Source organism: Gorilla gorilla, chromosome 11 (genome assembly GCF_029281585.2).
Source record: "Gorilla gorilla gorilla isolate KB3781 chromosome 11, NHGRI_mGorGor1-v2.1_pri, whole genome shotgun sequence".
Taxonomy (NCBI): domain Eukaryota; kingdom Metazoa; phylum Chordata; class Mammalia; order Primates; family Hominidae; genus Gorilla; species Gorilla gorilla.
Window position 1 is genome coordinate 22730140 of NC_073235.2, and position 102326 is coordinate 22832465.

At 47.6% G+C, this 102326-nt stretch overlaps 1 protein-coding gene across 1 annotated transcript; it reads right to left on the reverse strand.

Moving 5' to 3' along the window:
* Window positions 1-2125: 2125 nt before the first annotated feature.
* Window positions 2126-70523, reverse strand: TFCP2L1 (transcription factor CP2 like 1). The gene is made up of 15 exons (XM_019022769.3): window positions 70249-70523; window positions 66329-66480; window positions 35181-35257; window positions 34593-34698; window positions 33775-33881; window positions 32424-32576; window positions 27952-28062; window positions 25146-25237; window positions 23386-23434; window positions 23207-23300; window positions 20812-20902; window positions 19683-19786; window positions 17447-17589; window positions 11094-11145; window positions 2126-9921 (listed from the first exon to the last, which is right to left on the reverse strand). The coding sequence occupies exons 1-15, from the start codon at window positions 70425-70427 to the stop codon at window positions 9875-9877; spliced, it is 1557 nt and encodes a 518-aa protein (XP_018878314.2). The 5' UTR covers window positions 70428-70523; the 3' UTR covers window positions 2126-9874.
* Window positions 70524-102326: the final 31803 nt, after the last annotated feature.

Below are 102326 nucleotides of genomic sequence, written 5' to 3' on the forward strand. Positions count from 1 at the left end.
GCGCCATCCGTGGGGCTTGGAAGTCTGGGGAGAACACGGGCAGCAGGCATGGAGGAGCCACAGCTCTGGGCGCCATGGGCACACATGATCAGAATGGACGCTGGAGACAGAAGAGCTTGGGAAAGTTGTGGTCAGGGTAGGAAGGTTTCAGAGCAGGGTAGGGGGCTGGTAGGGAGGCCTGTGGGTGGCTCATGGGCTACAGCCCTGGTCCTGGTAAGAGATAAGAGACTGGGGTGACAGCGCTGCAAACGTGCTGACCAGCATTCAGCCAGCCCACCCACTGATCAAACTTCAAACACCTGAGGCCTCCAGTTACAATGGCTATTATTAAAAAACAAAGACAAAAAAAAAAAAAAAACCCAGGAAAATAATAGGTGTTGGCAAGGAGTAATTGGAACCTTTGTGCACTGTTGGAGGGAATGTAAAATGGTGCAGCCCCTGTGGAAAATAGGATGGTGGTTCCTCAAAAAATTAAACATGGAATTGACCCAATCCCACTTTTGAGCACTACCCAAAAGAACTGAAAGCAGGGACATGAAGAGCTGTTTGGTCACACCCATGTGCATAGCAACATCATTCACAATAGCTAAACATGGAAGCAACCAAAATGTCCATTGAAGGATGAGTGGATAAACAAAATGTGGGCTATGCATGCAACAGTATTATTCATCCTTAAAAAGGAAGGAGAGTCTGGCCGGTGTCTCACGTCCGTAATCCCAACACTTTGGGAGGCCGAGGCGGGCAGATCACCTGAGGTCAGGACTTCGAGACCAGCCTGGCCAACATGGCGAAACACAATTTCTACTAAAAATACAAAATCTAGCTGGGCATGGCTACAAAAATACAAAATACAAAAATACAAAAATGGGCATGGCTACAAAAATACAAAAGTTAGCCGGGCATGGTGGCAGGCACCTGTAACCCCAGCTACTTGGGAGGCTGAGGCAGGAGAATCGTTTGAATCTGGGAGGCAGAGGTTGCAGTGAGCAGAGATCATGCCATCTCACTCCAGCCTGGGCAACAGAGCAAGACTGTCTCAAAACAAAACAAAAAAAAAGTAAATTCTGAGACATGCTACAATATGGATGAACCTTGAGGACACCCCGGTCACAGGCCAAATACTATATGATTCCACTTTTATGGTGTCCCTCAGAGTCAGAAATGAGAAAAGCAGTTGCTAGGGGCTGGGACAAGGGTGATACGGTTTGGACATGTCCCTTCCAAATCTCAAGTTGAAATGTGACCGCCAATGTAGTAGGTGGGCCTTGTAGGAGGTGTTTGGGTCACGGGGGCAAATCCCTCATGAATGGCTTAATGCTGTCCTCATAATGAGTGAGTCCTCTCTGAGTTCACACGAGATCTGATTAAAAGAGCCTAGCGCCTTCTCCCTCTTTCTTGTTCCCTCTCTCACCCTGTGACACGCTGGCTCTCTCCTTCACCTTCCGCCACGACTGTAAGCTTCCTGAGGCCCTTACCAGAAGCAGATGCTGAGGCCATGTACAGCCTGCAGAAGCATGAGCCAAATCTCTTTATAAATTACCCAGTATCAGGTATTCCTTGTAGCAATGCAAATGGACTAACACTGGGGGACGGGAAGTTAGTGTTTAATGGGTACAAAGGTTCGGTTTTGCAAGATGAAAAGAATTCTGGGCTGGGCGTGGTGGCTCACACCTGTAATCTCAGCATTTATAGGCATCAGCCACTGTGCTTGAGGTGGGCAGATTGCTTGAGGCCAAGAGTTCAATATCAGCCTGGGCAACATGGTGAAACCCCGTCTCTACAAAATACAAACAAATTAGCTGGGCATGGTGGCACGCGCCTGTAGTCCCAGCTACTTGGGAGGCTGAGTTAGGAGAATCACCTGAGCCTGGGGAGGTCAAGGCTGCAGTGAGCAGTGATCATGCCACTGCACTCCAGCCTGGGTGACAGAGCAAGACCCTGTCTCAACAAAAAATTAAGAATTCTGGAGAGGGATGGTGTGATAGTTGCACAACAATGTGAGTGTACTTAATACCGCTGACATGTACAATTCAAATAGTGAAGACGGTAAATTTTATGTCTTGTATATTTTACCAGAATCTAACAAACAAAAAAGCAAAACAACTCAAGGCCTGAGCCACAGAGGTTTCTTACAAATGTGAGTTTTATTTGCATTCTAACCCAAGCACAGATCCCACATACAGACTTCTCGTCCGCACAATGGTACAGTAACAAGTGCAAAATATGCTTTATTTCAGGTACAAAAACATGGCAGTAGGACAACTTTGAGCTCAACGCCCACCTCCCCAGGACCTCTCACACCCACCTGACCCATCCAAGGGCCACACCACCCCGACAGATACTCCCACCACCTTTAGAAAAGAGTCACCCAATCTGGAGAAAGGTGTGAAGGTTACATCTTTAGAAAGAAATCACTTTAAATACATGAACATTAGAGAACACAGTAACCGTGCTTCCACCCAGCACGGGGAGGCTGCAGGGAGGCACCCCAAACAGTCCCCTTCTCTTCTGTGGTTAACCAAGCAAGCCCCGCAAAGCTTTTCCCAGCAGAGCACACCCAGCCAGCAATGAGGCCTCAGGACAGAGCCAGCACTGTGACAAAAGAACTCGTCCCACCTATCTGAGAGCATGAGATCTGCAAGTGGGATCCGGACTGGACACCAGGAAGCTCAACCTGGCTCGGGCCATCAGTAGCTGTGGGACCCTGGCCCCCATCTAACCTCCCAGTTGACGTCCTGCAAACTGGGCTAGTGGGGGCCTCCCCATTGCTTTAGGGAGGATCAAGTGAGAAGCTGACCAAACGCGCAGAACACAAAGCCTAGCCTGTTAGCCCCAGCTGCTACCACTACTGTTACTCACGAAGAAAGGGACTGCATTGGCTGCTGTCTGCCCCTGGAGTGAAGACACCAGGGGTGCACAGAGGCTGGACAAGCCACAGGGGGCTGGATGGCCACAGCCGGACCTCGGACCCATCTCCCATGGGACTCCTTCCATTTGAGGCTGTCCATCCTCCAATGGCAGATGCAGAATTCTCAGGCCCAGGATACCCTTATGGAGGGCCAGGGGGCTGCCCCTCAAAACCACCAAGCTGAGGCCACTGTGAGCGGTCCCCTTTGTAGCAGGAAGAGCAGCTGGACACATGGGAAGAGGCTTGCAGGCTCCAGAGAAGCCAAGAGGTCCTCAGTCCCCAAGGTACTAGGTGGAGGTGAGATCAGGCTGCCCCTCCCAGGACAAGAGTGTGAGCTGGCCAGGAGGCCACTGCTGCCCACCACTGCTCAAAGGCCTTCTCCACGCATCAACCCTGAGGGGCCTGGCCAGGGCATGCAGGCCAAAGGCCCAGCGGGTCTCCAGGAACAGGAAGCAGGCGGCAAGAAGGAAAGCAAAGGGCTCTGCATTCCCACCACGAGGCGGGGTGGACTCTGCAGGAGCCAGCTGAAGCACCAGAACCTTCCAAGGGGGGCTCGCCAGCCACACAGGACACGAGATGCGTGACAGGCAGGGTTAATGCAGAAACTGCTCATCTGAATGCTTCCCCTGCTTCCAAGCTCAAACCAAGTCATTTTATTCTTTTAAAAAAGCCCTTACTGTCTGAGGCTTTCTTTAAATAATCCAACAGGGATGGAGGTAATGGAGGTCTGGCTCAGTAGTCAGCAGACTTTTTCTGTAACGGGCTAGATGGTAAATATTTTGGGCTTTCAGAGCCAAGAGGCAAAATCAATATTATGTTGGCATAAGAGCAAACAAATGTCCACAATTTTTAAATTGATGAAATCCAAAATACAATAATTGAGTACATATTTTTGGTAAATACATGTCTACTAATAATAAGAATTTTTTTTTGTGATGGGGGAGAAAACACTTAATTGGGTTGAAAGATAATATTCCCTATCATAAATCAGTGGCATAAACAGCCAGTGGGCCAGGTGGTCCCACCGTATGCTAGCTGACAAGGGCAGTCACACACCGGTAAGTGCTGATACAGGATGAGGGGTGCGGAGCCGAGGATATTGTTCTCTTTGATGAAGGCCTGAAAACTTCCCCTGGCCCCTGCTGCCCACCTCAGGGCTCCTCAGGACGAAGGGCATGAGGACAGGTTCCCACTCTGGCCCTTTGCTGGGGGACATGGTTTGGTTGCCCCATCGCCAGGCTGGCCAGCTAGGGCCCAAGCAGTGACTGTCCTTCCCCACCTTATCCCATCAGCTGCCCTGCACAGAGCAGAAAACCCATGCCTCAGAGCTACTTCCTAAGGACACTGCCTCTAGAAGGCCCTAAAGTGGCAGAGCCGGGGATGGCAGGTGCAGCCCTGGCCACTAGCACAGCAGTTGCCCTCAGATCTGTTAGCTGTGACCCATAGATTGGGGGAGGGAGGAAAGCCAGGAGGAGCTTTTGCAGAAAGGTCTGGAAGCTAAGTGGGGGTTTCAGGAGCTCTCAGGGTACCCCTGGGCAGGTCCCAAGAAGGAGGCCTGGGGTGCCTGACCAGCACCTCACTGGCCCTTAAGCCCTGTCCCTAAGGGGCAATGGGAAGGAGGTGGCAATCAGAAGAGGGTACAAACATTTCCTACCTGCAACCCTGGACTGGTAACATGACACAGAGCATGCAACCCGAGGGGAAGTGCCTGCGTGAAGCCAGTCATGTGGGAGACTCGCTCTAGAGACCTTGCCCTGCTCGGGGGGCCTCGGCCAGTGCCACTTACACCGTCTAGAAGAGCTAAGGCCACCAGCTTCATCCACTCTCCAGGAGGTCACACAAGATCAAAAGAGGATCATCAAGCTACCGAGGGAGCCTGTTTTCCCCAAATGCGAAGGGAACAGCAGTCATCTCCACACCTTGCCAAGCTGAGGCTGCTTCTGGCTGTGCTCATGGCAAATTCATGGGCAAGGGAAGGAACCCAGGTACACATGTAAACACGCACATGTGCACCAATGACACAGACTGTGCCTGCACTGTGTCTGGTCCCTGGCTGGCAAGGAATATCTGGGGGCCCCCATAAGTTTGCGGAGGAAGTAGTCAGCCCAGTTAGGAGCTAGGGCTGATTCCCAAAGACACGATGGACACGATCTGACCCATGTCAAGAAGCATGCCGCCTTGCACTGCAGGAGCACTGGTGGCACCGTGTACAACCAGGATGGGCACACATAAAGGTCTCCTGCCTGTTGTGCAATTTTCAAAGATTTTTTATTTTCAAAAAGACAGAGATGGAGTCTCACTACGATGCCCCAGGCTGGTCTCGAACTCTTGGCGTCAAGTGATTCTCCCACCTCGGCCTCCCAAAATGCTAGGATTAGAGGCATGTGCCACCACGTCCAGCTTTTTGTACGATTTTGATGGAGGGAAAAATGGGAAAACCCCTCAGATTCATTTCATGGCAGGTTGGTGCCATCTTCAGAGATCACCAAGCCCGTATTTGTAAGAGGAGGAGATAGAGACCCAGAGAGGCAAAGAGACTCATACTGAGCGAGGGTCTGGGATCTAGGACCCTGACTCTTGGTTCTCTGTTCCTCTTCCTACACCGCAGGCAGTGTCAACATCTAATCCCCCACCCCCGCCCAATCATCCACTGTTTTCCCACCCCCTCTGAGCGCCTAGGGACTTTCTCCCTCTGCTCCACTGACAACGGCCTAAGAGGCTTTTCCGTTTATTTCATCGACTTGTTAATGATTTTCAGATCTTCAGTTACTCAGGCCAGCCCCTGAAGCAATGCTGGACTTGGAAACTTGTGACCCTGGCTGGCTCCAGTCCACTGCTGGTAAAGCCTTCTCTAGGTTAATAGCTCTGTGTAAGGGGCTCTGGGCTGTCTGGGCAAGAGGTCACTAGGGCAACACCTGACCTTTGCTTAGGACCCCAAGTCAAAGCCTCGACCTCCCCACCCCATCCTGTCCTTTCCACAGGCATTACCATGCCCCTCCTCCAGCAAACCTATTATTCCTCCATTCAACAGCCTCTGTCCCTTCATCCAGAAAGGACAACCTGGTAAACAGGAAAGGGTTTATCTCAACCTTGCAGATACCCCGCAAAAACCGTGACGACCTAAGAGTAAGGAACTCAGCTTTGGGCTTCCAGTTCAAGATGGTGGCCTGAGCACATGTGTCTGTCTTATTTCCCTCTGGGGTTCACTGTAAAAAGAAGCTACAGTTCAGAAGCCACAGGTTGGTGGGAGTGCCCTGGGAAGAGCTGTCCTGCTCAATAGGCCAGCACCTCCAGACTCACAGGAAAGACCCTGGACAGCTGTGGGAAGGGCTATGGCTTTTCTGTATGTCAATCAAATGAAAAATAAAACCTGGAGCTTTAGCTCATCTGACCCCTGTGGAAGGGATGAGCTGCTAAATCAGGCAGCTGAGATATTTTGGTACCAAATTACCATGTGTACTTTTTTTGGTATTTATTATTTTCTATTCTTTCATAAGCTATAAGCTTTAACTACAACCACGAGAAGGTAAGAAGAGCAGATGCCAGGGGCATGCCAGAAAAATGGAAGACTCCACTAATAGCACACTTAAGGTAACAGACTTTTATTACATCTTCTTTTGGAACTTAGAAGACAATATTAGCCTCCTACACTTTTGAGAATTAAAATTTAGCCCACCATCATTTGGCCTTGGTAGTGACATCACTTGGGTACAGTGATGACAGACAGCCTGAGGGGCTGGACCTCAGAAGACTAAAGGTCTAGTCCTGGTCCTTCCAGTAATGGGCTGTGTGACCCTGAGCACATTATTCCACTTCTAGGTGATTCAGTTTCCTCATGACTCATAACAGGAAATCATTGGTCTCAACCTTCCTCCAAGGACTAGTGTGTGAAGCTAGAACATGCACCAAGGAAGACTGGGGAACATCGGAGAAAGATAGGACTCGGTACCGTTGACTCAGGTAAAGAGGGAGACAGCAAGAACAGAGTAGAAAGGCAGCATAAAACTGGTGGAACCAAACACAGACTAAGTAAAAAAAAAAAAAAAGGTAAGCTTCCCAATGACACCATGTCCCAGGAAAGAAGATCCAGTAAGAAGCAGAGGCCTTTAGCAAGGGTGCCAAGACAATTCCGTGGAGAAAGGATATTCTTCTCAATAATCAGCAGTGGGACAAGTGGAGATCCACAAGCAAAAGAATGAAGCTGGACCCCTACTTCACATCATATATAAAAATATACTCGAAATGGATCAAAGACCATTGTGAGAACTAAAACTATACAAGTTCTTAGAAGAAAACACAGGCATTAATCTTCTTGACCTTGGATTAGGCAATGGTTTTCTAGATATGGCACCAAAAGCACAAGTGACAATAGAAAAAAAATAGGTATCTTGGAAATCATCAAAGTTAAAAAGTTTTGTGTCTCAAAGGACACCATCAAGAAACTGAAAACAATCCACAGAGGGGGAGAACATTTTTACCAGTCATATACCTGATAAAAGACTGGCATCTAGAATATACAAATAGCTCACCCAACTCAATAATAAAAAGAAGGCTCATCCCTGGTAGTCTAGTGGTTAGGAAAATAGAAAACTTAAAAAAAAAAAAAGACAACTCAATTAAAAATAGGCAAAGGATCTGGATAGACCTTTCTCCAAAGAAGAAATACACATGGCCCGTAAGCACAGGAAAAGACACTCAACATCAGTTGCCATCAGGGAAATGCAAATCGAAACCACAAGATAGCATTTCATACTCATTAGGATGCTAAAAGCAAAAAGACAGATAATAGCAAGTGTTGATGAGGATGTAGACAAATTGAAACCTGGATACATTGCTGGTGGGAATGTAAAATGGTACAGCTGCTATAGAAAACAGTCTGGCAGTTTCTCAAAAAGTTAAAACACGGAGTTACTGTAAGACCTAGCAATTCCACTCCTATGTATATTCCTAAAAGAAATGAAAACATATGTCCACACAAAATCTTGTAGAAATATGTTCATAGCAGCATCATTCAGAGTAGCCAAAAAGTAAAAACACACAAATGTCCATCAACTGATGAATCAATAAACAAATGTGGTCTATCTATACAATGAAGTATTATTCAGCAATACAAAAGAATGAAGTACTGATAAATCCTCAACTTGGACGGCCCTAGAAAACATTCAGTGGAAGAAGCCAGTCACAAAAGAGATATCACATGATTCCAGATATATGAAATGTCCAGAGTAGGTTCATCTTACATGGAAAGTAGATTCATGGCTGCCTTGGACTGCAGGAGTTGGGAAAGTAGGGGAGTGACAGACAAAGGGTACAGGGTTTTACTGGGGGTGATGAAAATGTACCAACGTTGATTGTAATTCTGTGAATTGATGGTGGTTCTGTGAATACAACTGGACACTAGCAATGGGTAAACTGAATGGCATGTGAATGGTTAACCCGCTCCCCCCTTCTCCTCTAAAGAAGGAAGAGGAATCAGAAGCCTGTCCTCACTCTGTTCTGTAGGAATGCCATGGCTATTACCCAACATAATGACTAACAGAGCCCCTTCTATTCTGAAATGTCCTGGTTTATATGATAAATTTATATCGCTGCCCTATCACTATGTGCTACCATGCAGGTGACTTTGCCCCTCTGAGCCTTGGTTTCCTCATCTATAAAACAAGTTCTCCCCATTGTAGACCCTGTTTAATTCTGGTAGTCCTTCAGTCTAGCACTTCATTCCACAGAAGCTCCATTTAGAAGCTATGACATCCCATTCAGGTGGTCAGAGGGTTCCCCATGAACCTAAATTAACCAAGAGCTGAAGCCCTGGGCCAGTAGAGATCACTGGATCCCAGGAACCAGAGGCAAGACAAAGACGAATTTCTGAGTCTACCACAGTTACTGACACTCAAATTTCCCAATAGTTAGGCCATTAAGAAGGATGATGCACCCATTCTGATGCAGGCAAAATACCCTAAACATAGCCTCTACAAACAAACAAAGATAAACATGTAAGTGAGGGGCACTCAGAGAAAATACATCGTTCATGTGGCAAGTTTAGCAGCAGTTCAACAAGGTCTTCTCTAACTTTCTATAAGTCCATCCAAGAGGGCCTGGTATTGTGGTGGTCAAGGTCATCTGATGACACCTAGGAATGGAATACTCATTCCTAACCCTCCTTACCCGTGATCGCCAGGAAATAAAATAGTCTTTTTCTATTACCATCCCCCTAACCTCCCCACAAAGGGCCTCAGAACTAATGTCTCTGAGAAAGGCCGTGCACATACATTGTGGCATCTACCATGCCAATGCGCCAGTGCAGAGACAGGAGCACATCTTTGGGTTCCGCAGCAGCAGATCCTTAGAAACGACGTAGAGAAGAAAGAGGCAGAAGGCACAGAATAGCCCCACTCCCATCAATTCATCCAAGAACAGGAAAGGCGGATGCTCACCAGGGTCACTGAGAAGGGAAGCAAACCTGAAACAGGAGAATGAGGGCAAACTGCTCCCATCAAGTCGGCAGTGCTGGCCATGCAGCCAACTCCCAGAGGAGGAGGTAAAGGTACCAGCTTCCAGGGTGAAGCAGAGCTTTCTCTGGAGGCAGGAGAGTGGTCAGAAGGGACCAATACAGGCGGCACCAAGATACCCAATCAGCTTCCAACTAAGGGATGAGGGGTTTCAGAGCAGACGTCTCCACTGTTTGCCCTTTTAGAACGTCAGAGTTGGACCAATAGAAATGAACAAGGAACCATTCAAAATCTGGAGGCCAAGAGGAAGGGAGAAAGGAGCCACTGGCTTTCTGTACACCGTACTTGGTGTCCACAGGCTTCTGCTGGTTGGTGCTCTGTAGCTTTCACAGACTGGGCAGGGTCCCTCCTGGCCTCAGCTTGCCTGGTGAGGCCACAGCTTACAGTGGGGCAATGTCTACATCCACGGGGATCCACCGGGCTGGGAGCTGGAGACAGGTACGAGGTCCACTGCTGCTCAGAGTCCACATTTCAGGATGATGTGGTAGCCGTCATTGCTCTCAGCTGCAAGAGAGAAACACTGGGTGTATTTCACAGGAAAAAAGGTGCAGTGCCACAGTATTGGGGAGTCCCAAAAGGCACGCTGTTAGGGTATCAGCAAAGACCACCAAAATAGGGCTGCATACAGCAAAGCGTGCTGGCAGCAGCAGGGATCTCACATACCCTGACATCTGCCTCGTTTAGTGTCTTTCTGACAATAGGTCTTTCTACCGTAGCCCTAGGCCCAAGGATGAAAACCTATGTTCCAAGGAGGATTTGGACAACTGTGGTTCTCAGGGATATTATGGCCCCCAAGGCCCCAAAGACACTTGGTGGCGGCTGGGCGCAGTGGCTCACGCCTGTAATCCCAGCACTTTGGGAGGCCAAGGCAGGCAGATCACGAGGTCAGATCAAGACCATCCTGGCTAACACAGTGAAACCCCGTCTCTACTAAAAAAATACAAAAAAATTAGCCGGGCATGGTGGTGGGCGCCTGTAGTCCCAGCTACTCGGGAGGCTGAGGCAGGAGAATGGTGTGAACCTGGGAGGCGGAGGTTGCAGTGAGCTGAGATCGCGCCACTGCACTCCAGCCTGGGTGACAGAGCAAGACTCCGTCTCAAAAAAAAAAAAAAAAGACACTCGGTGGCTAGATCCACGGGACAAGGTGGGAAGTGGCCTCATCATGGTCCAGGGTCTATGAGTCGGTCAGAGGGGTTTTGTTCTGACATATCCTATACATGCACCCCAACCCTTAGGAAGGCCACAGCAGGTCTTTCTCTACCTTTTATGAATAAATACATGTTCCTGGCCCACAGGCTCTTCCTCAGCAGAGCACAGGCACACTGTCAGGTGGGCCCCCTCATCCCCCATCCCGACCCACGCTGCCTGCAGACTCAGTGGCTGTATTCCAGGCTTGATCTTCCTGGAGGACCCCAGGAAACCCACAACGCTTCTACTCAACACGGAGTTCATAGAAAACAAGTTGCCTGGCCCGGGATTTCCCTTTCAGAAGTGACCCTGGGGGCCAATCTCACTAGTTCTGCCATTTCTAGGGCTAGCTTTCACGGACAGTTTGTGCTTTCTTTTTCTCAAAGGCTTTTCCCAGGTCAGCACTCTCTGGAAGGGCCCATCCTGCAGGCAGGCCCCACCCTCTCACCTGCCCCCACAACTACCCTAAGGGGAGGGGGAGGCTTCACCTTTAATTGTGCTGAGGACAAAACAGGATTCATCTTGGAAGTTCTGCACCATCTGAGAGACAAAAGAGAGAACATGTTCCTTCAACCACGAGTTCATCATTTGGAAAGCCTCGGTGGCAGAGCCTAGCCATGCGCAGCTGCAGAAACACCACTGCCACGGTGTCCACACACACAGGAACACAGTAAACACCACTGCCACGGTGTCCACACACACGGGAACACGGTAAACACCACTGCCACGGTGTCCACACACACGGGAACACGGTAAACACCACTGCCACGGTGTCCACACACACGGGAACATGGTAAACACCACTGCCATGGTGTCTACACACACGGGAACACAGTAAACACCACTGCCACGGTGTCTACACACGCGGGAACACGGTAAACACCACTGCCACGGTGCCCACACACGGGAACACGGTAAACACCACTGCCACGGTGTCTACACACACGGGAACAAGGTAAACACTACTGCCACGGTGTCTACACACACAGGAACACGGTAAAAACCACTGCCACGGTGTCCACACACACGGGAACGCGGTAAACACCACTGCCACAGTGTCTACACACATGGGAACACGGTAAACACCACTGCCACGGTGTCTACACACGCGGGAACACGGTAAACACCACTGCCACGGTGTCCACACACACGGGAACACGGTAAACACCACTGCCATGGTGTCCACACACACGGGAACACGGTAAACACCACTGCCACAGTGCCTACGAATGCAGCAGGAACATGGTTCTGCTACAACATTCACTGAAAAATAAGGACACAGAATCAAGGTGTGACATGATTGCAATTTAAGTAACAGAAACCTGAACATAACCCCAACCATCTAGTATGAATATGAAGGATGGAAAGAGGCCCAAACGGGAATCAAGATGTTACCATTTAATACTGGACCACTGATTTATGTTTGTTTGCACTATTTTTGCTTTTTCCTAGTTACTGATTCTTCCAGTCTCTATAACGGACGCATTACAGGAATGTGTATGTGACTAATGGCAACAGAGAAAAACAACTAAATAAAATGTTTTTAAAAATAGAAACCCTGGTACTTAGTAGGATCTGCACATCAGCGTCCTACAAAGACAAAATATAAAGGAGGGTTCCACTACCTGTGTCTATAAATGTGGCAGGAAACTAACGACTCTGCTCAGGAGCCTCCTCTCTGGAGTTCTAATTTCGATGAACTACCCAGTGACCTTGGACAAGCCAACCTTTTTAACTTCCTGTCTCCATGGCCCTCTCTGTAAAATGGGGCTGATCTAATGATAAAAATATAACCAGAATGTAGAGCAACAGGAACTGGTGTCCACTACTGATGGGGATGTAAATCTTCCTAACACTGTTCATGGGACCCAGTAAGAATGACCATGCATTTCCAACAAGGACATTTTCCTACATTCTCCTACAAGTCATGAGCCCTGGACAAAGTTCTACATCACAAAGACGGGCATGAGGCTGGTTAGCGCAGCACCGTCTGCAGTAACACCAAATTCCTACCAGCCCTGTCAATCAACAGCAGAAGCATGAACCAGATGTGATGGAATCATGCTCCTCGGCAGTGCCAATGAGCGCCAGCTGTATACTTCAACATGCATGACCTTCCAAACAAAATGTGAAATGAAAGAAATCACAGAAGAATACACTATGATTTCACTCATAGAAAGTTTTTAAATAGCAAAATTAATATATTGAGGAGGAACAAGGGAATGTTTAATAGAAAATTCATACTAGCCAGTTGGCTGTTATGAAATCAGTCCACAAAGGGGCTTCTAATGTAACATTCTGGTAACCTGAGTGCAGGTACATGGGTACTTCAATGGTTCTTTAACTGTATAAGTAAGTTTTACAAATTTTTTCCATATTTATACTGCATTTCACAATTTACATTTAAAGAATATTTTTAAAATATATAAACAGGCCGGGCGCGGTGGCTCACGCCTGTAATCCCAGGACTTTGGGAGGCCGAGGCAGGTGGATCACCTGAGGTCAGGAGTTCCAGAACAACCTGGCCAACATGGTGAAACCCCATCTCTACTAAAAATACAAAATTAGCCGGGCACGGTGGCAGCTGCCTGTAATCCCAGCTACTCAGAAGGCTAAGGCAGGAGAATCGCTTGAATGCAGGAGGCGGAGGTTGCAGTGAGCTGAGATCACATCACTGCACTTCAGCCTGGGTGACAGAGTGAGACTCTGTCTCCAAATAAAATAAAATAAAATAAAATATATAAACATATAATACACACACACACACTAGCTAACACAATGGCAAAACCCTTTTTCAAATTGAAAAAATGCCATCCACATTTTATGGCCTGCTCTGGATTACTACCTCGAATCTTGCAAATCCATCCACCTGTCGCCCCCGCCCCTCCCACAGGGCCTAATGATGCGTGAAGTACATTTACTCTATTCTGCTGGCCTGCTCCATCTAGCACTCTTGGCAGCCCAGCCACTTGGGCATGCGAAGCCCTACGCAGAGCCCACATGGGCTTAATCAGTAACTCTCTTGTTTAATGAAGTGCCCTTGCACCCCAGGGGCCGGCTCCGCGGCTGGCCAGGCTGCCTCCAGCACTCTGGGCAATTAAGAACCAAAGGTTTCCAATAGATTCGGGGTTAAGAGGCAAGGAGACTTTGGGGAATGAGAATCGCCTACTTAGGCGAGGTGGCATTTGGGTTCTGCTCTCTGCTTCACTTGCTTCACTGCCTACTCTTGAGCACACAGGACAAGCTGAGGAAGGAACTGCCTTCAGGGACCCGTGATATTGCAAGCGTTCCCCACATTTTTGGCTTTTGTCTTCACAAAAGGAAATTCATTTTGGAATGCAAAGTGACAAGCCTTCGGTGACACTACAGCTGTCCACTGCTCACAGCATGTCCACCTTCCTGGCTATTCTAAAGTCAGCTCTCAGGTTAGGAACCTCAGGCTTCATTTTCCTGCTCCGTAAAATAGGAGTTAAAAAAAAAAAAAATAGCTAGGCCGAGCACAGTGGCTCACACCTGTAATCCCAGCACCTTGGGAGGCCAAGGCAGGTGAACTGCTTGAGCCCAGGAGTTCAAGACCAGCCTGGGCAACATGGTGAAATGTCTCTACAAAAAATTAAAAAAAAAAAAAATTAGCCAGGCATGGTGGAACATGCCTGTGGTCCCAGCTACTCAGAAGGCTGAGGTAGGAGGATCCCCTGAGCCCAGGAGGTCGAGGCTGCAATAAGTCTAGCTGTGACTGGGCCACTGCACTCCAGCCTGGCTTACAGAGTGAAACCGTGTCTCAAAAAAAAAAAAAAAAAAAAAAAAAAAAAGCTCGATTAGATTTGAATGTAATAATATAAACGTAATTCTTAACTGGTGAACTGGTGACAAAAATAGCAAGTTGCAGATAAATGTACGGCTGCATGTTTGCTGCATGTTTTAATTTTTTTTTATTTTTATATTTTTGAGATGGAGTCTCGCTCTGTTGCCCAGGCTGGAGTGCAGTGGCACAATCTCAGCTCACTGAAACCTCTGCCTCCAGGGTTCAAGCAATTCTCCTGGCTCAGCCTCCCAAATAGCTGGGATTACAGGCACCCACCATGCCCGACTAATTTTTGTGTTTTTAGTAGAGACAGGGTTTCGTCATGTTGGCCAGGCGGGTCTCGAACTCCTGACCTCAGGTGATCCACCTGCCTCAGCCTCCCAAAGTGCTGGGATTACAGACATGAGCCACCATGCCCGGACTGCATGTTTTAAAAACCCACACCTACATACACTAGGGCACACACAGAGACAAGAGCACAAAAAAATTGCCTTGCAGAATCACATCAAACTTAACAGAAACTATTCCAGGAGAAAAGAAGGGGGAGGTAAGCTTTTTTCACATCTACCTTCTGCTGTTCTATGTTGCTTAACTTCTTATACTAATTACAAACTACTTTTTAATGTGAAAGACAGGGAAAATCCACCTTGCTGGCCTCCAGGACTGAGAGGAAGTGCTTGTGAACATTCAAGGGCTCTGGCAGTTTAATGACAAGTGGCAAGAGGATTATTACTAGTAATGTCAATCTGTGAAATACACAAACCCTGAAAAGCCTGACATTTTTATACATCCCCAAAACTAAAAAGATCTCTCCATCACTAGCTCCCCCAAATAACAAGTGCCCTGCAGAATCACAGTCAATGACACCACCCACGACTTGTTTAGTGTCTCCTGGCACCTGCCACTGTTCTCCCACCTTATCTGTACTACAGTCTGACAGGTATATGCATCCCTGTTTTGCAGATGTGGAAACTGCAGCACAGAGAGGTTCAGTAAATTTCCCCCAAAGTCATTCAGCAACTAGGAGGTAGTTTCGGGTGGGGACACCAGTCCAATTCCAAACCCTGCATTTTCTCTACTTTTCCCAGCCACTGTTTCTGTACTCAGTATCACCAGCTCAGGAACACTCTTGGCAGCATCACCAGCAAAGGCAAGGACCAGGGATGGGAAGAAACAAATCGGAGTCTTAATCCACAAATACTGGCCTTGTGTCCTACCACTCCTTTGCTGGTCCAGGGTCAGGTGAGGCTCTATAATCCTCTATACAGAGGCCTTCAGAATTCCCAGAAGGGCTCGGGGTCTGCTGGGGACTCAACTGGGGGCACACGATCCCATCCCGCTCCCACCAGCAGAGTCCTATGTTTTTGTTTGTTTGTTTGTTTGCTTTGTTTTGTTTTTGAGATGGAGTTTCGCTTTTGTTGCCCAGGCTGGAGTGCAATGGCATGATCTCAGCTCACCGCAACCTCCGCCTCCCAAGTTCAAGCGATTCTCCTGCCTCAGCCTCCCGAGTACCTGGGATTACAGGCATGCACCACCATGCCCGGCTAATTTTGTATTTTTAGTAGAGACAGGGGTTTCTCCATGTTGGCCAGGCTGGTCTCAAACTTCTGACCTCAGGTGATCCGCCCACCTCGGCCTCCCAAAGTGCTGGGATTACAGGCGTGAGCCACCACGCCCAGCCACAGCTCTATGTTTAAAGGCTTCACTTCAGCTGGTGCAGGGGCTCATGCCTGTAATCCCAGCACTTTGGAAGGCCAAGGTGGATGGATCACTTGAGCCCAGGAGTTTCAGACCAGCCTGGGCAACATGGTAAAACCCTGTCTCTACAAAAAATTAGGCAGGCGTGGTGGTGAGTGCCTGTAGTCCCAGCTACTTAGGAGCCTGAGGTGGGAGGATGGCCTGAGCCTGGGAGGTGGAGGTTGCAGTAAGCTGAGATCACACCAGCCTGAGTGATAGAGCAAGACCTTGTCTCACAACAACAACAACAACAACAACAACAAAAGGCTGGGCACACCTATAATCTCAGCACTTTGGGAGGCTGAGGCACGAGGATTGCTTGAGCCCAAGAGTTCAAGACCAGCCTGGGCAATGCAGCGAGACCCTGTCTCAATTTTTTTTAATACAAAAATTTAAAAATAAATAAATAAAGGCTTCACTTCAGCAGGGGCTGGGTACCTTACAGGCTCAGAGCTTGGGCCCTGCAGCTCCAGTCCCTGGGTTCCCACCATAGCTCCACCCCTTACCCACTGTTCAACCTGGGGCAATTACTCAGCCTCTGTGCCTCAGTCCCGCATCTGTGAAATGGGATAATAATAACACCCACATCATATAGAGGCAGGCGGGATTAAATAAGTCACTATGCATACACTTAAAACAAGTACACACTCCTGTTATTAGGTGGAAGGGGTCCAGGATAGAACAAACTTAAAAGCCTCTGTTCTACATCATGCAAGGAATGCCTAACCCTTTGGCAGGCATATTCAACACCCGCTTCTTAGCCATGAGCGGGTCAGATCCCTGGAAACCACAGTACCTGAGCCCTCTGCCAGTAGCTGCTTGTGCTCTACACTGCCCTGTGCCACCTGGGAAGGCTGTGGCACCTTCACCACTTGGCAGAGGCCTCTGCTCTCCTCTCCCACAAGCCACAGCCTCACCAACACCTGCCCCGGAGTCCACTTCACCTCTCCCTGGGGCCTGTCACCCACCCTGGGGGAACGCCCCTCTCCTGACCTCCACAGCCCTGACTATAAGCACCCTGGGCCAGCGTGGAGTCTGTCCTCCTGGCTCCCACCAGGCACCCAGCCCAGGAGGGGTAAGGAGTGCCTACTTGGCATGGCAGCCATTCGGACCCAGACGGGGCCTCAGCACTCTCCATCGCAGCCCCGGACAGCCACAGCTGCAGATAGTGTGCAGATGAACCTGTCTGTCACTCCCAAACCCAAGTGTGTTTCTGGGGCAGGGGTTCTGACGCTCCTCCCGTGGCCCAGAGCCCGTTGTCGGGGCAGGCCGGGCAGCAGGCCGGGCAGCAGCCCTCACCTCGTTGCTCACCACCACATGGATGCCCGTGGGGCCCTGCCGGTAGACTCGGTGGATGTGCTGGGGGGAGATGCTGTACAGGTTGGCGATCTTCTCAATCAGCTCCAAGGTGGTCAGCTCTTCCAGGAAGATGGCGTGGTACACTGGGGGAAGGAGGAGCAAGTGCTGCTTTCCAAGTGGCCATTCCGTCAGTGTGAGCCTCCCACCCACCCTGAGAAAGCAGTAAGTCCTTTGTCAAAATGCCACACCCAGGGCGGCGGGGCAGGACCACACTGCCACTCTTTTTGTTTTGTTTTGTTTTGCGATGGAGTCTCGCTCTGTCGCCTAAGCTGGAGTGCAGTGGCGTGATCTCGGCTCACTGCAACCTCCATCTCCTGGGTTCAAGTGATTCTCCTGCCTCAGCCTCCCCAGTAGCTGGGATTACAGGTGTGCACCACCACACCTGGCTAATTTTTGTATTTTTAGTAGAAATGGGGTTTCACCATGTTGGCCAGGCTGGTCTCGAACTCCTGACCTCAGGTGATCCGCTCGCCTCAGCCTCCCAAAGTGCTGGGATTACAGGGATGAGCCACTGCACCCAGCCAGGCTGCCACTCTCGATTCCTCTCGGTCTCTCTTGGGGTGCTTATGTGAAATGCAGAGATTCCCTAGACCCATCCCCAGCCCAGTGACACCCAGCTGGGCTGAAGGGAGTATCAGGCAATTCTGACATGCAGCCAGATGTGAACCCACGTCAGAAGGAAGTAACAAATTCTGTCCCTTTTCAGCTCTTTTTGCTGTTTAAAGGGTTCTTGGATAGCTGGAGGGCAATGAGTGAAAGTTAAAAGGAACTATTACTTGACAACAGAAAGGAGAAGGCCTGGTCTTTCCCCTGCCCGCAACACAGACCATACTCAGCCTCAACACAGTAACCCTAAGGAGAGAAGAGAGCACCAGGAGGGCACCATGGTGTCAGCAAGTGGGAAGAAAACAGTGACACTGACACAGACATGGCCTGCACCAGCCAGGCAGGAGCAAACGCCACTGGCAACCCAGGGTGGGTTACTCAACTTCAAGGGACCTCAAGTTCCTCAAAAGCAAATGCAATTGGATTAAATTCAATATTCTCAAGCCTTTCCCTCACCTGAGAAACCCTTGGTTCAACAAACCTCATCAGAGGCCCAATATTTTAAAAGCACACACAGGTGGGTGTGGCAGCTCATGCCTATAATCCCAGCATTCTGGGTGGCCAAGGCAGGCGGATTTCTGGAGTCCAGGAGTTTCAGACCAGCCTGGGCAACAGAATGAGACTCCATCTCTACAAAAACATACAAGAATTAGCCAGGTGTGGGGGTGTGCACTTTTCTTTTTTTTTCCTGAGACAGAGTCTCACTTTGTCACCCAGGCTGGAGTGCAGTGGCATGATCTCGGCTCACTGCAACCTCCGCCTCCCTCCGCCTCCCGGGTTCAAATGATTCTCCTGCCTCAGCTGGGATTACAGGTGTGACCATGCATGGCTAATTTTTGTATGTTTTTTTTAGTAGAGATGGGGTTACTCCTGACCTCAAGTGATCTGCCCGCCTTGGCCTCCCAAAGTGCTGGGATGACAGGCATGAGCCACGGCGCCCAGCCTACTTTTTCAATATTTAGAGATTGGGTCTTGGTATATTGCCCAGGCCGGCCTTGAACTCCTGGGCACAAGCAATCCTCCCACCTCCCCAGGTGCTGGAATTATAGGTATGAACGACCACACCCAGCCACAATTTTGCTCCTAAAACAAACCAAGCTGCCAGCAAAAAGAATTAGCAGGATCCCAAGCTGACGCCTTTCACCATGGCCACTGGGAGTGCTCGGTGGGAGCAGGAAGGCTGACAGCCACGCCTCTGAGGTCCTTGAGAGTCTCCTCTCATCAGGAGCTGCATCGGGAGCAGTTTGAGGAAACAAAAAGCTCCAGGGTGGGCATTCCTGGCTCCAATCCTGACTGCCACTGACTGGAAGCAAGATCTGGGACAATCCCAACACCTTCCCAAGCCTCGGGGTGTGCACTAAGGCAGCACCCACACTGCGGGGCCGCCACGGGGTCAGACCATGCACCATGCAAGGAGCATGCACTAGGCTGCCCTTTCCACGTGTGGGCATGTGGGAGCCCAGGACTGTCCTGCACATTCACTGGAAATGAACAGAGGCCAGACTGCGGGCTTGAAAGCCAGGCTGCGGGACCCAATGTGTGGGTCCCAGCTCTGCTCCCCACAACTCACCACACAGGTTGCTGTCTCCACTGCCGTCCCGCTTCTGCTGCAGGGGCACTCGATTCTGCTCCAGCTCCTGACAGACATAAATGGTCATCTTTGGCCTCACATTCCTGGCAGGAGAAGAGAAAATAAATAATAGGTGTGGTGGACCAGGCACAGTTGTTTCAGAATATTCCAGGATGGAAACAATAGTGGGCAGAACTCAGGGAGGAAGAAAGACAGCGGTGGTGACGTGGAGTGCCTGTCATGGGGTGGTGGATGACCCTCCCAGGTCCCGCAGCCTGCCAAGGGGCACTCTGCCCCAGACCACAAAGCTCAACATACAAGACGTTTTCAGGCAACAATTAGAGCAAACACTGTCTGTGGCTTGCTGTGTATCAGGTATTGTTCTCAGAACATGCGTAACTCATTTCATCCTCACACAACTTGCAAGGGAGCTAGGACTATCGCTCTCATTCCACAGTTGAGGAAACTGAGGCTCAGAGGGCAAAGGGCTTTCCCTTCACTGCACAGCACCTAAGAGGCAGATGTGGGACTCAAACCCAGGCTCTCACTCTAAAACCATGCTGTCCATGCGTGGCTATTAAAACTTAAATTCACTGAAGTTAAATAAAAATTTCGTCCATCACATCAGCCTCGGTCCAAGTGCTCCACAGCCACATGTGGCCAGCACGGCTGCAGAATGTCTCTGCCATGGCAGGAAGGTGTGCAGGACGGCGCTGCTCTGGAGTCTCCCCCGAAACTGCTGCATGATACCATCTGACCAGCCCCAGTCCACAGCTCCCCTCAGCGGGGGAGCAGCTCCGAGCCCAGGACCACACAAGCATCTGAGAACATGGGCAAGTGGCTCAGAGGCCAAGATCCAGAGGCCAAGGCTCTCGTCCAACCAAGAAGAGGGAGGGGCCTCCAGGCAGGGTCTGCGGCAGCCGGCCACATCTCCCACTGCAGTGTCTCACTCCCCTGCTGTGGCCCGTGCCCCTCTTGCCACATTTCCTCCTACACTTGACCCCACACTGCAGGAGTCCTGTCCCCCCAGCCAGACCACCCACCATCCAAAAGGCTGAGGTAGGGGTTTCCCACCACATGCCACGGGACATGAGCCTCTGGCTGGCTTCACAGAGAAACCAACACCTACCGGCCTTTGATGGCATTGAAGAGCCGGATCCCATCTGCAGGACCACAGATCTGGACCAAATCATCTCGGGACATCTTCAGCAAGTCAGCACCTAGGCAGGAAAAAAATGGGGATGCCTGTTACATGGAACCCAGAGAAAGGGCTCAGTCCCCAAGCAGCTGCAGACCCCATAGCACTGGGGGTAGGGGGTGGGGAAGAGCCAGCTGCACTATCTCACAGAGAGAAAATGGCAAAATGCTCAACAACATCAAAAGATTGCAGCCCAGGAAGTGCCAGTGCTCACAACAGAGTACAACAGAAGTCAATAGGTCCCCACTGCCTCATTGCCTGCCCTGCTTGCTTGCTTTCTTTCTTTTTTTTTTTTTGGGGGGGACGAGGTCTCACTATATTGCCTAGCCTGGCTGGTCTTGAACTCCTGGGCTCGAGCAATCCACCTACCTCAGCCTCTCAAAGTACTGGGATTACAGACATGAGTCACTGCATCTGGCCTCTTCTCTTTTTTTTGACATATAATCTGTATGCATAGATGTCATCAGCACAGGGCACCGGCCACGTGTGCATCTGTCTGTATATGGAAGTATACAGCTCGCTGGATGCTGACAATCTGAATACACCCCAGGACCCAGCACTCAGAGCCAGCAGTGAAACATTACCAGCCTCCTGTAGGCCCCTCGTACCAGCCACCACCCCTACTCCCACCCAGGGGAGCCACTATCCTGACTTGCTACAGTGCAGACACGTTTTGCATGTTCTCTGAAGTTTCTGTACATGGAATTGAACGGTAGGCACTCTTCCTGGTCTGGCTTCCCTCCCCCCAAGTCATGTTTCACGGTGCATTTGTGTGGAATGTAGTCATAGAGTGTTCATGCCCGTTATTACCTATCATCATTGTGTGACTACACCACAATTCACATTCCCACTTTATGTGGATGGGCGCTGGGGGAGCTTCAGGTCTGGGCTGTTATGAATAGGCTCTCTGAACGTTCTCATACATGTCTTTGTTCATTACACAGGTGCATGTCTGCCGGGTCTAGCCCCGGAGAGGGCTGCGGGGTCACAGGGTGTGTTTGGCTCTAGCAGATACTGCCAGCAGTTTCCCAGAGTGTTGCATCCATGTATGGCCCCACCAGCAGCATGTGAGGACGGGCCCACAGTTAAAGGAACATAGGAAGGTGACTGTCTCATGGGGACAGAAGTGAGCACAGCGTGAGGGCTGCCCCTTCCTCAAAGCCCAAGGGGTCCCCGAGAGCCTGGGTCCCACACACTCTCCAAGGTACTAGTATATCAGCCTCAGGTGAAAGCCTGCCCAAGGCCACAATTCCCACTCCTCTCCTCTCACCACAATAAGATACGGTTTTAGGTACAATTCTATAGACACAATGGCTTCCTTTCCACTGGGAGTAAAAGCCGAAGTCCTTCCACTGTTCTTCCAGGGCCCCCATCCAGTCCGTGTCCCTTGGTGCCTCTCTGACCTCTCCTCCCCGGGCCACTCCACTCCACTCCACCTGGGTCCCCTGCTCTGCGACCACATAAGGCAGGTGCCCACATGGTGGCTGACTGCCCTACTTAAGACACAGCCGGCACTCCTCCTCCTCCTCCACCCAGTCCAGTGCAGGGTCCTCTCTGAACCCCCACTCCCATCACACAGGTCACACTGCACCGAAATGAGTGGTTTATGCATCTGTACTGACTTACAGCTACAAGCTCCCAAGGACAGGGACCCTCCCCCAACAGGCTCTCAGCAATGCCGAGCTGAGGATGTGCGGGCGTCGTTTCTCTTCCACTGCCACAGGTGTCTGTGGAATCTGCTCCTCTAGTTGTGGCCAAGCCTTTACTCTGTCACTGTGGATGAACTCTACTTGGTGACAAGGCTCACTGCTCAGTTCACCTTTGCACTCCACAATACCTAGCTTGGGACTTCTGTCTGAGGGCCCATCAGGAAGGGCTCTGACACTTTTTAAAGAAGGAAGAGCCCCCTTTCTGTCTCACCTGTGGCCTCAACTCCACCTCCCAGGTCGTGGCTCTGGAGCCAATGTGAGGAGCAGTATTTGGGTAGGAAAAGCATAAGGGGCCCTGCATCACCCTGCCGCGCTAAGGGGACTCTTCCTGGGCAGACCAGAGCCCACCAACCCCCCGCAGGTGAGGAGATCTTGACCAAGTCACCCAGATGGTCCCCCTCAAGTCGCACTCACTTGGGACCTTCTCGGGGCAGTGTCACCTATGTCCAGCACTTGGCCCAGGGTTGGGGCACGTGAGCGAGCGAACCCACACTATCTCGGGCCTCCCAGCTGAAACGACAGCGCTGCCTGTGTTGACAGCAAGTCCTGGAAGGTGGCCAGCCTTGAAGTGTTTCCAAGATGCTCATGGGCTCTAAACACAGTTCGGAGATGCTCACCTGAGAAGCTGGCAAAGAGCCGGCAGAACTGCGAGAACCTGTTGCGGTGAAGCCACTGCTGGGCATCCTGGATCGAAGCTGATGGGAGCAGGTGCTGTGGGCAGAGGGGAGAGGCCTTGAGATGGTGGCTTAGGGCCCACAAGGGACCACCAGCCAGAAAGCCCTGCTCAGACACTTACGTCACTGCCCACGGGCAGGGCCTCCACCGGGTGGGTCGGAGAGGCGTTGCTGCAAAGGAAAAGGAACCAGTGATGAGGACAGAGAGGGCTCCCAGGGCAATGGCCAAGGTCCCGGCACCCAGCCTGGCACTTTTACTTCCCATCAGATGCAGGATTTGTTCTAAGTGAAATGAGTCCTCAGGAATTTCCTGAGTCACAGAAACACAGCAGGAGCCAACGTCCAATCCCTCAAAATCCCTAACTGAGCCTTCGTTGTAGACAGGAAGTTCTGATAGGCTACACTGCCCCAGTCAATGACACTCCTCTACCCCGAGACACTGGCAACACATCCCAGGCCCCTGTTGACTGACCCCTGCTGGTCTTGAACTTGGAGATTCAAAGCCCCAGCCCCAGGGAAAGGCACGCTGACTAAGGGCACCCAGAGCCTTGGCACCTGGAAGGCTACCGCCAAACTCAAGGGTCCTCCACCAAACCCTTTGCCAGGTGGTGAGAGGAGAGGGCATAAGAATCCCACGGGGAATTATTTTGCAGTGAACAAGCACCCGCAGCCTGACATCCATCCACGAGGAAAAGCACTGTTCTGTTTTCTCCCGAGAGGGGGTGCACAAGCTTCCTCGGGGGCCAGGTTGGGGATGAGGCACAGACCTGAGCGCTCTCCAGGTGGACGGCGGTGAAGGCTGCACAACAGTGTGAATGTACTTAACGCCACCAGACTGCACACTTAAAAATGGTAAATTTTGTGTTGTGTATATTTCTCCATAATGGGAAAAAGAGACCCTCGCAGGGCTGATCCCCAGACCGGTCATCAGTGAAGACAGCCGCCACTTCTCACCAAGTGTCTACAGGGTGCAAGCATCGTACACTTGTTCCTCCCGACCCTGTGTAGAATTCTTAACCCCCTTTTGTAGTAGAGAAACTGAGTCTCAGGGAGGTTAAGGGAGTTACCCCCAGAAAGGTACAGATTGAACATTAGGTCTGCCTGAATCTAAACATAACACCGTTTCTGTGTCTACCCCCACTTCCCTGGGGACTCCTTGGTAAAACCAAGTTCACAGACAATCTCGCTTTCTTATTAGGAAAGTTCTGTCTGCCAAGCATGGGCTCTGACGAACCTGCAGGCAGAAAACAGGCAGCCTCCCACCCAGCACTCTCCTGCCTCCACCCCTGCTGCCAGCACAGGGCATGCAGAGCCATCACGGTGACCCATGGCCCCGTGCCGTGCAGCCCACAACACTCAGGAAACTGATTGTCCTGTCACAGCATCCTCAGGGTCCATGTGGCCTGTGTGTCTGCAGAGCTGTGTGGGACAGCAGTGAAGCCAGTTTCTGTGTTGTAAGGCCTGAAACCCAAGGCAGAGAGGACCCTAGCCAGACCCTCTCACCCCCACACTCAGTGACCATGCTGGACAAAGAACCAGGAAAGGCCCCCCAGACAGCTGCTCCCTAAGGCACCACTGTCAGGAGGGCCATTCTGCCCCAGAGGGCACCAGAGGCTGTCTTGGGTGGCTGACCGCATGCACCCTCAAGCCAGTCCTGGTTCACCAGGTAAGTTCTGGGCCGCTGTCCCACCCGACAACGTTTACAGGGGTGTTTCTGAGCACTAAAAGTTGTGTAAATGCTGAAGACAGTTGTGACTGCAACACGAGTTAGCTACCCTGAAACCCAAACAGAAAGGAGAGCAGACCCAGAAAGGAAGACTAAGAAAGGAAAGTACACCTGTCTTCATTCCAGGGAACCCAAAGAAAGAAAGGTGGGACGTACCCTTCGCCGAGGCCAAAGCTGTTTGGAGAACCATTGTAGCTTGGGGATGGGGCGCTGTTCACCTGGTAGGCCACGTCGGGCCACGGAGAGCACTGCAGGAGAGAGCACAGGGCGAGCTGGGATCTGGAGAGGCGCTGAGCCGTGCTCCCCAGGTCCTCCCAAGCAGGCATGCACTGACACCAATGCACGAGCCCCCGACCTGTGAAACGCAGCCTGCGTTTACCCAGTGCCCACAATGAGCCACGGCAAGGCAGGTTACGAGGGCCACATGAAGGAAACCAGCAGAAATGTTCAGTAAGTCACCCCTGGAGCAAGTGAAGTACGCAAGGGGTCTCTCTGGGCTTCCTAGCAGTAAAACCAGAGGGGAAACATCACAGTCATGTGATTCTTGGGTCCATGAGAGAGAAAAAACGAAACCAGCCAGTTGCTCAGAAACAGCTTTTCCTGGGAGAGACAAATTCGTGTAAATGTCGTTATAGGGAGTACTGGACCACAGGCAACTTCCAAACAAAAAAACAAGCAGCAAGAGTCAGTATTAAAACCTGTGCTATTTGAAAAAAGAACATGCCGACAGGGGCGGAGGCTCTTGCACAATCACCAAAAGCAGCTCCTCTCAGTGAAATTCGATGGTGTTCATTCCATTTCAGGCATTCTGCTAGGGGCTTGCGGGAGATCCACAAACATGAAAGATGTGATCTTTGCCCTCAAAAACATTCTACTATGGAAGCCAAAAACAAATGCATGTGGAGTCTCCCAAAGGAAGCAAGGATTTACAGGTTTTGCCTGCTGGAGAAAGTCCATCCAGCTGAAAAAGTTCATCTCTTCCCTTCCCTGCGATGATGCCTCTTCAGAGAGGGCCAATTTGAAGCATTCCTGAAGATTTACTATCACCCACCAAACTATAGTGTTGGTAAATATTTAAGTGTTGTGAGTGTGGGCTCGAATTTGTTGGTGCTAAATCCTGCAGCCCAAGGAGGAAAGCTGAACAGCTGATAGAAGTGGCAGCCAGTGCCTCCCAGGGTGGGCTTTCAACTACGCTGCACTGTGGCAAGGGCTTGGACAGACCTGGCATGTGGCTCACCAGGACCTCTCTTCCCAGGGGCAGTCAGCAGAGGAGCAGAGAGGTTGAGGCTGTTAGGGAGAGAATGGTATCAGGAGGTGGGGAACACTCTGGGCAATGGCACCAGCACAGGCATGAACCAGGTACGGGAAGAAACTGGTCTGGCCTCTAATCCATAAATGCAGTGCTTGCGTCCTGCCACTCCTTTGTGGGCCGTGGGGGAGGCAGGTGACTGACCTTCAGTCAGATAAAATGCCAGTGTACATCTACCTGACCACAAAATTAGCTTTTACACTGTCTTCTTGCAAATACCCTTCTGCATGTCCACACACATACATACATACAGCTGCTCGTCAGCCAAGACCGGGCCACCATTCTCTTAGACGCTCCAAGCCTCACCCCTAACAGCCTTAATCCCACCATGGCCGGCAGGGGCCTTACCACATGGAGGGCCTTCTGAGGAAGTCCAATTATTCAATGAACAAACACCACCACCAATTAGTTAGCCTGACTGCAGAACACAGTGGGAAAGAGTTGCACAAAAATTCCCAGTAAAAAAGGAGGCACTAGCTGCAACTTGTAAAGGGAAGAGGAGGTTAGGTACAGTGGCTCACGCCTGTAATCCCAAGCACTTTGGGAGGCCGAGGTGGGCAGATCACTTGAGGTCAGGAGTTCAAGACCAGCCTGGCCAACATGGTGAAACCCCGTCTCTACTAAAAATACAAAAAAATGTGCTGGACATGGTGGCACATGCCTGTAATCCCAGGTACTGGGGGAGGCTGAGGCAGGAGAATCACTTGAACCCAGGAGATGAAGGTTGCAGTGAGCCAAGACTGCACCACTGCACTCCAGCCTAGGCAACAGAGCGAGACTCAGTCTCAAAAAACAAACAAAAAAAAAAAAAAAAAGGGAAGAGGAAGAGCGAGCTCCTCAGGAGTTCCCATGGACATATGGAGGATTGGAGCAGGCTGGCATTGCTGTCAGGGTTAACAGAAAATGCAACCAGACAGCAAAATAACAAGTGCTGACACCCTCCAACCCCAGAGATCCCACTGAGAATGGAAACCTGCCGATTGCTTCCCATGTGCAGACCTTCACATGCACAGTTATTCACTGCACCACTGTCTGAAACTCCAAGAGCCCAGAAACAACCCCGCATCCACCAACAGGCCATCACACACGATGCCATGCAGCTGGGTAAGGAACTAGAAAGCTGTAGGCATCAGGCACCAAGATAAGCTAATAATGGAAAAAAGCAAGTTGTGTCTATGTACACTGTTGGTGTATAAATGCAGGCATGGGGCAAACACGTGTCTACACTGGCTTCACCTGCAGACAAAGTCGGGCCAGATACAGAAGGTTTCTGCCCTGGAGGGGAGAAACCATAAGGCTGGGATGGCACTGGGAGGGATATTTTCTGTTGTACACTCTCTTGTACCTTTTGAATTTAAAACCATGTGAATACATTACCTACTCAAAAAAAAAAAAAAAAAAAAGGTAACCTAATTTGGGAAAGCACAAACGCATTCAAAGGGAGCAGAGCTGGAAGTTATTTCTGAAATACCTCCCGGGCCACTGGGTCTTATCAGATGAACACGAGCTCCAGACACTGGAACCCACCACAACAGAATAAGCACTCTCAGAAGTAGTCACCCGAGATGGGCGATTTTCCAAGAATCTAAACCAGCAGCCCTGCTCCTGGTGGAAGGCCCTTGGAGGCTCTGTCCCCGCACCCAGCCGGCTCACCTCTGTGAGGATGGTGGTTTCATAGGACGGCTGGTATTTCTCCTTCTCTTGGGCAGTTCTTTTCTCCATCTTCTCCCGGTCAGTCTTCTGTTTCCGATCGGCTCCCTTCGGCTGCGAGCAGAGTACAGAGTCCAATCAGCCCAAAACCGACACAGGCAGCAGCCCCCAAGCCCTCTCCTGCTTCCCACCTCACCCAGGGCCCCAGGGCGCAGGGAGGAACTCGGGCAGGACAGCACCTATCTCCCCTCCCATTCCGCCTGAATGCTTCCCCACCTGAGGAACTCGGAACCTGCCACGGGTCATGCACTCTGCTGCTCAAGGGAAAAAGATTGTTTCCCATGGCCACTCACTTATGAAAAGGAAGCTTGGGGACCCACAAGGAATCCCAGTACATTCCTTGGGTTACCCAGGGAGAGCAGAGGAAAGTGGAAGAAGTACAGGCTGCTGGTCTGGATTTAGTCTGTGCTTGCAACCTGAGAAATCCTGGCCATAAGCTGAAGGCCTCCTTACCCCCAACTCTCAGGACTCCCGCTAAGCCCCAGCTTACACTCTGTCTGCAGGGGAACGTCTCCATCCAGAGAGAGAGCCTGACAATCATGGGTGCTTTGCAAACCGGGGCAACTTTCAAAGGGTGTACAGGCTTCACAGCTATTATTATTCCCTTCATTTACAGAGTGGGAAACTGAGGCTCAAGGGGTTCATCAGGATGGGAGAGGATCCAAGTGAGAGTGGCCAAGTGTGCTGCATCGCAGGCCGGCCCTGCAGGTACCACCATGGGGGGCCTTCTCGACCTTGCTATGTAGTCTCCTGAGCATGTGCATCTTATGAGCTCATGCCTACTTGGCGAAGTCAGATGTAAAGACTCCGAGCCGCGCTAGAACCGAGCAGTTTTACTACCCACACAGCAGGCTACATGTGGTGGGCAGGTAATGAAAACAGTAGTTCAAGCTCAACGGCACCTTGAGGGATTTTCATTCCAGGGGGCACCTTTCTCAGGCTATGGCTTTCGGCTCCCAGATCAAGGGTTTTTAGGGAGCATCTCTTACAGCAGTGGTCCTCAACCTCTGGGCCACAGACAGGTACCGGTCCCATGGCCTGTTAGGAACTGGGCCCCACAACAGAAGGTGAGCAGCAGGTGAGTGAGCGAAGCTTCATCTTCATCTTACTGTGAAGTAAATACTTCACAGTATTTACAGCTGCTCCCCACTGCTCACATTACCGCCTGAGCTCTGCCTCCCGTGTCAGACCAGCGGTGGCATTAGATCCTCCTAAGAGGGCAAAACCTTTTGTGAACTGCACATGCAAGGGATCCAGGCTGTGTGCTCCTTATGAGAATCTAATGCCTGATGATGGGTCACTGTCCCCCCACCCGCCGCCACCTCTATATGAGACCATCTAGTTGCAGGAAAACAAGCTCAGGGCTCCCATTGACTCTGCATTATGATGAGTTGTATAATTATTTCATTATATATTACGATATAATAATACCAGAAATAAAGTGCACAACAAATGTAATGCATCTGAATCATGCCGAAACCATCCCCCTCTCTTCCGTGGAAAAACGGTCTTCCACAGAACCAGTCCCTGGTGCCAAAAAGGTTGGGGCCCCACTGCCTTGGAGTGATGCCTGCCCTGGATGAAGCAGGGTGGCAGAGGTCACAGGGATGTGCGCAACAGATCCAGCGTCCTGGGTGAGAGTGTGGTGTGTGGCAGCCATACCCCCACGACCTGGCCTCCCTGCTCCACCTCCAGCTCCTGTCTCTCAGGAGACTCCCCCTCCCTGCACAGAGGGTACAAGCAAGGTGGGGTTACAGCCAGACCATGGCCGAGCCTGCATGCAGGGCACGCACTGGGCCTTGATGAGGCCTGGAGGGAGCTGGTTGCTCAGACAGGAGCCCTGCCTTTCCTTTCAGAGACCCTGACACCCCACACACAGTCCCAGGGAGCGGCTCCAACAAGCCAGGCTTCCCAGTAACTGGGGTGACCGGCGAAGGGAGGGGTGACAGGCAGCTTGGCTCGGCTCAGCCTGGCTTGTGCACATCAGCTGCATCTCTTCTGTGAGTGGGGGCAGGCAGGTGGAAGGACACACCTCAGGCATTCTGAGGAGCCAGTGTTGGGTGACTAGGGGTCCTGCCACCCCTACTCCCTGCAGGAGATGCCAAGGCCTTCCTCAGGGCACTGAGACCACGCAGCTTCCAGCCCAACTCCCCAAGCAACGCCTGGCATGGGTTGAGGAGCCTGGTAGACAGAGCCCCCACTCCTAAGCTTCTAACCCAAGGTGTAGAAGGGGTACGCAGGGCACCCCATGGGGGTGGAGATGCCTACCTCAATTCTCTCCTACTGCCCAGCACAGCATCTCCCCCAGGGCACACACCTTGAGAGCAGCAGAACTAACATGACATCCCTGGTAAGGGAGTGAACCGCTGCCTGACGGGGGCCAAGGCTGGCAGAGCAGAGACGCGGTCTGTACGTGAGGGGAAGTGGTGGCCAGAGCGACAGTGAACCACAGGCTAGGCGAAGACCACAGCACACAGCCATGCAGGTGTCCAGGACCGGCAGATCCCAGAGCAGGCAGAAATACCACAGGGCCGCCACACCCACTGCTTGGTGGACGTGGTCGGCAGAATAATGGTTCCCGAAGATGGCTGTTTGCTAATCCCCAGAACCTGTGAATATGTCACCTAACATGGCAAATGGGGAATGGAGGTTTCAGATGGAATTGAGATTGCTACGCAACTGATGCAATAGGAAGACTATCCGGGATTAACTGCTTGGCCCCGTGTAATCACAGCATCCTTACAAAAGGAAGAGGGAGGTAGACGAGGAGGTTGGGGCCACCATGTGAGAAGGACTCAGCCTGCTCTTGCTGGCTTTGAAGACAAAGGAAGAACCATGAACCTAGAAATGGCTTTAGAAGCTGGAATAGGCAAGAGCCCCACCCAGAGCCTCAGGAAAGGAACACAGGCCCGCTGACACCTTTAGCCCAGTGAGGACCATTTCAGACTTCTGACTGCCAGCACTGGAACATAATAAATGCACAGAGTTTTAAGTCATGAAATTTGTGGCCATTTGTGACAGCAGCAATAGGAAGCAAGCAGAGTGGAGGAGCACAGCTCCCCTTGGAGGCCACTGCTCTGCCAGGAAAGACGAACACACATCCCTCCCGCCACTTCTCCCTCCCACTTGGGGCCTACATCACTGACTAACCAAGGCGTCCCAAACCACGGAGCTGGGCCAGGGCCTCAGAACCCTGTGCCCACAACTCTCAGGCAGCCCGGCTGTGTGGTCTCCTGAGTGCAGACTCCATCAGCTCATCCTTGGCTTCCTCTACTGCAGCTGTGATGGTGCGTCCCCAGATCACTGCCCAGTGCTCACTGTGGGCCAGGCTCTGTGAGAAATGGCACCATCCCTGTCTCCCAGGGTTGCCACCAGGCTTATGGTTCTACCTGTGGGCATTTATTCCCACATCCGTTCCAAGCTTGGGTCTTCCACAGGCCCGTGCCTTCGGTCTGGGGGAAGATCAGCACACACCCAGCTTTCTAAAGGGCCCTGTCTAAAGCAACTCCCTCTTGGGTCTCCAGCCCCAGAAGATGGAACTTTCTCAGCAGGCTCCAAATTCACTTGAATGTGAAACAAGAGGAAGATGGAATGAGCACCAGGGCTGGTTACTCAAGGCAATTCCTGCCCAGGAGGTGGGTCCACTCCTTCTCTGCAGACATCTGCTAGAGCGGCCCCGGCAGACAGGGCCTACAGGGGCTGGGGACTGTGGGGCTGGGGCCTGCTTGGACATGGATTGCCCTCACGCCCTGAGAATGATGCAAGCTCATGCAACCCTCCACATCTCCCTGAGGCCACACAGGACACTGAGCTCTATCGTTGGCTACTATCTTCAGGAAATAATCAGTCCAGATCGAAGAGATGGAAAATAGTGACAGGCGACTGTAGGGAATGAAGCAAGGGAAGAAAAGGGAGGTGGTCCCCCTGAAAACGTTTCTCTAACAGGAAGCCATTGCAAAGAGAAAAATGGCCTCAAGCCCTAAACAGGAAGATCCGAGGCCAGGCCTCCAGCAGGGAGAGACTCTTGCTTTGATTTTTAAGGAGAATCCAGACGTGAGCACCTGTGGGCAACTGTGATGTGCTTGGGAGAAAAAAAAGCTAAAATGTGCAAATCCAATCATTCTTATAGAGTAGCGCCGAGGACCGACAGCCAGGACGGACATCCATGCCGATGCTTCTGCCAGAAGCTGAGCGGGTGCCGCAGGTGAAAAGATGCCCCCGGCAGGGCAGCAGCAGCCTGTGGTGCCTGGACTTGCAGCTCGTGCGCATTAGGAGTCCAGGTAGAAGCCATGTGCTAAAGGGATGCTGTGTTCCTCGCTGGGCCTGTAAGAGGAAACTCCAGGGTCTCTGTGGGCGAATGTGACCACAGGCCAGGCCAGCAGCAGGGCAGGGCAGAGCCTGCAAAGCCATCCTACCTTGAACACCTTGATCTGGCAGCTGGCTGAGTGCAGGTGCTCCGTGTACTCCCCATTCTCGTTCTGCTTAAACGTGTCAATCTGGACTCGAAAGGGCACTCCCTTCTCGCCCCCGTGCTTCCTGGGGGTGAATTCTGTGCTGATGCAGTGTACCTGGGAGGAGAAACGTTGGGCAGGTGGCAAGGAGACACCAAGCAGGGTGGCCCTGGATCCCCCAAGCGCCCCCTCTATTGGAGGTGTCCTTCCCTGCTTGGTCAGTGCAGGCCTGCCTCGACCTCCCTGCTCTCCCTGACACTCTGTCCACTCCATCAGGCCGGTGGCCTCGCTGTTCCCCTGCCTGCAAAAGACATACACACCCCCACCTTTGTCTCTTTACTGTGGAGGCCCTGCCTGACCAGCTAAGTCCCCACCACTCCCCAGGCCACTGACCCCAATAACCTCAACCTAACTCCTCACCCAGATTCCTCTCCCTTGGCAAATCCTAGACTGAGGGCAGGGACCACAGCACAGCCCTAACCCCTCTCTAATGTCCTGGTGTCCAGGCTACTCAGGCCAGGCTGAAAGGACAACCAGAAGGCTGGAACCATTTCTGTACTTCTGGTAGGTTCCTACTACATAAATGGCACTCAATATCAATGTATTATTATAATACTGCAATAGTATAAGAATCCATACATAATTGTAATAATAACAATGTAATAATAATTTTTAAACATATTAAGAATATTGTAATTGTAAAAAAAAAAAAAGAGAGAAAGAAAAGATCGCTTTTATTGAGTGATTCCTAGGGACCAGACAGTGCCAATGGCTCTGTATTCATTATCTGATTTGTAAGATGGGAGGTTAGAAAACTAAGAGGCTCAGAAAGGGGAGGAGACTTGCTCAAGGACACACAGCAAGCGAGAGAGCCAGGATCAAGCCAGAACCACAACCACAATGCCACAGTCACATCCTTCACCACCTTGATCTCACATGGCATGTAACACAAGGCTGGATCCACACCAGTGCTTGATAACAAAATAATTCATTCAACGATAGAAACTATAATAGAAAAAATGTTTACTTTCAAATGATTTCTGTTGGGAAATACTCATTTATAAAAAGCTTATATATTCTACGGGCAAAACCCAGATAGAATTCTAAAACCCTCCCCACTCCTTTCCCTAAATATGGACCAACGAGCTCTGTGACTCTTTGCAACACTCATTCTCTCTCTCCTGCAGTTTCCTTCCCAGTGACAGGGAGCAGAAGCTCATCCAGACCCTTCCAGATGGGTTAGTTTTGAGAAACTGCACGCAGGCCACCCCAAAGACTAGGTCTTCCCCTGGAAGGCAAGCTCCCTGTGGCCCACCTGAATGAATGCAGAAGCTCTCTTCGCAGGGTCCCACAAAAACTCGACTGCATTCAGCTGGGTCGGGCTGGCCCTGGGGTCCAAGATACCAACAGACAGTGGAATATCTGCATACACACACACACATACAGAAAGTGCAATTGTCAGCCTCTCCCAAATATTTAGGGAAAGACCCTTGTTACAGGTCCCAATTCCTTCACCCCAATTTGCAATGCCGAAAGCTCTGAAAAAGTTTTGCATAACTTACTGGACGGAAAGCCTGACCTGAACCACAAGCGCTGTGTTGTCTTCACCCCATTTTGTATGAACCGTCAGTTTATTTTGCTACAGAAACATGACCGTGCTTGGCTGCCTGTTGGAGATGTTCCCTGATGCTGTGGGTACACACACCGTATTGTCATTCTAGCTTCTGAATTCCAAAACCCACCTGGCCACAAGGATTATGGGTAAAGGACTGTGGGCCAGTCCCTGAGGCCCCAGAATTCCATTTCCATTGCCGATCTATCTCTGTGATGCTCACGGTTGTCTTCAACACTTATCAAAATCCTTTAAGGCACCATCCTTCCGCAAAGCCTTCCCTGAACTCCCTGTGAGCAGGTCTCTCAATTCCACAGACCTTTCTTTTCCACTGAAAAAGGGGACTCCTCGAGGGCAGGACCCAGTGTATGGTCAGCTCTGCAAGCTCCCGCAGGGTTTTACACAGAGCAGGTGCGAGCTAAAACGCCCTCTCGGTATAGGTCCGCGTGGCATCCAGGAAGAACCCAATGTGGCCTGGGTGCCTCGAGCCTTGCCTGGCCTCTCCTGGCCAGGAGACTCACCGATGTCCAGGATCCGGTCCCCTGGCCGACTCCACCGCCAGCCCTCCAGCTGCTGGTGCTCCGTATACTGCAGCCGGCGGTCATGGAAGACCACACGGATGATGCTCTGGGGAGGGAGGCCAGCAGGGGAACAAGTGACCATGGGAGCCAAGAGGAACCCACCTCTTTTCCCTGAGCCACAGTAAACCCTCCCACCTTTGAGGCCCCTCCCCCTGGAGTTTCCTTTCCCAGTTCTCAAGCTTTGCCCACTGTCCCCTCCTCAGATCCCAGTAACACTAACAACAGCAACAATAGTGATGACTACCATTTGTCCCAGTATTACTAAGTGCTTTACGTTATTAACCCTTTTGTGCAGATGAGCAAACTGAAGCTCAGAAAAGTTCAACGCTGCCAGCCCATCTAATCCCCACCTGGGCAACAGGCTCCAGAGAAGCCAAACAGGGGCTGCGTCTCACCGTTGAGGGCTGAGCTGAACCCGGCCTCTCCCTAACCTTCCAGCTACCCGTGCCCAACCCCAGCAAGCCCAGGTGCCCAGACCCTAATCAAGCCCCTCTCCCCGAGGCAATGAGAACAGCCTGTGAGGCTTACCTTGACATATTTTGTGTTCAGATCTTGAAAGTCTCCCAGCTTCCGATTCTCCAGTAGTCGGATTTCATAAGACTGACCTGGATGGGGGTTAATAGGACATTTTCCATTTCTGAGTGTTTCTAAATTTGGGGTTCATCCAGCTAGCAGCCTTCTCAACACCCTCAGTGCCCATCCAGGCCTCAAGGCCCTGGGGAGCAAAGCAGAGAAGAAAACCCATGACCAGCTCAGCTCACTGTCTGGACTGACATCAGTCTGTCCACCCCGCCAGGTCGGGCCTAGGATACCCCAGACAACACACCGTGTGACCCTACTAGAGACAGCACCTCTACAATGTTCAAATAAACAGAATCCAGGAAAATACAGTTAGCATTAAAATCACTGAACACAAATTCATACTTCTTTACAAACCCCCCAATACAACGGGATGGAGAACACAGCTACTTAAGTTCACATTACATGGTAAATAACCAACCACACCCTTCCTGAGAGCAGGTTTGAAGGAACGAAGAAGACTGTTAAACATTGTCTCTAATGGCAGAATGCAAAGCATGTTCCCCAGTTAAAAGAATTCCATGTATTTGAAAGGGTATGGAAATTATATTCAGGGACATATAACCAGCACAGGCTGGTCAAAGAATATAAATGGAAAAAACATCCATCCATAACAACAGAACATTTAAAAGCATCTATGAAACCTGAAGGAAATGACACACATTTTATTGAAATATAAAATATACCATGAATAAATAGGATATGCCATGTTCCCAGAAGAGAAGACTGTTTTATATATATATATACACACACATACATATATGTATATGTGTATATATATAATCTCAAATGATGATATCTCAAATGATATCTCAAATGATGCCAATTTTCCCAAAATATATCTCAAAAAATATATATATATAACTCGAATGATGCCAATTTTCCCAAAATTAAATACTGAACTACAATTTTACAAGACTGTAGCATATATTGCAATTTAATAAAGGGTGTTTTACAAATAATACAATAAATCATTTAATAATTGGTATTGGCATATCTTTTTTTTTTTTTTTTTGAGACGGAGTCTCACTCTGTTGCCCAGGCTGGAGCGCAGTGGCATGATCTCGGCTCACTGCAACCTCCGCCTTGTGGGTTCAAGTGATTCTCCTGCCTCAGCCTCCTGAGTAGCTGAGATTACAGGCGCCTGCCACCACGCCCAGCTAATTTTTGTATTTTTAGGAGAGACAGGGTTTCACCACGTTGGCCAGGCTGGTCTCAAACTCCTGACCTCGTGATTCATCCACCTTGGCCTCCCAAAGTGCTGGGATTACAGGCGTGAGCCACCATGCCTGGCCAGTATTGGTATATCTAATTAGCTTTTTAATTTTTTTATTTTTAATAATTATAGACTCTTAAGAAGTTACAAAAATATGGCCAGGCACAGTGGCTCACACCTGTAATCCCAGCACCCAGCTGAGGCAGGTGGGATCACTTGTGGTCAGGAGTTCGAGACCAGCCTGACCAGTATAGTGAAACCCCGTCTCTACTAAAAATACAAAAATTAGCTATGGTGGTATGTGATTGTCATCCCAGCTACTCAAGAGACTGAGACAGGAGAATCACTTGAACCCGGGAGGCAGAGGTTGCAGTGGGCCAAGATCGTGCCACTGCACTCCAACCTGGGCGAGAGAGTGAGACTTGGTCTCAAAAAAAAAAAAAAAAAGTACATTAAAGTCCTGTGTACCTTGTGCCAGCATCCCCCATGGTGGCATCTGATGGAACCATGGTACATTATCAAAACTACAGACCTTACTTCGATTTCTCTGGGTTTTGCATGTTCCCTCTCTCTTTTTCTGTAGGCTTGTATGTGTATAATCTATGAAATATAATCACATTTGGAGACTAGCTATTTATTTCAGAGTGCAGATCCTCACAGCAAATATCAAAACAAGTTATCATTGGATTAAAAAGTCAATTTCTTGTGGAGGAACAGGGAAGATGTTGATCAAAGGATACAAATTTCCATTAGACAGGAGGAATAACTTCAAGAGATCCATTGTACAACATGGTGACTATTGTTAGTAACAATTCATTGTATTCTAGAAAATTGCTGACAGTCTATTTCAAGTGCTCCCTCTACAAAAAAATAAATAAGGTAATGCCTATGTTACTTAGCTAGATTCAACCAATGTACAATGGATACGTATTTCAAAACATCATGTTGCACATGATAAATACACACAATTCTCATTAGTCAATGTTTTTAAAAGTCAATTTCTTAAGGTTTTATTTAACATGAATGACTATCAGATACTCAATAAGGAAGAACTTTCTGAACCTAAAACCAATGGAAAGGACATCTGGCTATATAAAATTTAAAATTACTTCTATGTATGAATGTAAAAACACTTAATACAAACTGCAGACTAGGAAGAGCAAACCCAGTGGCTATGGGCATTCTATTCTATTGTATTCTATTCTATTCTATTCTATTTTTGAGACAGGGTCTTGCTCTGTCACCCAGGTTAGAGTGCAGTGGCACAATCAAGACTCACTGCAGCCTCAACCTTCCAGCTCAAGCTATCTTCCCACCTCAGCCTCCCAAGTAGCTAAGACTACAGGCACACACCAGCATGCCTGGCTAATTTTTTATTTTTGTAGAGACCAAGTCTCACTATGTTGCCAAGGCTGGTCTCAAACTCCTGGGCTCAAGTGATCCCCCAGCCTTGGCCTCCCAAAATACTGAGTTTATAGGCACGAGCCACCACGCCCAGACAAGAGCTATTATATAGCTCAAAAAGCAATTGATTAGTACCAAGACACTCCTGTAGTGGGTTGAATGGTGGTCCCCAAAAAGATATGTCACGTCCTAATCCCCAGAACCTGGAAATGTGACCTTATATTTGGAATAGTAGTCTTAGCGGACACAATTAAGATTCTGAGATGAGGAAGTCACCCTGTATTATCTGGGTTGGCCCTCAATCCAAGTGTGCTTATGAGAAACACAAGAGACAGAAAAGAGAGGAGGCACCATGTGACCACAGAGGCAGAGACTGCAGTGACAGGGTCACAGGTCAAGGAAGCCTGGGGCCACCAAAGCTCAAAGGTGTGAAGTCTCCCCAAGATCCCCCAGGAGCATAACCCTGCCAAATTTCCAACTGCTAGTCTCCAGAACCGTGAGAGAATCATTTGTTGTTTTAAGTTAATGCATCTATAATTAACACGTTTGTAGCAACTTGTTACAGCAGCCACAGAAAACAAATACACTCCCACCTTCACCAAAGAATAATGGAATGGACAAAGAATATGAAATTAAATCATTCATTCCAAATGTTTGTTCACACCTATCATCCCCGTGCTTTGGGAGGCTGAGGAAGGCTGGTCTCCAACTCCAACCTGGGCAACACAGCGAGCTGCTGTCTCTACAAAAATAACAATAAAAAGTTTGCTGAGCAACAATTTGATGCCAAATGCAGTGGGTGGGAATCCTAGGAACAGGGAGGCCAGCAGACCCACACGGCGCCATGTTCCTGGAGTTGTCACCACAGCTCCCCACCGGCCATGACACTGGCCGAGCACAGCCATGCCCACTGGGTCAGACTCCGTCTCAGCCATTAGGAAGGTCTCTGGTCACATGCCAGTGAACACTTCTTGACCATGCCAAACCCCAGTGCTGCTCATGGTGACGTGCTGGACGCCTTTCCCATCAGAGGGAAGAGAAGCAAACCCCAAACTCTCGTCCTGCCCACTTGCCTGTTCAGGAGATGTGACGCCTAAAAAGGTCTTGCTTCCCTATTCAACATGGCTGACTTTCTGAAAAAGCCAGATTGCATACATTTCCAGGCTCCTGAACCAAGAGTCCAACACTCCCTTGATATCGACATAAAATATGCCTCACACACCCTAACTGGTTTTTCCAGTGTCCTCTGCCTTCACAGATAAAGAATGCTGACAGCGGCCCTAGCATGAGGCCCAATGTCCAGGTGGTCATTAAGTGAGTTTACGGGTGCCACAGGGCCCAATTAGCACTGACCCCAGGCTCTGCAGGGCAACCTCAGCTCACGCCAAACAGCAAGCACCTCCTGTCCTGTAGAGAGCAACTTCCAGGCCTGAACATAAGGGGCAGCCACTTGGAGGGTAAAGCCATTGAGTGAGGCATTAGGCCCAGGATCCCAGCTTCTCCTGGGCCAGGGATCACGGCTGCATGAGCCTTCTCCATCAGCAGCGGGGTCCTGATCCACACACTTCACCAAATCCTCCTTTCTAGCCATGCAGATGGACATCCAGCCACCCTCTGCATGCCTACCCCCGTGCCAACACAGTGGGCCCAAGCTGACCTCCCACCCAACTCACACAGCAGCACAACAGCACCATCCCAAAAGCCATGCAGAAGGCCACCACCCACAGTCACATACAGGCTGACGAGGAGGTCACGCAGGCTGAACTGACCTAGGGCACAAGGGCATTTCTCTGCCTGGCCGACACCACTGCTGCGCGTGGGTGGAAGCCAGGACAGTGGGCTATGAGAAGGCGCGGGTCGTGTCTGTTCTGCTCATCACTGCGCTGTCTGCACACAGTAGGTACTCAGCAAATGCATCCATGGGATTTCACCTTCTTTACAGTGCTATCGTGCTGTTCTCTGTTAGAATTACAGGGTTTGCCAAAGTTAAGACACACTCTTGCCCTCAAAGGGTTGACAATCCTCTGGAGTACATCAAACAGTCCTGGAAGAGCCGTACTATAATGTTTAAAATTTCTGTAAGAGACAAAGGAGGCCCAAAAGTGAGCAACAGGTATCCAGGATGAGGCGGGGAGTGTGAGACAGGTTTGAACCAGGGGATGAGAAAACATGTGACATGGGCTTTGAAGAGTGGGCAGGATTTCTGTAATTCAGGGGAAGAATGATAAAGAAATCCCAAAGCCAGCCAGGTGTGGTGGCTTACGCCTGTAATCCCAGCAAGGGATTTTTGGCCTTTGGGAGGCCAAGGCAGATGGATTGCCTGAGGTCAGGAGTTCGAGACCAGCATGGCCAACATGCCGAAACCCTGTCTCTACTAAAAACACAAAAATTAGCCGGGCGTGGTGGCGCATGCTTGTAATCGCAGCTATTCTACTCAGGAGGCTGAGGCAAGAGAGTTGCTTGTATCTGCAAGGCAGAGGTTGAAATGAGCCAAGATCACGCCACTGCGCTCCAGCCTGGGCGAGAGAGCGAGACTCTGTCTCAAAAAAAAAAAAAAAAAAGGAAGAAATCCCCCAAAGCAAAGCACAGCCAGGCAGAGGGGGAGGAGTGCCTCTAGGGAACAGCTGCAAACAGCTCCATTCACAGGGTGCTTATCTGTGGCAAAGCCCACTCAAGTAGTCACTCACCTGGCTCTCCAGACGAGTGGCACTAGCAGTTAGGATCACCTGCCCTGCTGGATGGGGGAAGCAGAGGCTCAGAGAGGTTACCTGACAGGGGCAAGCTCACACAGCTCATAAGTGGCAGAGCCCATGGCAGAATCTCAGTCAGTTTCCAGAACCCACCACCCTTGCCACATCCCACCCGGTGGGTGTCACGTGCTGGGCACAAGACAGCTGTAGTTGTCCATGATTGTCTCTCAACCTCTCCTTTCTGGAAGGCATCTGCTTCCATTCTGCACACAGATTAAAGTGTGCCGAATGTTGTACAGCGTAACTCCCCAAGTTAAGGTTTCTGTTTGTTTCCTACGTTCTTAACAACGATCCAGGAGGGAAAACAAATCATTATAGAAGGTGATGGTAAAGCCTGTTCTAATTTAGGAATTGTAAAATGTGTGGGGGAGGGGGTGAGGGGGAGCTGGTCTTAGAATCAAGGAAATAGGCTAAAAATAACCAAAAGTGAATTGTCATGTAGCCGTGTGCCAGTACACTGCAAGCCCTGTATGTACGTCATTTCACTTAGTCCACTCGATAATCCTATAAGAAAAGTCTATTGTTTCCCTATGTTATAAACGAGGAAATTAAGTTCCAGAGAGGTGAAGTGTCCTGTTAAAGATCAAACCTGGTCTGTCTGACGCCGAAGGTGGAACACGTGGCCACTGGGCCGCCCCTCCACACCTGCTAGACTACTGCACCCAATGTTTCGTTCTTGCAAAGGTCCCATCTGGCTCTAATATTCAAGGAGTGTATCTATTACGTTTCCCCTGAACTTTTTTTTTTTTTTGAGACAGAGTCTCGCTCTGTCGCCCAGGCTGGAGTACAGTGGCGCGATCTCGGCTCACTGCAAGCTCCGCCTCCCAGGTTCACGCCATTCTCCTGCCTCAGCCTCCCGAGTAGCTGCGACTGCAGGCGCCCGCCACCTCGCCCGGCTAATTTTTTGTATTTTTAGTAGAGACAGGGTTTCACCATGTTAGCCAGGATGGTCTCGATCTCCTACCTCGTGATCCACCCACCTCGGCCTCCCAAAATGCTGGGATTACAGGCGTGAGCCACCGCGCCCGGCCCCCCTGAACTTCTTGATACTCATTTTATTTCAGGACCTTCTATACATCTTAACCCTCCCGCTTCTCCTAAGGCTCAAATCCCTACTGCCCCATGCCCTCAGTCAGCTCTCTGAACCAAGATGGACCTAGAACTCTCATGAATGTGTAACCATGCCGTGGCATAAAATTTGATATTCGTTTCCTTGCGATACACTAGTCCCCCTGAAACACATGTTGCCATACTCTGAACATACTGTAAAGTCATGGCAACTAAAGCCATGTTGTTTTGGCACGGGGAGAAACAGAACAATAGGAAAGAACAAGGAGCCCAGACGAGACTCTTATTTGGAAACTTGATACATGACACTATAAATGACGATGGGTCCATCTTTTCTCAGTAGTGTGGGATAACTGGTTATCCATATGGAAAAATTAATCCTGACCACTTAATAGATATAATAAATTCTAGGTGGGCAGGCCGGGCACAGTGGTTCACACCTATAACCCCAGCACTTTGGGAGGCCGAGGTGGGAGGATCACCTGAAGTCAGGAGTTCGAAACCATCCTGGCCAACATGGTGACACCCTGTCTCTACTAAAAATACAAAAATTAGCCGGGCATGGTGGTGGGTGCCTGTAGTCCCAGCTACTCAGGAAGCTGAGGCAGGAGAATTGCTTGAACCAGGAGGCGGAGGTTGCAGTGAGGCAAGATGGCGTCATTGCACTCCAGCTGGGGTGACAAGAGCGAAACTTCATCTCAAAAACAAAAACAAACAAAAATACAAAAAATTACCCGGGTGTGGTGGTGGGCGCCTGTAATCCTAGCTACTCAGGAGGCCGAGGCAGGAGAACTGCTTGAACCCGGGAGGCAGAGGATAGGTTGTTGGAGGGTTGAAGGTGCACCCAGCAGAGACTGGCATACAGGAGGTCCCGCAACGGCCCCAGGAAACCTCTGGGTCCAGTAAGAGCTTCAGCAGGAGGTAGAACCACACCGGGCAGCAGTGCCTGGAAAGGCTTCAAGGCAACTCCCTCCAAAGTCCTGGCCCAACCCTACACTGTCAAGCTGTTAAAGGCCATTTAAAAGCTAGCAGGGAAGGAGCCCAGATTACTTTGTGATGAAAACTTGTGAGCAAGTAGCTGCCAGCCCAGCCCAGAGGAGCCAAGGTGACCTTGGGAGTGGCAGGGGCTGGGGAGGCACAGTGACAGGCTCCACTCACTACCCACCCCCACCTCAGGCTGAGCTGAGGCCCCCTCCTGCCTCCCTTACAGCTATAGCCCGAGGGTATCCAGGCAGTACTGTCCCTCCCGGGGGAGGGGTGGGGCTCCTCAGCTGGATTTAGGCTGCCACACCCCACCATCCTACAAGAAGGATGGCCTGGTTCCTGCTCAAGGGCCCTGAGCCACACAAATGGGTGTGGAAACTTCTTACCCCAATCTTAACAGCTGTGCTCAGGCTCTGCCCCCTTGCCCCTCCTGCCCTCCACCCACCTGAAGAGCAGCAGGGGGCAGGGGGAGGCTAGATAAAATACACAAGTGCTCAACTAAACTTTGTGCTCTCCCTCTTCCCACCTGCACCCCACATGTCCAACGCCTCCAGCCCAAGCATCAGCAAACCTTCCCTGTGAAGGGCTGCATAGCAAGTATCTTCAGCTTTGTAGGACGTAAGACCGCCCACACTATTCAACTCTGCCGCTGCAGCCAGGAAGCGGTCACACACCACACAGGAATGAATGGGCAGGGCTGTAATTCATTCAAACACTGAACTTGGAATTTTCATATAATTTTTCTTCTTCCTGTGGACTTCCTTCCTTCCTTCCAACTGCTTTCGGCGCTTTGCAACTTTGCCCACCCCTCCTCCTTGAATGAGGGGCTAAGTCACAGCCCCTCAATGGACAACGGAAAGCTCTGAGAACAGGCAAGCCACCAGTTCACCCGAACCAGGTCACCCCTACCCCCAGTACCATGGACAATACTGGTATGTCGTCGGTTTTTAATTAACAGTGGCAGAATTTGGTGTTAAATTCCTTACAGCAAATAACAGAGCTGGAACTTGTCAGCCAAACCCTGAAGAACACGAAAAGATGCTCCACCTCACTCATGTAAAGAAATGCCAAATGAAAACAACGCAGCCACTGCCTGATCACCTGTCAGATGGCAAAAAACTAACAGATTGCTGGCATCCCACAAGGACAGCGATGTGGGGAAATGGGCCCTCGCCTCACACATGCTGGAGCTGGGAGATAACAAGCCACAGCCTATGGGGCACTTTGGTAATACCCATCAATATTAATAAGCGCCCAGCCACCCCATCACCAGGACTCCAGTCTATAGAGCTGCCAGCTTAGGTGCTAAAAAATCTGCCCAAGGCTGGCTATTCAAAGCAGCAGTACTGCTACGGCCCCAAACTGGAAATGAACAAAATGGTCAGCAATCACGTTACTACTAAACCTTGGAGCCACCACAGAGGAAGAGGCGCACAGCTTCACCCAGTGGTGCTGTTAGCATGTCCACCTCCTGCATGGACCACTGAGGACGCGGCATCACCTACTTCTTGTCCCTGCCCAAAGGGCACCACCTGAATCTCAACATGAGGAAACACAAGCAAACCCAAACAGAGAGACCATCTACAACCTCCTGGCCTGTACCTTCAGAAGCATCAACATCATGAAAAATGAGGGGAGACTGAAGATCTGTCCAGATTCAAGCGGGGTCAGGAGTGGGAGAACTAAACACAACGTCCAGTCCTGAACTGGGTCTGGATCAAGGCAAAAACCTGCTATGGGACATCAGAACAATTGGCCCTATTTTAATAGGAATAGATGATAGGTGAGGGTATTATATTGATGTTAAATTCCCCAATTTGATAATGTACTTGTGGTTATATAAAAGAATGTCCTCGTTCTTAGGAAATACATGCTAAAGTATGAATAAGAGATCATGTTGTCTGCTCGGGCGCGGTGGCTCATACCTATAATCCCAGCACTTTGGGAGGCCAAGGCAGGTGGATCACTTGAGGTCAGGAGTTCGAGACCAGCCTGACCAATATGGTGAAACCCTGTCTCTAGTAAAAATACAAAATTAGCCGGATGCGGTGGCTAATCCCAGCTATTTGGGAAGCTTGGGAGGCTGGGAGTAGGTGGGTAATCCCAGCTACTTGGGAGGCTGAGGCAGGACAATCACTTGAATCCAGGAGGCAGAGGTTGCAGTGAGCTGAGATTGCATCACTGCACTCCAGCCTGGGCAATAAGAGTGAAACTCTGTCTCAAAAAAAAAAAAAAAAAAAAAAAAGATCATGTTGTCTGCAACTAACTCTCAAAATATTCAGGGAGGAAAAAATATATATAATAGAGATATCTATATCAATAGCTATCCCTATCTATACATCCCTTTATAGAGCTATAGATATATATACATCTATAGATAGATACACATAAATGCACATAGGTGCATCTATATAGATAAAGCAAGTGTGGCAAAACATTTAAAAACTGGTGAATCTGGTGGAGGATATACATACTAACCATAATAACTTTTTAATTCTTCCATAGTTTGAAATTGAAAATTACTTTGAATTAGAAGTTAAAAAATAATTTTAAAATTAAGATTACAAAAAGGCTTAGGCAGACCTAGATCTGTTATAGATGTAAAAAGCCATCCACCATACACACACATGAAAAAGCAAGTTGCTGAGTATGTACACAGTGTGACTGCACTTTTGTTTTAAAATAAGTTATACTCAAACCCACATATTTGTAAGTCTAATATATACATCTAACAATGGGCAGAGAAGGACTTTTCCCTGTTAAATTAGATATATCTTCAGTATTGGCCTAAAAAAAAACAACTAGGGATATATTGCATCTGAATTTGAAAAATACAAAACAAAGAAAAGAGGGGAAAGTCCTCCACACTGTTCCAAGTACATAATGGATGCTCACAATACAGCGATTGGTATTTATTTTCCCAGTGTCAGGCTGGTACCCAAAGGCCAATCAGACAGGTGGTATTTGGGGAAGGGAGTCCAGTTCATAGAGCAGGAAACACACGCAGACCATGTAAGACAGGCAGAAGCCCCATCAACCCAGGATTTCATTGAGAGATCACCCTGAAGAACCCACAGTACACTAGCACTGTGCCCATTTCAGAGATGAAGAAACTAAGGCACAGAGAGGTGCTGACCTGCCCAAGGTCACAGTGCAAGTTAATGGCAAAGACTAAGTAGCCCACAGCCTGGCCCAGGAGAAGAGGGGAAAGGGAGCTGGGGTCAGGTCAGATACACCACCGGGGTTGAGTCAGACCCTTGACACTCCAGGACCACAGCTGAGTTCTTAAATCTCTCAGCATTTCACTCTCAACATCTGCAAAATGTTTTTTGTAGAAGTCTTGTGAGGATTAAATGCGATAATGTACTTCCCGCCCACATGTATTAATAGTAAGTACTCAGCAAGGGCCAGCCAAATAACAGGTATTGTATGTGCCCTCCTACGGAGCCCTACCCATGCACAGGTCACTGTATTCCATGCTGCACACAGGAACTGTCCTCCAGCCCTCACACAGCTCCACACACCAAGTGACCTAACTGCCAAGGTCACAGAGCCAGGAGAAAGCCCAGCTGGGATACACCCCCAGGCAGGGATAACTCCACCAGGCCATCCACTGTCTTCCAGGGTCTGCTGCTGCAACCACAGCACTGCCCAGAGCAGGCTGCCCCTCTCCCAGTGGGCCTCCCCTGGGTCGTGCCCACCAGGTGCTCCTGCAGAGCAGCATGGAAAGCCAGAGTGGCTGTGCCCCAGTGAGCAGAACCCAGCACAGGGCCTCCTGCCTGGATCACAGTGTTCCCAAGAGCAGGAGGCAATTGCCCGAGCTAGCCAAGATTTACAGGTTGTTTACTTTCCTACAGTTACTGGTTTGGGTAATTAATGCCACATAAAACATAATGGAGGCCATCATTACCAGTGAGAAAGGAGGGCTGGATGCCAACTGTCCTGTAATAATGGTAGATGCAGAAAGCACAATCCTGAACTCATCGTGCCCAGCACACACGGCTTACCTTGTCACTTGCACATGTGCAATACTATGCAAGTGTCTATTGACACAGAGCGCTCACACAGAAGAAGACGGCATGCTTCAGGGAAAAGGCTTTGCCAGCAACAGACCCTAATCCTGAGCCTGATGGACTATCACCTGCATGACCTTGGGCAGGGCATTTGACCTTCTTTTTGCAGCTGCTTATGAATGCCACAGGCTAGGCATCATGTCTGGCATAAGATGAATCCAAGTAAACACTTGGAAGATAGTTACTGGAGGCTCCTTAGAGAAAGGACTGTTTACAGAGCTGGGGCAGGCAGAATACAAGATGAGACTTAAGCGTCTGTAGTGCCAAAAGGTGAGGAAATGCTCAAAAAAGAATGAAGCCATGTCAGAGCAACACAAGCACCAACCCAAAGGAGCTCTCGATGGCCACAGCTGAACAATGTAAACAACACAATAAACAGCAAAATGATTTCAGTTTTACCCACAGAATAAAATAACTATCCATGAGTCTATACTGATATAGTAAGTGAATAAATAAGTTAATGGTAGAGAAGGAAAAACTCTTTTATAGTAGCATTCCAATTACAGAAGAAAATCAACAGAAAATCACCATTAGGCAACCATTATAATAATAACTGGTGTGGACACAGTCCAACAACGGATGCTAAAATAAGTGGGCAAAGATTGAGAGGGAAAAAGCAAACGGTAAACAGTCTCCAAGTCATATCCTCCACCCCAAGATTATTTATCAATTACAAAGGAGGAAAGGTAATTTTACAGTGGAGAAACCTGGCAGACACTACCCTAACTAAATCAGCAAGGTGAACAGCACCAGCAAAAGACGTATCAGCACCATGATCCCCAGTGCACTGCCGGGGATACGATGTCACTTCAGTAGTAGTCTTGCCAAAAATGTATAAGCCCAATCTCATCATTTAAAAAACATCAAGCAGACTCAAATTGAGGAGCATTCTACAAAATCAAGCTTTTGGCCAGGCATGGTGGCTCATGCCTGCAATCCCAACACTTTGGAAGGCCAAGGCAGGAGGACTGTTTGAGCTCTGGAATTGAGAGCAGCCTGAGCAACACAGAGAGACCTCGTCTCTTATTTATTAAAAATGATAATAATAAAATAATAATAGGCCAGCCACAGTGGCTCTTGCCTGTAATCCCAGCACTTTGGGAGGCCGAAGCAGGTGGATCACGAGGTCAGGAGTTTGAGACCAGCCTGGGCAACATGCTAAAAATCCTGTCTCTACTAAAAATACAAAAATTAGCCAGGCGTGGTGGCAGGCGCCTGTAATCCTAGCTACTCGGGAGGCTGAGGCAGGAGCTTGAACCCGGGAGGCGAGGCTGCAGTGAGCCGAGATCACCCCACTGCACTCCAGCCTGGGTGACAGAGTGAGACTCCGTCTCAAAAAAATAAAATAAAATAATAATAAAGCTCTTTAAGTCTGAGGGTCCCGGAAGACAAGGAAAGACAGAAGGACTGTCACAGATCGATGAAGACTCAGGAGACATGACAACTCCCCTGCAGCGTGGGATCCGGGAACAACGGACAGTAGTGGGAGAACTGGTAAAATGCACACAAAGACTGTAGCAGACAACAGAATTCTATCAGTGTCGGTTCCTGGTTTCAGTAATTGTACCACTGTTATGTAATAGGTTAACATTATGGGAAACTGAGGACAGGGTACCCAGAAGTCTCACTACCATTTTTGACACCTCTATGTCTAAATTTATTTCCTCCTCCACAAAATACACTGGGTCTCCATATGAACATCGACATGCTCATAAGTACCTGGACACTTAATAACCATTTTTTAAATTGTTTGATTTGCTCTCATACTGGGAATATTATCTCTTTTTTCTATATTTTGTTTGTTTGTTTGTTTGTTTTGTGACGGAGTTTCACTCTTGTTGCCCAGGCTGGAGTGCAATGGCACAATCTCAGCTCACCGCAACCTCCATCTCCGGGGTTCAAGCAATACTCCTGCCTCAGCCTCCCAAGTAGCTGGGATTACAGGCATGCGCCACCACGTCCAGCTAATTTTGTATTTTTAGTAGAGATGGGGTTTCTCCACGTTGATCAGGCTGGTCTCGAACTTCCGACCTCAGGTGATCCGCCTGCCTCGGCCTCCCAAAGTGCTGGGATTACAGGCATGAGCCACCATGTCTGGCCCTTTTCTATTTTATTTTATACTTTGTTATTGCTGGTACATAGGAATTCACCAGTTTTGCTAGTTGAATTTGTATCCATAGTGGATGAACAATATGAAACTGTAGATAACTGACTGATTTTGATTTACAAAATGGCAAGTGCATATGGTTTAACCTAATATAATGGTTCTTGAAGACGCACAAGCAAAAAGCCGAAAGAAAAATGAGCAATGGATATCAACTGTCTGTTTTTGGCAAAAAAAAAAAAAAAAAAAAAAGGGCATACAAACACATGAAGATGCTTAATTTCACTTGTAACAGTTACTAGAAATCAAACAAATACAAATCAAAATAAGGTGCTGCTATTCTCCATGCAAATTAGAAAGGATTCAAAATGTTGACAATGCCAAGTGTGGAGACAGGTGTCCTCTTGTACAAGAGGTAGGGATATAAACAGGTACTATCTCTTTGGAGGGTGATTTGACAAGGCCTACAGAAATCCTAAACACATATATCATTGCCATTTGTGTGTGTGTGTTTACGACAAGGCCAGATAAGCATCTTTGCTTGTTTATGCATGAAAATATACTGGAGCCAGGGATAACATCAGCTGCCTCTGAGGAGGGGCACTGGGTGCCTGGGGCAGAGGTGGGTGACTTACCATAATCCCTTTTACCACTTAAATTCTGAACCAAGTAAATGCATTAACTTGCCAAAAAATAAATTTTGAAAACATGAAGAAAAAAGAAAAAAAGCCTGCCCTGTAAGGTAGTAGGATAAAGGACAGTAAAGAGTAGAAAAACCAAATCTCCAAAGATAAGGGCAGAATCATGACTCACTCAGGCACCTCCGCTCCAAGCCCTGCCACCTACATAGGCTTGGGGCTCAGGAGGGGGAACCTGTGTGCCGGGCTGAGAGTGGTCACATGGCCACATCAATTGACCCCAGGTCTCGAAGGCAGGGCCCAGCCCACCCAGCCACTGGCTTTCCACTTGCTCATATCCAACCCCCACCACCTACCTGCCCCAGGCAGTCCCATTTTGTGTCCCAGCCTCTGGTGAGAAGGCCTTTCTGGAGCAGTCTCTACTAGGGCAACACAGCCTGCTTCTCTCTCATACACAGGGTATCTAAGGACCCTCTCTGAGACTGCTCCTCTACTCCCAGCCTCTGGCTGCAGAGTGGAAACGGGGAAGGCGGGGACAGCCAGGGTCAGTTACACCAGGCCCACCTCTTGGGCCACCTTGGTCCAAGTGAGCAGGTGACCAAGCCAGACTCGCAGTCCCCTCCTGGGAGTGCAGAATCAGGAGGGGAATGAGAGCACCTGTCTCTCTAGGCAGCTGAGGCCGTGTGCTCTCAGGAGGCTTTGGTGGCCTTGCTGTCTGCTATCTGGCCACCAGGGCAGGGATGCTGGTGGGCAGAGCTTGCAGAAGGCAGATGCCCAAAGAGCAACCGACTGAAGAGTCAAAGAATGCTCCCCAACATTTGAGCCCCTGGTTCCCGTGCGCTTCAGGGGCCCAGCTTTGGGACACTCTGCTTTATGAGGCTGGCAGATGGCCGCCAGTCTGTTACCCATACCCTCTCCATCATAAAGACAGACACTAAACAATAAATAACAACAAATAACAAGTGCTGGCCGGGGAGAAGCTGGATCCCTCCTGTATTGCTGGTAACAATGTAAAGTAGTATAGCTGCTTTGGAAAACCGTCTGGCAGTTCCAGAGTCACCATGTGACCCAGCAATTCCCCTCCTACAAATATAACCAAGAGAAATGCAAACATAGGTCCACACAAAAATCTTTACACAAAGGCTCACAACAGCATTATTCACAACAGCCAAAAAGTAGAAACAGTCCAAATGTCCATCAACTTTTAATTTAAATAAAACGTGGTACATCCCACAGTGGAATATTACTTAGCAATAAAAAAGGAATGAAATACTGATATATGCTCAACATGAAGACCCTTAAAAACATGATGGACGGAAAAATGCCACCACAAAAGACCACCACTTGCGTGATACCATTTCTATGAAAAGCCTAGAATAGGCAAGTGGGTAGAGATAAAGTAGATTACTGGTTGCCTGAGGGCGGGGGAAAGGAGAATGGGGAATGAGTGCTAGGGGTGCAGGATTTCTCTAAGAAGGGACAAAAATGTTCTAAAATTAGTTGTGATGGCTAAGTATATTTAGTTGAATAATAAAAAACATTGAATTTTATACAGTAAATGGGTGAACTGTAGGGCATGTGAATTATATCATAATAAAGCTTTTTTTTTTTTTTTTGAGACAGGGTCTCACTCTGTCACCCAGGCTGGAGTGCAGTGGTGCAATCTCGGCTCATCACAACCTCCACCTCCCAGGTTTGAGTGATTCTCCTGCTGCAGCTTCGCAAGTATCTGGGATTACAGGCATGAGCCATCACGCCTGGCTAATTTTTGTATTTTTAGTAGAGTCGGGGTTTCACCATGTTAGCCAGGCTGGTCTCAAACTCCTGACCTCAGGACATCCGCCTGCCTCGGCCTCCCAAAGTGCTAGGATTACAGGTGTGAGCCACCGTGCCTGGCCAAGAGTGGCTCCTTTAAAACAAAACACAAAACACCTTCCTCATTCAGAGCAGACTCTGTACACATTCTTCCAAGTAGTAATTTTTTTTTTTTTTTTTTTGAGACAGGGCCTCACTCTGTGGCCCAGGCTAAAGTGCAGTGATGTAGACTCGGCTCAGTGCAGCCTCGACCTCCGGGGTTGAAGCGATTTTCCCACCTCAGTCTCCCGAGTAGCTAGGACCACAGATTTGTGCCACCACACCTGGCTAATTTTTATATTTTTTGTAGAGATGGTGTCTCGTTATGTTGCCCAGGCTGGTCTCGAACTCCTGGGCTCAAGTGATCTGCCCACCTTGGCCTCCCGAAGTGCTGGGATTTAATCTTTTTTTTTTTAATAGTTTTTTTTCCCCCCAAGTAGTAATTCTAACCATAGCACAGTGGCCCCTGAAACCCGACTCAGGACCCCATTTCACTAACAGCAAAGTGAGTCTTCCCATCTCTGACCTTCCTTCCCTCTCTCCTCCTCCAAATATCCACAAAAAATTGCCAAAGTTAGTGGCAGAAGGAAAGTAACACTTACTGAGACCCTTTGATGTACCTGGCCCGTTAATGTGATTTTTCCATAATGTACCATATAAATCATAACCCTATTTCTGCAGTGACCAGAGCAAGGTGAGAGTGTAAAGTTTATTAAACCAGGGTCCTCTCCTCCAGCCCCACTGATGGTCTGTCCTGACTGCCAGGCACCTGCTTGGTTTAGAGGCAGACAACAGCAGGGTTCCAGGCAGGCAGTTGCAGTCACCTGGGACTAGCAAGGTTTTGATGCTTCAGTGAGTGACTGTGTGTCTGTTTTTCCAGATGGGTCATCAAGTCATAAAATGAAATTTTAGGGACTTGCTTTAATCCGTTCTCAATCGAGGAAGTCTATCACATCCCCAGTGAAAGGGTGACCTGCCCTGGTCTATACTAAGTGCTGCTGAGTGACTCGCCAGGGCTTCCAATGCTTCCGTGCTTTATGACACACTTCAACTTGAACAGAAAATCTTTTGGCTGGCTCTTTTTCCTTCAAAGTATTTCCAAAATACAGATGATTTTAATATAATTATTTTTTCCATTATTTATTTATTTATTTATTTATTTTTGAGATGGAGTTTCACCCTGTTGCCCAGACTGGAGTGCAGTGGCATGAGCTTTGCTCACTGCAGTCTCTGCCTCCCAGGTGCAAGTGATTCTCCTGCCTCAGCCTCCTGAGTAGAGTTAGCTGGGACTACAGGTGCCTGCCACCACACCCAGCTAATTTTTGTATTTTTAGTAGAGATGAGGTTTCACCATGTTGGCCAGGCTGGTCTTGAACTCCTGGCCTCAAGCAATCCACCAGCCTCCACCTCCCAAAGTCCTGGGATTACAAGCATGAGCCACCGCACCTGGCCACATTATTTATTATTTTACAGATAGGTTCTTGCAATGTTGCCCAGGCTGCTCTTGAACTCTGGGCTGAAGGCATCCTCCTATCTCAGCCTTCCAAGTAGCTAGTACTATAGGCATGAACCACCACATCCAGCAATGTGATTATTAAGAACATATTATTCTGGAATTGGACTGTCTGGAATTCAATCACGTAAGTGATGTTTTAATTAACTGGCCCATTACTACTTAAAACATAATTAAAGTTTGACACGACCATGTAGACACCTATGAACATTAAAAATCTTTTTTTTTTTTTTTTTTTTTTTTTTTTTTGAGACGGAGTCTCGCTCTGTCACCCAGGCTGGAGTGCAGTGGCGCGATCTCGACTCACTGCAATCTCCGCCTCCCGGATACAAGCGATTCTCCTGCCTCAGCCTCCCGAGTACCTGGGACTACAGGCATGTGCCACCACGCCCGGCTAATTTTTTGTATTTTTAGTAGAGACGGGGTTTCACCGTGTTAGCCAGGATGGTCTGGAATTCCTGATCTCAAGTGATGCGCCTGCCTTGGCCTCCCAAAGTGCTGGGATTACAGACAATGAGCCACCACGCCCAGCCCTAAAAATCACGTCTATGTGCTATAAGCTGTGATAAGCAATCTGTACAAGTAACCTCGTATTTATTTCAATACATTCTGATTGGTTTTTAAAACAACAAAGAAGTCCAGGCATGGTGGTGCACATCTGTAATCTCAGCACTGTGGAAGGCCAAAGCAGGAGTTCAACACCAACCTGGGCAACACAGGGAGACCCTGTCTCTACAAAATATATGTTAGCCAGGCTAAAGATTGCTTGAGCCCAGGAATTCAAGACTGCCGTGAGCTCCAGCCTGGGTGACCCAGAAAGAGTCTGTCTCTCTAAAACAAACAAAAAAAACAATAACAAAACACAACCCCTATTAATTTATTGGTATTTTTATTAGTTTAGCCTGAGATTCACAAATTATGGAGAGGTGACATTTTGGAAAGCGTTTGTTCTTTGTTGTTTTTTTCTTTTAAACCTTTGAACGTGGTTTACCACACTCTTTGCTGATTAAACATTTTTATAAATATTTACTTTTTTTTTAAGTTTTGGCCTATAGTATCTTTCCCATTTATTTATTTATTTATTTAGTAACAAGGTCTCACTGTTACCCAGGCTGGAGTGCAGTGGCACGATCTCGGCTCACTACAGCCTCAACCTCCTGGGCTCAAGCGATCCTCCTGCCTCAGCCTCCAGAGTGGCTGGGACTACAGGTGTGCACCACCATGCCCGGCTAACATTTCTAAATTTTATATGGCCAAAATGAAGTATCCTTATGTGGCAAAAAAACACAACAAAAATATTATATCATTCTCCAGGCTATACTGAGGTAAGTGTTATGCCTATTTTACAGAAAATGCAGTTGACAGGTTCAGTAGCTTGGGGAAGAAGAGAAGAACCAGATTGGGAGCTGGGTACATCCAACTCCAACATTCACCACTTTCAATGTGCCACTCAGTTGCTAGGAAAGGCTAATTAATAGTGTCATTCAGGCTAGCATTTGAGGGAATGAGGGAAAGGTGTTTACTTTAATAACACATACTAGATACCTTTCACGGCCATACAAAAGGACCTTCTTCATTCTTGTCACAGCTGCATATTATTCCACTATATCAAGGTTCTACATTCAGTCAGTTATTGTGGGAAATGTGATGATGGCCATATGGAAATTAACAGAATTGGAGCCCTAATTTATTCCTTATGCACCATAATAAATGTCAAAGTATCAAAGATTAGGGAAAGGCTTTTTTTTTATTAAAAAAAAAGATGGATATCAATAAAATCTTAAAGTGAAGAAGGCATTTCCTAAATGGGACATGAAATACAAAAATAATTAAGGTGAAGTCCAATAAACCGGATAATAAAAATTTATCTTAAAAACTTTTATGGCTGGGCGCAGTGGCTTACACCTGTAATCCTAGCACTTTGGGAGGCTGAGGCGGGGGTGGATGGCTTGAGTCCAAGAGTTCGAGACCAGCCTGGGCAACATGGCAGAATCCCAACTCTACAAAAATACAAAAATTAGTCAGGCTTGGTGGCAGCCATTTGTAGTACCAGCTACTAGGGAGGCTAAGGCAGGAGGATCACCTGAGCCGAGGAGGTTGAGGCTGCAGTGAGCTGTAATCGCACCACTGCACTCTAGCCTGGGTGACAGAGGTGAGATCCTGTCAAAACAACAACAAAAAAACTTTTATTATGGGCTGGGTGCAGTGGCTCATGGGTATAATCCCAGCACTTTGGGAGGCTGGGGCAGGAAGACTGCTTGAGGCCAACAGTTGTCGACCACCCTGGCCAACATAGAGACCCTTTCTCTATAAATTAAAAACAAACAGCAAAAATTATGTAAAAGAGGCCGGGCCTGGTGGCTCATGCCTGTAATCCCAGCACTCTGGGAGGCTGCAGCGGATCACTTGAGTTCAGGAGTTCGAGACCAGCCTGGCCAACATGGCAAAACCCTGACTCTACTAAAAATACAAAAATTAGCCGGGCGTGGTAGTGGACACCTGTAATCCCAGCTACTCAGGAGGTTGAAGCAGGAGCATCACTTGAACCTGGGAGGCAGAGGTTGCAGTGAGCAGAGATTGCGCCACTGCACACCAGCCTGGGTGACAGAGCAAGACTCCATCTCAAAAAAAAAAAAATATATATATATATATATATATATATGCAAAAGAAATAAACTAATTTAAAAAGGAATGAAATGAATGAAAAAGTGGGAAAATATTTCCGGTGCATATTATAATATCCCAAATATACAAGCAGCTCTTACAAATAAATAAGGATGAAAATCTCACTAGAAAAATGGGTAGATCACATGAAAGGCAAAAAGAGTAAAATGAAAAAATATTTCACATCATTGAGGAAAGGAGAATTAAAAGAAGACCCTATATTTTCCCCGCCAGTTACCAAAGGGTAAACAGTGTTGGCAAAGGCAAAGAAAAACAGACCTTCTTCAGTCATTTAAAGAAGTGATGTATCCTAGACCCTGGGCTAGGCCTCGCTGTGAACAAGATGACCAAGTCTCTGCCCTCAAGTTTATATTTCATGTGTGGCAGAGACTGGAAAAAGATAAGGGAGGAGAAAATAAACAAGTATTCAGATAGTTATTGTTCACAAAGCACAAACTGGCACAACTTCACTGGAAGGCAATCCGGCAGTACCTACCAAAATGTCGTGCTGGCAATTCTATTTCTAGGTGTGTATCCTACAGCTATTTTCACTCCCGCTTAAACACAAAGATATACATAGATGTTCACGGATTACTAGAGCACCAGGTTATAACTATGAAAACAATGGAAACAAGCCTAATGTTCCTCAACAGAACAAGCTATACAGCAGCCATACAATGATCGTAGTGTAACCCGTAAAGATCAGATTTTGCTTATTATATTTTTAAATCTACCCATGTGGAAAGACATTGAAGATATTTTGTTTGGGGGGAAAAAAAAAGCAGCAGGACACAGTGGCTCATGCCTATAATCCCAACACTTTAGGAGGCTGAGGAGGGGAAAATTGCTTGAGCCCAAGAGCTCTAGGCTGCAGTGAGCTATGACTGTGTCACTGCACTCCAGCCTGGGCAACAGAGCGAGACTCTATCTCTAAACACACTTTTTTTTTTTTAAAGCAAGTTGTTGGCCGGGCGTGGTGGCTCATGCCTGTAATCCCAACACTTTGGGAGGCCAAGGCAGGTAGATTACTTGAAGTCAGGAGTTCGAAACCACCCTGGCCAACATGGTGAAACCCTGTCTCTACTAAAAATACAAAAATTGGCTGGGCATGATGGCAGGTGCCTGTAATCCCAGCTACTTGAGAGACTGAGGCAGGAGAATCGCTTGGACCCGGGAGGAAAAGATTGCAGTGAGCCGAGATCGCACCACTGCACTCCAGCCTGGGCGACAGGGCACGACTCTGTCTCAAAATAAAAATAAAAAAAAAAAACAAAAAAGCAAGTTGTCAAACAGCAAATATAATTATGATCCCATTTCTCTTAAAAAGCAAAAGGTACACGTGGCGAACATATATAAGGTTATATGCATGTTTGTCTATGGAAGCAGATATATATGGGTTAAGGTATGACTACGAAAAATCTGGAAGGTAGAACTATGGCACATTTTCTAGAGTATATATGGTTTGGCTGTTCTATTTTATAAAAGAATGTACTACTTTATACTCAGGAAAAAATAAGGGGAAAACACTTTTTTAAGTAATACATTTTAAAGTCATTTGGTTTATTCAGTTTATATTCCCAAACTTCAGGCTAAAAATTAATCTGGAAAGAAAACTTCAGCTATGGAAAAAAGATAATAAACAAAATAACTAATCCTTTGCCTCATTCCTTAAATTCAAAGTCACTGATATAATTGGTAAGAAGGAAAAATATAACTGGGTACTTATTGTTTGCCAGGTATTTGTTATTCATGTAACCCACAAAGTGAAACTGTCCTGGTTTCATAAATGAGGAAACTCGGGCTCCAAAGAATCAAGTGATTTCCCTGGAGCAGAAGCTGGTCAAAAAGACAGAACTGCAAATCTGTTTGGTTCTAGGAGCAGGGAAGACAGGACTTTCCCCTGAAGCTCTTATCTCCCTCCCTGAGGTTGCTGTGAGTGGAAAACAGGAGGGTTGGGGGTAGGGTAGGAGCAACTGATAATGGACCTTTTTTTCCTCTCCAAGGAGGCATTTTCTCCCCACTCCATTCCTTCACCCCACAAAGCTTCATCCACCCTCCCTCAGAGCTGCATCAGGAGTACCAAGTGACAGAGCTCCTGCACCGAAGTGCCTGGCCTAGAATCCTGCCTGCAGGAACTCCAAGAAAAAGCAGCCAGAGAAAGAAAGGGTGCTTCCCCTTCCAGAACTCCCTTTATTATTGCACCCCAGTTCAATCACTCTCCTGGCTTTCAAACTTACATGATATAAGAGGGAAGCCTGATTTCACCTCTCAGCTGGTCATCTGTAAGATGGGAACGACGCATCTTGGGAGAACAACTCAGAAGAGAGTATCAGAAAGTGCTTTCCAAATTTTCAAGTGCTAACAAAGAAGTACCACCCTAAAGGCTGAGGTTCTCGCCTACCAGGTAATACAAACCCTCCTTAACATGATAGTTTATGGCATTTAGGAATTCAGTGCTTTTTGTGATCTTTATTTCTAAAATGCTATTTCAACACCTTGCATAGGAAATTCTCCGCAGGGTTATGTCCCTCGTATGGTTGTACAGCGAGTGAAGAATGAACGGAAAAGTGAAGCAAGCCTTCCCAAAGCTACCACCGTTTAACTCTAAGAGACGCAGTTCTTAGCTTTAGAGCCAACCCTGTGTTAATCTTTGAATTGGGAAAAGAAAGGATAAAAATCAGCAAAAGTTATCAAAGTCTCAACTCGATGACCTTGTTAACTTCCAAAACAGGATTGGTGAGATGTTTCCTCTTTATTAATAACAATGGCTGACATGTGAGTGCTTGCTATGTGCCCGGCATTTCAGTGTTCTACATGCATTAGCTCATTTTACCCATATGGCAGCACCTACTTTGTAGGGAGTTTACTTCCCCCATCTCACAGGTAAGGAATTGGAGGCAAAGAAAGGTTCAGTGACTTGCCCAGGTGGTTGCCAGATGGTTTAGCCTCAGCAAGGCAGGTGGAGTTCTAGGTCAGATATCTGGTCTACCTCTCCAGCCATATCACTCATATTTCCCCTTGTGTTTGAAACCCTCATCATCCTGAACCGCTTAGGATTCCTGGGATAGACAGTGTGTTCAACTGCACCCCCATGGCTTGCCTTTGCATGTGGCTTTTCTTTCTTCTCACCAAGCCACCATCCTCCTCCAACCAACAGGAAATTTTACTCCATGAATGAATGAAAGTAAGCATATTATGAAAATTCATTACTATACTTAAGACTCAAGAGTTGTTTTGACAGAAAATATCAAAGCATTCCCCACTGCAAGTCATTCTTGCAATGTTGTTTCTTATCTCAAGCCAGAAATCCCCATGCAGATTGCCTGGGGTTCTCTCTTCTCTGCTCTCCCGGACTCCTCCTCCTCCACATCCCTTGTCATCCCTCCACACCCTCCTCATCCCTTCCCTCAGGCTCCAGCCTTCAGGAAGATATGTCTACAATGACCTTTGGCCACTGACAAAGAGGAAGTTATCTGGAAGTTTGCAAACCTCTATTCAACTCTCTATCCACCCCTTGGAAGGACCTTTACAGAGGAAGAGAACAGAGTTTGTTCTTCAAATCATTTTCACCATATCTAAAACTAGCCACTGGGCTTGGTGATAGGACATCCCTATGAAACACACATGTCCAAGCCACATGTCCTCAAGGCATTTGTTTGACACTGCACTGAGAAATGGGCATCCAGTGGTTTAAGTGACTTTCTGATTTATGCCTATAGCATCTTTTCCATGTTTTCAGAGAACTTTAAACACATCATTACAAGGAAGAGAGGACCTGTGATGGCTTCACAAGAATAATGCAGTAACTACCATAGAGGCTTATAAACACTTAATAGCAGGCTGTTCAATTAACCAAAAATGTCTTGAATGATGTGTCAAAACTACTTTTAAGAATTGTATCTTGGCAGGCCAAGGTGGGTGGATCACCTGAGGTCAGGAGCTCAAGACCAGCCTGGCCAACATGGCTAAACCCGGTCTCTATTTAAAAATACAAATATTAGCCTGGCGTGGTAGTGGGCGCCTGTAACCCCAGCTACTCGGGAGGCTGAGGCAGGAGAATCTCTTGAACCCGGGAGGCAGAGGTTGCAGTGAGCCGAGGTCACACCACTGCAATCCAGCCTTGGCAGCAGAGCGAGACTCTGTCTCCAAAAAAAAAAAAAAAAAAAGAAAAAAAAAAACCAATTGTATCAATGCCTTTTGGTCATATGATGAAGAATAAGCTACTTAAATGAGGTACGCTGAAAAAGATATCTAGTGCAGCATTACTGATTGGGGAGGGGATAAAATCATGCCTATTTTTAGATTTTCTAAATATTTACAGAGCACCTACTATACTCTCAAGGCACTCAGCTTAATACTGAGGATACAGGTTGAGCATCCCTAATCCAAAAATCCAAAACCTGAAACTTTTTGAGTCCTGATGTGACCCCACATATTGTCCACATGGGTGGCTGAGATCATCTTTTCTGATGACTCAATGTACACAAGCTTTGTTTTATAAACAAAATTATTTAAAATATTGTATAAAATTACCTTCATCTTATGTGCCTAAGGTGTATATGAAACATAAGTGAATTTTGTGTTTAGATGTGGGTCAGAGCCTCAAAACATCTCATTATGGATATGCAAATATCCAAAAATCCAAGAAAAATCAAAATCCAAAATACTTCCAATCCCAAGCATTTAGGAAAAGGGGTATTCTTCAGCCTATATTTTAAAATTGTAGGGGCCAGGCAGTGGCTCATGCCTGTAATCCCAACACTTTGGGAGGCCAAGGAGGATTGCTTGAGCTCAGAAGTTTGAGACCAGCCTGGGCAACATAGTGGGATCTTGTCTCTACGAAAAATAGAAAAATTAGCTGAGTGTGGTAGCACATGTTTATCCCAGCTACTTGAGAGGCTGAGGCAAGAGGACTAATTATTCCAGGAGGTGGAGGCTGCAGGAGCCATGATTATGCCACTGCATTCAGCCTGGGTGAAAGAGCAAGAAGACCCTGTCTCAAAAAAAAAAAAAAAAATCATTTAATACATGGCTCAGCCCTATAGAACTTCCATTCTATTATGGGAGGCAGACACTAAAACAATTACACTGTATATTTTTTCCAGCAGTTATGACAATATTCTGCCCTAAATAACAAAAGGAAATAGTGAAATAACATGTAGAGGCCGGGCGCGGTGGCTCACGCCTGTAATCCCAGCACTTTGGGAGGCCAAGGCAGGTGGATCACCAGTTCAGGAGATCGAGACCATCCTGTCTAACACGGTGAAACCCCATCTCTACTAAAAATACAAACTGTTAGCCAGGCATGGCGGCGGGCGCCTGTAGTCCCAGCTACTTGGGCGGCTGAGGCAGGAGAATGGCATGAACCCAGGAGGCGAAGCTGGCAGTGAGCCGAGATCGCGCCAGTGCACTCTAGCCTGGGCGACAGCACGAGACTCCATCTCAAAAAAAAAAAAAAAAGAAATAACATGTAGACATTTTACATGTTTAGGATACTTTTAATAATAATGGAAAATGTTATTACAAGAACAGTATTTAACAAAAGCAAGAAACAACCACATAGAGCATAATCTCATCCATTTGTTTTTTTAAGAAAAAGTATAGAAGTAAGTCTTTTTTTTTTTTTTTTGAGACAGGGTCTCGTTCTATCACCCAAGCTAGAGTGCAGTGGCTCAATCTTGGCTCACTGCAACCTCTGCCTTCTGGGTTCAAGCAATGATCCTGCCTCAGCCTCCCAAGTAGCTGGGATTACAGATGCCCGCCATCACGCCCAGCTAATTTTTGTATTTTTAGTAAAGATGGGGTTTCACCCTGTTGGCCAGGCTGGTCTTGAACTCCTGACCTCAGATGATCCACCTGCCTCAGCCTCCCAAAGTGCTGGGATTACAGGCGTGAGCCACCGCGCCCAGTTGAGAAGGAAGTCTTAACAGTTATAACCCTCTGTAAGAATAAATTATTGGGAACGGCTAAAAAGAATACTGAAAGGAACCTCTCTGACAAAGGAAAACACATTTCTAAGCTACAAAAATTAGTTCAATGAGGAATTCGGCAAGAACATCAGCAGCACAGGACAAGTCTGTCTATTGCTTGCCTTACAATTTAGGATATGGTTTGTTTTTAAGTTATACTTAAGTTCTGAGATACATGTGCAGAACGTGCAGGTTTGTGACATAGGTATACATGTGCCATGGTGGTTTGCTGCACCCATCAACCCGTAACCTACGTCAGGTATTTATCCTAATGCTATCCCTCCCCTTGTCCCCCACCCCCTGACAGGCCCCAGTGTGTGATCTCCCCTCCCCGTGCCCATATATTCTCATTGCTCAACTCCCACTTATGAGTGAGAATATGCCGAGTTTGGTTTTCTGTTCCTGTTAGTTTGCTGAGAATGATGGGTTTTTTAATGTTTCACAAGTGTCCCAGCATTTTGAGAGGCCAAGGTGGAAGGACTGCTTGAACCCAGGAGTTCAAGAGCAGCCTGGGAAACATGGCAAAACCCCATCTCTACCAAAATTACAAAAATTAGCTGGGTGTGGTGGCGCACAACTGTAGTCCCAGCTACTCAGGAGGCTGAGGTAGGAGGATCCCCTGAGCCCGCGAGGCAGAGGCTGCAGTGAGCTGAGAGGGAGCTACTGCACTCCAGTCTGGGTGATGGAGCAAGACCCTGTCTCAAAAAAAAAAAAGCCAACAAAAAAAGTTTCAGAATTGACTTTCTAAATTTGTGAGATAAAGGTAGGAAAAGTCAGGCAATAACTAGAAAATAAACAAACTCAGATCTTCATATCACATCATAAATTCCAAATGTATTTCAGTAAGTGTTAAAATTTAGACACCTCTAAATGAAATTCAGAAAACTACTCAGCTAATTGATTTTGAGATGAGCAGCCATTTTCTTTTAAGCATAAAAGAAAAGTTTATTTTCAAAGAATGAAAGATTTGACCATAGACATTTAAAATAGATCTCTACAGAAAAAAAAAAATAACAACATATACCTTACACCATAAATATAGTTATCACCCAATGAAAGTTAAATGGCCTGCAACCATCAGAGAAAAATACTTGCAAAAAATGGGAGCTAAAAGGTTGGTATTCTTCATAAATAGTATGCCCTTATCCATAAAACATAAACACCCCAACAAAAATGTGCAAAGGACAGGAATATAATAAGCAAATTAAAAAGATCAACAAATGTATTTTAAAATATCCAACTGCATTAACAATCACAGAAATGCTAATTTAAGGCCAGGGGTGGTGGTACACACCTATAGTCCCAGCTACTCAGGAAGCCGAGGAAGGAGGATCACTTGAGCTCAGAAATTTGGGTCCAGCCTGGGCAACCCAAGCCAGACCCCAGCTCAAAAAAGAAAAGAAATGTTAGTTTAGGATTAAATTCCATGTTTCACTAATCAGATGACAAAAAACAATAACCAATATTGGAAAAGAGACAAAATGTATACTGCTGGCTGGCACGTAAATTGGTACATTCTTCTGAGAAAGCAATTTGGTGATATGCATCAAAAGCCTCAATGTTCAAACCCTTTGATCCAGAAATTCTACTTCTTAGGTATTTATTTTTAAAATACATAAATAATCAACATTTCACAGGAAGATTTATATGCAAGGATGCTGTTCATCATAATAGTATTTAATTTCTAACTGGAAACTAAGTGGCCATAATATGAAACAGTTAAAGTCATAGAAATATACAATGTAATACTATGCAGCCATTGCAAAAATGCAAGTCCTCAAATCATTTTCAATGACATGAGACGGCTGACAAATATAGTAAATGAAAAAAAGGATATATGTCTGTAGCATAATCACAGAAAGATATATATACAAACATGTAGAAATAAGGTTAGCAGTGGTTTCTGGTGAAATCGGAGGGGATTTTAATTTTGTTTTAATTCTCTTCCTTTTGCTTTTCTAAATTATTCAAACTTTCTATAAAGTAGATTATTTTAATAACCTACAAAATATAACTTTAAAAATATAAATATACCAAATTAACATGAGATGATGAGACCATAGGGGTAACTCCTTTTTCTCTCTTTTAACTGATCTATGAGAGGATCAACTTTTAAAACTCTTTTTAAAAAAACCTAGTAGGCTGGGCACAGTGGCTCACGCCTGTAATCCCAGCACTTTGGGAGGCTGAGGCAGGTGGATCACCTGAGACCAGGAGTTTGAGACCAGCCTGGCCAACATGGTGAAACCCCGTCTCTACTAAAAATACAAAAATTAGGTGGGCATGGTGGCACATGCCTGTAATCCCAGCTACTTGGGAGGCTGAAGCAGGACAATCGCTTGAACCCAGGAGGCAGAGGTTGCAGTGAGCCGAGCCTGCACCACTGCACTCCAGCCTGGGTGACAGAGCAAGACTGTCTCAAAAAGAAGAAGGAAAGAAAAAAAACACCTAGGGGGTGGCCAGGCCTGGTGGCTCACACCTGTAATCCCAGCACTTTGGAAGCCCAAGGTAGGTGGATCACTTGAGGCCAGGAGTTCAAGACCAGCCTGGCCAACATGGAGAAACACCGTCTCTACTAAAAATACAAAAATTAGCTGGGTGTGGTAGCACACGCCTGAAAAACCAGCTACTTAGGAGGCTGAGGCAGGAGAACTGCTTGAACCCAGGAGGCAGAGGTTGCAGTGAACCGAGATCGTGTCATTGCACTCCAGCCTGGGAGACAGAGCAAGACTCTGTCTCAAAAAAAAAGGAGTTGGAAGGGGTGGAGGAAAGGTAAGGAACTCAGCTAATGGCCTTACCAACTGGAGCAGGGGCCAGGGCAGGGACAGACGCACAATATCTTGGTCTAGGAGCAAGACCTCAGACCTTGGACCCGCTCTTCAGCACCACAGGACTTAGCCAACAAGAAGAACCACATCAAAGCTCAATGGATGCTATAAACATCTCATTTTTCCCTGCTAAATTTAAGCAAAAAAGCAGAGGTCCAAAGAGGAAAGAAAGTGCTCAAAGGTGCATAACCAGTTGGTAGCACTTGACCTTCCATGAAAGTGAAAGGCAAATGGCAAAAACCATTCCACACAGCGGCACAGATGCACCCTTGGCCACATCACCCACCAACCATGGCCACCATCCGCTGCAGATGGTGCACAGGTCTCCGGGCCTGAGCAGGAAGCTCTAAAGCTGAGGGAGCTCGGCTGAGCAAGAACAACTGAGGCCAGCAGAGCTGCCCTTGGGGATAAAGCATCACCTTCCACTGCGGCCCCTCCACAATGAGAGGGGGTTGCTTCTACCCAGAGGGAGGCAGACAGAGCCAGCTGCTACTTCTGAGCTAGTTTCTTGGCCCAGAAGCTGGCAAATTCAGCAGTAAGCAGAGAGCCTGATGACCACGTTGGACTTCCACCCTGGCTGGCTCTCCAAATTGAGGAATCAAAGTTCGCGGAGAGGAAGCTACACATGTAAGACAAATTGCTATGACACTGCAGCTCCCCTGCAATTCCCTGTGACCCCACAGAAACCAGCATTCCTCTGCCCGTCTGCTCTGCCCATTGAAAGTAGAGGGGTATCATACCAGTCAGGGGTAGAGCAGACACACAGTCCTTTGCTCATCCTTGCTGGATGCCTGGGTGGGTGGCCAGAACTGTTTCATGTCTGGGGCACACAAACAATAAAAGATAAAGCAGAAGGTGACAAATCCACATGATGCCAGGGTGGTCATGAGACGACCCAGGAAGAAAGTGCAAAAAACGCATACTCATAATCATGATAGAACCACAAAAACACCATCCATCAGGACACTTGCCCACGTGTTCTGGAAAAGGGAACCAGCAACTGAACAACCACTATCATACCAGGCACCTCACAGACCTTCATTCTTTTAAACTCCACAAAATTATACTTCTTGTTTTACATATGAAAACACTGAGGCTCAGAGAAAAAAAAAAAGGCAGCTCCAAGTCACAGAGCTAGGAAGTGCCAGAGTTGGAATTCAAACTCCAAAGCCTGTTTCCCTCAGGACATGGTGAGGGAACTTGTCCCCATCACCACAGAGGGCTTTTGTCTAGCATGGATGGAACCCTGCTCCGGTGCTGCGCAGGACACAGGCCAGCCATCCAACCACTGCCAGGTGCAGCTCCAGGACCTGGCATGCTGACGGTACTCAGTGTATATCTTCAAAGGACACAATCATGGTCACAATAAATAGTCACAATGTGTCCAGGCGCAGTGGCTTAGGCCTATAATCCCAGCACTTTGGGAGGCGCAGGCAGGTGGATCACTTGAGCCCAGGAGTTTGAGACCAGCCTGGGCAACATAGTGAGACCCCCCAGCTCTACAAAAAAATTTAAAAATTAGCCGGGCATGGTGGTCTACACCTGTGATCCCAGCTACCTGGGAGGTTAAGGTGGGAGGGTCACTTCTTGGGTTGAGGAGGTCAAGGGTGCAGTGAGCCATGATCATGCCACTGCATGCCAGCCTGGGCAACAGAGCAAGACCCCCTCAAAAAAGGAAAAAAAAAAAAAAAAGAAAGAAAGAAAGAAGGAAGGATGGGAGGGAGGGAGGGAGGGAGGGAGGGAGGGAAAAACAGTAATAATGCTAGCATCTGCTCCATGGAGGGGCTATAGGAGGAATGCAGAGTGTTACCCTGTTGCCCGCGTAAGGCATCTGATGTTTCCATTTTTCAGATGAAGACACTGAGGCTGGAGGGGTCACACAGCTGGGAAATGGAATCTGAACCTGCACCTGTTCTCCTTCCCCAGCCCCACCTCACCCACCATAACAAAGTCACAAGGCCCAAATGGGCCTTTCACATCAACTCCCCACTGCTTCTGGGTTCCGCCCTGGCCCGGGGCCTCCGGCCACTACCTTGGTTGAGGTAGGTCAGCGTCTCTTCATGCAGCTTCACGGCTGGGGACGTGGCAGCACACAACACATATTGCAGGGGTGGCAGGCGGGCCTCGTTCTCGGGGGACAGCTGGGGTTCCTCCTGCTTGAAGATGGGCAGAGCGAGCACATCACTGCAACACATAGGAAGCAGAGGTCAGGAGCAGAGCCCCAGGGGGCTCCTGCACAGAGCCAGGGCGAAGCTAGAGAGACGACGCAGACCACCGGGGCCCAGGGTGACACGGCACGCGCATTGCAGGATGCTGGCTGCACTCCTGCAACCCTCGCACACTCCAGATGCTTTAAAACAGAGGAAACTGCTCCTTCATGACTCTAGTTTCACTCAATGACCCCCCAAAACACTGATTCAGTCAGCCCATCAAGGAGGTAAAAGGGCAAAGTTAGCTAACATCTACAGAAATCCTCTCCATGCCAGAGACGGGCTAGCAGCAAAGGGACCTCTAAGACATTTATTTGGTTTCTATCCACAAGCGATCACTCATAAAGGTTCACTTTTAGAATAAAAATCTAAACAAACATTTATATTTTTTAATCAACAATTCCATTTACCGGCCACTTCTCATAGCAATACAACCCTGTCCTCCAGGCTCTGTAAACTATGCAAATGAACAAACCACTTCCTTCCCTCCCTGAGTACCCAGGTTGAGACATTCCTCCATCCCTTCTAAAGAGAGGACAACTGGACACTGTTTTCAGGGTCATTCTAATCTGTCCAAAAGGCAAACAGGAAGGAAGGACCTTGGCTTCAAGTCTGTGTTCGTGTGGTTGTTTTTTTTTGGGGGTGCGGGGGGGGACGGAGTTTCACTCTTGTTGTCCTGGCTGGAGTGCAAGTGGCGTGATCTCGGCTCACTGCAACCTCCACCTCCCGGGTTCAAGCAATTCTTGTGCCTCAGCCTCCTGAGTAGCTGGGATTACAGGAATAAGCCACCACGCCTGGCTAATTTTTGTATTTTTAGTAGAGACAGGGTTCCACCATGTTGGTCAGGCTGGTCACTAACTCCTGACCTCAGGTGATCCACCCACCTCGGCCTCCCAAAGTGCTGGGATTACAGGTGTGAGCCACTGCGCCCAGCCCAGTCTATTTTCTTATCCAAGTGGGAAATCTTGAAATCCTTGCTCCAAGTTTCTTTTCCTCCACCTCTTAACAAAACTCCCCACGTTAAAAAAAAAAAAAAAAAAATGAAGTCATCATCCTGCGACTTAGGGAGGAACTTGTTTCTGGACGTATATTTTAAGCCAGGAACAGTGGCTCATGCCTGAAATCCCAGTACTTTGGGAGGCTGAGGTGAGAAGACTGCTTGAAGCCAGGGGTTTGAGACCAGCCTGGGCAACATAGTGAGACCCCACCATCTCTAAAAAAAAAAAAAAAAAAAATGGAAAAAGAAACAAAAAACCCAGCATTTTTAAAATGCCCTTACAAGGGACAAAGAATTCCTTGAGAACATGAATGACCTACAGGCAGGCAAGGCTGGTGTAAGGCCTCTAAATTATGAGCAGCACATAAACAAGTGCCAAATAAGTGCCAGTGCTCTTATCTTGATAACCCTCTTCCCTTCGTGGGTCCCTGACTAGGAATCCAATTAGCTGACCCCACTTGTCTGTATAAACAGAGTCACTGGTACAATCTGTTGCTCGCACATCATAAACAAGCATCTCTACAACACAAACCCGGCACACACCCCATCAACATCTAATCAATTTTCAGAAGAAAAAGACTGGCATTGAGCACACACCTGGAAAACCTGCCCTGTGTGGGCCTCCCCCGTCACCATCCACTGCCGAAAAATAAGGGTGCAAGGCCGTCTCGACTTTCCCCACAGGGCGTCTTCCTTTTGTCAGAGCAGGGCACACTCCCAGCCCGGGTGGTTCTCTAGGAACACTGGGGATTGCATAATTTCATGTTTGCCCAGACCATGTCAAGTTAATAATCCACGGACTGCTGCCTTTAAATTTTTTAAAAGGGGCGGGTGGGCGGAGGAAGTTAAGAACCATCCCTCAACAGTAACTTGTTTCAAGCCTGGCATCTTTATTTGCCAAGGAATAAAAGTCACGAGAACATCAAACAGAAAGGGGGAAGGGAGTAAAGGCCTCTACCCTGGTGAGGTGAGACAGCTTGCAGAAGTTCTGCCAAGTGAGGAGACAACCAAAAATAAAATACAAAAAACGCAAGGAAAAGGACCAGACCCTCCCTCTAGAGCCAGGGGACCAGAAGCATATGCACAAACCCCCACCTTGGCCCTCACTGAGGGCAAAACTCCCAGCTTCCAAGAAGTGAAATTAAAAAGGGCAAGGACTTCTTTATCCATGGTCCCCCGATGACCCCAGAAGCCAATATGGCTTTACAGTACCACCCACTCCCAACGCTCACCCTCCTCCTTTCACCAAATCCTAAAAGGTACCTGAGCTACTCCAGACAAACTTCCATCTCGGTAGCAGATGTCAGAACTGTACCTCCCAGGCAAGGGAGAATTGTTCCCTAACGGGGTGAGGACATTGTAGGTATCTAGGAAGTTTCAAGTACACTCACCTTCAACTCAGGGTCACCTTCAAACTCACTGTTAAGATATGGCAACATACTTAATGGCAGCAAACTAAAATTTAGGCAAAGCTACAACTAAAACTTCAGTACAGTAAAAATGTATTCCATTGTAGCATTTCTTGCAAGTGAATGGACACTTAATCTCTGGGTGATTAACATCTCCTGGGCTTCCCTCTGGTGACATCACCGTGGTCTGCCGGGTGGCCGTCAGCCTTTAAGGCTCCAGACCTTTGCCATCTCCAACTACTTTGGCCCATGAATAAAAACAGCAGATACATCCACTAAACCCAATCATTCCCCCGCCTCCAGGAAAAGGGGATGTCTTCAGGGAGGACAAATACCTACCAGCAGCCAGGAATTACAAATAACGTTTTAAGATCTAAGTGGGAACTTCTTGGGGCCAAAACTAGCACTTAAAGGTAGCTCTAGTATGGGGGCTGTCAATGCCTGTGACTCCTTCGGCCTCGTCATTCATTTTCCTTGAGCCCATATCAAATGCCCTTTGGGTTAAATTAGGCACATTTCATAAACTGTGACTAAGATGGAAATAAGGACAGGCTAAAGCTGGTTCAGGCGAGTTCACAAAGTGAAATGACTGCCCATTAGTCCCGGCCAGCAGCAGAACAGGGAAAAACAATCCTCCGGGAGCGAGAGCACACGGGGTCCTACTGCTAAGACGGGCTTGTGGGGAACTGTGCAAAACACGCAGGACTGACTTTCCCCTCTGAAGGGCACTACTCAAATCCCTCCAGAAGAAGAAAGATTTCCATCAAGGGCAATAACCACGCGGGCCTGGGGCGAACACGCGCAAGACCATCGCGGGAAGTGGGGCGACCTGCCCCTCCGAGCCCGCCGCCCGCCCCTCGTCCAAGGAAGGGCACTGCAGAGGGCGCGAGGCTGGGAGAAGGGCCCCGGCGGAGACAGGCAAAGAGCAGGGGACGAACTTCCCCGGGCCGGGCACCAGGCTGCTGGCAGGAAGTTTCCTCTACTTCTCCGATACGCGGGGGAGTGGAGGGCCGCAGGGGGCGGATGGGCCAGGGGAGGCGGCGGGCCGGCAGGTGCGCGCCCTGCACCCTCTCTGCCGCCTGGGAGGAGCCCTCGCAGGCATAGGGCTCTGCGCGCTCGCCTCCCCAGAGGGCCCCCAACTCCGCACATCGGGTCCCGCCGGCGTCCATCTGTCAGTCCGTAGGCGGGACGCTGGGCGGGTCTCTCGGTCCCCAGAGGGCGGACAGCGGGGAGGCCAGGGCCCAGCAGGGGCGCCCCCTCTCCGCCCCTGGACGTCCAACGGCGCCCGGCCCGCCGGCCCGGCCCGAGCCCCGCGGGGACCGCGCGCGGCCCTTACCGCAGGTAGCTGCCGGAGTTGTGCTGGTTGTAGTGCTCGGGCTGCGTGTGCCAGAAGAGCATGGCTGGAACTCCCAGCGCGCCGACCGAGGCGCGGCAGCAAGCGCAGACGCGGGGCGCGCCGAGCTCCCACCGGCGGCTTCGCGCTCCGAACCCGCGGTGCCGGCCGGCTCGGCGCATTTATCGGCGGCCCAGGGGCGGGACAGCGGCGAGACCCGCCCCCCAGGAAGCGCGGCCCGGAGGGCGGCTCCCCGCGGCCGCCGCACCTGGCTGACTCCCGCGCGTGCCTTTCCGGCGAGCGAGCGCGCCTCCGGGGCGGCCAGACCAGAGGGCTCTAGGGCCGGCCGGGTGCTCTCCCCAACCTCCGATGTGGGGCTCAGGTGACCCTTGCCGCCCCCAACCCGCTCCACACGGCCCCTCTGGCCTCTGCTCCCCACTCTACGCCCAGGGCCGGTCTCCAGAGCGGCTCCGAGATTTCCAGCCTAGGCCCTCTCTGTCCCCTTTCCTCGCTCTTGTTTTTTCATAGCACTTCAGACGCTCTGAAATCATGGGGGTTTTGTTGTTGTTGTTGTTGTTGTTGTTGTTGTTTTGAGACGGGGTCTCGCTCTGCCACCCAGACTGGAGTGCAGTGGCGCGATCTCGGGGCTCACTGCAACCTCCCCTCCCAGGTTCAAGCAATTCTCCTACCTCAGCCTCCTGAGTAGCTGGGATTACAAGCGCCCTCCATCACGCCTGGCTAATTTTTTTATTGTTAGTAGAGACGGGGTTTCGCCATGTTGGCCAGGCTGGTCTCGAACTCCTGACCTCAGGTGATCCGCCCACCTTGGCCTCCCAAAGTGCTGGCATTACAGGCGTGAGCCACCGAGTCAGGCCGACATTTTTTTATTTTTTATTTTTACTGTGTACTGATTGTCTTTCCCATTAGACTGTAAGCTCCAAGAGGACAGGGCCTGGCTGTCTTAACACCCCGTTACCTGCACTGCCTAGAACAGTTCGTGGGACATAGTTAAGATAAATATTTGTTGAGTAAACATAAAAAAAAAAAAAAAAAAGGAATGCACCAAAAGAGTAATCAGAGAAGCCTTCCTGGAGGAGGTGACATTGAGCTGAGACCTGATGGATGCAAAGGGAGCATCTCTGTGAACAACACCTAGGGAAAAATAGTTCCAGGCATAGTTCCCTACCCCCTTGGCAACAGTGACTGCCAAAGCCTTGAGGAAGACCCACTTGGCATGGCTGGTCTTGGGGAGAGCTTAGGAGATGAAATGAGGAGGGTGGGGAAGATCAGAGGGCCTGGCAGGCCAGGACAAGGAGCTAGGATTTTATTCTGTGTTTTAAGCAGAGGAGTCACATGTATGATTTGCCTTTTAGAAAGATCAGTCTGGCAGCAGTGTAGACAGTGGGTCATGGGGTGGAGGGGAGGGCCATTAGGAGGGAGTGGAGTTCCCTGGAGCCCTGACCCATATCCAGGTGCTATCCCGTTCTCCAGTACATGGCACAGCACCTGGCACAGAGGAGATGGGGATTCTGTCCCTGAGTATTAATCCAGTCAAATGACATCCCTTGGGGACCTGGTCCAGAACTCCCCACTCCCCCAGGCATGGATGTGGGTAAAACCCTCCCTCACTCTGCTGTTCCTGCCCTCCTCCCTCCAGCCATAGGTCACAATTGGCAAACCACTTCCTCTGTGCAGCCCTCAAGGACTGCCCCCCACTGTTCTGCCCTGTTAGGAGAATGGGAATATTTCCCCGGCTTCAGGTGGTGCTGTCAGCAGACAGTCCCCCAGCCATCGGCTTCTCCAGGAACTGCCCCTGCTCAGAGAGCAGCCTTGCCCTCTGTCATGTCCCTCCTGGGATAGCCCACATCCCAATGACTATCCCAGCAGAAGTATGAAAGCTTGGCCATCTCTGCCCGACTGGGGACAGTGCTGATGGGGTATTTTAGCCCCAGGACTCTCCATGAAGACAGTCAAAGCTGTCACAAGACCTGTGTCCTGCTCAGGGTCTCCCTCCTGCTTCCTTCCAGTTCCTTGCCCAGGGGTTACTCTTAAGGGAACTTCCAAAGAAACATCCTGAACACTGACCCCCACAACCAACCTCACCCCATCAGGGTCCATGACAAACCCATTGTTTAAATGGGAGGCACTCTGGGGTGGTCTGGAAAGAACATGTCCTTTGCTGGACTCGTCCTTGAGTTCTAACAGGAGAGGTCCATGGGTAAGCAGCAGTGACAGTACAGTGTGGTCAGGGACGTAGAGTCTGCCCTGGGAACACAGAGGAGGACTCTGGAGCTCCAAAGAGGCTCCAGCATGAAGTGATATCTCCTGATGGATGGGTGAGTGGAAGTGAAACCAATCTGTGGAGATGGAGGGAGGTTTCCAGCCCAGTAGACGCTCCTGCAAAGGCCTGGAGGAAGGGCAGTCAATATTATTAGATGGTTCAGACCTGGGTTTACTACTTAGCTCCATCTGAATATATGACCTTGGGTGGAGTAAATTGACCTCATGCTGCTTCTCCCATCAAGAGGTGGTGTCTGTTTCCCTCCCCTCCCCCTTCCGCCTGGGCTGACCCTGTGACTTACTTTAACCATAGAATGCAGAGGAAGTAATGCTGTTCCCTTCTGGGCTGGCCCCTAGGCAGCTTCTCTTTTTTTTTTTTTTTTTTTTTTTTTGAGACGAAGTTTCTTGTTGCCCAGACTGGAGTGCAATGGCAGGATCTCAGCTCACCGCAAGCTCTGCCTCCTGGGTTCAAGCGATATTCCTGCCTCTGCCTCCTGAGTAGCTGGGATTACAGGTGCCTGCCACCACACCCAGCTAATTTTTTATATTTCAATTAGAGACGGGGTTTCACCATGTTGGCCAGGCTGGTCTAGAACTCCTGACCTTCAGGTGATCCACCCACCTCAGCCTCCCAAAGTTCTGGGATTACAAGCAAGATAGGCAGCTTCTCTTAACTCTCCCAGAGCTCTGAGCCACCAGGTAGAGTCCAAATGCCCCACTGGAGAGGGAGACCTGGTCAGCCTCCAATCCCTCTGGCCACTCAGCAGAGCCCATCTAAGATGCGCCAGGGGATTGCCTCCAACCACACCTCATATAACTGAGGCAAGCCCTGCCCACCCAAGCCCTGCCCAAAATGCAGGCTCGTGAGCAAATGGATGGCTGTGGCCTTACGCCACTGAGGTGTGGGCTGGTTTGTTTCATACAAATGGAAAAATGATACGCTGGGCCCTGTGGATCTGGGTTTTGCTATTGGGAATAATAAGGGCTCATTTCATGGTTGTGGTGAAGCTTAGGTTCAGGTGAGTTTAGCTTCTCAGGGATGATGGCTCTCATGACCTAAGTATGACTCTCTGTATTTTGGGTCATTGCCTACCTTCTCTCTCTTTGTAGGTTTTTAACTATGGGAGGGTAGAATTCAGCAATGCCTACAGAGACAGCATTTGAGTCACACTGTGTGAACAAAAATGCATATTTCTGCCCATGACTCTTGGGTGTTACAGGGCACAATTAGGCCTAGTCTGGACCCCTGGGGCTTCCAGCCTGCTGAGGAGGAGGAGACAGATGTGCAGGAGATGGCCTGCCAGTTCCTCTTTTATTTTGTGAATGTTCACAATTCCCATGTGGTGGGAACATTGATTTTTACTGTGCACCAGACCCAGAGCCATGCACTGTCATCTCCCGACACTGAGAAGTAGAAACATCACCTGACCTTCCAATTGAAGAAACAGGCTTGGGAGGCTGACTGCCACAGCTGGGATTTGAGGCCAAGCCTGTAAATTCAACAACCATACTCTGACTCTCATCCATTCCTGTCTTAAGGCCTGGCATTCCTTTCTTCACCCCACACTGGGCAAAGGTGCTGTGACCAGATGTCCTCTGCTCCCAGGATCAGCCCGGGGTCCCTGCAGAGGCAGCAGAAAGGGGCCCACTGAGTACTCAGGTGTCACCCCCTTAGCAGCCCCACAAGGGATTCCCAGCTGCTCTCGAAAGAGATCACGATGAATACTGGGGATTCACGTCTGAGAAGATGGTTTTGAGGCATGAATAAGAGTTGAAGGATGGCCAAGGTAGAGGGCGGAATTTAGCCAGAGGGAAAGCGTGTGCACACATGTTTATCACGGTTTATCTTGGGATCAGCAGCTTTGAACGAGGGAAGCAGTGAGCAGAGGACAGAGTTAAGCTGTGAGGCCTCAGTGGATCCTATATGAGCTCCAGGGCCAGGCTGGCGCTCCAAGTTGTCCAGAATTTGGGCAGGGGTTCAAGCCTTTCTATACCACCTTGACCAGTCATGGACAGATGTGGTTGCCCTGGGGAAGGGACATCACTTTGGGCAAAGCAGCTCAGCTGAGTCCTGGAGAGGGACCTGTCAGTGTTATCACCTGCCAAGGCTCCCTGCAGCAGGGGCTTGAGTGCCGCAGCTGGACAGGGGACACCTTGGCTGGACATGACGGCACCCACCATGCTCTCCAAGCTCAGAATCTTTGTTTATGGAATGAAGATGATGATGCCTCCCTGATGGAGCCGTTGACAGCATTAAGACAGTGACGGAGCGTGCAGGGCAGGCTTGCCTGGCTTCTCTAAGGCACTTTGCTTTTCAGCCCTGGGTCAGCAGTCTCGCTTTAATTTCTTCTTGAGTGTTCAACAGCATGTGGTTCATCAAAAGCCCTGTGTGCTGGTAAGGATTACATTCTCTGCAAGTAACAGAAACCCCAAAATGAAGTGGCTTAGAAGAGATACAGGCTTATTTCTCCCTCAAGTTCCAGAAGTCTAGAGTTCATGTCACCCGCTAAGGTACCCACTTGGCACATACGGCTGTTGAGCACTTGAAATCTGGCTGGTCTGCATGGAGGTGTGCTGGAAATGTAAAGCCTGTATATAAAAAAGGAATGTAACCTAGCCCCTTAGTAATTCTTATACAGATCATATAATAAATAACAATTTGAATGTATTTGGTTAGATACAATATTATTATGAAAATTAATTTTACATTTATTTTTACTTTTTTTTTTTTTTTTGAGACAGAGTCTTGCTCTGTCGCCCAGGCTGGAGTGCAATGGCGCGATCTCGGCTCACCACTACCTCCGCCTCCTGGGTTCAAGCAATTCTCCTTGCCTTAGCCTCCCGAGTAGCTGGGATTACAGGTGCCCTGCCACCACATCTGGCTAATTTTTGTATTTTTAATAGAGTTGGGGTTTCACCATGTTGGCCAGGCTGGTCTTGAGCTCCTGACCTCAGGTGATCCACTGGCCTCGGCCTCTAAAAGTGCTGGGATTACAGGCGTGAGCCACCACGCCCGGCGTATTTTTACTTTTTAAACATTTACATACATGGCTGGTATTTGTGGCTTGCATTATATTCTTTTTTTTTCTTTTTTTTTTTTTTTGAGACAGAGTTTCTCTCTTATAGCCCAGGCTGGAATATAATGGCACAATCTCGGCTCACTGCAACCTCCACCTCCTGGGTTCAAGCGATTCTCCTGCCTCAGCTTCCTGAGTAGCTAGGATTACAGGTGCCCACCACCATACCCGACTAATTATTTTTTGTATTTTTAGTAGAGATGGGGTTTCGCCATGTTGGCCAGGCTGATCTCAAACTCCTGACCTCAGGTGATCCGCCCGCCTCGGCCTCCCAAAGTGCTGGGATTACAGGCACGAGCCACTGTGCCCAGCCGCTTGCATTATATTCTTATTGGATGCAATTTGTCCCAGAGCAGCGGTTTCTCAACCAGAGGTTGTTTTGCCCCCAGAGGACAATGGCAATCTGGTGGGTGGGAGTGCTATTGGTGTATAGTGGATGGAGGCCAGGGATGCTGTTAAACATCCTATAATGCATAGAACAGCCGCCACAGCAAAGAATTATCCAGCCCACAGTGTCAATAGGACTCAGGTTAGGAAACCCTGGTCTAAAGGTAATAGGTTGTACAATGTAAGGGGAGCCTTCTGATGCCATGTTTGTTTGCCGGGTGAACCTTCCATTTGCCAGGTCATGGCACAGTCTAAAATGGCTGCTGGAGCTCCAGCCACTATGACAGTATTCCTGCCAGCCAGAGGCTAAGGAATGGGAGAAAAGGGCACACCTCTCTCTGAGGAAGATGGACACACCACTTCTGCTTTTTTCCTATTGACTAGCACATAGTCACCTGGCCTCCCCCTTGCTATATGGGAGGCTGGGGAATGTAGTCCTTATTGGAGCGGCATGTGCCCAGCCAAAAAGCAGAGGTTCTTACTGAGGAAGATGGGAGAATGAATTTGAGGGGGAAACTAGTACCGGCCATACTCTGCCAGGGGCACCAGGCAAGGAATGTTATTCCCATTTTACAGATGAAGAAACCGAGGCACTTTGGTGAGGGGACTTGCCAAGACACAGAGTGAATGACAGACCCAAGCAGGAACTGAGGCCTCCCGGCTACTGACCGTCTCTTCATCATACCTCGCTGTCCTGCAAACTTGGCTCCATCACATTTGTATCTTTGAACCCTATTTTCCAATGGCCCGTATTGTCATCTCAGATGTGGTTCATCTTCATGTCTGATCCTAGCTTCTCAAGAGAGGAGAATGACTTTTCCAAGATGTTTCTTCAAATTCAGATAAAGTCCCACGTGGCCTTCAGAGGACCACCCCAAGCTCAGTTTCTAAGCTTTAGCAAATGTACATGGTCATACGAGATGTTAACAGAGGGGGAAACTTGGGGAAGGGGATATAAGAATTCTGTTTATTATATTGCTAACTTTTCTCTAAATCTAGAATTATGCCAAAATACAAAAATTTCTTTTACAAATCTTTCTTCAGAATTCAAATGGTCAACTTAAAATTTGGGCAAGTGTGGTTTGGTTTTCCTAAAGCAAAACTCACCTGCATCATTGACATTAGTCATTTTGTCATGCACCAACTAGCCTTGGTGTGGGGCTACTACTGGTGGGGGTATATAGTCTGGGCTATTTGGTGCATGACAAAATAGGGGCAGGGCAGAGACTGGGTGGGGGCATACTCTCTCTCTCTCTCTCTCTCTATATATATATATATATATGTTTTTTTGTTTTTTTTTGAGATGGAATCTCACTCTGTCGCCCAGGCATGAGTGCAGTCATACGATCTTGGCTCACTGCAACCACCGCCTCCCGGCTTCAAGCGATTCTCCTGCCTCAGCCTCCCAAGTAGCTGGGATTACAGGTGCCTGTCACCTCACCTGGCTAATTTTTGTATTTTTAGTAGAGACGGAGTTTCACCATGTTGGCCAGGCTGGTCTCAAACTCCTGACCTCCAGTGCTCAGGTGATCCACCTGCCTTGGCCTTCCAAAGTGCTAGGATTATAGGCATGAGCCACCGTGCCTGGCCTACATATGAGATATATATGTATATATACACACACCCGCACCTACTCAGGGGTATAGCAACTCCTCCCAGACTGGGTGGGAGATAGATAGATATAGATAGATAGATAGATAGATAGATAGATAGATAGATAGATAGATAGATAGCTTGCTCGCTCCCATCCAACCTGGGCTATTTGGTGCATGACAAAATAGAGAGAGAGAAAGAGAGACAGAGAGAGAGCGCATGCTGGATTGTGAAGTACAGTGGTGTGAGCTTGCTCACTGCCCCCTCAAATTCCCCGACTCAAGCAATCCCTACACCTCAGCCTCCCAAGCAGCTGCAACTACAGGCGCGTACCACCACACCTAGCTAATTTTGTTTATTTTTTACAGATGGTGTTTCACTATGTTGTGCAGGCTGGTCTCAAACTACTGGAGTCAAGTGATCTCCCGCCTCAGCCTCCCAAAGTGCTGGGATTATGGGCATGAACCACTACACCTGGCCATATGTTTGTGTGTATATATATATATTTTTTTCAAAAAAGATGGGGTGTATTAGTCCATTCTCGCATTGCTATAAAGAAATACCTGAGATTAGGTAATTTATGAAGAAAAGAGGTTTAATTGGCTCTTGGTTCTGCAGGCTGTACAGGAAGCATAAGGTCTTCTTCTTGGCTTCCACTGAGGCCTCAGGAAACTTCCAATCCTGGAAGGCAAAGGGGGAGTGAGACCTTTCACATGGCCAGAGGAGGAGGAAGAGAAAAGAGAGGGGGAAATTGCTACACACTTTTAACAACCAGATCTCATGATAACTCATTCACTCACTATCACGAGAGTAGCACCAAGGGGATGGTGCTAACCCGTTCCTGAGAACTCCACCCCACTTCCGGCACCGGGGAGGGGGAAATTACAATTTGACATGAGATTTGGTGGGCACATAGATCCAAGCCCTATCGGGGGGTCTCACTGTATTGCCCAAGCTGGTCTTGACTCCTGGCCTCAAGCAATCCTTCTGCCTTGAACCCCAGTCCCTCCAATGCAAAGACCCTGCTCTGACTCTCCTCCTCCTCCCTCTCTGGCCTAGATTGCTCCCATCAGTCCTTCCAGCAGCAGTCAAGTATTCTCATTCTGACAAGGGCTGCCCCGCTCCCTGCTCAGTAGTCACAGCGAATTGCCCTGGGTGGAGTTGGCCACATGCACTTTGGCACAGTGCCCTCCCTCTAGGGCCAAACAAACACCCTGTTATCTGCTTCACACCTCCTTCTGCAAATTGCCCTGTTACAGGAGCCAGTCTCTGCAGGGGGCCACGGGGAGCACCTCTAACCCAGGGACTGCGACTCCAGAGACATGGAGGAAGGCAGTGAGTGAGACTATACAAAGACCCTGGCTGGGGGCACGGCTGAGGCCAAGGAGGGAGAAAACACAAGTACTCCCCATTCATTAGCCCACTTAACTCTCAACATCCTAGGGAGGTAGATGTCATCACACCCACTTCACTGATGAGAACACCGAGCCCCTGAGATTCAACAACTTGTCCAAACTTGCACAGCTGGAGGACAGTAGAGCCAGGACAGGGCCCAGGGTGGTCTGGCTTGAAAACCCAGGCCCCATCTGCTGCACCAAGCTGAAAGGACAGGTCAGACAAGAAGTTGGAAGAATTTTCTTGAAGAATTGGACACACTGGGGGCTCCCCAGCGAAAGAGCACAGCCAGATCACCCTATAGTGACAATGTGTCAACAGCCCCTCCCATACACTCTGAGCTACCAGGGCAGCTCCCAATATGAGCAGGTAATCGTGGATTGCTCAACAAGTGAAAAGGGGCTCTACCATAAGAGATAGAGACCAAAACACAAATGCAGTCATGGGGTGTTGGGGACCAGAATCAAATGGGAGGAACTAGATACTGCACACAGAGAGAAGACATTAAGAATCTGTCAGGAGCCGGGTGCGGTGGCTCATTCCTGTAATCCCAGCACTTTGGGAGGCTGAGGTGGGTTGGATCACTTGAGGCCAGGAGTTTGAGACCAGCCTGGTCAACATGGCAAAACCCTGTCTCTACTAAAAATACAAAAAAATTAGCTGGGCATGGTGGTGCACACCTGTACTCCCAGCTACTCGGGAGGCTGAGGCACGAGAATCGCTAGAACCAGGAGGTGGAGGTTGTGGTGAGCTGAGATCACACCACTGCACTCTAGCCTGGGTGACAGAGTGAGACCCTGTCTCAAGGAAAAAAAAAAAAAGAATCTATTGGGTATTGGGGCCAAACACAGTGGCTCACACCTGTAACCTCAGTGCTTTAGGAGGCTGGGGCAGGAGGATCTCTTGAGGCCAGGAGTTCAAGACCATCCTAGACAACATAGTGAGACCTGTCTCTACCAAAAAAAAAAAAAAAAATTAAAAAAGGAATCTCTTAGTGTTGGCATTGGCCATCCCTGAGCTCTAGCTCAGGAAGGCAATGGATGGTCACTGTGTCCTTTGGGTCAGCCCTCATGAATAGCACACACACTATGCACTGCAGCGGCTCTCCAGCATATGGTTGCAGAGTTTGTGCTCTGCAAGAAGCACTAGCCAAGGTGGGGGCTAGGAGACCCAAAGTTCAGCCCGTGCTCCTCTCACCAAGCCATGTAGCTGGCATGGGGCTGCACCACCTAGAGGAAAATCACCAAAAGTACCACCTGCTCATTCATCTGAGTGCCCATGTCTGTACCCACCTGGGGCCACACAGGCTGTTAAGTTTCTGTACTTTTTACACCTCAGCTCTTTGCCTCTCTACTGTTCCCACTTCCTAGAGCACTTGCTCCTCAGTGTCCTCCTCCTTGGCCCTAGTTTGCCTAACTGACTTTCATGAGGTTCAGCTCAGCATCACCTCGTCCAGGAAGCCTTCCCTACCCGCCCAGAAGAGTAGGCCAGGTGCTCCTCTCCTTCATTCTAAGCTCTGTAGATGTCGGTTCAGTACAACCTCACAGCCCCACAAGCCCAGGCTCAAGATGTCACAGGATCCTTAGGGTGTTGCTTCACCAGCCAGAGACCTCTGTGGCTGGTGGCACCTCTGCTTGGGTTTTGCTTGCACCTGCTGGGCTCATTCCTCCCACTCAGCCTGGCAGGCCGCATTCGGCTTGCACTACCAGCCTGGATCCAACACCTGCTAAGGGTGGGATCCCACACCTGCAGGTGGGAGTGTTGAGGGGTGTGTGAGCAAGCGAGTGTGGGGTCCGGCCACTGCTCACAGCCAGAGGCACCAACTGTGGCAGGGAGGGCATCTCCAGGTGCTGGCTCCATGCCAGGCTGAGGGTGGACTAGACATACCACAAGTGGCTTCTGCTGAGGGCACCAGCATCTGGACAAGGGGAATGTCATAGCACCTGAAAGCTCGGAGACACTGGGAACTGCAGAGCCCCAAAGAGGCTGTTAGAGTCTGTCACAGTCCTGGTTTGGGGAGCCCTGAGGTCTGGGCTCCCAAAAGGGCCACAGCTCTTCTCTCCTTCTTGTTGCCCATAATGTGGTGAGCAGGGGACATGCTTCAGTCTTGTTTGTGCTACAGCTCTTTCAGTCCCACTATTCATTGGATTCCAAGTTCTTGTACTGCATCTAGGAAGAATGAGGTATGCAGACAACTGGAGGGTTAGCAAGGCAGAGAGGAGCGTCACTGAACAACAGAACAGCTCTCAGGAGACCCAAAGTGGGTAGCTCCTTTCCGCAGGCAGGTCATCCCCACCTGTGTGTGAGTCTGGCTGAGTCTGGGGTTTTTATGCGCTCAGAATGGACGAAGTGCACGCTGATTGGTCCGTGGTCAACCATGGGCAGGCCTGGTAAAAGCACCATCCAGTTGGCCAAATGGTCATCAATGAAGTTCTCACTCTGTGCTGTGGACTTCCTCCAGAACTGGCAGCCTGGACCCCAGGCTTCAGGCCATCCCTGGCCTGTAGGTGGAGTTTCACCAAGGACCCATCCTTCCCACCTAGGAACCTGTCTGCTTCCTGCTGTCATCAACATGTCATCCACGGTGCCCAGGCTGTTCACACTGAGGGGCAACCTGCAGGCCCTTGCTGAGCTGCCCTCAGGCCCCTGGCCTCCCTCCCATGCTCGTCAGTGCCCAAGGTCTGGAGGGGGCTGAGGTGATGAGGGGGCTGGTGTGTCAGCTCTGTGCCAAGCATGTGCACAGCCAGCTGGGTTGCAACAGCACCTGGGCCCAGCCACAACTTTGCTCCAGAATCACAGCAGGCCCCGGTAGTGAGAAGAGGCCTGAGAGCAGGAGCAGGCACTTCTGAGCCTGTGGGGGCCAGGAGATTCTCAGGCCCCTGAGAGGAGATTCTCAGGCCCCTGAGAGTACAGGGATGCCCCGGTTTGAAGCTGTGGCTGGGTGGCTGCAGCCATGCCTGGGAGTACAGGGGTCCCACCCTGCCAACTCGGTAGGGGGCAGGCCTCCCACCTGTTCCTGCCCCACCAGCTCTGGAGAGAGCATAGCCCCACCTGCACCTCCCCTGCTGCAGCTGGCGTCCCCACAGTGGCTTCTCCAGATGGGCTGCCACTGCCATCAAAGAGAGGACAGAGGACAAAGCTTGCCAAGAAATGAGGTTGAGCTTGGGAATAAGACAAGCCTGGCTTCAAGTTTGCCTTTGTTACTTACTAGTTCTGAGACCTTGTTTAGTCTGTTTTTTGTTGTTGTTTTTGTTTTGTTTTTTGGGGTTTTTCTGTTTTTTGTTTTTTTGGAGAGAGGGTTTCTGTCATGCAGGCAGGAGTGCAGTGGCACAGTCATGGCTCACTGCAGTGTCAACCTCCTGGACTCAGGTGATCCTCCTACCTCAGCCTCCTGAGTAGCTGGGACCACAGGTGCATGCCATTATGCACGGCTAAGTTTTATATTTTTTGTAGAGACGGGGGTTTCACTATGTTGCCTAGGCTGGTCTGAAACTCCTGGGCTCCAGTGATCCACACACATTGGCCTCCCAAAGTGCTGAGATTAGAGGCGTGAGCCACTGCACCTACCCTTGATTAGAGTCTTAACCTCATTTATCTTGACTTTCTTCCATGTGAAATGGGACTACTTCCCAGGGAAGTTTTAAGGTTCACGTGAGATATTGTGAATGAAGTGCCCGGCACAGCACCAAATACGCACTAGGTGCTCAGTTAATGTTTGCTTCTCTTCCTTGGGTTCAGTCCTACCCAAAAGCATGGATGGCGTGTGTGTGTCTGTTGCCTGCCGAGCATGGTCTGATATTGGAGAAACGTGGTCTATGCCCCCACTGAGATCAGAGAACCGCAGCTGTCCTTGGACTGCTCCTACTGTGCTGCCTCCAGTGGCCAGAGGCAGGGATGCCATTCCTCATTGCCTTATCTGTGAATGCAGCAGGCACTTGCCACGGTTGCCTAGAATCTTTTGTGCTCTTCCCCATGCTTTGTTGACAGATATTTCATTAAATCTAAGCTGCCATCAATTGTAAGATGCATCATTATTTTATGGAGCAGTAAGAGGAAATGCAGACAGTTAAACACAGGCATAATGCTTTCTTATCATTTAGCATTTGTATTTTGTTCTTGAAAGATCTCATTGAAGGCCAGGCATGGTGGCTCATGCTTGTAATCCCAACACTTTGGGAGGCCAAGGCGGGCAGATTGCTTAAGCCCAGGAGTTCGAGACCAGCCTGGGCAACATAGGGAGACTCTGTCTCTACAAAAAATACAAAACATTCGCCAGACATGGTGGCTCGTGCCTGTAGTCCCAGCTACTTGGGGGGATGAGGGATGAGCCCCAGCTACTTAGGCATCAACTTGAGCCTGGAAGGTTGAAGATGCAGTGAGCTATGATTGTACCACTGCACTCCAGCCTGGGCAACAGAGTGAGACCCTGTCACAAAAAGGAAAGATCTCATTTCTATTTAGTGAAGTGTAGATCTCTCTTGTGCATATATTTTAATTTTTTGAGATGGAGTTTCGCTCTTGTTGCCCAGGCTGGAGTGCAGTGGCATGATCTCGGCTCACTGCAACCTCCACCTCCCAGGTTCAAGCGATTCTCCTGCCTCAGCCTCCCGAGTAGCTGGGACTACAGGCATGTGCCGCCACGCTCGGCTAATTTTTGTATTTTTAGCAGAGACGGGGTTTTACCATGTTGGCCAGGCTAGTCTCGAACTCCTGACCTCTGGTGATCCACCTGCCTCGGCCTCCCAAAGTGCCAGGATTACAGGCATGAGCCACCGTGCCCAGCCCTTGTGCATATATTTTAAAAGGACCCACATTTATTGCAGAGTCTTCTGGATCCCTTTTATACTCAGAATCGCCTGTGTTGCTGGTTTGGCACCATAGGCAGTGCGCTGGGCCCTGAGGAGCACTGGTGTTGCAGCATTTTTGAAGAGAGTGCTTCACCATTGGCTCAGGATTTCCTTCCAAGCCGCTGATGCCCCCTCTGCACTCTTTCAATGCAGATGCTCTCTTGGTCTTAGGCAGAGATTTCATGTGTGTGCAGGCAATGTCAACCACATTACCAAACTGCCAAATGGCAGAGGCATCACCAACTGTCAGAAGCATCCTGATTTCAGAGACATGAAAATGTGGGGAAAATGTGTGTTTTAGAATCAGTGAAATACGCTGGCTCCCCAAAACTGTGAATCCTGTCTTTTTCTTAAGGTCAAAATTTGGTAAGCTACATTTCCCAGCCTCCCTTGCAGGCAGTGACCCAACTTCCATCAATAAGATGCACCCATAGGAGGTTTTGATTTGGAAGCAACATGAGGAAGCAGGATGGGTGGAGGTGGTCTGTTGCTGGTATAGGAGGCAGCAGAGACAGTGTTTCTGGGGTTCATCACAGCAATTAAGCAGTGCGTTGTTTCTGGAAGCTTTGCCTGGACCTGCTTTTTTAGCCCATCTAGCAATTCTGGTGGGGATAAATTCCTCTCTGCCCCTACTAGTTAGAGTTGCCCACTTAAAATCTTTTTTTTTTTCTTTTTGAGATGGAGTCTTGCCCTGTCACCCAGGCTGGAGTGCAATGGCACCATCTTGGCTCACTGCAACCTCCTCCTCCCGGGTTCAAGCGATTCTTCTGCCTCAGCCTCCCGAGTAGCTGGGATAACAGGCGTGTGCCCCCGCATTCAGCTGATTTTTGTATTTTTAGTAGAGACGGGGTTTCATCATGTTGGCCAGGTTGGTCTGGAACTCCTGACCTCAGGTGATCCACCTGCCTCAGCCTCCCAAAGTGCTGGGATTACAGGCGTGAGCCACTGTGCCAGGCCCGCTTAAGATCTTTTATTTCCTTTTTCCTTGTTCACAAAACCCTGATTTTACGGGGTGTCAGCAGTGTGTGCCCAGCTAAAAAAAAAATCTGTATTTCCTAGGCTCCTCAATGAGAGGGCTAACCACATGACTAAATTCTGGCCAATGAGATGTAAGAAGAAGTTGATGGGCGGAGCTTTGGGGGAAGATTCCATAGCAGGTGAGCTGGCCTCAGTGTGTCCCCCAAGGTAAGGTCCCTCAGATGTGTTTCATGGGTCAGCTTCCCAAACTAGGGTTTCCTTTTATTATTGTTAGTTGTAGCCATAGGGCACATATTTGAGGGAAGTAGCTTCAAAAACAAAATCACACCCTGAAATATTTATTTGGAATTCTGGTAAGGCAACAAAAATATGAAGCTTGAGGTTTCCTGCTGTTTATTGATAACCCCCACGGGAGACAGGGGACATTCTTTTGGTTCTGTACACAGGTTTGTACATTGCATGTTTGTACACAATCCCCATTCAGCATGATAGGAGTCTCTAGGCACAAATTGGCCACGTGTTTCTATACATAATGTTAGTGCAGAAAAGATTTGACAGGCTAGAAGCTGACTCTATTGCCTTGCCTTTTCTTTTCTTTTTTTCTTTTTTTTGAGACGGAGTCTTGCTCTGTCGCCTAGGCTGGAGTGCAGTGGCACGATTTTGGCTCACTGCAACCTTTGCCTCCTGGGTTCAAGCGATTCTCCTGCCTCAGCCTCCCAAGTAGCTGGGACTACAGGCTTGCGCCACCAGGCCTGGCTAATTTTTGTATTTTTAGTAGAGACGGGGTTCACCATGTTGGCCAGGCTGGTTTCAAACTCCTGAACTCAAGTAATCCGCCCGCCTCAGCCTCCCAGAGTGCTGGGATTACAGGCGTGAGACACCGCACCTGGCCTGCCTTGCCTTTTCTGAAGTAAATTTTGAATTATATGACCACCGACTTTTGTTTTATTTTGTATTTTCAAGCTTTGTCATTGAATTCTTTAATGTCTGTCTTACAGAAAACCCGTATTTGTAACTCAACAAATGCTCATTTTCCTCACATTTGTCCTGTACCCCTTTTGGTACCCTCAGAAGTTGATTTTGGTTTTCATGATGGGACTGTTTCTTAGTGTTTTGAATTGGAATAGTTTTGCCTCCTGAAGCTTTAAAATATGGTTATAAGTTTTTTTGCATATTAGGTGGTCCTGTGTAGCATTTGTTGCAACGTGCCATGCCTGTTTAACACTGGATACAGCACTGGCTCATTACATTCTGTTGAACCTAGTGGTGAAATCTGGCTAGCATTGTTCCCACCTAAAAGTTCCTAATACTTTATACAAATACATTTTATAGCAAAGGAAGATGGGAGAGAGAGCTGAATCAGTTGACCAGCCTCCTTTTGCCCTTGCCTTTTCTGCTTCCTCCCTGCTTTGAAGGGAGATGTGAAGGCTGGAGCTCAGGCAGCCATGTTGGGAAAGCTAGATGCCCATTCTAATGTTGAGCAGAAATACAAAAGGAGCCTGAATCCCTGGAGACACCATGGAGCCATCACTTCAGCCTTGGATTACCCATCAGATCCTAGTTGATACTAATTGATCCCAATTTGGTATCTCAAAGGGGGGCTGCAAGTTACAGAAATCTGCAGTTTGGGAATTGGCTGAATGGAGAAGGTTGGGTTTGGGGCTGTAAAGGTTAAGTTGTGGTGAGCTGGAAAGGAAGGGGAAGGGAGGAAGGGAAAAGAGAAGGAAAGGAAAGGAAAGGAAAGGAAAGGAAAGGAAAGGAAAGGAAAGGAAAGGAAAGGAGGGAGGAAGGAAGGAGTTTTCTGCCCACTGGGAAGATCTAATTAAGGGTGTTGCCTTTCCACCTGGACTTATTGTTTCAAATGACCTCAAGGCATGGGCAGAGGGGGATGGGAAAAGGGCAGAGATCATCAGTTACAGAGCCCCAAATTTTCAGACTAAAAAAATATCGTTACAGTAAGTATAATAGTGATGGGATTAGCATCCAGAATATATTAAGACTATCCATAAATCAATGAGAATGCAACAAACCACCCAGTCACATAATGGGCAACAGAATTGAAAGGGCATTTGCTCAGAAGAGGGAACACAAATTGCCTGTAAATGTATCAAACATTGCTCAACCTCATTAGTAATCAGGAGAATGAAAATTCTGGCCCTGAGATAAGATTTCAGTCAAAAGACTGGCAAAAATTTTCAGAAGACATCAAGTATTGGCCAGGATGTGATGGTGTACATCGATGTAACACTGCAGAAAATAGTCTATCGGGAAACAGTCAAACATGTACATACTCCATGACCCAGTGATTCCACTCCTAAATACACAGACCTTCTCTACTTATGCTTACAATGATTTGACGTATGATTTTTCGACTTTGCAACGCTGCAAAAGTGATACACATTCAGTAGAAACTGTACTTCGAGTATCCATACAACCATTCTGTTTTTCATTTTCAGTAGTGTATTTAATAAGTTGCATGAAGACTGGGCATGGTGGCTGATGCCTGTAATACCAGCACTTTGGGAGGCCGAGGCAGGTGGATCACTTGAGGTCAGGAGTTCAAGACCAGCCTGGCCAACACGGTGAAACCCTGTCTCTACTAAAAATACAAAAATTAGCCAGGTGTGGTGGCGCATGCCTGTAATCCCAGCTACTCAGGTGGCTGTGACAGGAGAATCACTTGAACCCGGGAGGCAGAGGTTGCAGTGAGCCGTGATCACGACATTGCACTCCAGCCTTTGAGACAAAGCAAGGCTCCATCTAAATAATAATAATAATAAGTTACATGAGCTATTTGATACTTTATAAAATAAGCTCTATGTTAGATGTTTTTGTCCAACTGCGGGCTAATGTATGTGTTCTGAACACATTTAAGTTAGGCTAGGCTAAGCTATAATATTCGGTAGCTTATGTGTATGAAATGCATTTTCAACTTACAATATTTCCAGTTAACAATGGGTTTATCAGGATGTAACCCTATCTTAAGTTGACAAACATTTGTATTTTCTGGAGAAATGCTTGAACATGTAACCAGGGATCAGTTGCATAAAATCTTCAGAGCAGCAGTGCATATAAAAATAGGGGCAGTTGGCCGAGAGTGGTGGCTCGTGCCTGTAGTCCCAACACTTTGGGAGGCTGAGGCGGGCAGATCACGAGGTCAGGAGATCGAGACCATCCTGGCTGACACGGTAAAACTCCATCTCTACTAAAAATACAAAAAATAAGCTGGGCATGGTGGCGGGCACCTGTAGTCCCAGCTACTCGGGAGGCTGAGGCAGGAGAATGGCGTGAACTTGGGAGGCAGAGCCTGCAGTGAGCCGAGATCGTGCCACTGCACTCCAGCCTGGGGGACAGAGCAAGACTCCGTCTCAAAAAAAAAAAAAAAAAAATAAGGGCAGTAAGGACCAATGATCAACTGTAGAATGGCATAATGTTTCTTAGCAGTGAAAATGGAATCAATGTAGCCGCTGCATCAACATGGTTCGATCTGAGAAGCATAATGTTGAAAGGAAAAACTCAAGTTGTAGGAGGATTTTTTTTCTATTTGTAGAAAGTGCAAAAAGGGGAAAAACTCAACAATATAATAGAAAGAAATATGTAAATATGTGGGAAAATGTAAAGAAAAGTAAAGGAATGGTTAATACAAAATCAAGATTTAAGTCCCCCTGGGGAGAGAGAGAGGATGTGACTGGAGAGGGGACCCGGGCTTCCAAATTATATGTTCCGTTTCTTAACCTAAGTGTGGGGGGTGGAGTGAGAACATGGGGGTTTGTTTTCATTTTGAAATGTCCGTATCTATGATATGCACTCTTTTATGTAGGATGCATTTCACAATCAAAACAAAACAATCAAAACAAAACAAAATCAATCACAATCAAAACAAAACAAAAAAACCTGGGAGAAGCAAGCTATTGGGCTGTGGTTACTTGCATGTAGATTTGACCAGAGTAATATACCCTGCAAGCAAACTTACTATATTACAAAAAAATAGAAAATCAAAGGCTGGCCACACGGCTCTGACCCTGAACTCATGCCAACAGGAAGCCTATTGCAAAAGCCCTAATTATGGTTTCTGGGAGGGGCATGTCGTCAATGCCCACACCAGCCGTGGCCCGGAGGGATAATGGGTCAGGAAGATCCCCATGGATGGCACACCCAGGAGTGCCTCATGAGCTGGCCAAGGGACTCACTCCACTGCCCAGGCAGCAAGGCTTCAGGATGTGATCACATTCTGGGGCGGTGATTGTGATGTATTTCCTAGTGTCTCTTTTTTGAATGAGTTTTTGTTGTGGATGCCCCATTCTTTCTCTACCACTGTATTTTAGGTGTGTTTGGGACAGATGATTTATCTTTCAGATTATGAGTTGCAGGTCCCTAACAAGATACATCCCCCTCTGATGGAGAGGACAACACACCACCCAGGGACCCTGGACTTTGAGCTGGTTACAATCACTGGATGACAGGTGGGCAGGGCACATGTGTTCTGTGGATGGGAAGGGCACATGATGGGTGATAGATGGCCCAGGGAGAAGACAGAGTGGAGACTGCTCTTGGTCACCAGTATAAACATCCCCTTTCTTCCTTATTAATCAAATCCTGATTTTGTTGGGGGAACAATGTGCTTAGCTAAAACAAACACAAAAACTGTATTTAGCAGTCTTCCTAGCAGTTGGGCAACCATGTGACAAGGTCCTGACCAATGAAATCAGGTGAAATTTGAGTGCCACTTCAGGGAAAGCGTCTTAAAAATATATATATAACTCAGCTAACAAGTGCCCTTCTGCCCTTGCCTTCTTTCTGTTGTCTGGAATGTAGACATGAATGTTGAAACTGCAGCAGAAATCTTGTGATCATGAGGCATTCCTTTTTTTTTTTTTCTGAGACAGAGTTTCGCTCTTGTTGCCCGGGCTGAGTGCAATGGCGTGATCTCGGCTCACTGCAACCTCTGCCTCCTAGGTTCAAGCGGTTCTCTTGCCTCAGCCTCCCGAGTAGCTGGGATTACGGGCAGGCACCACCACGCCTGGCTAATTTTGTATTTTTATTGGAGACAGGGTTTCTCCACATTGGTCAGTCTGGTCTCGAACTCCCAACCTCAGGTGATCTGCCCACCTCGGACTCCCAAAGTGCTGGGATTACAGGCGTGAGCCACTGTGCCTGGCCAAAGCATTCTTAATGATAGAAGTGTGGACAGAATGTCTGTGTTCCCGCCAAATTCATGTGTTGGAACCCTAAACCCCAGTGAGACTCTATTTAGAGTAGGGAAGTAATGAAGGTTGAATGAGGCCATAAGGGTAGAAACTGATCTATAGGATAGGTGTCCTTAGAAGAAGAGAAACCAGAGCTCCCTTGCTCACTCCCACTGGCTCTGGGTTCCCCATTCCATGCTTAGAGGAAAGACTATGTGAAGACAAAGTGGCTGTCTTCAAGCCAGAAAGAGGGTGCTTACCAGAAAGCAAACCCCTGGCAAGAACCTTGATGTTGAACTTTCAGCCTCCAGAAGTGTGAGAAAATAAATTTCTGCTGTTTAAGCCAACTAGGCTGTGGTATTTTGTTATGGCAGCCTGAGCTGACTAGGACAGGAATCGTGTGCTATCATTAGATGGTAGCACAGAAAGATGGAAGAATTCTGTGATAAATCAAGGAGCCAAGAAATAGATAATTCAATGCTAGTAGTTGGAGACTTCAACCTCACTTTCAATACTGGATAGAACTGGGCAGATAGAAGACTTTAACAACACTATAAACCAACTAGTCCTAAAAAAATATCTATAGGAGCCAAGAAATAGATAATTCAATGCTAGTAGTTGGAGACTTCAACCTCACTTTCAATACTGGATAGAACTGGGCAGATAGAAGACTTTAACAACACTATAAACCAACTAGTCCTAAAAAAATATCTATAGAACACTCCACCCAACAACGGTAGAATGCACATTCTTCTCAAGCACTCATGGAACTGTTTCCAGGATTGACCACAGGCTAGGTCATAAAATGAGCCTCAATAAATTTAAAAAGATGGAAATCATACAAAGTATGTTCTCTCACCACAATGGAATTAAATTACAAATCAGGCCAGGTGTGGTGGCTCACGCCTGTAATCCCAGGACTTTGAGAGGCCAAGGTGGGTGGATTGCTTGAGGCCAGGAGTTTAAGACCAGCCTGGGCAACATGGCAAAACCCTGCCTCTAACAAAATTACAAAAATTAGCCAGTCTCATAACTCAGTGTCAAAAGAAATAAATAAATAAAAATTAAAATAAAATAAATTACAAATCAGTAAAAAAATGAAAATTTGGAAAATTCACTCATGTGGAAATTAAGCAACATATACCTAAGCAGTCAAATGAAGAATGGGTCAAATAAGTCACAAGGAAAATTAGAAAATACTTTGAGACAAATAAAAAGGAAAACATAACATATCAAAACTCATGGATGGGCTGGGCACAGTGGCTCGTGCCTGTAATACCAGCATTTTAGAAGGGTGAAGTGGGAAGGTTGCTTAAGCCCAGAAGTTCAAGACCAGCCTGGGCAACATAGTGAGAGCCCATCTTTACAAAAAAATTTTTAAAAATTAGCCAGATGTGGTGGTGCACACCTGTGGTCCCAGCTACTTGGGAGGTTGAGGTGGGAGAATCCCTTGAGCCCAGGAATTTGAAAGCAGCAGTAGGCCATGTTCATACCACTGCATTCAATCCTGGGAAACAGAGTGAGACCCCATTTCAAAAACAAAAACAACAACAAAATAATGGATGCAAGACAGACATCGGTAAGATGGTAGACCAAGAATATCCTGGCCAGTATTCCCCATGGAAACATTAAATAAACAACTGGAGACTGGTTAAAATACCTTTATGGAAACTCTGGAAATCACTCAAGATTTATAGCAAACAAGAAGATTTCATGATGTTTTTACTTGCCTATGCTCCATCCCCTCCCCAGCTGGTGCACTTTGGGGGAGGCAATATCCTGGTTCCCAGCTTCTTTCCATAAGTCAGAGGGAGCAGAACCAATCAAGTACACCACATTCTAGGCTGTCCAGGGGCTGCCTGAGGGATTGGTCTCTGTAATTGTCTAACTTGGAGCTCAGACAGCCAAAGTGACAATGCTCAGATCTCGAGCTGGAAGAACCTGTGGGAAGCAATGGTCATAGCTTCTGAAAACTGACCTGCAGACCCCTGAGGTAAGAAATTACTGATTAAGGAATACAATAGAATACCTAAGACCTTGAGAGGAAGCAGGGGGAGAATCTAAGGGGAAATTAAGACGTTTAAAGGTAGGTGGTACATGCCTGTAGTCCCAGCTACTCAGAAAGCTGAGGCAGGAGGACTGTCTGAGCCCAGGAGTTTGAGGCACTAGTGTGCTACGGTTGCACCTATGAAAAGACCTGGGAACACCTTATGCCTTTATGCCTGGCTGATTAGTGGTCTGCATGAGACAAGTCTGCAAAGACTGGGAAAGGTGGCTGTTTTGTCAAATGCCCAATTTTTAACAAAGGATCACAAAGTATACAAATAAATAGCAAAACATGGCTAATTCAAAGGACCAAAATAAATCTTCGTAAACACAGACATCAACCTTATTGCACAAAGTCTTTAAAACAATTGCTTTATATATGTTCAAAGAACTAACGGCAAGCATGGACAAAGAACTAAAAGAAGGCAGGAAAATGATATATAAACAAAATAAGGATATCAACAAAGAGATAGAAATTATGTATACATAAAAAGAACCAAATAGAAATGCTGACACTGAAAAATACAATAACTGAATTGAAAATTTTACTGCCAGTATTCAATAACAGATTCGAAAAGGCAGAAAAAAATTATCAGAAACTTGAAGACAGATCATTTGAAATTCTTGAGTCTGATGGGCAAGAAAGAAAAAAGAGTGCAGGAAAAAGTGATCAAAGCCTATGAGACTTGTGGGACACCATCAGGTGGCCCAATACAATCACTATGAAAGTCACAGAAAAAAAGAGAGAAAAAGGGTCACAGAGATTTTAAGAAATGATATGACCCCAAATTTCCCATATTTGAGACATGAATATACACATTCAAGAAGTTTAATGAACTTCAACTGGATAAATCTAAAGAGACCCACACCAAGATGTGTTATAATCAAACTGTCAAAAAGCCAAAGACAAAGAAGGTATCTTCAGATCTCCAAGAGAAATGCAACTCATCAAGCACAAGCGGTCCTCAATAATATTACCAACAAATTTCTCAGCAGAAACCATGCAGGCCAGAAGGCAATGGGATAATATGTTTAAAGTACTGGAAGAATAAAACCTGCCAGTGGAGAATTCTATATCTGGCAAAACCATCCTTCAAAGATGAGGAAAAAATTACAACATTTTTAGATAAGCAAAGTTGGGAGAAGTTATTATCACTAGACTTCCCTACAAAAATGGCTAAAGGGAATCCTTGAAGTTAAAATGAAAAAACACCAGATAGTAACTTAAAAGCTGTTTGAAAGTATATAGTTCTCTGGTAAAGGTAAATAAATGGGCAAATGTAAAACCAGTATTACTGCGATTTTATTTTAGAACTTCACATTTTATTGTTCTATGTAATTTAAGTACAAAAGCATAAGATATAATTATAAATCTATGTTAATGGATACACAATATATAAAGATATAATCTGTGACATCAATAATGTAAAGTGGAGGGGGCATGGCTGTAAAGGAAGGGTTTTTGTTTGAAATTCAAGTGAAGTTATAGCAGTTTAAAATACATTGTTATAGCTTTGGGATATTGTATGCAATCCTCATGGTAACCACAAAGGAAATACATATATAATATACACAAAAGAAAATAAGAAAGGAATCAAAACATCTCACAACAAAAAAATCAACTAAACACAAAGAAAGGAAGTAATGGAAGAAATGATGTACAAAAATTCTTCAAGACATACAGAAAATAAATAACAAAATACCAATAGTAAATTCTTCCCTGTGGGTAATTACTTTAAATGTGAATGAATTAAACTTCCCAATAATAAGACATAGATTGGCAGAATGGCTTTAAAAAACAGTGTTTCTATGTTACAGCATAAGAGACTCACTTTAGGGTTAAGGATACACATTGGTTAAATGTGAAAGGATAGAAAAAGATATTCCAAGCAAATAGTAATAAACAAAGCAGGGATGACTATGTTAATATCAGACAAAATCGATTTTAATGATAAAAGGGTCAATTCACCAGGAAGACACAACAATTATAAACATATATGCACCACACATCAGAGTTCCTAATTATATGACGTATCAACTGAATTAAAGACAGAAATAGCTCTATGATAACAGTAGAAGACTTTAAAGCCCAATTTTCAATAATGGATAGAACAACCAGACAGAAGATCAATAAGAAAATAGGGGATTTGAACAATGCTTTAGACAGGTTTGACCTAAAAGATATATACAGAACATCTACCCAGCAACATCACAATACACAATTTTCTCAAGTGCACAAAGGCCAGGGAGGGTGGCTCACACCTGTAATCCCAGAACTTTGTCAGGCTGAGGTGGGAGGATCACTTGAGCCCAGGAGTTCAAGGCCAGCTTGGGCAACATAGAGAGACCCCATCTCCACAAAAAGAAATTTTAAAAATTAGCCAGGTGTGGTGGTGGCAAATGCCTGTAGTCCCAGCTACCTAGAAGGCTAAAGAGGAAGAATTACTTAACCCCGGGAGGTCAAGGTTACAGCGAGCCATGATCATGCCACTGCATTTCAGCCTGGGCAATAGAGCAAGATCCTTTCTCAAAAAAAAAAAGAAATAGAGAGAGAGAGAGAGAAAGAGAGAGAGAGAGGAAGGAAGGAAAGAAGGAAGGAGGGAGGGAGGCAAGGAGGGAGGGAGGGAGGAAAGGAAGGAAGGAAGGAAAGGAGGGAGGGAGAGAGGGGGGTAAGAGGAAAGGAAAGGAAAGAGAGAGCAAGAAAGAGAAGAAAGAAAGAAAAGAGAGAAAGAAAGAAAGGAAAAAAGAAAGAAAGGAAGGAAAGAAGGAAGGAAGGAAAGAAAGAAAGAGAGAGGAAGAAAGAGAGAGAGAGAGAAAGAAAGAAAGAGAAAGAAAGAAAGAACATTATCCAGAAGAGATCATATGTTAGGGCACAAAATAAGTCTTAATACATTTTAGAAGATTAACATTATGCATAGTGTCTTTTCTGATCACATTGGAATGAAACAAGAAATCAATAGCAGGAGGAAAATTTGAAAATCCACAAATATGTGGAAATTAAACAACACACTCTTAAACAACCAATGGGTCAAAGAAGAAATCACAAGGGAAAATAGAAAATATCTTCAGACAAATTAAAATGAAAACAGGCTTCTGCTTTTTTGGAGGGCAGTGATCTAATCTGCAGACACCATATCCCCTCTTCCACTTCCTGCTGCAGCCAATAAAGGCCGTTGCTACCATAAAGAGACCAAAACAAAACAACAACAACAGGTTTCCTCTTTCACCAAGGACCCACCAAGATGAGTCATGTTCACACCAAAGCCGTGAATAAGGTGGCCTGGTTCATCACAGAAAAGCACTACATGAGCCTGGGCAACAACTTCCACATGAACGTGTGTTTGTGTGTGTGTCTGTGTGTGTGTGTGTGTGTAGATTGCTATTATCTCCAGTAGGAAGTCCTGCAACAAGATAGCAGGCTATGTCACACATCTGATGCAGAGGATTCAGAGGGTCCCAGTGAGAAATATCTCCATCGCATTTTAGGAGGAGGAGAGAAAAAGGAGAGATAATTCTGTTCCTGAGGTCTCAGTCCTGGATTAGGAGATCATTGAAGTAAATTCTCACACTGGGGAAATGCTAAAGCTTTTGGACATTGGCAGTCTGTCCAACCTGCAGGTCACTCATCCTGAAGTTGGGATGAATTTTAAAATACCACGTGGAACTTGACCCCTTCTGCAATGTTATAATATTTTCAGTAAGCCTGAGACAACAGCAAAAAATAAAAAATAAAAACACAAACTAATACTTATGGGATGCAGTATAAAGAGCGCTAAGATAATTCATAGCTGTAAACACGTTAAAAAAGAAGAAAGATATGAAATCAACAACCTAATGTTACGCCTTAAGGAACTAGAAAAATATCCCAAACCTAGCAGAAGGATAGAAATGATAACGATTAAAGCAAAGATAAATAAAATAGAGAATAGAAAAACAATACAGAAAATCAACAAAACCAAGAGCTGGCTCTTTGAAAAGATCAACAAAATTGAAAACAAACCTTTAACTAAGTAGACTTAAGAAAAAAAGAGAAATGTAAAATAACTAATATCAGAATGAAAGAAGAGCCATTCAACTTTACAGAAAAAAAGTTATAAGAGAGTACTAGAGGGCTAGGCACGGTGGCTCACCCCTATAATCCCAGCAGTTTGAGAAGCTGAGGGGGTTGGATCATTTGAGGTCAGGAGTTCAAGACTAGCCTGGACAAATAGTGAAACCCCGTCTCTACTAAAAATACAAAGATTAGCCAGGTGTGGTGGTGCGCACCTGTAATCCCAGCTATTCGGGAAATTAAGGCAGGAGAATCGCTTGATCCTGGGAGGCGGAGGTTGCGGTGAGCCAAGATCACACCACTGTACTCCAGTCTGGGCAACAGAGTAAGACCCTGTCTCAAAAAAGAAAAAAAAAAGAGTACTAGAATAACTGCATGCCAAAAATATTACATAACCCAGATGAAGTGGACAAACTCATAGAAACACACAACATACCAAGACTTAATGATGAAGACACAGAAACTCTGAAAAGACCTATCAGTAGGAGGGAGATTGGATTCAGAACCAAAAACCCCTCAACAAAGAAAAGCCTAGGACCAGATAGCTTCACTGGTGAATTCTACCAGACATTTAAAGAAGAACTAACACCACTTCTTCTCAAACGCTTACAAAAAATTGAAGAGAAAGGAACATTTTCAAACTCATTCTGTAAGGCCAACATTACCATGACATCAAAGACACTGCAAGAAAATAAAACTTCAGACAAATATTGCTTATCAATATTGATCCAAAATTCCTCAACAAAATTCTGGTACACCAAATTCAACAGCATATAAAAGGGACACTATGACTAAATGGGATTTACTTCTGGAATAGAAAACTCCAAGGATGGTTTAACATATGAAAATGGATTAATGTAATACAACATAGTAACAGAATGAAAAAAAAATGACCATTTCAATTGATGCAGAAAAATCACGTGACAAAATTCAATAACCTTTCATGACAAAAACAATCAACAAACTAGAAATAGAAGAAAAGTACCTCAACATATTAAAAGCCATATATGAAAAATCCAAAGCTAACTTAACCTGAATGGCCAAAGACTGAAAGCTTTTCTTCTAAGATCAGAAAGAAGACAAAGATGCCTGGTTTCACCACTTCTGTTGGACATAGTACTGGAAGAGTCCTAACCAGAGAAACTGGGCAAGAAAAAGAAGTAAAAGGCATAAAAATTGGAAAGGAAGAAGGGAAATTATCTCTGTTTGCAGACAATATAATCTTACATGTAGAAAACCCTAAAGATTACACACATACACAAACTACTAAATGCATTCAACAAAGTAGCAGGATACAGAATCAATAGGCAAAAATCAGTTAATTTCTATACACTAACAATGAACAATACGAAAATGAAATTAAGTGAACAATTCCATTTATAACAGTATCACAAAGAATAAAATCCTTAGGAATCAACTTAACCAAGGAGGCAAAGAACTTATACTGAAAACTACAAAATGTTGCTGAAGGAAATTAAAGAAGACACAGATAAGTGGAATGACATTCCATGTTCATGGACTGGAAGTCTTAACACCGTTCAGATGCCAATGTTACTTAAAAGTGATCTACAGACTCAAGGCAATCCACACTGAAATCCCTACATTGTGTTTTGCAGAAATAGAAAATTCCTGAGGCTGTGTGTGGTGGCTGACGCCTGTAATCCCAGCACTTTGGGAAGCCGAGGCAGGCAGATCACCTGAGATCAGGAGTTCAAGACCAGCCTAGCTGACATGACAAAACCCCATCTCTACTAAAAATACAAAAGTTAGCCAGGTGTGGTAGTGTGCACCTGTAATCCCAGCTACCTGGGAGGCTGAGGCAGGAGAGTCATTTGAACCCAGGAGGCGGAGTTTGCAGTGAGTCGAGATTGTGCCACTGCACTCCAGCCTGGGTGACAGAGCAAGACTCTATCTCAAAAAAAAAAAAAAAAAAAAATTCATATGGAATCTCATGAACTCTGAATATTCAAAATAATATTGAAAAAGAACAAATTTGGAGGTGTCACATTCCCTGAGTTCGAAACTTCCTACAAAGATACAGTAATCAAAACAGCGTGGTACTGACATAAACATATACACATAGAACAATACAATAGAATAAAGAGCCCGCAAATCAGCCCTGAATACATGGCCAAATAATTTCAAACAAGGATGCCAAGACCATTTAATAGGGGGAAGGGCAGTACTTTAAACAAATGGTGTTGGGAAAACTGGATATCCAAAAGCAAAAGAATTATTTTGGGTCCTTATCCTACACTGTGTGCAAAAATTAACTCAAAATGAATAGAAGACCTAAATGTTAGAGCTAAAACTATAAAACTCTTCTAAAAAATATAGGAGGAACACTTTATGACATTGAATTTGGCAATGACTTCTTAGTAATGACACCAAAAGCACAGGCAACAAAAGGAAAAATACATAAATGGGACTACATCAAAATTTAAAACTTTAGCAGAGAAACAGAAACTACAAAAAAGAATCAATTAAAAATTTTATACTAAAAATCATGACGTCGGAAACAAAAATTTACTCCATAGGCTTAACAGCAGATTATAAATGACAGACGTATAAGTGATCTTGAAGCTAGATCAAGGGACCTAATCTGAAGGACAGAACAACAACAAAAAATTGAAAATAAAGACACAATCTCAGGGAACTGTAAACAATATTTAAACACCCTAGTCCCCTTGTATTTGGAGTCTTGGAAAAAGAAGAGAAAGAAAATTAGGTGGCAAAAATATTTGAAGACATGATAGCCAACCTTGTCTTAAATTTTGTGGGCACACATTTATAGATTCAAGAAGCTCAGCAAACCCCACACCAAATAAATACCAAAAAATCACAAAGCATTTGATTGTCAAATAAGTGAAAATCAAACATAAAGCAAAAGCTTTGGAAATAGAGAAAAATAATACATAATATACAGAAGATCAAGGATAAAAAAATGTGTGTTCCTCTCATCAGTAACAATGAGAGTCAAAGACGGTGGAACAATATCTTTGAAAAAAAACAAGAATTGGCTGGGCGCGGTGGCTCACGCCTGTAATCCCAGCACTTTGGAAGGCCGAGGCAGGTAGGTCACCTGAGGTCGAGAGTTCGAGACCAGCCTGACCAACGTGGAGAAACCCTGTCTCTACTAAAAATACAAAATTAGCTGGTCGTGGTGGCGCATGCCTGTAATCCCAGCTACTCAGGAGGCTGAGGCAGGAGAATTGCTTGAACCCAGGAGGCGGAGGTTGTGGTGAGCCGAGATCACACCATTACACTCCAGCCAGGGCAACAAGAGTGAAACTCCGTCCCCCGCCCCCCCCAAAAAAAGATATTTTCAAATAAATGAAAACAAAGACAATTAATCACTAGTAGACCTGCACTATAATAAATGCAAAAAGATGTTCTTCAGGCTGAAAAGAAATAATACTAGAAAGAATATCTAGGAAGGAATGAAGAGCACCAGAAATCCTAAATATGTGTATCAATATAGCCAGGCGAGGTGGCTCACACCTGTAATCCTAGCACTTTGAGAGGCCAAGGTGGGTAGATCACCTGAGGTCAGGAGTTTGAGATCAGCCTGGCCAAGACAGTGAAATCCCATCTCTACTAAAAACACAAAAATTAGCCAGGCATGGTGGTGGGCACCTGTAATCCCAGCTACTGGAGAGGCTGAGGCAGGAGAACCGCTTGAACCCAGGAGGTGGAGATTGCAGTGAGCCTGAGATCGTGCCAATGCACTCTGACCTAGACAGGACTCCATCTCAAAAATAAAAAAGTGTATAAATATAAATATACAATTTTCTCTTGTTTGTTTGTTTGTTGTTTGTTTTTGAGATGGAGTCTTTCTCTGTCACCCAGGCTGGAGTGCAGTGGCGCGATCTCGGCTCACAGCAACCTCCGCCTCCCATGTTCAAGCAATTCTCCTACCTCAGCCTCCTGAGTAGCTGGGATTATAGGCACACACCACAATGCCCAGCTAATTTTTTTGTATTTTTAGTAGAGATAGGGTTTCACCATATTGGCCAGGCTGGTCTTGAACTTCTGACCTCAAGTGATCCTCCCACCTCGGCCTCCCAGAGTGCTAGGATTACAGGCATGAGCTACCGCACCCGGCTAACTTTTTTTTTTTTTTTTTTTTGAGACAAGCTTTTGCTCTGTCATCCAGGCCAGAGCGCAATAGCGTGATCACAGCTCACTGCAGCCTCCACCACCCAGGCTCAAGCAATCCTCCCATGTCAGTCTCTCAAGTAGCTGGGACTACAGCTGCACCTGTAGGCCCAGTTAATTTTTGTATTTTTTGTAGAGATGAGGTTTTGCCATATTGCCCAGGCTGGTCCTCTTGATGACTTTAAGATGCATTTGATTGTGTAAAGCAAAAATCATGGCATTGTGTATGGGGTTTACAGCATATGTCAAGGTAACACATATGACAATTACTAAAGGATGGGGAGAATACATGTATCTACATAAGCACAGCCAAGGTTTCTGCGTTTTACATGGTGTGGACAATATTATTGATATTTATTTCCAGTGTAATTCCACTGTGGTCAGAGGACATGCCCTGCATGATATCAGTCCTTCTAAAAAATTTATTCAGATTTGTGGCTGGGCGCGGTGGCTCACGCCTATAATCCCAGCATTTTGGGAGGCCGAGGCAGGTGGATCGTTTGAGGTCAGGAGTTCAAGACCAGCCCGACCAACATGGTGAAACCCTGTCTCTACTAAGAATACAAAAAAAAAATAGCTGGGCGTGGTAGCACATGCCTGTAATCTCAGCTACTGGGGGGAGACTGAGGCAGGAGAATCACTTGAACCAGGGAGACAGAGGTTGCAGTGAGCCAAGATCATGCCACTGCACTCCAGCCTGGGCAACAGTGAGACTCCATCTCAAAAAAGAAACAATTATTCAGATTTGTTTTATGGCCTGGAATCTAGTTTATTTCAGTGTAAACATGTACCCCGTTTTCCACCTGATATCAAGAACATGGTAAGGATGTCTGCTTTCCCTAAACATTGTGCTAGAGGCCCTAGCCAGTGCAAGAAGGCAAGAAAAACGTGGGGAAAGAGGCAGGCCAGGTGAGGTGGCTCAGCCCTAAAATCCCACCACTTTGGGAGGGTGAGGAAGATGGATTGTTTGAGCCCAGCAGTTCAAGACCAGCCTGGGTAACATGGCGAAACCCTGTCTCTACAAAAAGTACAAAAATTAGCGGGGCCTGCTAATGTTCACCTGTATTCCCGGCTATTCTGGAGGCTGAGATGGAAGGATTGCTTGAGCCTGGGAAGTCAAGGCTTCAGTGTGCCACTGCACTCCAGCCTGGGTGACAGAGCAAGAAGAAAAAAAAAAGGGACACAGACCAGAAGAATTAAAATTGTCTCTATTCTTAAGAACTCTGCAAAATAATCACAAGAATTTAAAAGATAATTTAGAAAGGTCACACAGTACAATTTAGTGTGCAAATAATTAAAAATTTAAGTTAAAATAATTTCCCTTTATACCATCATACCATCAAAAAGTATACAAGTCTTGGAGGTAATTTTTTTTTTTTTTTTTTTTTTAGTTGGAGTCTTGCTTTGTCACCTAGGTGTCACAATCAAGGCTCACTGAAGCCTCAAATTCCTGAGCTTAAATGATCCTCCCGACTCAGCCTCCCAAGTAGCTGGGACTACAGGCACGTGCCACCACACCTTGCTAATTTTTAAATTTTTCATACAGATGGGGGTCTCACTATGTTGCCTAGGCTGATCTCAAACTCCTGGGCTCAGATAATCCTTTCACCTCAGTCTCCTAAAGTGTTGGGATTGCAAGTGTGAGCCACCACCCCGGCCCCTCTGATAATTTTTGACAACCAAAAATACCACACATCTCCAAGTTACCACCAGCAAAGAACCAGTGAGAATCTTTTATGTCTTAAAGCTTTGGGATTGACATAGCCAGAACTCGGGAGCAGACTTCTCTACAGGTTGCTGAATCACAGTGTAGGTTGAGCTTCCAGCCTCACTAGGTTCCTCTTTTTTTTTTTTTTTTTTTTTTTTGAGACGGAGTCTCGCTCTGTTGCCCAGGCTGGAGTGCAGTGACACGATCTTGGCTCACTGCAAGCTCCGCCTCCCGGGTTCAAGCGATTTTTCTGCCTCAGCCTCCCAAATAGCTGGGACTACAGGCGCATGCCACCAAGCCCGGCTAATTTTTTAATTTTAGCAGAGACGGGGTTTCACCATATTGGTCAGGCTGGTTTTGAACTCCTGACCTCAG

Coding starts and splice junctions, on each gene's coding strand:
- TFCP2L1 (XM_019022769.3), bottom strand. CDS start 70,427: ATGCGCCGAGCCGGCCGGCACCGCGGGTTCGGAGCGCGAAGCCGCCGG. Junction 66,481..70,248: donor AACTCCGGCAGCTACCTGCG/GTAAGGGCCGCG, acceptor TATGTGTTGCAG/TGATGTGCTCGCTCTGCCCA. Junction 23,435..25,145: donor AGCTTTGGCCTCGGCGAAGG/GTACGTCCCACC, acceptor TTTCCTTTGCAG/CAACGCCTCTCCGACCCACC.